The sequence below is a fragment of the Salvelinus namaycush genome, chromosome 24, assembly GCF_016432855.1.
Source record: "Salvelinus namaycush isolate Seneca chromosome 24, SaNama_1.0, whole genome shotgun sequence".
Lineage (NCBI taxonomy): Eukaryota > Metazoa > Chordata > Actinopteri > Salmoniformes > Salmonidae > Salvelinus > Salvelinus namaycush.
The window spans coordinates 16,637,952-16,758,184 of NC_052330.1; the positions used below are offsets into that span (position 1 = coordinate 16,637,952).

Genomic DNA, 120,233 nt, shown 5'->3' on the forward strand with positions numbered 1-120,233 from the left:
CTGAGCCATCCGTCTGCCACGAGCCATTAGAGCCGCCCGTCTGTCCCGAGCCATTAGAGCCGTCCGTCAGTCAGGAGCCGCTAGAGCCGTCCGTCAGTCAGGAGCTGCCAGAGCCGCCAGCCAGTCAGGAGCTGCCAGATCCGCCAGCCAGTCAGGAGCTGCCAGATCCGCCAGCCAGTCAGGAGCTGCCAGAGCCGCCAGCCAGTCAGGAGCTGCCAGAGCTGCCCTCCAGTCATGAGCTGCCCTCCAGTCATGAGCTGCCCTCCAGTCATGAGCTGCCCTCCAGTCATGAGCTGCCCTACAGTCATGAGCTGCCCTACAGTCATGAGCTGCCCTCCAGTCATGAGCTGCCCTTCAGTCATGAGCTGCCCTCCAGTCATGAGCTGCCCTCCAGTCATGAGCTACCCTCCAGTCATGAGCTGCCCTACAGTCATGAGCTGCCCTACAGTCATGAGCTGCCCTACAGTCATGAGCTGCCCTACAGTCATGAGCTGCCCTACAGTCATGAGCTGCCACTCAGTCATGAGCTGCCACTCAGTCATGAGCTGCCACTCAGTCCGGAGCTGCCACTCAGTCCGGAGCTGCCACCCAGTCCGGAGCTGCCACCCAGTCCGGAGCTGCCACTCAGTCCGGAGCTGCCATTAGTACAGAGTTGTCCCTCTGTCCTAAGCTACCTCTCTGTCCGGAGCTACCTCTCTGTCCTGAGCTACCTCTCTGTCCTGAGCTACCTCTCTGTCCTGAGCTACCTCTCTGTCCTGAGCTACCTCTCTGTCCTGAGCTGTCTCCTCTATGTAGGAGGGGCCTTAGTGAAGGTTCCTGGACCATGGTCGGGGGCGAGGGTCGCCACTCAAAGGACGCTAAGGAGGGGGACAAAGACAGTGGTGGAGTGGTGTCCTCGTCCACCGCCGGAGCCGCCACCGCGGACAGATGCCCACCCAGACCCTCCCCTTGAGTTGTAGGGGTGCGCCCGGAGTTCGCACCTTGAGGGGGGGGTTCTGTCACGTTCCTGACCTGTTTTCTGTTGTTTGGTATGTGTTTATTGGTCAGGGCGTGAGTTTTGGGTGGGCAGTCTATGTTTTCTGTTTCTATGTTGGTTTTGGGTTGCCTGGTATGGCTCTCAATTAGAGGCAGGTGTTTGACGTTTCCTCTGATTGAGAGTCATATTAAGGTAGGTTGTTCTCACTGTTTGTTTGTGGGTGATTTTCTTCCGTGTCAGTGTATGTTCGCACCACACGGGACTGTTTCGTTGTCGTTAGTATATGTAGTCTGTTCCTGTTCGTGCGTTCTTCATGTTTTATGTAAGTTCTCTCGTTCAGGTCTGTCTACTTCGTTTTGTTGTTTTGTAAAATTATCAAGTGTTCTTCGTGTGTTTAGTTTCGTCTTGTTAATAAAGTTCATTATGTATTCACAACCCGCTGCACGTTGGTCCAATCCTTGCTCCTCCTCATCCGAGGAGGAGGAATATGACGACGATCGTTACAGGATCCAACCTTAGAGGGAATAACAATAAGACAGGACCCAACCTTAGAGGGAATAACAATAAGAGGCAGTGAAAATAAGATATGCATGTATGCTGATGACGTTCTGTTATTCCTTTAAGACCCAGGCTCAAGTGTACCTAGATTGATGAATGTTTTACAAACATTTGGAACATATTCAGGGTATGTGCTTAACATACACAAGACCCAAGCCCTAGTATATAATTATACCCCACAGGACGAGCTGAAGAGGAGGTATAACTTCCAGTGGACCTCTTCATCCATGAAATATCTTGGAGTAAATTTATCAAAAGATACACCCAAACTTTATGACGTGAATTACGATCACATCAACAAGAAAATATATGATTACCTGGACAGGTGGAATTCACTTCCTTTGGATCTTAGTAGTAGATTTGAAACAATCAAAATGAACATCCTGCCGAGGTTACTGTATTTGTTCCAATCACTGCCCATAGAAATCCCACCTAAACAGTTTAGGGACAAACGGATACCAAGGTTTATCTGGAACAGTAAGAGACCAAGAACTAGATATACAACATTACAATTACCAAAAAACAGTGGGGGTATGGGCTTACCAAACCTAAAATATAATTTTGTGTCAGTCCAATTGAGACCTCTGGTGTGTTGGTGCAATTCACAATACGAATCCAAATTGAAAGACATGGAGACTACTTTGACAGAGATACCCATACAGTCAGTTTTGTGAAATAAGGACATGGTCATAGAAATATACAATAGACAAAATCAACAGATTAATTTCTCTCTAAAGACATGGTTTAGGGTAGTTAAGCAAAATCATTTAGACAGAGAGATCAACCTGCTGAGTTGACCCGCATACAACCCCAGCTTCATCCCTGCAATTCAGGACAACAGATTTAAACAATGGACGCAGAAAGGCATCACATCATTCAGTACAATTATAAGGAATGGGGACCTAGATAACTTCCAGGACCTAAGTAAAAAAAACACGGCTTGGATAAACAAGATTTTTACAGATACCTACAAGTTTGACACTATTTCTTAGGGGAGATAAAAATGATTCACCCTCGAGCACCTCTAAAATTAATCCAAGTATTCAGTAACGCATACAACTTGGGGAGTAACAGAAAAACTCTCTCAAATCTCTACTTGGGTATTCAATTCTCAAAGAAACATTCTACAAACTATATTAAAAAGAAATGGGAGGAGGAACTTGACATTGAAATAACTGATGAAACATGGTTGAGCATATTAGAGACTCAACAAAGCTCCACCAACTCAAGATCATGGAGAGAATCCTGTTGGAAGAATGTTATACGTTTCTTCATAACACCTAAACTGAAATCAAAACAGACTGGCTCCCTACATCCTTGTTGGAGAGAATGCGGTCTATCAAGGGTGGATCACTCTCATATCTTTTGGTCCTGCTCCGCAATCAAAACTTACTGGGGAGAAATAAGATCGAACATTGGAAAAATAATGGGATTTGACATAGAACAAACATTAATTTCTTTGTACTTGGGTGAAATACCTGATAACTTACACAACAGAGAAAAGTACCTCTTGAAGGTCCTACTGGCAGCCAGTAAAAAGGCGATCACTAGGAAATGGCTACAAAAAGACCCTCCCACCGTGACACAATGGATAGATATTGTAGAAGAAATACACCATATGAGAGTATGACCTTTAGCTTTAAGAACTCAAGAGGAGAGAGGTCAGGAATACTGAGGAAAAATGGGTTTCGTACTTGAAAAAGGTCTAATTCAAAGATGATGTCAATGTAACTAATATGATGAATGTATGATGTGCGCTGTAACTGCCAGATCTTTTTTGTTCTTTTACTTTACTTTATTTGTACTTTCTTTGTGTTCCTCAATAAAAACTAAGTATTATTATTTATTTTATTTTTTTTATAAATATGACTACAAAAAAAGATATATCCATTAGCGTGAAACCTCAGGAAATAAACTTCCTCTGACAATAGAGGCAAAACACAATCACTTCTAAACTTACGTTTTATTTTTAAGTTTGTAAAAAGAGGTAAAACCCATGCATCCTGAAGTCACTTGGAAATCAGATGCAAGGTGCTGAAAGTGCCTCTTTAGTGAGTTACATATTCCATATGCACGCCATTACTCAGCATGGCTTCCACTGATTCCTATGGGGACCTGACCTTTTACCATTCCTCACTAATGGGCTCTCACACCACCTTTTCTCAGTTTGCTGGTGTGTGTGTGTGTGTGTGTGTGTGTGTGTGTGTGTGTGTGTGTGTGTGTGTGTGTGTGTGTGTGTGTGTGTGTGTGTGTGGGTGGGTGGGTGGGTGGGTGGGTGGGTGGGTGGGTGGGTGGGGTGTGTGTGTGTGTGTGTGTGTGTGTGTGTGTGTGTGTGTGTGTGTTTGACCACAGGTCATTGAGGTCAATGATCCTGTTAAGATGTTACAAGTACAGTATGACAAATCAGTTTAGAGCTCTTTCCATACTGGAACAATAACCTACTGCATATCCGATATGTTTGCAAAAACTTTGAAAGAATGTAAATAGCAGAATATCTGCTACCGGAGTTTTAGGTAGAATATTTAATGCAGGGAATCAATATAAAACGTATTGAAAGCGTAAAACAAAAAATGGTTCAAAGAGAGTCGCATCTTTCTGATCTCTCTTTGAGGTCAGTCCACCTGAACTGCATTATTTATTTCCCCCGCTTTTTTTCCTGGAGAAAAGGGGAGAGTGATGGTTTGTAGCAATGGTCAATGTAAAAGTCAGATTGCCATATATTACAATAATGTGCTCTGACAACTCTATTGACTCCAGTCCACATTTTTGGGGAAATAAAATAATGGAACTAATACTCAACACCTGTTCCTTTTCAGCATCCCCAGTATATCAAATATGCAAACAGTGACAGCTGCGCCGCAGACTGAGATAGCAGAACCGGGCAATGCGAAAGACAGCGCCATGCGTTGTTCTCTGTGCTTTATCTTGTGGGCCCAGGTCAAATAGCTGAGAACAGAGTGTAATGGTTAAGTCAGTAATATTTAACATGTGGCTTTTGAGGAACAGCACGCACTATCGATTTCTCCCATCTAAGCGGAGATGCAGAGAAGCAGCCCTATCAGCAGCCTGGCTTCAATTATGCGCTCCATAAAGCCCAGTGATAGAGCTGGTGTGATGTACAGCCTGGTAGATGCCAGGATCCATCCCATCCACCGGCATGCCTGCTGACGACACACATGCCATCGTACCAGATGAATGCTAAGGCAAGTTTAATACAGAGATCATCAAGCTAGGACAAGTTTATGGGTTAGTGAGGTGACGGTGACAAGATGGTGCTCTTTCTCTCAGTAATAAGGACAGCGTCTAGAAATGAATATCGTAAACTTCAGACTAGATTTGATGGAGGGATTCATTAAACTGTAACCAAAGGTTAAAGACAAGTAGATGTGAAAGCAGTTAAAGGGACTTTGGAATTCTTCCACATTTAGGACAGGAGAGGAAAACAGCTATAAAGAGTGGCAGTTGAATATAATACTATCAGTTATAAAATGTATCAATCCAGTTCCACTACCTTCAAACCCGTATTTAATCACAGTCCAAGAGCCTCTACAAAGAATGGTGAAATGACTCAGACTTAAGACTTCCGTTCAACTTATTTTGTATGTATTTGTCATGTAGTCAATAGCTACTTTGCTGAGGTCAAAGTATCACTAAGAGTAGGCTTTGCCTCCAGAGCCACTGGCTTGAAGTTGAAGGGTCATGAACTGACAGGGGAACTTCAGGACGACTTGACTAAGGCCTATATACAATTGAACTACTCCAATCTCAGTCCCATCTGACAGATGAAGTCATGCAATCTTACTCATTCTTGGTATTTCCAATAACCAAGGGATATTTCAGTAGTTATTACAATCAGTTCTACTACACAAAAGACTGAACTCTATTACTCTATGATTTTTACTTCAACAGCATTGGGCTGGCAATGACTAAGTGGTTAATCCAAGCCCTGTTTCAGTTTGACGTCTCTACAGGGAGATTAGACAAGGCAATGTGTATGACTCAAGTGGGAGCAGGGATTGGATTCGCCCGTCTCTCTCTCATCTAAATGAAAGAGCCAATGATGCGTTATAAATGGTAAGAGTGTAAGTCAAGCCTTTAGTGGAACCAACCAGTCTGTTTTACCCATGTCACCACTAGATGGAAGATGTCAAAACTAGACAAATTAAGTTAAACCTAACTTCAATGGGGGGCTACTGAAAATGACAGAGGCACCCACAAGAGCCTTTTCTTATATTTCAAATTACAGTAAGAGCACATTCAGCAGACAGGTTCTTGAGAATGCTGATAGCTCCAGATCGCCACTGGGGCATATTCACGCAGTAAAAAATGAGGCCATCAGCAGGTGTCCAGCCCAGTTGTCCGAGGATGGCAGGGGTGGAACAGGGTTTGGAAAGTGACCCTTCCGAGATGCTCCTCCTAGAGGACAGGACATCACTCAGATATTCCAGACAGAGGAACAGTAACAGTCTATATGTGTTCTGAGCTGGAGCTGGCCAAGCATGCTAAACTCAAGAGGAATTTACAGTCAAGGCCACAGTCCACACAGCAGTCAACAAAGCTGCAGTTGTCTTTTTATGAGGATGAGCCATTCCAAAGCCCTGAACAGCTCAATTTAACCATAAGAGTTTCACCGGGATATATTAGTTATTCATAAAACATCTATTGACAGATTAAATAGATGAGCAGATTCAAAACAAATCTTCAAAATAAGTGGCTCTGGTGGTGATGTACTCTCCCTCTGATAATTGAAACATGCATTCATTGATTACGCTACAGGCATTTTAATGTTTGACATTCCACAATAAGACACAATCCATTTTCCAACATATAAAAAAAAAAAAGAACTATCCTTTGACATACTTCATCATTTGGGTCACATTTTCTTCAGAGCACCTGGACACTCAGGCCTCAGTGGATGCAGCATTTTAAGGCCTGGGGCAGTAAACAGGTCACAGTTCCCTTAGGACCACCTCCAGTATCTGAGTCTGGAAAACTTTAACCCCCCCTATCCTATCCACCAGCCAGGATGGGCTCCCCTCCTCTCACTTAAGTCCCTCACAGTCCCTACAGCCAGTCATGAATATATCTCTGAGTTTATGCCTTTTGCAGATACATTTTTTGTTGTTGTCCCTTTCTCCATAAAATACTCAGGGCTGAACACATCTGTTTTTTATCCGCATTTTTATTTTGTTGGTTCAGTTAACTTGATGTTCATAAAGAACAAGTAAGAAAAATACAAATGCATTGGTTGAGGATGCAATTGCCAATATTTAAAATATTGGCAAAATGATTTATTCTCCCCCTAACAGGAAATATGAAATCATAGCAGTGTTTTCCCTTCTACCATAGCTTCTCACACTCTCTCTTTTGTTTAGTTAGCATTTGAGCACCCCCTTGTGGGAATTGTTGAAAACTGCTCAATTCTGTGTTGATTCTATCATATGAGACCATTCCAGAAGTCTATCGTTTTGAATGAAAAACATTTTCAGGAGTAAAATACAAACATACTCCATTAGGCTAAACAATAAAACAATGTTGTGAAGTCTAAGCCTACCTTAGGACCTCTATTAGGTCATGACTGGCTTGTGTGCATTAATGTGAAACATGCAAGGGGGAGTGTCTAATTTATTAAAAGGTACTTACTGGGAATTCTCAGACCATGTGTCAGAATGTAGCCTAATCTCCGGGCTCTGGCCTCCAGTTCTGACAGCATATGATCTCAGTCCACTGGCTTCCTGAATCCCTGATAAAAACATGACATTGACAAAGTAGAGTTCTAATCAGTGGAGTATTCTGGGATTCTCTGTGGAGAACCGCATTCTCCAACCTTGGTTGGAAGGCTAGGCTATATAACAAAAATACTGTACAATACATATTTCAGTGACATGAGCAAATAAGGGAACATCTCTAGAAGAAAAGAAGGGATCAGCATTCCTCTTAAGTCACATATTTAAGCCGATATAGCCTAAGTTCAACTGCAAAAACAACACTTTATGTAAAGCATTGCAACCATTATCACTACCGTTTCACAATAGATGTATATAAGAATTCAATGTTGACCATTTAAGAAACTAAACCACTTCATCCATTGAGTTGCATGCAGAATCCACTCGTTTTGTTTCTCAGCTGATGCTGGTTGTTTCCTTTCCAGCTCTTTCAGTGGCTGAAGTGGAGACAGAAGTAAGCCTACTTATCCCCAAAGATCTAGTTTTCAGAACTATGTTCAGAGAGCAGGATCTAAAATTACACCTAGCCCATTCTGTTTTCTCAACTATCGGTCTGTGATGAAATAGGCTGGCCATTCTCATCCTAACATCTTTATCTAGAGGGGGTGAAAAATGGGGTCATCCAGCAACAGTGTCGGGAACTGGATAGTGTGCAACCCCAGGAGAGACTGTATAATTTACTCCCATAGTAAATCCTGAGGCGTCTGTGTATGGGCAAACAGACTGACTGGGGCTTCCTGGGCCTCAGACTCAGGGATTCTCTTTTAATGATGTGGGGAGCGAGGAGAAGCCACATGGCTGTACTAGAACCATTCCTCTACCCTAGGCCCTAAGGGGAAAGAGGCCATAGAGCAAGGCTCATGTCTCAATGTCTGCATCAACAAAAACATGTGTTCCTTCTCACTGGTTCTTTACAAAGTTAGATTCGTATTCATACACATGAGTTTAGCTTAACAAAGATTTTACCCAAAATAGAAACCCAGTTTCAATGTTATTGAAGAGCAGCTTGTACCTGGAGATGATTTTGTGATGGGGATAACATTGATACAGTTACATATCCAAATATTATTTTTGCACTAGTGGGCTGTACCTGCACCAAGTATTTTTCCTTCATAGCTTGTTCTCCAGTTAGTTCTTCCAGTTAGCCAACTAGTTTTCAGCACTTTACATCTATGACTGATTAAAACTAATTTCTCTCATGGCTCTTTCTTGTCTCTCTGCAGCTGATATATGGCGAGCAATGTTTGGAACATCAAATCGCAATAGATATCGTATAAACACCATAGTATCGTGGTAATATCGTATCATGAGGTCTCTGGCAATTCCCAGCCCTAGTCATATTTGTGAAAGAGCTCAGAAAAAGATGTGTTGTGTGATAATTATGCTTTATTCTCTTTATTCTCTGACCCAATCTCTCAACCATTAGGCCTTATTTCCCACACAGAACAGCAAACACTCTTAGCTAGGGAGCTGTTGGTCACATTCATATGATGTAAAGTAGGCATGAGAACTGGATTAATAATAGAAACACTTCCACCAACTAACAGTGCCCCACAATTAGAATGGCCAAGCTGTGTTTTCTACTAGCACAGCCACATATAACTAATAGACATACCAGAGCTGACCCTCACAGCCAGAGCCATTCTTGTGTGATTTATGTTGTTTGTCAGAAAGCAGGATGAGGCAGCATTACATTAAATCAAGTTCCACCCTTCCTTCTCTCCCTCTCATTAGGGCCAAAAAAGGTCATTTTGGAGGCATTGGGTGGTGCGTCAGAGGTGTCGTGAAAATTAGCGCTCTCTTCAAACATTTGTAATGCCAAAGAATTGAAAGCAAAGGACAATGTATGAGGAATGTAGGACACCAACAGGGAACAAGATAATGAATTCAAGCCAAGTTAGCGGGCGAATGGATATTAAAACTTCTTCCCCTTTCAGACCCTACATGTAGCTGTTAAAAACAAATGCCTGTAGAGAGAAAGGGATGTCACTGCTTTATGATAATGTGAAAAGAGCAGGTTCAAAGGGATACAGTGCATTTGGACATTATTCAGACCCCTTGACTTTCCACATTGTTACATTACAGACTTATTCTAAAATGTATTAAATTACACCCCCCCCCCCAACACACACCAAAAACATAGAATTATTTTAATAAATATTCAGACCCTTTGCTCAGTACTTTGTTGAAGCCCCTTTGCCAGCATTTACAGCCTTGAGTCTTCTTGGGTATGACACTACAAGCTTAGAACAACTGTATTTGGGAAGTTTCTCACATTCTTCTCTGCAGATCCTCTCAAGCTCTGTAAGGTTGGATGGGGTGCGTCACTGTACAGCTATTTTCAGGTCTCTCCAGGGATGTTCGATCAGGTTCAAGCCCGGCTCTGGCTGGGCCATTCAGAAACTTGTACCGAAGCCAGTCCTCTGTTGTCTTTGTTGGAAGGTGAAACGTCACCCCAGTCTGAGGTCCTGAGCACTCTGGAGCAGGTTTTCTTCAAGGATCTCTGTACTTTGCTCCATTCATCTTTCTCTTGATCCTGACTAGTCTCCCAGTCCCTGCCGCTGAAAAAACATACCCACAGCATGATGCTGCCACCGCCATGCTTCACTGTAGGAATGGTGCCAAGTTTCTTCCAGACGTGACACTTGACATTCATGCCAAAGAGTTCCCACTTGGTTTCATCAGACCAGAGAACCTTGTTTCTTATGAGCTGAGTGTTTAAGTGCCTTACGGCAAACTCCAAGCAGGCCGTTTTGCCTTTTACTGAGGAGTGGCTTCAGTCTGGCCACTCTACCATAAATGGCCTGAATGGTGGAGTGTTGCAGAGATGGATGTCCTTCTGGAAGGTTCTCCCATCTCCACAGAGGAACTCTGTCATAGACCATTGGATTCTTGGTCACCTCCCTGACCAAGGCCCTTCTCCTCCAATTGCTCAGTTTGGCCAGCTCTAGGAAGAGTGTTGTTGGTTCCAAACTTCTTCCATTTAAGAATGATGGAGGCCACTGTGTTCTTGGTATCAAACCATTTCTGCAGAATTGAAGGTCCCCCTTCCCCAGACCTGTGCCTTGGCACAATCCTATCTCAGCCCTCAACGGCCAATTCCTTCGACCTCATGTTTGGTTTTGCTCTGACATGTACTGTCAACTGTGGGAGCTTATATAGACAGGTGTGTGCCTTTACAAATCATTTCCAATCAATCGAATTTACCACAGGTGGACTCCAATCAAGTTGTAGAAACATCTCAAGGATGATAAATAGAAATAGGACACACCTGAGCTCAATTATGTGTCTCATCGCAAAGAGTCTGAATACTTACAGAAGGTTTTTTTCTTTTTTTGCAATAATTGAGAAAAATAGAAACCTGTTTTTGCTTTGTCATTATGGAGTATTGTGTATAGATTGATGAGGAAAACATAAATTTTAGAATACGGCTGTAACGTAAGATAATGTGGAAAAAGTGAAGGGGTATGAGTACTTTCCGAATGCACTGTAAATGAGAAACCCCATTGAAGACAAGAGAAACACACATACAACTGAAACAGTTTGACATTGGCATAGGCTATAAATTGGGTAAGTGATTATATGGTATTTCCATAGCATGTTTCCTGCCAAAAACCACCATATAATTTTACAAAATAGGCATTGGCACATCAGTCTCATCCACAAATGATTTACTGGCATGTCTGACATTTCTAGCTTAGCCAAGTCTACATTTGGAGACTGTGGCAAATGCAATACGCTACAGCCATTTTACCCATGACAAAGTGGATAGCTAGTAAGCAAACTAAGATAGCTATGCAAGCCACACAATACAGGCAAAGTTGCATTTGGATGGTGGCCTCTACTTAAAATAACAAGCTAAATTCATTAAAGTAAAGATTCCCTCTACCACAGATGAAAAAGGTTAACTAGCTAACATTAGTTATCTTTGCCTCTACAATTTTACCCTGGCTTAGATAACTGGGTCATTCCTACTAGGCAGTGCCTTTTCTGTCCCAAGGAAATATCAGTTCTTATTTGGTGTAAAATATGGATTACAAAATGCTTTAAATAAGGGCAGGTGTCCTTTACCTTAACACCAAATATGGACCCTGAAAAGGGAATTTTAAACCCATTTGTGTCAGTGGATGTAGGGGATTTTCCCCAGGTGCTTTTTATCAAGTGCCACAAGAAGTAGAAGCCAATAAATGTTTAACATCTCTATTTTATAGTTAGTATTATCAATAAAAAGTGTATTATAAGATTTTCTGTATGTCCCTGATATCACTTTGGACCCTGTTAGTTTGTAGTAATTATCCATTTAAGAAAACCCCTTCCTACAATGACACCACATTGAGGAAGTGTCAATTTCTTTGGTGGGAAAACTATGGCGCAAAGCTAAATAATTATATAACATAGTTGTATCTAAGTCCCACTCAAATGTCCACCCCGTTAGGCTACTTCTTTTTTTTCACGTTCATGTTTGATAGATAAGTTTAAATCCTGTTCAAGTGTTCACCATTATGCTAGCTAAATCTTGCGCACTCAGAGCTATAACGTTAGCAAATTTAGGCTCAAAATGTCCGTTAGGTTCCACCCGGTTTAATAAATGCCTGAGCTTTATGAATACGTTTTTTTGAAAGACTATTGTCCTTTGACAGAATCCATTTTTTTATGTTGTCGGAATGGCACCACATAGGATGAAACCAAGATAGCAGAAGTGCATTCTCGCCTACCTCCCTAACATAACACAGCCCTGGTAGGTAGTTAACCAGCAGCTGTTAGGTTTCGTCACGGCAACTCCACCAGCGGCAAGAATACAGGGCAGGGGTGGTACGCTCTGCCGAATGCACCATAATTGTGTCCTCACTGCCATCAATCCAGGACACCTACATTACAACAAGTGTCGCAGGAAGGCCAAGAAGATCTCAGCCACCCGAGCGACTGTCTGTTCTCCCCGCGTCCATCACTCAGACAGTGTCATGGCAACTATCACTGGCCAATAGCTTCTACCCCCAGAACATCAGCCTGCTGAATAGTCACTAGGCAGTTAACTGCCCCCCGATCCCCATACGGCTATAATTCTACCCAAGAACATTTACCCTGTCCCAACGGAATGGTATAATTGTTCCAGCTGTAAATATGTATATTATTTCATTCACTTCTCCCCTGATGCTCTCCCCTATGGACATTGTACACGCCCAATGGACATTTATCATCGCTAGTTGAAAATGTGCATATTAGCACTAACTTTTGTTACCTGCACTGTTGGGAGCACAAAATTTCACTGTACACTGCGATTATTTGTGCGACCCTGTGCACGTGACTAATAAAAAAAGAAGAAGCTTGCAGCCTATGTGCAACAGATTCAGATCCTTTTTTACATTAACTACACATAGCTAGAAATGCCCAATGGCAAGCTAGGCTAGCAAGGTAATCTAGTTCAAGCCAGTAAATTGCTAGTTATGTAGTCATTCAACACAGGTATTTAAGATACAAAAGAACGCATGTAGCTATGGTTTCTTACTTCAGTCTATCCCGACAAAAAAAAACGGGTTCTTGGGTTAGTGTAGTCAATCTGCGAGCAGTGTGTGCAGACTTGCGTCTAACTTCCGGTAGGCAGCTTTCGTTCAACGAATTTCAAAATAAAAGTTGTTCAAAAACTTGGACTAAGAAATCGCTTCTTTTTTCCCCCCTTTACAAGAAAAACGGACCTGAATTACCATGGGATAAATTGAAAAGTTTAATATACAAGAACGAAAAAAAAAAAAAATTGTCAAGCAAAATAACACTGACACTTCAATCACTTTTAAAATGTGCAGTCTTCTAGATGAATAAAATATGACTGTGAAAACAACTTCTGCAAGTAGTATTGTTCAAAATTACTTAAAGTTAGTTGAAAGCTACATTTTTATTTATACTTACATTAAAATCAAAGACACACACACACACACACAATATCTACTCCAATAAGAGCTGCTCTGCTTCCTCAAGAGCCTTATCCATTTCTTCAACTTCCAAGGAGAAATTCCCCCTCTCCTGCACCAGATGCTCCCGAGAATCGGTGAGAGCCTTCATGGTCTTTTGAACTTCCTGGAAATTAATTGCAAACAAGCTCTAGACAGACTGGCATAAAGGATTACTGGCAATTCTGCTTTCATGTCAATCAAACATATGGAACTTACTGTTAGTTGTGCACCTTGTTCTGTTGCCATGTCACCAAATGTCCGCAGTTCACGTAACAGATCTTGGGATACGTTCTGCATTGTTGGGAGAGATCCATTTGAAAGAAATCACTAAACACAATTACAAAGCCAGATTCCTGCAAACAAAGACCTGAGTAACATTTGAGTCCAAGTAATCACAGACTGGAGTTCAACAATATGGCAGACAAAACAAGACCTTACCACCACCTCTCTTTGTTGATCCTCATTTTGCTGTGCAGTTTTTCCAATTTGCTCTCCCAAAACTGAGAAATAAAGTCAGAAGAAAGGTTAACGCAATCTTTAGAAAGCTCACCAAACGGTCCAAATAAACACTCTGAACCTGTAACGGTGAACCAATTCCTGTCATCTAAAGATTACCTGGATCAATATTTCCAGCAACTAGTAGCACATGGCAGTCCTTCAGTTGTTTCTGGACATCTGCATTGGTTCCTTGGAGGTCACTGTATTGTTGCTCCAGCTGGGCAACTTTTTGCTGCAAAATTAAAAAGGCTTGTGTTGTTTACAAACTACAGTGAAAGAGTGCACAATATAGCCCTGAACCAAACCGAGAGAACAGTGACGATTCTCCTTCCTAAGACGTCCCATTCAATCGCCCATTGAAAAACCCTAGTGCGTTTTGTTCACATAATAGCCTACATTTGGAACATAGTGAATCATCCCTTTAACGAACTTGCCTGTGTTTCTGTAAGGTTTTTCTGCAGTTCTTCATTGGCTTCCAGTAAAAGTTGATTATGGCTCTTGAGTTCTGACTGATGCCCATTTCTGGTGGAAGGTCTATTAAAACAAAGACAGAATGCTATGAGAATGTAATTGTCAAATATATTTCTCCCAACTTCTAAAAAAGGGGTATCTTACCCTTTATGCACTTTGGCTACAACATTTCTGGAAAGAAAAGAGAAGGTAGATAGTCTTAACATCTTGCCTATACATAGCCTTTGTTATCTTCCCATTGTAAATTGAAAGTTAGTCACCTTGGTACATTCTCATTGAGAGGCTTGAAAATAGCAGTTTTGGGAAAGAAATTGAAGTCTGACGGTACAGCAGTCTCTTTGAAAACGTATTTATTGGCCGCCCTCTTCATTTCTGCAGTACTGCCAGCAGGTCGCACACCTGATATAGGTAAAGAACAAAATGCGAAATGAAGAATAGCCAAGTAGCCTGGAGACAGATGTTGAATTTCATTGTATTCAACGTGAGCCATAAATTAGCATTTTGATCAGAAAAGTTTCTCTCAAGACATGTACAAGCCAGAATATTGCCGAAAATTATATTTTAATTTACCAGTACTTGCAATTGGTACTTTTGAAAGTAGGAATGGGAGACATATCCACAGGAAAGTATAATTAAATTCAACTTAACCATGTAAACATTGCACAACATGAACGTTTATGCGCCGACTGCAGGTTATAGAAATCTGAATGCACTACCAGAGCATTGAAAGAAAAAAATATTACACTTTCATATGGATATGCCTCACATTCCTATCTGCAAAAGGACAAACTGCACGGACAACAGGTACATTTAAAATCTAATTTAAGTCAACATTCTGGCTTGTGGAGGTTGGTGAGGGGAATAGTCCTGAGCCAAAGGCTTATTTCTGCCCGACCTAGAAATTAATATCGGGGTTCCAGGTTATGAGCCAAGATGCTTACTAGTTGCATTTTTTGTTGAATGACAAGGCAACCACCGAAAACACTGCTATCCCGGAGGCTTGCGGTGGAGGCGAGTTGTGTGAACGTAGAAACTGAAGGGAAAATAACTTACTCTTACTCTGTCCGCATCTAGGAATTTTCGATGCCATCAAACTGTGTTGCAACGAAAATGGTAACTTTTAGCAATAAATATATCCAAATTACACAAGTGACTGGCTATGAACTCCAAAATATGAATTCACGCCACTTCAATACAGTTACGACCGGAAGTGACTTTCGTAACAGGTTAGGATAATTAACGTAGAAAGTTAGGAGAAATAGGTTAAGGTTTGGAAAAGGGTTAGCGAAAAAGCTCTCCTAACCTGCTATGAAAATCCTTTCCGGTCGTAGCTGTATCGAAGTGGCGTGAAAAGAGTATCCCAGCTAGAGAACTATCAGCAGGGAAAGACGTAGCTATTTAAGTCAAATTTACACCTCCACACCCACAGAATAAAACACTGAATGGGTAAAATTCTGACATAGCTGATTAATGTAGCAATAAATATATTGTACTCAATGATAAAAACAGAGAAACTTACTTCAGAAAGCGCCCGTTCTGTTACAGCTAGCTTAATGAAAGCGCCAGACGATTTGAAAATGTTGGGAACGTCACTTCCGTACCACCTTATATTAACACAGGAAATTACGTAGAGGCCTTTCTTTTTTTTTACATCAGTGATTCCGACAGGGGACACACTGCTTTAATGCGAAGTGATTTGTGATTTACTTTTCCAAAGCAGCTGGTCCATGTCTTAACATTAATAAATGTGAGCTCATGGCTGTCAAAAATTGTGTGAAACTGAAGATCTCGTACCACGCTGTGTACTACTCCCTTCACAGAACAGCGAAAACTGGCTCTAACCAGAATAGAAAGAGTGGGAGGCCCCCGGTGCACAACTGAGCAAGAGTGTCTAGTTTGAGAAACAAACACCTCAACTGGCAGCTTCAGTAAATAGTACCCACAAACACCAGTCTCAAAGTCAACAGAGAAGAGGCGACTCCGGGATGCTGGCCTTCTAGGCAGAGTTGCAAAGAAAAATACAAATGTCAGACTGGCCAATAAAAATTAAAGAATAAGATGGCAAAAGAACACAGACACTGGACAGAGGAACTCTACCTTGAAGGTGAGCATTCCGGAGTCGGTTCTTCACGTTCAGACTGGTGTTTTGCGATTACTATTTAATGAATCTGCCAGTTGAGGACTTGTGAGGCGTCTGTTTCTCAAACTAGACACTCTAATGTACTTGTCCTCTTGCTCAGTTGTGCACCGGGGCCTCCCACTCAATCAATCAATCAATCAAGTTTATTTTATATAGCCCTTCGTACATCAGCTAATATCTCGAAGTGCTGTACAGAAACCCAGCCTAAAACCCCAAACAGCAAGCAATGCAGGTGTAGAAGCACGGTGGCTAGGAAAAACTCCCTAGAAAGGCCAAAACCTAGGAAGAAACCTAGAGAGGAACCAGGCTATGAGGGGTGGCCAGTCCTCTTCTGGCTGTGCCGGGTGGAGATTATAACAGAACATGGCCAAGATGTTCAAAATGTTCAAAAACTATGCCAAGATGTTCACTCCTCTTTCTATTCTGATTAGAGACAGTTTGTGCTGTTCTGTGAAGGGAGTAGTACACAGCGTTGTACGAGATCTTCAGTTTCTTGGCAATTTCTCACATGGAATAGCCTTAATTTCCCAGAACAAGAATAGACTGACGAGTTTCAGAAGAAAGCTGTTTGTTTCTGGCCATTTTGAGCCTGTAATCGAACCCACAAATGCTGATGCTCCAGATACTCATCTAGTCTATAGAAGGCAAGATATATTGCTTCTTTAAATCAGGACAACAGTTTTCAGCTGTGCTAACATAATTGCAAAATGGTTTTCTAATGATCAATTGGCCTTTTAGAATGATAAACTTGGATTAGCTAACACAACGTGCCATTGGAACACAGGAGTGATGGTTGCTGATAATGGGCCTCTGTACGCCTATGTAGATATTTAAAAAAAAAAAAAAAAAAATCAGCTGTTTCCAGCTACAATAGTCATTTACAACATTAACAATGTCTACACTGTATTTCTGATCAATTTGATGTTATTTTAATGAACAAAAAATGTGGACAAGGATATCTCTAAAAACTTTTGAACGGTAGTGTACCTACTTATTAACAAAATTACTTACGTTTGTTTGAAATTATTCATAAATATTATCCTGCCAACCACTATATGAAGAAGTAAAAAAAATACATCAATTAAAATTTCCCTCAAGAATTTCCCTGTATTTAACACCATCCATCATTCCTTCTATTCTGACCAGTTTCCCTGTGCCTGCCGATGAAAAACATCCCCACAGCATGATGCTGCCACCACCATGCTTCACTGTGGGGATGGTGTTCTCGGGGTGATGAGATTTGGGTTTGCGCCAGACATAGCATTTTCTTTGATGGCCAAAAACTACATTTTAGTCTAATCTAACCAGAGTACCTTCTTGTTTGGGGAGTCTCCCACATGCCTTTTGGTGAACACCAAATGTGTTTGCTTATTTCTTTCTTTAATAAATCTTCTTAGGGCTAGGCCCCTTTTTTCTCCACTTCCTGCCTGAATGACGTGCCCAAAGTAAACTGCCTGTATCTCAGGCCTGAAGCCAGGATATGCATATAATTGGTACCATTGGGAAGAAATCACTTTGAAGTTTGTATAAATGTTAAAGTAATGTAGGAGAATATAACACAATAGATATGGTAGGAGAAAATCCAAAGAAAAACCAACCGGGAATGTTTTGTTTTGAGAGACCATCCTCTTAGAAATGCAAGAGAAAAGTAATATTGAAAATTAGCTCCCTGGATGCAATTCCTATGGCTTCCACATGGTGTCAGCAGTCTATGTTCAATGTTTCAGGCTTGTAACTTCAAAAAGGAATAAGAAATAACAGTTTTAGTAAAAGGACACTGTCTTGAAAATTCATGTTTGCGCGCGCCATGAAGACATTACGCACCTGCTAAAATCAGTTTCCTATTGAACGTACTTCTTTCCGAAATAAATATTATAGTTTGATTAGATTTTGGGGTATCTGAGGAGTAAACAGAAACATATTTTGACTTGTTGAAACAAAGTTTAGGGGTAGATTTTCAGATTCCTTTCTCTGCAAGTTGAACGAGTGGATTACTCAAATCGATGGCGCCAACTAAACTGACTTTTTGGGTTATACAGAAGGATTTTATCTAACAAAACGACAGTACGTGTTATAGTTGGGGCCCTTTGGATGACAAATCAGAGGAAGATTTTCAAAAAGTAAGTGAATATTTAATCGTTATATGTGAATGTATGAAACCTGTGCCGTTGGAAAACTATTTTGATGTTGGGCGCCGTCCTCAAACAATCACATAGCATGTTTTTGCTGTAATAGCTACTGTAAATTGGACAGTGCAGTTAGATTAATAAGAATTTAAGCTTTCAGCCAATATAAGACACTTATATGTACCTAAATGTTTAAAATCCATAATATTTATGATTATTTATTTGAATTGCGCGCCCTCCAGTTTCACCCGGAAGATCCTTAAGTTAAGCAATGGCTTTTTCTGGCCACTCTTCCATAAAGCCCTGCTCTGTGTTGTGTACGGCTTAAAGTGGTCATATGGACAGATACTCCAATCTCCGCTGTGGAGCGGAGGGTTATCAGGGTTATCCTTCAGGGTTATCTTTGGTATCTTTGTTGCCTCTCTGATTAATGACCTCCTTGCCTGGTCCGTGAGTTTTGGTGGAAGAAATTTGTCTTGGCCCCAAAAACCCTCACAAACTTTTAGAGATGCACAGTTGAGAGCATCCCGTCGGGCTGCATCACCGCCTGGTACGGCAACTGCACTGCCCGCAACCACAGAGCTCTCCAGAGGGTGGTGCGGTCTGCCCAAGGCATCACCGGGGGCAAACTACCTGCTCTCCAGGACACCTACAGCACCCGATGTCACAGGAAGGCCAAAAAGATCAAAGACAACAACCACCCGAAAAACTGCTTGACAAAAAAATTTCACTCGACCAACAGCCTATCAACCAAACAATCTACCAGTTGACTAAATGGGGTCAGCCCTAATATTTGGTGTGTAGTTGATTGGCTTTGCTAGTTAGCAAGCTGAGATCTCTGCTCAAGTTGACTAACGTTAGCTCAAAACAAAATAAAATGATATTTGTCACATGTGCCGAATACAATAGGTGTAGACCTTACTGTGAAATGTTTACTTACAAGCCCTTAACCATTCAAGAAATAGAGTTAAGAAAATATTTACCAAATAAACGAATGTAAAAAGGAACACAATAAAATAACAATAACGAGGCTATATACAGGGGGTACCGGTATCGAGTCAATGTACTGGGGTACAGGTTAGTCAAGGTAATTTATTAATGTAGATAGGGGTAAAATGACTAGCTTGCTAGTGATGTTTTGAGGAGAATAGGCTAGCTCCCTGTAGAATCAAGAGGGTGTAACGGCTGTCTAATGCCTCCTCCTCGGATGAGGAGGAGGAGTAAGGGTCGGACCAAAATGCAGCGTTGAATGTAGACATAATGAATTTATTAAAGAAAGACGAAACACGAAAACTCTTACACAAACTACAAAATAACAAACGACGTAGACAGACCTGAACTTGAGAACTTACATATAGACACGAAGAACGCACGAACAGGAAAGACTAGCCAAACGAACGAACAAACGAAACAGTCCCGTGTGGTGCAACAGACACAGACACAGGAACAATCACCCACAAACAAACAGTGAGAACAGCCTACCTCAATATGGTTCTCAATCAGAGGAAACGTCAAACACCTGCCTCTAATTGAGAACCATATCAGGCAACACATTTAACCCAACATAGAAACACATAACATAGAATGCCCACCCCAACTCACGCCCTGACCAACTAAACACATACAAAAACAAGGAAAACATGTCAAGAACGTGACAGAGGGGATGAAGAGAAGATTAGATGTGCAGGTGCTTCAGTTGAGTTGTTGCAGTACCCAGATGAGATGACAGCAAACTGTTACAGAGATGAAATCTGAGATTTCACCTTTTATCTTAGTTAGATAACTAGATATCAATGTTGAACCAATGCAATAATGTACATTTTATTGGCTTGCTATGAGCTGCTTTTCATGCAAATGTATATCTGATATAGCTAGCTAGTTGTTCTGGTGTAATGTCTATTATATGTTACAGCCACAACATCATGATCATGCATCTGCAGACCAGCGAGGAGGAGAAATACCTGCTTTGGTGAGCTAGAACAACATCAACTATAATATCAGATGGACATTTTCTAGGAAAAGCATGGACAGAGCTAGCCATCTGCAGTAACATTATTACTTGACAACACCTATCTGTATTACTTTCCATATGATTATTGTTTCATCTATTTGTACTGTAATGCTATATGTCTTAAGTTGTACAAATCATCAGCATGAAGAATCCAGAGTTCTGCTGAATTGTCAAGTGGACTGAATTCTCATTCAAATAAAGTTGTGCCTCTTTCAGATCTGCCAAACACAACTCTGCCTCTGTTGGGTAGGCTCCTTCCATGATGGCCCTGTCTAGGATCAGTTTAGCCTTTTAGATCATAATGAATCAAATGATATGGACTGATGGGACCTGACCCTAGATCAGCAGTCCTACTCTTGGATGCTTTGTGAATATGGGCCCTGTGTGATTGTAGGCATGCCTTCACTAATCTCCCTTCTCTCTGTGTATGCCCTCCTGGAGTTCCGACTGCAGCTGTGGACCCCTGGCCTGATTTCACTGTGCATGCTACTTTGTCCTGGACCCATGCTAATCAAGCTCGCCCAGGTAGTCACTGTGCTTCTGCATTGCTTGCTCTTTGGGGTTTTAGGCTGAGTACCTGTAAAGCACGTTGTGACTGTTGATCAGGGCTGTCCTGATTAATGTGAGACAATAGTCATTAACAAGAGCAGTGAGTGTTGTTGGAGTTGTTCAGCCGTATTTTGTAAATGGGGATGTTTAACTGAGCTGGAGTGGACTACATTTCAATTTCAATTATTCTCTAGGATGACTAACATCTATCATTATCCATGACTATCATCCACATGAAATCCACCACCACTTGTCTAATGAACACTCCTCAATCTATTGTACATGGAACAACGTTCTCTATATTCATGATTAATATTCCCTTTTGTCAATAATCACTTCAAAACACTGTTGCAACATGTTTGACTGACTTTATGGAGGTTAAGGGGCCCATCAGATTTCATATTATGTCAACGTTATCAATTCGGAAGATGGTGCTGTTCAGAATGACATGTTCATGACTGTTGATGTTCACAGAACTCTCCAGAGAAATTAGCACATGTCAACCTCGGATATGCATTAAGTAAAGTGGACTTGTAAAGTGAGCAAACATGGATAAACAAACGTCACTGTCTGTCACCTGAAACGTGTCTCTCAACCTGTGTGCACCTACGTTGTAAACTTTCATTCATAGGCTAGGTTGTAGTAACCTCATTATGGGTATAGGGAAAATGTTAGTATCATGTTGTAGCCTAAACCTATCGCTATTACATTGAACTGGGTGAATGGAATATGAATGACAGTCATCCAATGTGACAGTGACACTTAAATGGCATTGACTGCCACTGGTGCAAATCATACTTTACATGCTTATACACTTTTTACATTATTTTACCTTCATATACGTAGGGCTAAAATAACAAGTGGAGTCAAACTTGCTTATACAGCTTTTGTTGTAAAAGTGGATGAAGATTTATTGACGTCCAGGAGGTCGCAGTATAACGTTTGTATCCACACAAACCAGACAATTTGAAGAAGTTGATCCGACTGCGCATGCTCAAGGGAGGGCGGTTAAATTCAAAACCAACAACAACTTTGATGGCTACTAGCTAACATATTACAATTGTTCGAGAACAAGTTGCTAAGGTATGTATGTGGCAAATTATACATTTACGTTATTATGTGAGCAACTTAACTAGCTAACGTTAAGTTAGTTCTTTACTTAAAAGTCGTAAGTTCCGACACATCCAGCACTTCTTGCTCACGTTAAATACTTTCATTTTATCCAACCTTTCAAAAATGTCAGTGTTTTTTCATGTGTTTACTACTGACATACAATTTTATTTAACAGTGGCAGAAAACATAAGCTTTCATATGGGTTCCACTGATGATGGGGCTCAACCAATCACAGGTAGGCCTAGATTCTCTGATATCTTAGGTATACACTGTATAATGCACTCTGTGACCAAGACGCCTAAAACTGTTTTGCCTTCCATTTGTGAATGTAGACATAGAAACCTTGTTGAATGCTCCACTCCATGTTTCACACCAAAGAAATAAGGTAAGCTATGACTGAAAAATGGGATGGTTCTTTAAATTGGACATTCAGATGGCACAGCTACATGTATCCAATGTTTATATACAGTACTAGTCAAAAGTTTGGATACACCTACTCATTCAAGGGGTTTTCTTTATTTTTATTATTTTCTACATGTAGAATAATAGTGAATACATAAAGTATGAAACAACATATGGAATCACATAGTAACTAAAAAAGTGTTAAACAAATCCAAATACATTTTATATTTGAGATTCTTCAAAGTAGCCACCCTTTGCCTTGATGACAACTTTGCACACTCTTGGCATTCTCTCAACCAGCTTCACGAGGAATGCTTTTCCAACAGTCTTGAAGGAGTTCCCACATGCTGAGCACTTGTTGGCTGTAGCCATCCCACTCTGACCATTGTACTCGCCCCAGCAGAGCTGGTTAGGTTGTTTTCATGTTATCCTGAGTGTTAGTGACTGTGCTGCTGGCAAAATTTTATTAGCTTTTCTGCCAACGTTTACTGACACCGGCCATATTCAACGGGTGTTGAGTGTTTGTAAATTCATCAGTTATTCTGCGCTCTGGCACACTCAGACGAGAGTGCTCTGAAATCGGAGTAGATGGCCCGACTGAATTTACGAACGCACCCGAAATGTTTACTTTGTTCAGACATGTAGCAAACTAGCTAAACAATGAACATCATAACTCATGACGTTACTACCCTGCATGAATCTGTAGGTAGCTAACAAATGTCTATCAACAATTGTTGCAGTGACATTCTATTAAAATGGATACTTGCATGTCTTTTGTTAAGACATGTAGCTAGCTAGCTAGCAAGTTAGCTAAATAATGAACCATAATCACAACTCATGACGTTACAACGCTTACATCATAGATGGATGCGTCTCCTGTCACGGATGCCATGGTTGACCTTAGTTTGAAGATGTAATCGGAGACAGGTGTTTTCTCCATCTCCTTAGCTATCATACTCAAATTCCACTTAACTTGGTCCTCCAGAAAGTGGAGAGTAACATTTATGCATTTTTACTATGCGATACATTTTTTTTTTAAATAAAGAATAAGCTGCGTTAGATAGGATTACCAAAACATACTAACCAGCTCAAATAGTTATATGTTATATGGCAAACCAATCCAAACTCATCTCTCGGCATGTCCAGCCCACTCATTATCTCGGCCAATCATGCCTAGCGGGAAGGTTACTGTTTTTTTCTGTGGCTAAACCAACTAGGCTTGTAATTTTGCAATTGTATTCGTTCACATGTTTGAGAAGGCATTTCTGCCAAAAAACTATTTGCGTTCAAACGGCTCTCCTGTGAATTAGTGAATCGTGACATACGCATAGTTTCCTGAAACGGGTCACATATGGAGTTGGTCTTTTACCAAATAGGGCTACCTTCTGTATACCACCCCTACCTTGTCACAACACAACTGATTGGCTCCAATGCATTAAGAAGGTAAGAAATTCCACAAATTAACTTTTAACAAGGCACACCTGTTAATTGAAATGCATTCCAAGTGACTACCTCATGAAGCTGGTTGAGAGAATGCCAAGCGTGTGCAAAGCTTTCATCAAGGCAAAGGATGGCTACATTGAAGAATATCAAATATATTTTGATTTGTTTAACACTTTTTTGTTTACTACATGATTCCATGTGTTATTTCATAGTTTTGATGTCTTCACTATTATTCTACAATGTAGAAAATAGTAAAAATAAGAGAAACCCTTGAATGAGTAGCTGTGTCCAAACTTTTGACTGGTACTGTAGGTACTTACAAATTCATTAATAATATGAATAGTATTAACTATTGCCCCCTAAAAAATCTACCATGCCAGTGCGCAACATACTGTGTTAATCTTTGTAGTAGTGGACTTAGTTATTAATGAGACACTAAAGTAATTTATGTTTCTCCTAATAGGAAAATGTAATGTTCAACCAGGATGATGATGGGGAGAAAACGATTATGTTCACAGGAGAGGAGACGGCATTTATGGATATGACTCACAGTCACACAATACTCATCGCCAATAATTCAGAATCATCTATGTTCTGCCACATGAAAGCAATGTAAATATATCTAACTATGGCAACGTGGATTTTACTTTTTCAATTAAGAAAAGTGAGACTGTGTGTTCCCAGGACTCAACAGAGAATTGTGCCCTCTTTAAAAACTCTTCCACCTCAGTCAGAGATATAGATCCAGAACAAAGTCATGTGGCCCCAGGGGCAATCCAACTCCCAAATCCTCAACTACAATGGCATTCCACAGAGAGCTGTATCCCCTCCAGAAAAAACGGACAACAAATGTTTCCATGCTACGCTCAATGCGCGCAGGTCTAGAGTTGATAAAGAGAATCAGGTTCCAGCTTTGTCGACAACGCGGAGAGACTGTACAGTGGCCTCAGTTAGCCCTAAAAGGCAAGGTCCACAGTTCATGAATACATATACAATGCAAACTGAACAGGATCAGTTGGATCTGACAAAAAGCCATACAACTTTGATAGATGGCAAAGGAGTATTTCAGTGTCTACAAACTGTAAGGTCTGAAGAGCAACGGCTTAGGGGAAGCACTTTCAGCCAGGTATCTGTCTCTACTGATCCAGATGAAATGGAGTTGACCAGAAGCCAAACTGTTGCCATTGACTTCAAAGCCATTGGGATGATAGGCCCAAATCCCCTTCGGAACATTGAAAGCATTAGTGTGGTCTTCACATCAGATCCCAATTAAACCCAGATCTTCTCAGATGATGACCATGGTATGGAGATGACTGCAGCTCTCAATGTACCTCTCCAGGAGAATGTGTGTGCTCTGACCAAGAAAGGTGAATCATCACCCTGGATGTTTCCCAAGAAAAACAATCTCCTTTGAGCCAAATCAACAGACCTTTCATATCACCTCATGCCCAAACTGGGATGACATAGAGATGACAAGATGTCAAACAGTTGCCTTTGATTTCAAAAGTGTAGGCCTAATCGAAATCCCCTTACTAGGGAATACAAACCACAGTTTATCCTGCATGAAATCCTCTCAGAGAGGTGTTTGTTACAGAAGACTGTAATGGTATGGATATGACCGAGGCCCTCACTGGAAATATTGTGGCCAACAGCCATACAGCGACCAATGAGCCACTCCAGTGCTTGTTCCCCACAACAGAGATGTCCCTTCATTCTGATCGAAGTGCCAACATGGAGATGACTTTAGGACAGAGAAGTTGTAATGTATGGGAACCTGCATCCTCTGATCCAGATAACATGGAAATCACAAAAAGCCTAACTGTTGTAATTGATTCCAATTCTTGTGTGATGGAGAGGCCTTCAAAACCGAGTTTGACCTGGATCTATCCTTAGTGCCATCCTCTATGGAAACTGGCATGTTCTCAGACGATGCTCACAGTGTGGAGAGGGCTCTGCACCAGGGAAAAGTCAGAGGGTTCAGTGTTTCTGTAGCCATATTGGATCCTGATGACATGGAAATAACTAGAAGTCAAACTGTTGCCATCGACACCTAAAGCCTCAATGTGGTCAATCGCATGCAAAACCCTACTAGGAAAAGTATCTCCTTCATGTCAGCTTCCAACAGAGCCAGTCATCTATCAGAGGATGACTGGTATCGACATGACCAAATCTCTCACTGTGTCTATAGATCACAGAAATTGTCTGAACATGACAGATGAGACCACGGGCAGATTGTTCCCCATAACAAAACACCAAAAGGAGAGGTTTGAGGAGAGCCAGGATAGAGCAGAACTTAGTACCGATGACATGGAAATCACAAGGAGCCAAACTGGGGTCATTGACGCCAGATGTTTTGGTGTCACAGCGCCTTCACTCCGAGATGGTAAAGGAAGATCTGTCAACACGTTGGATTCAACTAAAACACTTCTCGGGGAAGATGGCAATGGTATGGAGATTACTCAAGCTCTCACTGCACAGATATGGGAAAATGTTTGTCATTCTGCCAATGGGAATGAAACTTTGGCTAGGATGTCCACCATCTCAAAGACGAATTTCAATGGAGAAAAGGGCAATTATTTTGTTGGAGTGGGTCACAAAACCGATCAACATCAGTCTTTTGGATTCAGATTATATGGATATGACAAGAAGTCAGACCGGTGTTATTGAGTCTGACAATATCAAGATGGGGCTTCATGACCCTTTCAGTGCGAGGAAACATTTTATCCAGTGTGAGTGGGACCCTGCAGATGGTTCCTCCCTCAGAGCAGAGTGCACGTGGTGGGATTACATTTCAGTTAGGTGCTGAAAGCGTCTGCAGTAGTAAGGCACCTACATCTTCTGGCTCTGATTAAATGGAACTGACAACGAGCCAGACTGTTGCAATTGAATCCAAATGGATTAACACAAATTGAACAACATGATGCACCCACCAATGATGATGTGAAGAGCCCTTCATCCACCACAAAGGCAATTTATTTGTTTCTACCTGAGGGTCAACTTGGAGAAATCCCCACTAACCTTAGAGAACACTTTAATGGATTGGCAATGATCCTGATCTGAAAGACGAAGACCGCTCCTGTATTCCTAACAAACCAGAAAGATCTCTCATTGCCTCTTCAGTCTCAAAATATGATAATGTACCTTCAAAGAAGGCAAAGACCAGGCGAATGAAGTTTGGCCGATCTCCAGTTGAAACTTAATCATATGAGCCGCATGATAAATGAATCCACTGAAGTGATGGGTAGCTGCACTGCACCTTCATCTCAGCTGGCGAGGACCTCCAACAAAAAGAAAAAGACAGAATCCTGAACAGCTATGGATTACGGGTCTAAAACCATGGGATTAATGACTGAGAATCCAGTGTTGAATTGGCAGACCATATTATTCACAATGTCTAACCTAACATGACTACTATTTTGAACTGGAAGAGTAAAAGCCTTACATCACGACTGTCATTTGGTGGTTTCCTGCCCAAACTCCCACAAAGGGCCAAACCGTCAGAACTAAACCAGACTGAGTGCAATAGTGTGGCTGATTTTGGGAAATCCTAGCCAAAGGCAGATTACCCACTTGCCGTCGGATCCTTACAAGGCACCCAGACCTATGTCACCGATATCTCTGTCTCTTTCTTCTGCGAATGACGGGGATGAGAGCCTTGTCAGGTGTCTGGAGTAAATCCTTCGCGTCCGACTCGTTAAAGGGGAAAAAAATATTCTTCCAGTACGGGGTGAGTAATTGCTGTCCTGATATCTAGAAGCTCTTTTCAGTCATAAGAGACGTGGCAGAAACACTTATTATGTACAAAATAAGTTAGAAATAATGCGAAAAAACTTGGAGAAATAAGCTTTTTGAGCATATGGAACATTTCTGGGAGTTTTTTATTTCAGCTCATGAAACACCCCATTATGTATTCTATGTGATAGTTTAAAATGTTGTCTACTGTACATTTTGATAATTATTGTATCATTTTTAAGGGAGGAATAGTTATCTTGTATTGTAAAAGTTGTCATTTGCATATCACCTTTGATGGATTGCCTCGAGAAAAACAATGAAGTGAATGACATTGACAACTGAAAAAATCTGGAATAAAACAAATTGTTTTAATTGTCAATCATTATTAAAATGTTAATACAACTTTTACACATGTTTTCTCCTCTTTAGGATAACAGTTATGTCTGTAAACTTGGCTCTTCATTACCCTTTCTGTGAGCAAATGGGGGAAACAGATCATGTTATATTGTTTTGACAATCATACCGACATAATTTCATAGTATGGAAAGTCAACAGGATCATTACATTGACATACTGGTATGCTCATATGGCTTCATCTCAATAGTCTAAAGTGGTCTCCTCTTCATCGTCTCTGATTTGTAATGAGTAGGACTAGCAACAGCATAGGCTATAATAGTGCTCCCTGCCCACTGAATTTTGCTTGTTTCCATATACGCGGTGTTTTTCTAGATCAGTGCAGAGAAAGATTCTAAATGGTGCAGATCAAGGGAATGAAACACGGTGAGGAATTTGATTTAGAGATGCAACCCAGCCATTGAGGTACAAAAGAACCCAACACTTTCAAATCCTAGCCCAAAGGAAATGGGAGGCGAACTCACCCCCATCCACATTGACGGGGCTGCAGTGGAGCAGGTGGAGAGCTTCAAGGTCCTCTGTGTCCAAATCACTAAAGACTTAAAATAGTCCAAACACACGCAGTCTTGAAGAAGGCGTGATAGCGACTCTTCCTCATCAGAAGTTTGGCATGGGCCTTCAAATCCTCAAAAGGTTCTACAGCTCTACAATTGAAAGCATCTTGACTGGCTGCATCACTGCCTGGTATGGCAATAGCAGCTCCCTCGATCGCATGGCGCTACAGAGGGTGGTGCGGACAGCCCAGTACATTACTGGGGCCAAGCTCCCTGCCATCCAGGATATCTACACTGCATGACCAGAAGTATGTGGACACCTGCTCATCGAACATCTCATTCCAAAATCATGAGCATTAATATGGAGTTGGTCCCCCCTTTGCTGCTATAACAGCCTCCACTCTTTTGGAAAGGCTTTCCACTAGATGTTGGAACATTTCTGCAGGGACTTGCTTCCATTCAGCCACAAGACCATTAGTAGGTCGGGCACTGATGTTGGGCGATTAGGCCTGGCTCGCAGTCGGCGTTCCAATTCATCGCAAAGGTGTTTTGATGGAGTTGAGGTCAGGACTCTGCAGGCCAGTCAAGTTCTTCCACACCAATCTTGACAAACCATTTCTGTATGGATCTCGCTTTGTGCACAGGGGCATTGTGATGCTGAAACAGGAAAGGGCGTTCCCCAAACTGTTGCCACAAAGTTGGAAGCACAAAATCGTCTAGAATGTCATTGTATGCTGTAGCATTAAGATTTCCCTTCACTGGAACTAAGGGGCCTAGCCCGAACCATTATTCCTCCTCCACCAAACTTTACAGTTGGCACTATGCATTGGGGCAGGTAGCGTTCTCCTGGCATCCGCCAAACCCAGATTTGTCCGTCGGACTGCCAGATGGTGAAGCTTGATTCATCACTCCAGAGAAGGCGTTTCCACTGCTCCAGAGTCCAATGGCGACAAGTTTTACACCACTCTAGCCGACTCCTGGCATTGCGCATGGTGATCTTATGCTTGTGTGCAGCTGCTCGGCCATGGAAACCCATGTCATGAAGCTCCCGACAAACAGTTATTGTGCTTACATTGCTTCCAGAGGCAGTTTGGAACTCGGTAGTGAGTGTTGCAACCGAGGACAGAAGATTTTTACACACTTCAGCACTCGGCGGTCCCCTTCCGTGAGCTTGTGTGGCCTACCACTTCGTGGCTGAGCCGTTGTTGCTTCTACTAGATGTTTCCACTTCACACTAACAGCACTTACAGTTGACCGGGGCAGCTCTAGCAGGGCAGAAATGTGACCTACTGACTTGTTGGAAAGGTGGCATCCTATGACGGTGCCAAGTTGAAAGTCACTGAGCTCTTCAGTAAGGCCATTCTGCCAATGTTTGTCTATGGAGATTGCATGGCGGTGTGCTCGATTTTATATACCTGTCAGCAACGGGTGTGGCTGAAATAGCAGAATCCACTCATTTGAAGGGGTGTCCACATACCTTTGTGTATGGTGTATATCAGGCAGGGTGGAAGGAAGTCCCGGAAACTCGTTAAAGCCATAGACTATTCTCTCTGCTTCCGCACGGCTAGCGGTACCGGAGCATCAAGTCTGACACCAACAGGCTTTTGAATAGCTTCTAACCCCAAACAATACCACTGCTTAATAGCTAACAAAATAGCTACACGGACTATTTGAGTTAACCTTGTATCTTTATTTTTGCACTGTCTCTATGCACACTCACAGGGTCCTACACACTCACACACACTCCATCATCTTCTCATTCACACATAATATGCACATACATTTATACTGACTCTACACACACGCACACTCACTCACATACAAGCTGCTGCTACTCTGTTTATCTTATATCTTGTTGCTAAAATATATAGCCAAAAGGGCTTTAACACAAGTTAAAATTGATATTCGTGCTCCACTAGGTAGAGGTGATGCCAAATGTAAGATCAGAGCCATTTTGTGTGGCAGAAGAGTTGGGACTCCGAGCCAAATGCCGGCATTTATATGCCCTCCAAAGAAAGGTTGGTGGACCAAGATTCAAAGGTCAGTTTAGGAAGGAAGAGGTGGTGTTTGCTCGGTTGCGCCTAGGACATTGTACATTTAACGTGTTTTTACATTTGGTTGGCAAGCATGTGAATGGTTTCTGTACGGCCGGTGTATATGGTTGATGAAACTATGGAGCATGTGCTATTGTATTGTTGTATGTGGAAGAGAGGGAAAGATTAATGTGTAGGGTTATCGAGGTTGGATGGGGTGGGGTTGGAAGGGTTTGTTAGAAGTTAGTAGGGCTCTTTTTTATTTTCTTAGTAGTGCAGGATCAGGTAGGAGTAGGAGGGTTAGGTTTTCTTAAAGGCCCATTGCAGTCAACAACGTGATTTTCCTGTGTTTTATATATATTTCTACAGAATGAGGTTGGAATAATACTGACAAATTGTGAAAATGACGATAATGCCCCTTTAGTGTAAGAGCTGTTTGAAAGGACCACCTGAAATTTCAGCCTGTTTTGGTGGGATGGAGTTTTGGCCTGCCTGGTGACATTGCCAGGCAGTAAATTAGTTAATAGGTCTATAAGAAAGAGAGTTCCAAACCTCTCTGCCAATATCAGCTAGTTTTCAGTTTTCCCCTCCCCACTCAGACCACTCCAAGACAGTCCTAGCAAAATTATTTGTTGAGAAATTCGTCTTTGCGCAGAAGCTATTTTTGTTTCTATTTCAGTATTTGAATTGAAAAACAATCACACTTAATTGTTACCCAGAAATTATTTGATATTGTCATAAAAAGGCTGCATTGGACATTTAATGTTCGGTTACTTCAATTCTTATATCTGTGATCTGTGGTTGACTTTACACCCGGGTACAGTAGGTGGCGGCATGCATCTCTAACGTTTGTTTGCGTACCACTATTATATTAGAGATGAAGAAGAATCCCAGTGCTCTGTCGTCACTAGTTACCACAGACACAAAGTCATAAACCCCGCATATTTCTACAGTTTCTCTTCTTAAAATTTGATTTGAACCCTAACCATACTCACATACTTCTAGCCGTATGTCTAACCTTGAATTAAGACCAAAGAGCGAATTTTGTTTTGACCAACTTTGTGGCTGTGGTTACTAGTGAAAACCCAGCCCTCGAATGAAAGGACAGCGTATTTACGTAGCACGCTCAATAGCTAAGTTGATTTGCGAGCGGGAGATTTTTGTTCAAGGAAAGCAAGAGAAACTGGTGGTAAGTGGACGCCGTTGTTGTAACATTGGACATCCTATTCATCACTTTAAATTAACCTAAGCTAGCGACTATTTTGAGCGAAATGTGGATAACTCAGTTAGCGTTAGTGAAGTACATGTAAGCCAAGTCACAGACCATTTCATTGTTGGCTCAGCTGAACAAATAGCGTAAGCTAGCTACGTTTCATAACACAATATCGGTCGTATTCAAAGACTGTTCAAGTCCAGTATTTAACGTTAGTAAAAGAAAATCACTACAACACCTATCTAGTTAAGTCTTATATGTTCAAGTACATTTTTATATGTGATAACAAGATGCGAAAAAGTCATCAACAACTTGACTAAGTTAGCAAGTCAGTTGCAATTTCCAGTTGTGTAAACTAACGTTAGCTAACTAGAATAATTTTGGATTCCATTCCAACAAGAAAACAACCCTGTCTTGATCAAGTTTAATAGCATATGAGTGTGTCTCAGTAACTAACACAGAAGGAAACGACTATATGCCTTTCAGTTTCATCCTCTGTGAAAACAACTTATTTTATGAACTTAGCAGACATACCTCGCCTGTCCATAAAAAGAGATGGCTATGAGAAGCGAGGCCAGGGTAGAGGCAGAGGCAGAGGTAGAGGAGGAGAGCTTTGGACCACAGCCACTGAGCAGACTTGAGGTAGGTGTTGGAGCATTTATGCCCATACTAATTTATCTGGGTACAGTATTAGATGTGTGTTTGGCTGATATTAACTGAGGATATTCCATGTACTAGGCTGAACTGATGATCAATATTAAAATGTCTAAACGTCAAATGCATGATGGTAGTGTAATTTGCATTTTTCCACACAGCAATGTGGCATCAGTGCCAGTGACCTAAAGAAACTGGAGGATGCAGGGTTCCACACCATTGAGGCAGTGGCCTATGCCCCCAAGAAGGAGCTGCTCAACATCAAGGGGATCAGTGAGGCCAAAGCAGACAAAGTCCTGGTTAGGTCACCTTCATTTACCAATCTCTTGAGTTTTTATTTTCTGTTCATTTTGTGTTGCCCACAGCTGATGTTAGGCCTGCTATTATGACTGAATGGTGTTCCTATACCTCTATGGTAACTCCTTCAGGCTGAAGCTGCCAAACTAGTGCCCATGGGCTTCACCACAGCAACAGAGTTCCACCAACGCAGAGCTGAAATCATCCAGATCTCCACTGGGTCCAAAGAGCTGGACAAGCTGTTACAGGGTGAGGCTGGGGTCTCTACCAGTTAATTAGAACCTTAGTCATGACTCTGTTTTTCCACTTGCCCATTTTTATTTGTCACTATCATGGGTATGAAAGGCTTTCTCACTCTCTTTCAGGTGGGATAGAGACGGGCTCCATCACAGAGATGTTTGGAGAGTTCCGGACAGGAAAGACGCAACTGTGCCACACCCTTGCAGTCACCTGTCAGGTACTTGCCATGATGACATTATTTAGCACTAACAAAGGTAGACTTGGCTGTATACTCCTATCTCATCCCAATCACATCTGCTGACATCTTATGACAATAGCACTCTCAGGACATTGTTTGTGTTCTTGTTCTGTAATGTTTTCCCCCAACTCAGTTGCCCATTGACCAGGGTGGTGGAGAGGGCAAAGCCATGTACATTGACACTGAGGGGACCTTCAGACCAGAGAGGTTACTGGCTGTAGCAGAGAGGTGAGTTCTCTCATGGACCAACACAATAACAATGGAGTAACTACTGGGTTATATGACATTGACAGAGTGAAATTTGGAGCAACACTATTCCACTACAGGAATAACGCACATTAATTTGTCTGTTCAGAGAGTTACCATAGTACATGCTGTACTTCCTTCAGAAAACTGTACCACACTAGAATGTACTGTTGTTTTTTATTAGGTATGGACTTGTTGGGAGTGACGTTTTGGACAACGTAGCCTACGCTAGAGCCTTTAACACAGACCACCAGACCCAGCTGCTTTACCAAGCCTCAGCCATGATGGCAGAGTCTAGGTCAGACCCCCCCCCTCTATCCACCCACCCGTATATCCACCTTCCCCCTATCCCCCCATCCATCCATCCTCCCCCCTATCCCCCACCCATCCTATCCCCCATGCATCCTCCCCCCTATCCCTCATCCATCCTCCCCCCTATCCCTCATCCATCCTCCCCCCTCTCTATCCATCCTCCCCTCTATCCATCCCTGCCTCCCCTCGATCTATCTATCCCTCCCTTAACCCTGTTCCTGAGGGTTCTGATCCTTCAAATGTTTTTCTATTTCTCACATTCCTTGTTTTCCTTCCATGTTGATAGTATTGCTTATGACATGAATTGAAGTGATCTGGAATAAGGCCACTACCCTCTGGTCACCCAGTCTGCAACGCTATAGGTCTCTCTCTCAGGTATGCCATGCTGATAGTGGACAGTGCCATGGCCCTCTACAGGACAGACTACTCAGGGAGGGGAGAGCTTGCTGCACGGCAAGGCCACCTGGGACGCTTCCTGAGAATGCTGCTGAGGCTAGCAGATGAGGTAAGGCCAGGGTTAGAATTACAGGGGCTTTGTCTGTTTGCTGAATTCCTTATCCATGACTCTGGTGTTGATCTAATAAAATACATTTGTCAGTAATGTTCTGAACGCTACTTTATTGGCACATTGTGTGTGCACAACTCTCTTCACAGTACGGTCATAATGCTAAACTTTGTCTCTCTCGTCTTGTCAGTTTGGCGTTGCCGTAGTGATAACCAATCAGGTGGTGGCCCAGGTAGACGGTGCTGCTATGTTCTCGGCAGACCCTAAAAAACCCATCGGAGGCAACATCATGGCACATGCGTCCACTACACGGTGAGTAGCTCCATTGACCCCATTTGGCTTTGCAGAATAAAGAATGGGGGTCAGTTTTTTACATTCTGTTCCCTATCTGTTACGTTCTAATGGTTTCTAACATAGCATGCCACTTAAGCCCCTGGTGTTCTAGAGCAATTTAGCTAAACCTCTCCTTGTTTTTAGACTGTACTTGAGGAAAGGCCGTGGGGAGACGAGGATCTGCAAAATCTATGACTCGCCCTGCCTCCCTGAGTCTGAAGCCATGTTTGCCATCAACGCAGACGGGGTGGGTGATGCCAAGGACTGAGCTCAGCTGAACCATGCCAAGGGGTGAGAGCATGGCTGTATTTCATGAGGCCATGCCCCTCACCCGCCACTGTAGACTTGCACAATGGCAGCTCTTTTATGCTGTGTACACTTCCCTGAGGTAAGGGCTAATATGGGAGATGCTGGCCATAATGGGTACTTTGCATGGAGTGTTGTCTATTGCCCTGAGGAACATGCTTAGGCCAACACTGTATACAGATCTGTATGGCCCTATGAAGCTTTGAGAACCAGAGTGAGCTCAGCTTCACAAATGTGTGGAATTTTTTTCACCAACCCAATAGACTTAAGATAATACAAGAAGAATTAACTCCACTGGAGGATATGGACTTATTATTTAAGAAATGTGTTGTACTGTGACTTCGGTGTTTCAAGGATGTCTAGTTTTCTACAAGTGTTCTTCATTACAACCATTGTTTGGATTTGACATTCCCACTGTATATCAGATCTATTCTATTATTAAGAGAAGATGTTTGAGTAAACATACCAGTACAGACTCCTTGACACTCCATTTTCCCTATCCATTACAGAACTATACTTTCTGTATAAGATGCATTGTATTAAAACATTTGATCATTAGGATACCCTGTCTCTGGTCTACATCTGAAGTTATTTGAATTCTGAATTGGGAAATGAATTATGTCAAATAATGACCAATACCAAGGAATTGTTGATCCTTTTTGGCAACAGATTACCATACGACAGTGGATAAACAAAGATTAATTTTATGAATGCATTTAGCTAAAGTCCTCATGAATATACTGCAAGTAAATCCTTCCTATAGTATCGGGATCAGTACAGTAAAAAGCTTCTCAAACCATGACATTCATTAAAGGACTTTATTTTACCAGGTAAGTTGACTGCGAACACATTCTCACTTACAGGAATTGTATTTGAATGTTAAGCGATAACTTGCCCTATTGAAACCAACAAATGGAGGAATATAAATTCAATGAGTGCTAAGTAAACATTATCTTAAACAAAAATAAATAATCAAAGGTAAACATTTTCTCAAACAAATCAAAGGCAGCATAACACTCTGGAATTAAATAAAGTAGATAACCTAAGGGTCCATGCTTCTTCTAAAATGCTATTACATGGACTTAAGACTGGGCTTAGTTCATTGAAACATTACACACTAAACCTTAATAATCATGCTAAATGATTTTCAGGACATGTTTTAATCCAATTTGATTTTACATTTAGAATAAGTTGTCAACATTGTTTCACAACACCATCTAAACAACGGTAGGGCTGATGTTTGTACAGGGGGATTAGTCCGATCTAAGTTACTCTCCACACAATGCACACATTTGGTCAACAACACCAGCAAGAAACAAACATGCTAAATTACAGTAGTACCGGTTAGATGAAAGTGCTTTGAAAACAAAGTAAATTGTGAAAAGTGAAAAAGGCAAAGATCATTCTGGAAAAAAGGTACTGACTGCAATATAAATAGCTCACTCCATATTGATTCAGTGACATAGGAAGTTGAATATCTACTTGGCGTACTGAGAGGGAAAGTTGTCGGTAGATGTTTCTAGTACACAGCTGATTGGGTGGCCTGTGATGAGCAGACTAGTTTGCCAATGGCCATCCAGTGGCAACTGCTGTGTCCTGCCCTATTTGTCCCCACCGTCGAGAGAAAGCTCAGTCGCTTTGTCAATCAAGGCTCCCAGCTCTGCCTCCAACTTAGCACTATCCTCCTAAAGAATGAAAACAAAGGTAAGTGCTGCCTAGCAAAGTCAACCCTGTGTGCACAGTGAATGCTCATCTCCATCCCAAAGAAATGTCTGCTTACCTCACTGGAGCCACTAGGCATCTTCAACGCCAACAGGGCCCAGTTTTTGGCCTCCGACACATTCCCCAGCTCCTTGTGACACTAGAAATCAAAACAACCAAGAGGACAATCAGGATCAGAAAAGTTAACTAGTGTAAAAGTTACAAACTGGAGAAATCCACTGTGTAATTGATCTTGTCTACAGAATTGTATTTCCAATACCTTGGCGATGTAAAGTCTTACTGTCTTGGAGAATCCTGGGTTCAGCTCCTCTGCCTGAAATCAAACAAGGTGGAATAAAAAAATAAAACTGACAAAACATTTAAATAATGTTTTTCTTCTGTATAGAGGCTAGCAGTCGATTTGGCTTCAACTGATTAAGTACCTTGAGGAAGTTTCCAAGGGCGTCGTCGAGAGTAGATGTTGGTGGATTGTCATACAAGGCAGCTGCTGCCTTCCTCTCCAGCCAGCCAAGAGTGGAAACCTACAGAGGAAAAAGGATAGGGAACACGGTGGCACGTTTTAGTTAGCATAGGACTGGTTGTATGGTTGTTTTTAAGTCAAGTCCCAAGATAAGGATTTGGGATAAAAAGCTTGTTCTGCTTACCTCATAACACCAGCGCCCCAATAGGTAGAAACACAGTGGGTCATTGTCCCTAAGGGCAATCGCTCGGTCTAAATGCTCCTAGCGGAAAGGGTGAATAGTGCATACAAAAGTCACTTTTATTGTTTACCGTTGACATTCACAATTGTTTTCTGATATAGATTAGACTTTATGAATGGAGGACTTGGATGACATTATTCCAATAGGATTCTGAATAGAGTAACAAAAACACACCTTTAGAATGTGACTGCTTTTCAGTTTGCTATGCATAGTCTCGTATTGGGAGGTAAGGCCTGTGAGAACAGCAAACCTGTGGAGTATTGAAAGAGATTAAAAATATATATCTTACCATTTTGCAAAGGGTCAGCACAACATCTCTGACGGTTTTCAGTGACTCACCACTTGTGACATTCCGCATTCAGGCCATTCTTCTTTAGAGCGAACTCTGCTTCTTCACGACCTGTGGAGAAAAGATCAAAGGTCAAAAGCAAACCATCTGACAGTGCATGTTAAAGTGAGAGTTCACGACAAAATCAAACGTTTTCTTTACCTTGTTCTGCATAAGACTTCTTCTCCTGCTTGTCCTCAGTAGAATCATACATGTCACTGTAGGCACGGGCCAGTCGCCATAGAAACTCCCTGCTGTCGCCATACTGGTATCACAAAAACAAAACAAAAAGACAGATGTAGCTAGACTGAAAAAAATATATTTTAACAACTTCAGCAACATGAAAACAAAATTTGCCACAAAAGTTCCACATTCTCAGACTCCTTTAATTTGGGCTGACCTGTAGCTTGTTGGCAAGGAGCAGATGGAAGCCCTCTGCCTTCAGCCTAGCATCACCCGTATGAAGGATATCACTCTGGGCCAGGAGTAATGCCAACTCCCCACTTGGCACTTCAGCCATCACCTCCAACATCTCCTCCTCTTTGTCTTCCTCCTGTGGTTCCTCTCCCTCCTCCTGGGAGTCCTCCTGGCGTAGAGTGATGGTCGTGGCACAGCTCTTGTCCTCATCGGATTCCTCCTCCGGCTCTCTTTCCGCCTCCTTGTCGGTCTCCCGATCCGTGTCCCGATCCGTGTAGTCTGACTCTGCGTTGGCGGTGGAGTACCTGAGACAGTATAGGCAGACAGTTAAGGTCACTACAAAAGTATAGTGCAAGGGCCACCCACCAAAATGGTGTTGTTCTGTGACCCAGGAAACAAAACTGCAAAATGTCAAAAATATCACATAGGTAATGTTTCAAACTTGTAAAAGTTGCACATTAGTTATGTTTAATAAAAGTGAAGATTTTTTGTCGCAAAATCATTGCGCATCTTGTGTAATTTCCCTAGTAATGTTCTGACATTGCCATGTTTCACCTTGGTTAATTTTGTTGCACACTGCCTCACAGAACTATGTGAGATCAGTGCTCATCCTTGCATAAGCTCAAGCAACACGTTACCGATCCTTCAATGATCCAGTTGAACCCCAAAACAAAGAAATGTTTTAACCATATACAGTGGTTCTCAGTTAATCTAAGACATTTTGGCAGGTGTATTTAGCCTACAAGGGACATCATTGTTTTGCCTGCTAGCCAAACTAAAGACAGCACAACGTTTTCTAGATAATACAGCTCACAAAACATTTAAGGTCCCGACAGCTACATAAAGCGCTGTTCTGGCATCTGAGAAAAATCAATTTTGCAGCATTCAACAGCTTTTTATCTCGTATTATTTCGGATTCCTCAGGTCTAGTACATACCTTGCTTTCTGCAAGCATGGACAACAAAATGTGAGTAACATTTTACAAGTTTGAACCACACAGTGTTCATATTCATAAAATTATGTATGTAATGATGTTGAAACTTTGAGGTTGTTTTCTGGGTCACAGAATGCCTTTTCTGAAGCCTTTTTTGGTGGGTGGCTCTTGGACAATTAGCCCTATGCTCATGTTCTTACAATGCTATCTATCCCATGCAGTGATTGCAGTCCATGCTGATCTTACCCTCCCTCGCTGGTCTCCCCTCCATACACGCCTTGACTGGCAGAGAAATAGATGGAGCTGGAGCTCATGGAGTCAGTGCGTTCCCGATGGCTGATGATGTGGCGGCGTCTGCGTGCCCTCTGGCTATCCTCAACACCCTTCCTGCACAGAGCAGCAAAGAGACATTCAACATACATGTCTTGAACAAAAGACACTGAACAAAAAACCTGAAACATGATATATCCTAGATTCAGTGTCCACTTGGTGAACCCATGTGGCCACCACCAAACACCACCACTCACTTGACATCCTGGATAATCTGCTGGGCGATGTCCTGCAGGCCGGTCCTGAGCTCAGCCACCTCGAAGCGGAGGGAAGACACACAGGTCAGCACCTCATCCAGTTGGTTCCTCAGCTCCACCTGCTGCTCAGGGGACAGCCCCTGCACCACCGCCTCCAGGGCCTGCTGCTGGGCCACCACCTCTGAGGGACAAACGGAGACAGAAGAGATATAGCTAGGTTGTCTGGGGGGGGTGTATAGACACACACCATTGCAAAGATACTCATTACACAGGTGCAGACAGCTGGACACACACAAACGGACATAGTCTCAGATTATGCTGCTATGCCATGCAGTGCTTACCACCTACCTTGTTCAAGTGACTCCATCTGAAGGGGTGCTCCATCTGGGCTGTCTATCAAGTACTCAGGGGGGTTAGTCTGGAGTAATAATGTTTGAGATCTTCTTCTACTAATTTCTTTGTAGATTATTAATGTAATCAAGCCTACACCCGCGGTGGCTCCTACACCCAGTCCTATCATCCAATGTCTCCCTAACGGCTTCATGTTGTGCCAAATTGGGACCATAGCAACTTCTTTAGATAACTTAGCTAAATAAGATTTTGTTTGATAATTGCCTTGGTCTATTGATAAATGTCTTGCTAACTAGATAGATAAATGACTTATAGGGTAACTGGCAATAACTTTCTGTCCGTCTCGAAAACCCTCATGGTAGCGATATTGATAACATTAGCCACTTTTGCTTTCGTAATTATCTGACAGCTAGCTTACTTACTAGCATAGATACAGTGAAATAAACCCTGAATTGTAAGGTTAGCTAGCTATCTTGCAATCAATAACGCCAAGCTAGCTGACATCTTTAGCTTTGTTAATCAATATTTAGCATTTGCTGTAAAAAATAAAGATCTGCTAGCAAGCAATGTTAGCTAGTTAGGAACGATTAATATCGTCACCCTCGGCTCTAGTTGTCAAAACAAGACGCTCGCATCGTGGTACTACTGACAGTGTGACAACTAGCAATCCTTTCCGGAGAATGTCCTTAAATTATTTTAGCTAGCTACCTACTCTATTCCCGTCTGCTGATAAGATACGTTTAAACGGTATAATGTAAGAACAGTAACCTTAAAAACGCCACTTTCGCTTGCATTTCGATCTGTGCCGAGGGGGACGATAAAAATGCTGGACTCCATGAAACGTGTCACATATGAATAATTCCGTCGAGAAACGATGTTTCCATAAACGTTTCTAAAGGTCTTTGGGAGATTTATTATGCTACCAAAAATTATGTTAACCAGCTATTTAAATTACCACCACCAAACATCAGTTTTATGATAGGTAAGGTTCTTGCAAGTCAATTATATTCTTTGTGTTTATCATTTAGGCTACTTTTCCAGTGTAGCATTTGTTTGTAGCACATTTGATTGAACTAGACCAGGGCAATCCAAACCTATTGCTGGAGAGCTACCGTCCTGTGGTTTTTGCTCCAACCCTAGTTTACCACACCTGATTCTAATAATTAGCTAGTTGATAAGAATTAGTTTACTTAAAACTGGAGATGGAGTGAAAATCTACATGAGGTTAGCTGTCCAGCAAAAGGGTTGGAGAAACCTCAAAACTAATTTGGTGAGTGAAAATGGATATAGGAAAACATGTTTTTCAATATCTTTTGGGTTTTCCAGTAATATTTCCTCAGCACCGAATGACAAGTTCACAGACAGAGTGTAAAACAATCTGTCATTTTACTGTAGCATAGAGCTAAAGGATATTAAAGATAGTGTCTGTTGACTTGTCATTGATTTTAATCAGTGCACAAACAACTCACCCAGTTAGCTCCCTCATCTGAAGCAACCAGAGTGTTATTTATCCCAGATGTTGGACTTTTTGATGTCTCTCTGTGTGGAAGTTTTTGTAAGGATGCATAGATACTCATCAGCGCACTATTCTGCCTGGTCAGTAGCCTATTTCTATTTTCATCATTGATTTATGCATATTTGAGAGCGACATGTAGTGGTGGAAAAAGTACCCAATTGTCATACTTGAGTAAAATGTATAGTTACCTTAATCAAAATTTACTCAAGTAAAAGTAAGTCACCTTGTAAAATACCACTTGAGTAGAAGTATTTGGTTCTAAATATACTTAAGTATCAAAAGTATAAATCATCTCAAATTCCTTTTATTAAACAAAGGTGGCACCATTTTTGTAGTGTCTTAGCTCTTATTACTTATTTATATAATAAGAAAGACTCTGAATACAAGAAATGGAACTGGAGCTTCACATTTACTGAAATGAGTTAGTACCAGAATAACATAGAACAACCTGCGCATGACCAAGGGTGCTCCATTCTTAAAGGGGACATCAGTAATTAACAGAACATAACAATTTTAATGTTTTTAAAATGTATGGATAGCCAGGGGTGCACTCAGACATCATTTACAAAATAAACATTTGTGTTTAGTGAGTTCACCAGATCAGAGGCAGAAGGGAGGACCATGTGTTGTCTTGATAAGTGTGTGAATTGGACCATTTTCCTGTCCTGCTAAGCTTTCAACATGTAACAATAACTTTTGGGTGTCAGGTAAAATGTATGTAGTAAAAAGTACATTATTTTCTTTAGGAATGTAGTGAAGTAAAAGTTGTCATATATATTTATAGTAAAGTACAGATGCCCCAAAAAACTACTCAAGGAGTACTTTAAACTATTTTTACTTAAGTACTTTACACCACTGGTGACATGTATGTCTGATACAATGTGTTTTATTTCACTACAGCCACACAATTATCTCAATGTAATGTAAACATGTGTTGTGGCATTTGTGCAAGAACTAATTGGTCATAGCCATAGCAAATGAGAAAAATGCCAGTCCAAAGGCCGAATTGCATTTGAGAGGTCATTTGAAATGTAATTTTACCTTGCATTATCACTGTGCTTTAGGAGACTGGTCCAACAAGGGTTGGTGGTGAGTTTTCAGACCCATCCATAATAAATTACTTATGAGCCAGAAAGAAATTTGGAAATAACTTGTGATGAATTTGAATAATTTACTGCTTTTTAAAAGAAATTCTGAATCTACAGAATGTGTAGTCTAACAAGTGTTTTATTAACATGCCTTCATAGGGCAAACAAATGCCCTAGTGTTTGAGTTTCTTTATGAATTTACAACAAATACCCAAACACCATAGTGTTTGTTTATAAAGCCTTTGTCTGCCATGGGTTTGCAAGGTATGAACTTTTTATTATGATGCATAAGGCAAATAATAACTAGATACTTACATTTACAGTTGGGAGTACCATGTGGATGAGCCTCCCTGGGTGATTCTGGAGAAGCTGGGCTTCTCTGCAGCGACGATGACAGGTGTGGGGCAAACACAGTTGTGGCATCTACTGTACACAAGCACACCATGTGACAGTCATTACACACACCACTGGGTGTCGCTACTGCAACAAGGCATGAGTGTTTTCACCACAGTCAGTCAGAATTGTACTACTGCATCACCGTGTTTGATTGGAGGGGTGTCCATTGTCAGTTTTAACTTTGGTGAGGATGTTTTTTTTCTCTAATGTATGTCAGTGTCATTTTATTGTTGATGATAGAATATGACGTGGCTACAGTACTGATGTCATAGTGTAACTACAGTGCCTTCAGAAAGTATTCACCCTGCTGGACTTTTTCCAGATTTTGTTACAGCCTGAATTTAAAATGGATTTTGTCACTGGCCTTCACACACTACCCCATAATGTCAAAGTGGAATTATGTTTTTAGGCAGTTTTATAAAAAAGCTTAACATTAAAAGCTGAGATGTCTTGAGTCAAGTATTCATTCCCTTTGTTATGGCAAGCCTAAATACGTTTAGGAGTCAAGGTTTGCTTAACTTGCATAATTTGCATGGCCTCACCCTGTTTAACTACCTCATCTCTGTACCCCACACAATTTTCTGTAAGGTCCCTCAGTCGAGCTGTGAATTTCAAACAGATTCAACCATATAGACTAGGGAGGTTTTCCAATGCTTCACAAAGAAGGGCACCTATTGGTAGATGGGTACATTTTATAAAAAATTAATTTTAAAAAGAGACATTGAATATCCCTTTATGCATGATGAAGTTATTAATTACCCCAAGTCACTACAAACATACATCCGTCCTTCCTAATTCAGTTGCCGGAGAAGGAAACCGCTCGGGGATTTCACCATGAGGGCAATGGTGACTTTCAAACAGAGTTTAATGGCTGTGATGATAAAAGAACTGAGGTTGGATCAACAACATTTTAGTTACTCCACAATTATAACCTATTTGACAGAATGAAAAGGTAGCCTGTACAGATTTTGTTTTTTCAAATGTGCATGCTGTTTGTCAAGGCACTAAAGTAAAACTCCAAAAAATGTGGCAAAGAAATTAACTTTGTCCTGAATACAAAGTCTTATGTTTGCGGCAAATTCAACACAACACGTCACTGAGAATCACTCTTCATATTTTCAAGCATACTGTTGGCTGTATCATGTTATGGGTATGCTTGTCATTGAAAAGGACTAGTGAGTTTTAGGCAAAAAAAAAACAGAATAGAGCTAAGCACAGGCAAAATCCTAGAAAAGTTGGTCTGCTTTGCAACTGACACTGGGAAACAAATTCACCTTTCAGCAGGACAATAACTTAAAACACAAGGCCAAATATACACAAGGTGTTTACCAAGAAGACATTGAATGTTCCTGAGTGGCCTAGTTAGTTTTGACTTGAATCTGCTTGAAAATCTATGGCAAGACATGAAAACGGCTGTCTAGCAATGATGAACAACCAACTTGACAGAGCTTGAAGAATACATTTTTTTTTAAAGAATGTGGAAATGTTGCACAATCCAGGTGGGCAAAGCTCTTAGTCTTACCCAGAAAGACTCACAGCTGTAATCGCTGCCGATGGTGACTCTATGTATTGACGCAGGGGTGTGAATACTCAGTATGTAAATGAGATTTCTGTATTTCAATAAATTTGCAAAAATGTTTTTACTTTGTCACTATGGGGTAGTGTGTGTGTAGATAGTTGAGAAAAATATAATTTGAATTCAGGCTGTATAACAAAATGTGTAATAAGTCAAGTATGATCATACCCCTTTCGAGACATTCAAACAAATTGAGCATTGATGTAGCTACATTCACTATTGCACATACAGTCCTCTGTCACTAAATTGTTGCTTGTGACAAATCTTATGTTGCACATTTGGTATCATGTATTTTAAGACATCAGTAAATCACAATAAGGTTACCCCAGTTGTGTTAATATTTTCTCATCATATGCTGTTTATTTATGACTGCAATGTTCCAATCTATTGTATTCCTCTTGCATACGAGTGGGAATTGTGGAAAGTGTTTTGTACCAGTGGCCTGAGGCTCTATACACAGATTTTGCATAAGTAGATTTTTATGAGTTTCGTGTGAACCTGCCACAGAGTTGAAGGGGGATGTTCATGCTGTTTCTGTCAAAGTCATCAGGGATGGAATTAAGGTTCACTGGCAAAGTAAGTTTTATTATTGGCTGTTTTCTTGCGCTCTCTTCACAACTCACAATACCAGTCACTGACAGACGTAACCTAGAGATCTTATCCGATGAGTGACATCCCTTATTTGGCTACAACAGGTCTAAGGTGTGCAAAGTGAGTGTCTGCCGCCCATATTGCTCTGTGCATTTTTCACAAGCTTCAGATTAATTTACCATTTGTCATCTTCCTTCTGCTGCGGAGGGGAAAAGCTTATGGAATCTGAAATAGCCTGGTAGGCTATTTCTCACAGGGGAACATCACCTGAGCATGTTAAGAGATCTGTGCAACAGTCTCAGATCAACAGCACTGACACACGCTTACCTCACCAGACATGCCACCAGGGGTGTTTTTACAGTCCCCAGGTCCAGAACAAATTCAAGGAAACGTACAGTATTATACAGAGCCATGAGTGCATGGAACTCGCTTCCATCTTATATAGCGCAAGTGAACAGGAAACCTGGTTTCAAAAACAATTAAAGCAACACCTCACGGAACAATGCCTCTCCCCCATGTGACATACGTGTGTGTGTGTGTGTGTGTGTGTGTGTGTGTACTAACATGTACAGTGCATTCGGAAATTATTCAGACCCTTTGCCTTTATTCATATTTTGTTACGTCACAGCCGTATAATAAAATGGGTTATATAGTTTTTTCCTGCTTATCTACACACAATACCCCATAATGACAAAACAATAACTGTTTTTTAGACTTATGCAAATGTATTAAAAACAAAATGGAAATATCACATTTACATAAGTATTCAGACCCTCCACTCAGTACTTTTGTTGAAGCACCCTTTGGCAGCAATTACAGCCTCGAGTCTGCTTGGGTATGACGCTACAAGCTTGGCACACCTGTATTTGGGGTTTCTCCCATTCTTCTCTGCAGATTCTCTCAACCTCTGTCAGGTTGGATGGGAGCGTCGCTGCACAGCAATTGTCAGGTCTCTCCAGAGATGTTCGATCAGGTTCAAGTCCAGGCTCTGGTTGGGCCACTCAAGGACATTCATTGACTTGTCCCGAAGCCACTCCTGCATTGTCTTGGCTGTGTGCTTAGGGTCGTTGTCTTGTTGGATGGTGAACATCATAACTGAGGAACCTATATAAACAGAGTTAGGGTAATGTGGCTGTATTGTCTTTCATGAGGTTACAACCATGAAACAAAATGGACCGGGTTGTAGCTGGCTTCTCCACCGACCATTTCCACATTCTCCAGAATAAGAATATTGTTCAATTCTGAGATGTAGTAGAATTTGGCGGGAGAGTTCCCTTGTTCTACTGTGACCCTCTCTGTCCTATATTGCATGGTCAGGGAGACCGTCTCTGCAAGGAATTTACGATGTGGTTGTAAAGTCAAACTGTCAAGTGAAAAAGTCATGACACTACCCACAGGGCGAAGACATCAGGGCCCATATTCACAAAGTCTCTCAGAGTAGGAGTGATAAACCAGGATCAATTAACTTTTTTTAGATCCTAATTAATATGATTATATGGACAGTGTTGACATGATCTTAAATCAGCACTCCTACTCTGACACACTTTGTGAATATGAGCCAATTGATTGATATTCTTTGGAGAGACTGCATGTTCTTCAGGTGTGAGGAAAATCGGTTTGTTTGCATATTAGATCAACATGATGATGCAAGAAATCCTTATCTAATGATTGTGAGAAGCAAACCGGGTCTGGAATGCAGGTCCCCGCACCATGTGTACATAATAGGCCGACTTTCTCTTAGAAATCAAGGTGTTCAGCTAGTGACTTACTAATGCAATTATTTCTGAGTATTTGAAGGGTACATTTTTCCACCTGGTCATGGACTGGAAAACCCTAGGACCAGACTCATAATTTGCTGCGCAAACCAAAATGTTGTGTGCCTTCAAATGCACGATTCAGAAAGAAGCATAACAGTCTATAATAATGCTCAAATCCACAAGTTGGCAAAGAAAAGGAGAAAAAGACATGAGACAATTGATTCACAATACCATGATGTACTGTAAGATAATCTAAGTCAGTGTTTGTAGCGTACTTAGCATTCTAGTGAGAGATTTATTAGATAATTCACCCTCAGGACTATCATGGCAAGCTGAACATTGTGTCTCTGAGTGGCGTTTTCCATTTCAATACTGAAGGGATTGTGCAAGCTGAGGTGGCTTCTTATAGACGACAGGCGCCATGGCTCTACATGGCCAGGTGAGTTTCAGTTGGACCTGTGCCATAGGGACTGTGTGTCAGCATAAATTAGTCCACGTCCACATTAGTCCACGTCATTTCAACGTGGATAATTGTGTAATATTTGGTTGAGAAATTGATCAATGAGATTACAACCTGTATTCATCCACTCAAAAGACAGCCAAAAGTTAGTTGAATTTCCAATGGATTATCACTATGCTTTCAACCATCTAAAAGCACAGCCAAATTCCAATGGAAAAACAATGTCAGATTTTTGGTTTAGTTGTCACCCAAATATCTGTCACTGTGTTTTCAACCATTTTTAAGAGCACAGCAAAGTTCAAATGAGAATACAATGTCAGATATTTTGTTTATTTATACAACAGATTCATATGTTATCACTGTGCTTGATCTAATAGCAGAACTAAATGGCCTGAATTGCAGTTGAGATTACATTAAAAGTACATGGTGAAAGTGATCAATGCCGTTCGAGACTGCACAAATTATTACAGCAATTGTTGAGACCTCCACAGACCTGCGATGACCTATGCATGCTATCTTGAACATGCATGCTTTATACGATTACATAAGGAGAAAGTTACACTGAGTGTACAAAACATTATGAACTCTTTCCATGAAATAGACTGACCAGGTGAAAGCTATGATTCCTTATTGATGTCACTTGTTAAATCCACTTCAATCAGTGTAGATGAAGTGGAGGAGACAGGTTAAAGAAGGATTTTTAAGCCTTGAAACAATTAAGACAAGGATTGTGAGGGTGACCTTCAGAGGGTGAATGGGCAAGACAAAATATTTAAGTGCCTTTGAACAGGGTATGGTAGTAGGTGCCAGGCGCACTGGTTTGTGTCAAGAACTGCAACGCTGCTGGATTTTTCACGCTCAACAGTTTCCCGTGTATATCAAGAATGGTCCACCACTCAAAGGACATCCAACCAACTTGGGAAGAATTGGAGTATTGCATTGGCCAGCATCCCTGTGGAACGCTCCCTGTGGATTCACTTCTCCATCTCAACCAAAAAACAAAGTTAAAGAATAGGTTTTATTTGATTTAGTCCTATTCTTTAACTTTGTTTTTTGGTTAAGATGGAGACGTGAATCCAACATATAAATTATTCATTTGTAGACAAACTGGAATGAATGCCGGACTAAGTCAGAGCTTAAAACCCTAGGCCTACTGTATTGTCTATTTTTAGTTGAATTGAAAAAATAGCTGTTGATTACATTGCAAATGCTATATAGCCCTAAATGGTGTCATTCATGATACTTGAGGGATAAAGTATGGTCACATTTCATATGCTCTGTTAAGCCTACCGTTAGGAATGACTTTGATAGCAACAGTGAATCTATTTTGTTTTTAAGTAAAGATTGCTCAACAATCATTCTCACAATAGCAAATTGGTAATAGTCAACGACAAATATCATAGCTAAGCAGGGCTGGGGTTGGTAAAAAATCTGACCAAAAGATAGTTGTAGATACATTTTCCAGTAAGAGGTGCTGCCCAGCCTATTGTTTGTTTATTTCTGATAGTGTATATAATGTAAAAAAACTGACGTTGTTTTAAAGGTACAAATTAAAGGTACAACATATTATATTCAAAGTTTGCTGATGCTGAAATTTGGTTACCATCATGACATCATCCTGTAGTTGAAATTTCACCATTTTTTCAAATCCAATGTATTTTCCATGTAACAATACATTGACAAATTACATTGAAACAACAGATTCAACCAGTTTGTGTCCAGTGTGTGGCTACTGGGACCACTTAACAGCACTCAAAACCGAAAATTCCTTTCACAATATCCAATCATTACAGACCAAGACAAGCTGAATTTGTTTACTGTATTTATGAATCATCAAACTGGGGTGGCACACACATAATTACAAGGTGTCTGTATGCATAAAACAACAGGATATTCCATCTCATTTTCATATTCTAGACTTAAGACCCTTTGATTGTTGTTTATACGCTACAGGCAGGATGTCCTCTCTAGCAAACCTCACCAAACATCTCACTCATTCTATTTCTGTAGTGTTATATCAAACTAGAGTATTCTGACTTGCTCCAAGCATCCAATACTTAGGTTAATGACACACTGGGTGCCGATAGCAGCCACGATGCTATATAATTTATAATAGATTCTCCACAGTTTTTGTTGTATTCCACATTTGACAGATAGGAGCAGTTATGTGGTTGATATGTTTATTTTTAGAGAACATCTGAGGGAAAATGTTTACATAAACAGTGAAGTAAATAGTGAATTGACTTAAATAGATATCTGTTTTTGAGTATTTTGTGGCGAATGCCCGGTGATCCGAAGGTAGTGAGTGATTTTTTTGTTATTTGTTTCCCCCCCACAATCCCACCCCTTCCTATACATGTACAGTAGACCTAAGTAAGTTCCATTGGAAAACCCACACCCTATAGGAAGAGATGCTTTGGCTTCTTCCCCAGGAATTCACCAACCCATAGGGCAAGTGATACAGTAACATCTATCACTGCCCCCTTTCCCTACCTTCCTTGAAGAAACCCAAGCAGTGTAGAGTTCACATGAGCGTCACGCTTCCACAATAAAAGGTGATCCTCTATTCTACAGCTTATTAAGACTAGAGAACTACCTGAGAGAAGATAGTCACAGGAGAAGACACTCACAGACACACAGACAGAGATTAATCAAGGGGGAGGGACCGGAGGTTTATCACTCCATACAAACGCCCCACAGACACAGGTGAGCTGATAAGGCTGTCCAGGGCGCTCATTCAAACACAGAACGTCTGGAGAGCTGTGTGTTCTAACCCAACAGAGAAGAGCGAGAAGAGCGAAAGATATTGAGTGAGCATAAAAAGACTGTTTCCTGATTACCTCAGGATACAAAGACAAACACAGGTAAACTTTCAAGACTTTCAAGCAATAAGTGAAGAATGCCACACTCTTAGAAAAAAAAAAGGTGCTATCTAGAACCTAAAAGGGTTCTTCTGTTGTCCCCATAGGAGAACCCTTTCATGAACCCTTTATGGTTTCAGGTAGAACTCTTTTTGGTTCCAGGTATAACCCTTTCCACAGAGGGTTCTACATGGAACCTAATAGGGTTCTACCTAGAGCCAAAAAGGGGACAGCCGAAGAATCCTTTTGGAACCGTTTTTTTCTAAGAGTGTACGGTAAAGGTTTTTCCTCACTACAGCTTGAGCAAATGGTGTGGCCTATATAATGGCTTTAGTTAGTGGTTACTGTGTTGACTTTGTCAGTGGAACAACTAACTTTCCAAAGAAATTGTTTATTTTAATCTGGAAACAGCATAACAAGTTGGCAGTTTTACTGTATTTGAATCATACCAGCTACCTCAGCTTACCTGAGGCAGTATCTGACACATTGTCCTCATAGCTGCAGTAAGTAACTAACCACTATCAAATATCCCAATCTCTGAAAAACCTTTAAAAGCTACATACAAATCTTAGATAAATAATTGGGTCTCCATTGGAGCTAATTTGTTGAGGATTCATAATTGGAACTATCAGGAAGTTTGTTGAATCTTGTACTAACTGTACAACTTGGATTTCTGCATTGTCTGAAAGATAGGGCAAATTCCTTAACAGCATATTTTGGGGGGGTTTTGACTAACAATTCAAGCAAGACAACATAACCTTCACGTTTTCGACAAATTAAGGAAGTTCCTAACCAGTTTGTCTTCCAGTCAGGAGTAAAAGTTTTCCTTAATTCCCAACTGTTGTTTCATTACAGGTATATGAATATGAAACACTATCCTTGGGGGGAAAATCTGATCTTTCCCATCTTTAATCTGAGTGAAATGTGGAACTACCAGTTAGAACAAGCCATGATTGCAACACTATCTCAAAAGTTCAAGAAGCTTTAGACACATATAGTGTGAACCAGTGGAGGCTGCTGAGGGGAGTACGGCTCATAATAATGGCTGGAACTGAGCAAATGGAATGGCTTCAAACACATGGAAACTCCAGCCATTACCTCAAGCCTGTCCTCCCCAATTAAGGTGCCACCAACCTCCTGTGGTGTGAATGATGACATTGCATTAGATTTGATTTCACTCAATCACAGCAACAGTCAAAGGGAAAAAAAACGTTATTTATGCTTAAAGGTAATAGCCCTGAAATAAAAGCAAGTCTCCAAGATTACGTATTAACAAACTAAGGTGCCTCAGTGTTCATGTTCCAGTACAAGAGGTCAGAGGAGGCTGGTGGGAGGAGCTTTAGGATCAAATGTAATGGCTGGAATGGAATCAATGGAACGGAATCAAACACGTAATTTCCATGTGTTTGGAGTTTTTGGTACCATTCCATTGTTTCCATTGCAGCCATTAACAATGAGCCCCATCCTCCTATACCTTATCCCACCAGCCTCCTCTGTACGAGGTTGTTTAGACTTTCCCCTCTGAGACAATTAATTCAGCATTTTTTAAGCATCAACTCATACTAGATTAACCTTTGTGTAGCAAGCTATGTGTGTGAAGTTAGAAGAGTATTACAGTGTGTTTGCTTTGACGTGTACAAGAAAAACTGGTTCCTATATAATACAGTCACTGCTGCAGGTACCAGTCCATAAATGGACCCATCTCAACCTGGAATCTAAGGTCATGGCATTTGTGGCAAATTTTGGCAAAGGTTGTAATTTGGGGTGTATCTATGAAATGCCCAAATGAAAAATAAAACTATGGAATGATTATCAAACAATTACAAGTGAGTTTTTTCAATCTATTTTGTTTGTCCTCACAATTTCAGAGTTGCCTAAAGGCCAACTAGACCCTTCAACTGAGTGACCTTGAACTCACTAACTGACGTTACACACAATCAAGTCTATGCCTCTGAAGACTTCCCTGTACTTAAAATCGGCCACCATGCGCTGGCCCCGCAAGCAGAAGCGCCGTGAGCTGCTGTCAGTCAACATGATCAGCCTACCACTGGGCGACTTCCGTCACCTCTCCCACATCGGATTGGATGCCCACGGTGATACCTTCGGCGACCTCACAGCCTTCCACCGGACTGGTAGTCTCATCCTCCACAGCTCTCAAAGCCACCAGGACCTCTACTCCAAAGGGATCGCCCCACCCCCACCCAAGCCCCCACGACTCCTCAGCCCAGAAGAGATGGATGCGCAGTCCGCCGAAACCAGAACCCTTCCCCAGGCTTTCAGGCACAATAAGTGCCACTCCCTGCCTTTACTGGATGATGTGGAGCATGATGGGTTGTACCAACAAGAGGAAGTAAAGCAGGAAGAGGAGGGAGGGTTAACGATGGGTCCGGATGGATTTGAATTGAACGCGGCCCCCCAACAGGTTCCTTGTCCACCAGTGGAGGCCTCTCCAGTGATCGAGGAAGACTCGTCTTTTGCCCTGAACCTTGATCTGGGGCCATCCATACTAGAAGATGTCCTGCAGGTGATGGACCAGCTTTACCAGTGAGACTTTGAGAAGGGTGGCCCTCAGAACAAAATCTATTACAATCATATGTATGAGGGCCTTTCAAGAAACCCAAGACACTGTACCAGACACTGTACACAGGGAGAACTCCAAACTCCTTCCTTTCTAATGGGAATTGAAAGAGGTTGTGCCATGGATGGACAAATGGGCTGAATCATTGTCAACTGTCAGGATGCTAATCGGCACAATTGTTTTCAATCACTGCATACATAGAGGACAGTTTGTATAATATTTCCTTCTTTTGCATGCAATATTATATAATTAGAGGGATATGTCATATCTGGGTCAACGCTTTGGACATTTATCCTTCTCAGGTGAAAGCTCTGTGAGCCAATGACACTCCACTCCACCTGGGTCATGTGACCTAAGGACAGACGATGCCACATATTTGTATCTAGAGGAGACATGTTGTGAAAGGTAAAAAAGACAGACTGTAAACTATGAGACAGACCTGTGAGACAGACATTTGTGACTGAAGCTTGTCTGACAACTTCTGTGGTGAAACACTGAAAGAACACTGGTTGCTTTTTCTTTTCGATGTTTAGGCCTACTATACAGGGATAATGAGAACTAGCACTCCCATAGTATCTAAGTCAGCTACAGTACGACTCACTCGAATGTATACGTATAGAACTATTTCTTGTTTTTCTTACCAAGTACTCAAGGGGAAAGTTCACCAACAGACCTTTATGAATATACTACTGTAGAAGTCTTTATGACATGGTTTATGGCGTGACTGTGAATAGTATCAGCCTATAAAAGTTTCTTCGGAAAAGCAAAGATCACCAACAATCCTTTTCCCATATCATAATATGTTAGATTAAAGTGGAGCATGAACTCTGCCCAGCACAATGAAATCACATTGTGTTTATACTCTATAGAATAAGCTTTCATTTGTGAAATAAAAACCAGAAAGCTAAGATAGTGCTTACTTTTTGCATCTGAGACACTTTATTCTTTAACATCACTGCTACCTCCTGGTGGCCCATTTTGTAACAACTATCACATCCATTTGTCTTTCTACACCACCTGAAGAAGATATTTCACAGCCTTATATTGGCCGGTATGTGCATCTTCATTACTTCATGGTCCAGTGGGTCAATGTCCATTATTTAAATATATTAGTTTTATAAATCTCCCTCAAGCTTTTTGACAGAAACTATCAAGAATAATCCAGAGCAATTTACAGTTGAGTGCCTAATTGTTGTTACTTTTTCGTGCTGATCCCCCATAGGAATCAAACCCAGAACCCTGGCATTGCAAGCACCATGCTCTACCAACTGAGCCACTCGGGACCACACAGCTACTTTGCCCCATTACAAATATACATTTAATAAGATCTATACTCAGTATGGCCATCCATGTTATTAGTATGCTTTCTTTATTTATCACACTCATTTCACTCCCTGTATCCTATGTAGTATCCTCCATTTTGTTCCCTTGACTTTTGTGATTCATGCAATCTCAACAATGGGACTGAGGCACAACCACACCAATTATTGTGTTCTGCATCTGTGTGAGATAACATGAATCAGCTTGTCTGTGGAAGATACACTGTGTTTACCTACTGCTAACCCATTCAAATACACGGCTGTTCTCGACAAGTCTGCCTTTTTTAGCAGACTCTCCTTCACAGGCTTGGTAGAAGCCTGGCTACGGCATAGGTTGTCAGAACCCACGCGGTTTCAAAATCATCCGTTGTGAATGTTGACATGGCCATTGTATTGGAATAATTCATCCAGGCTACTGTCTTATCATCTGGGTTGGCTTAAATAAAGGTAACTGATTGAGGTACCTGATGAAGGGTTATAGTACAGTTTTAACAAATCAAATTGTATTGGTCACATACACATGTTAATGCAGATGTTAATGCGAGTGTAGTGAAATGCTTGTGGTTCTTGTTCCGACAGTGCAGTAATATCTTACAAGTAATCTAACAATTCCACAACAACTACCTAATACACACAAATCTAAAGGGATGGAAAAAGAATATGTACATATGGATGAGCGATGGCCGAGCGGCATAGGTTAGAGGGTATAAGATACAGTATATACAGTTGAAGTCGGAAGTTTACATACACCTTAGCCAAATACATTTAACTCAGTTTTTCACAATTCCTGACATTTAATCCTAGTAAAGATTCCCTGTTTTAGGTCAGTTAGGATCACCACTTTATTTTAAGAATGTGAAATGTCAGAATAATAGTAGTGATTTATTTCCGCTTTTATTTATTTCATCACATTCCCAGTGGGTCAGAAGTTTACATACTCAATTAGTATTTGGTAGCATTGTCTTTAATTTTTTTTTAACTTAGATCAAGTGTTTTGGGTAGCCTTCCACAAGCTTCCCACAATAAGTTTGGTGAAATTTGGCCCATTCCTCCTGACAGAGCTGGTGTAACTGAGTCAGGTTTGTAGGCCTCCTTGCTTGCACACGCTTTTTCAGTTCTTCCCACAAATGTTCTATAGGATTGAGGTCAGGGCTTTGCGATGGCCACTCCAATACCTTGACTTTGTTGTCCTTAAACCATTTGCCACAACTTTGGAAGTATGCTTGCAAGCCTCCCCCTTTTTCCTCCAAACATAACAATGGTCATTATGGCCAAACAGTTCTATTTTTGTTTCATCAGACCAGAGGACATTTCTCCAAAAAGTACAATCTTTGTCCCCATGTGCAGTTGCAAACCGTAATCAGGCTTTTTTATGGCGGTTTTGGAGCAGTGGCTTCTTCCTTGCTGAGCGGCCTTTCAGGTTATGTCGATTATAGGACTCGTTTTACTGTGTATATAGATACTTTTGTACCTGTTTCCTCCAGCATCTTCACAAGGTCCTTTGCTGTTCTGGGATTGATTTGCACTTCTCACACCAAAGTACGTTCATCTCTAGGAGACAGAACACGTCTCCTTCCTGAGCGGTATGAAGGCTGCATGGTCCCATGGTGTTTATACTTGCATACTTTTGTTTGTACAGATGAACGTGGTACCTTCAGGTGTTTGGAAATTGCTCCCAAGGATGAACCAGACTTGTGGAGGTCTACAATTTTTTTTCTGAGGTCTTGGCTGATTCCTTTTGATTTTCCCATGATGTCAAGCAAAGAGGCACTGAGGCACTGAGTTTGAAGGTAGGCCTTGAAATACATCCACAGGTACACTTCCAATTGACTCAAATGATGTCAATCAGCCTATCAGAAGCTTCTAAAGCCATGACATCATTTTCTGGAATTTTCCAAGTTGTTTAAAGGCACAGTCAACTTAGTGTATGTAAACTTCTGACCCACTGGAATTGTGATACAGTGAATTACTAGTGAAATAATCTGTCTGTAAACAATTGTTGGAAAAATTACTTGTGCCATGCACAAAGTAGATGTCCTAACCGACATGCCAAAACTATAGTTTGTTAACAAGAAATTTGCAGAGTGGTTGAAAAACAAGTTTTAATGACTCCAACTTAAGTGATGTAAACTTCCGACTTCAACTGTACATATGAGATGAGTAATGTAAGATATGTAAACATTGTTAAAGTGGCATAATCTAAAGTGACTAGTGATCCATTTATTATAGTGGCCAATGATTTGAGTCTGTATGTAGGCAGCAGCCTCTGAGTTAGTGATTGCTGTTTAACAGACTGATGGCCTTGAGATAGAAGCTGTTTTTCAGTCTCTTTCAGCTTTGATGCAACTGTACTGACCTCGCCTTCTGGATGGTAGTGGGGTGAACAGGCAGCGGCTCGGGTGGTTGTTGTCCTTGATGATCTTTTTGGCCTTCCTGTGTCATCGGGTGCTGTAGCTGTCCTGGAGGGCAGGTAGTTTGCCCCCGGTGATGCACTGTGCAGAGCTCACCATCCTCTGGAGAGCCTTGAGGTTGAGGGCAGTGCAGTTGCCTTACCAGGCGGTGATACATTCCCAACAGGATCCTCTCAATTGTGCATCTGTAAAAGTTTGTCAGGTTTTTAGGTGACAAGCCAAATTTCTTCAGCCTCCTGAAGAACGGGTACATCCTGTTGGAGTTTCTGCCTATAGGATGGCAGGAGCAAAATGGAGTCGTGGTCGGATTTGAGGCTGTTCTGAAGCCAAAAGGGGGAGGGGGTGTTCCTAATGTTTGGTATACTCAGTGTGTGATCGAAGAATGTTGCTCTTATACAGTCTGTAATGGGATCTGTATTTGGAACTTTTGTGCCGAAATCATGAGAAATAATGATTGCAGTAAGCACGACTCAATGTTCACACACCCACGGCTGAAAAATCTATTCAGCTTTTATCAAATTTGGAAGTTAAAGTAGTGTGCCTTTTACAGGCGCATTGACACAAAAGTTCCAAATACAGATCCCATTACAGGCTGTTTAAGAGCAACATTTTCCGATCACACACTGAGTATACCAAACATTAGTAACCCCCCTTTTGGCTTCAGAACAGCCTCAATTCGTTGGGGCATGGACTCTAAAATGTGCCGAAAGCATTTCACAGGGATGCTGGCCCATGTTGACTCCAATGTTTCCCATAGCTGTGTAAAGTTGGCTAGATGTCTTTTGGGTAGTGGACCATTCGTGATACACATGGGACACTGTTGAGCGTGGAAAAACCCAGCTGCGTTGCAGTTCTTGACACAAACCGATGTGTCTGGCACCTACTCCCAACGTTCAAAGGCACTTAAATCTTTTGTTTCGCTCTTTTGTCTTAGCTTTCATCTGGATTCAGCTGGTCAGTCTGTCATGGAAAGAGCAAGTCTTTTTATTGTTTTGTACATTCAGTGTATATGATGGGTAGGACAACCCGATAAAGTTGATATTTGGAGAGTTGTGGTTTTCTGCTGTTACACAGTCTGACTGTGTGATTGACTAACTTTGAACCTGAATCGTCTGTGTCCCAAGACTGTGTTAGCCCGCGGAGCTAAAGCCTAGTGGCCAACTCATTATAATTGATCAGTTTGCTGTTTTAAAGAGAAAGGCAAGGTGCCTAAGTAATCCTATGGTGCTTTGAGGGACATCTTTCTGTAATGCGCATTGAATGGACCCACTCACAACAAACAGATGATCCATTATCCAAACTGGCATTGGCACATTGGTGCATGAGTGAGGTTTACACGGGCAGATACCCTGTAGCAACATGACAGAGTGTAGCCATTGTATGACCCAGCAGAAGATAGCTTCTTCCTGACAAGCTATTATATCATTACAGGTGGGTATCTATCTATGCATGGTTGGCATTCCAATGAGAGGTGGTAATACCAAAAATGCATGTCAGGTATGGAGAGCATGGCCTGCATGATCAGCCATGTGATAAAGACTTGTTTTGAAATGTCTGTTCTCACTTTCCAGTCCTGGGTCCTAGCCTGTGTGTGTATATCTGGAGGGAGGAGGCTTAACATTTTACATAGACCTAAACCCTTCTTTCAATTATTTAACCTATACAACCCATATTTCTCCAGGACAAAAACAATTGCTAGAATATTTTTTCTTGTAGACATTTAAAACTTTTCAAGTGTACATGTAACTGAATATGTAAACACAAGTCTGTACATATAACCTAAAGTAGAACATTTGATTCTGCAAGAAAATAGGTGAATCATACCACAGTATTGAGACATTGAACATCTAACAGGGAGACTGGTCCATTTTACTTCCTTAACATCCAGATGTGTGGGTGAGGAGGCGGAGCTATGTTACTCACTACCATCACAACTTTCGTCACGCCCAGTCACCTAGTCCTGGGTGGTGAAGAGATTTAAGTACCTGGGACCCATCATGGACATCACACTCTCTTTTAATGGAAATTCTAACCAGAAAGGAAGAGAGGCTATAGATTCTTCAAACAACAACCTTTTATTATAAGAATTGCAATTCTGGAGCGGTTAAAAATCCCTCAGTGTACAGAGTTAAGAGCCCAACGAACAAGAGTTGGGTCTCAGCTTTTATAATCTTTGTCTACATGGTAGTTTAGCAGGTGTGTGAGATCATGATGGGAACATAGGGTACAGACAAGTGATGACGCCAGTTTTGTTACTCCTTTCTGCTGATAGAATTGTCACTGCTGCTCAAGCTAGCCTCTGTTCTCTTCATATCTCCACACAACTGTGCCCTTGAAAGATACAAAAATAACAGGATTGACCAGACTGGTCAATGTCAGACGGCCCTTTGTCTTTGGTTGCTTGACTAAGTTACTCGGAAACAAGAGAAGAAAAAACACTAGCTTCTTTTTCCATGAGAGAAACAGACAGTGGAAATGTACAGCTTTAAGGCTCATACAGCGCATGTGCTTAACAAAGTTTGTAATTTTTTCCACCATAGTTTCCTGGCCTGGTACGGTGGTCTGTCAGTGGCTATTAAGGGTATCCTTAGGCGGACTGTGAACCTGGGGTCCAAGCTCTGCGGGCTGCAGTGCAGGGGGCTTCATGGCCTCTGATAAACGGGCAAGGGACAAGGCCAAGTGCATCATAGAGGACCCCACTCACAATCTTGCCCAATGTTTTGAGCTGCTGCCCTTCAGAAGGACATTAAAGGTTCAAATGTTCAGCAAGAATAGGAGCAAGGAGAGTTTAATTCCATCAGCCGTCAAGCTGCTGAACAGTGGGACATAGGACAGATGCAGGGCCAATATGTGGTCGTACAGTAGCCTGCAGGGGCTTTGAATATGTCAAAATGTGTGTTACTTGTGTACTAACTTTCCAGTTTCCCGTACTGCATGTTATATATATTTTGTATTTGTATGCTGTCGTCACAAAAATAATGTCCATGTAAATGGACCATAAGCTGTATCACGGTGTCTCGGGGGGGAGCAAATGTGGCGAACAGTGCACCAGTGTTGTATGGAGGTGCTTGTCGACCTGAGATGCTTCCCGCTGGACAGCTGTATCACGGTGTCGCCATTCTTTCCCGTCCCGTTATTTTATTTCAAGTAGGATAGTAGCCTACACAAGAAATAACGAATATTGATAACCATCTAGATGTCACCTTGATACAGTCTACTCAATGGGGAGTGCATAAATGACAACAATACCGGGACACAGTGTCCTTTTGGTTCCGCTTGCCAAGCACTGTTGTCCCACCACGTGGGAAGTAGCTACCTCGTGTCAGGGTTGCCAGGTCTAGCAACAATTTCTAGCCCAATGGGGGAGGGCGAGAGGGGTGTGTGTGCGTTGAGAGCACTGGTTGAGAGAGTGCTGTAGCAGAGGCATCTGAGTCACGAGACCGCATCATGCAGGGTTGTCTCGTCCCATTACCTCTGAAAACCCACCTACAAGGCCTGCAGGTGGTAAGGGTAGGTAACAACACATCTGCCACGCTGATCCTCAACACTGGGGCACCTCAGGAGTGCGTGCTCAGTCCCCTCCTCTACTCCCTGTTCACTCATGGCTGACTCCAACACCATCATTAAGTTTGCCGACGACACAACAGTGGTAGGCCTGATCACCGACAACGATGAGACAGCCTATAGGGAGGAGGTCAGACACTGCCAGGATAACAACCTCTCCCTCAATGTGATCAAGACAAAGAAGATGATTGTGGACTACAGGAAAAGGAAGACCGAGCACGCCCCCATTCTCATCGACGGGCTGTAGTGGAGCAGGTTCAAGTTCCTTGGTGTCCACATCACCAACAAACTATCATGGTCCAAACACACCAAGACAGTCGTGAAGAGGACATGACAACGCCTATTCCCCCTCCAGGAGAATGAAAGATTTGGCATGGGTCCTCAGATCCTGAAAAATGTATACAGCTGCACCATCGAGAGCATCCTGACTGGTTGCATCACCGCCTGGTATGGCAACTGCTCGGCCTCCGACCGCGAGGCACTACAGAGGGTAATGCGTACGGCCCAGTACATCACTGGGGCCAAGCTTCCTGCCATCCAGGACCTCTTATACCAGGTGGTGTCAGAGGAAGGCCCTAAAAATTGCCAAAGACTCAAGCCACTCTAGTCATAGACTGTTCTCTCTGCTACCTATTTGCTATTTGCATTGTGTCGTGTTGTATGCAAACAAAGTCAAATCCACTGTGCTGATGGGCAGAGGGGTATCCTAAGAAGAAAGCTAGATCTACTCAGGGTTTTCTAAAGCTAACCAGCTTCAGTTAGCTTCACATTCCAGCTCAGGCTTCATCCGTACTACGACCGTGGATATTGCTCGTCCGCCTGCCGCAAACTAGCAGGATTGTAACTAGGCTTGCATGTCGCACATGGCTAGTCGAACTCTGAACCATTAATCCAGGGGCGAGTCAGTGACACATTTTCATTGGTGCCGAATAAAAAATGAAAGAAAAGTTATCTTGCAAATTCAGCAGGTTATGGCGTGAAAGAAGCTTTTAGAAGTGCCCTCTTTATTTTATTACGTATTGTTAATGCCGTCTTTGGAGTGCTTATCAATGCACAAGCACCTTTTTCATCCACTCCTATCTATATATTTTTGTATTAAGTCATACAAAGTTGATACACTGGCTGAAGTTTAAAATGCTTTCTGTCATTACTAAATGTGTAATGTGATATTTTGACAACCGTTTTTTGCCCCCCCCAAAAAACATTTGATTACTAAAATATTTTATCAGTTGTCTTCCTCGAATGAAGGGGATGATGACGCTATCTTTGCAAGAGGGAGGGAATCTGATTTCTTTGGTCCTCAACTCACAGCTCAGCCGTGAGTTAGCCTGCCCTGGAGCAAGTTAGAATAGTTGCCATAGCAATGTACATGGCTAAAAGGTGAGCCCCTTTCGTATGACCGGTTTTCCTGAGTTTAACTCAGAGTTGACCAAAGTTACCTCGCTAAATCGTCAAACCTGCTTTGTATGATACCCCTCTTGTCTGTGTCACTGTCTGTGTTTTTTGCAGTAGGATTGGATAGAGCACAATCACTGCAGGTGATTCAAATCAAAACCCAACCTTAAAGTAAGTCATGATGAACTCACTTACAAAACTCAGTTTTGTACAAGACTGACTTTATTATCAACAAAATTATCCTATTTACAACTTGTACATTTTGACACTGTAATACGTTTCTGACTAATATTGATGCCACATAGCCCGTTTTCTATTTGATAAGTTGTTTTGCCTTCAGTTGTGCTTTAAGCCGCGGCAAAACTCATCATCATGAGGACGTGGCAAGTGACACTTTGCTTCTTGAAAATCCTATATCTTGAAAACTTGACTGCTGATATGCAAAACATTTTGGGACTGTATCAACAGTGGACTAACAAAAAAAGAAATCCACTCAGTTTTCTTTTTCTTTTAACGCAGGACATCAATGACAAACGATGTAAGGAATAATAGCGCCATTTCGTGGCAGCAGGGCTATTACCTAGAGTAGCCAATATTAGGGTGAAAGTCAGTAAGCACACGGACACAACGCATACAAACAACAGTACAACCATCATGACTACTTTTAATTAAAAAAAATAATAATCTGTTTTATTAACTGAAAATGCACAATTATTTGTAACAGTGAAATATGACTCATCCCCTGGCTTTAAAACAGAAGTCCAAACTCTCGTGGCAAGGTAGTTGCATGGTTAGTAACCTCATCCAAAGAGGAAAAGATGAAGTGAGAGATTTTGCTCACACCAAAATCTGTCCAAAATTAGCCCAATTAATTTCTATGGGGTTAATATACCAACCTAGGCGTGTCGCCTGCCTTCCCGCCTTTGGGACAAAAACTCCCATTGTTAGTGCAGAGACATGAGCATCTCGTCATTATACACAGACCTCTGCTTCATCCCCAGGCTATTGCGCACAGCACATATAAGCCTGGGATATTATCAACCACTCAGTGGTAAGAGGTGAGAGGTATTGTTGATTCTTTCTGCTCAGAGGCCAAATGCAAGCACTCCAGCAATCACTGACTGGAAACGAGGATGCTGCTCTCAGATGCAGGCTAGGCCATGTATATGGTCATATGCAGCAGTGTGTAAGGAGGGAGATTCCGAGATGCGAGAAGTGTGCAGAAGGGCATGGGACAAAGGAATGTCTAGTATCGGTGGAAAAAACTGTGTGTCAGTTGGGTACCAATGTTGCTGGGGATCAGAAGTGCCCGGTGTGAGAGAGAGAGGTTGAGGTTGCCAGGGTCAGAGTAGAACAGAAGGTGTCATATGCTGAGGCAGTGATGAGAGTAGAGGATGATGGGTGAATAGTTGGTCTAGGCCAATACAGAGTGATACAAATTTTTACTTCAGTGAGGTTGGCTTCTTAGCATTCATTGCCATGGTTATCACATGTACCGCAGAAATGGAATGTATATCACAGAATTATAGATGTTGTGGTGGAAGCTGCAGAGAAGTATGTCGATGCCTGATGAAGACCTAAGGGTCGAAACGTTAAATAAATATCACCTAGGAGCATGGGCAGCAGTGTGCAGCATTTTCCTTTCTGTTTTCCAAGTATGTGGGTGTACAATGTTTTACTGCAGAAGAGTATAAGGTACCTTTCAATCTACTTCGCTCCATCTATTACCACGTGCCTGTCCTCCCCAATTAAGGCGCCACCAACCTGTGGTGTAGGGTTTTTGTATCACAAAACGTAACGTGATCGACCACACACTCCCGCACAGTAGGCGGCGGCATGCACAAACAAAATGTGCAAGCGCCATGATATCAAAGAAGAACCACTTAAAGTTGTCCTGGTTGATGCATGCAATGTCTGAGCAGGGGAACGCGACCAAAGTCTGATTTGGAGAACAGCGCTGCAAGGTTTGGCTAGTGTATTTCTACCAAAACGCGCGCACACAGGAATTGTAGGAAATTGGCTACTACAAAAAGTTACCTTCGATTCGCTGTGGAATTCGAGCAGTTGAAGGGATAAGTACGGTAAGAGTAACACACGTTTTGTGAGTAGGGCGAAATTGGTCTGTAATTTGTTAAACTCATGCACTTGAACGAAGAAAAGGACTACATCACTCGCAAATAACTTTTTGTCCAACATACAGTAACATTGTATGCTGTATCATGATACACATTGTATTGTCTTGTAAGTTATTGTCTTGTAAGTTACCAGCAACAGTACTACACTACATGACCAGAAGTATGTGGACACCTGCTGAACATCTCCATTCCAAAATCATGAGCATTAATATAGAGTTAGTCCCCCCTTTGCTGCTATAACAGCCTCCACTCTTCTGGGAAGGCTTTTCCCTAGATGTTGGAAAATTGCTGCAGGGAGCTCGTGCACTGATGTTGAGTGATTAGGCCTGGCTCGCAGTCAGCATTCCAAAGGTGTTCGATGGGGTTGAGGTCAGGCCAGTTAAGTTCTTTCACACCAATCTAGACAAACCGTTTGTTTGGACCTCGCTTTGTGTACAGGGCCATTGTCATGCTGAAACAAAGGGCCTTCCACAAAGTTGGAAGTACAGAATCATCTAGAATGTCATTGTATGCTGTAGTGTTAAGATTTCCTTTCACTGGAACTAAGGGGCCTTGCCCGAACCATGAAAACAGTCCCACACCATTATTACTCCGCATTATGCATTGGGGAAGGGAGTGTTCTCCTGGCATCTGCCAAACCCAGATTTGTTCGTTGGCCTGCCAGATGGTGAAGTGTGATTCATCACCCCAGAGAACGCGTTTCCACTGCTCCAGTCCAATTGCGGCGAGCTTTATACCACTCCAGCCTACGCTTGGCATTGCACATGGTGATCTTAGGCTTGTGTGCGGCTACTTGGCAATGGAAACCCACTTCATTAAGCTCCCAACATACAGTTCTTGTGCTGAAGTTGCTTCGAGGCAGTTTGAAACTCGGTAGTGAGTGTTGCAACCGGCTAGAAATTTGACGAACTGACTTGTTGGAAAGGTGGCATCCTATGACGGTGCCGTATTGAAAGTCACTGAGTTCTTCAGTAAGGCCATTCTACTGCCAATGTTTGTCTATGGAGATTGCATGTCTGTGTGGGTGAAATAGTTAACTCCTAATTTGAAGGGGTGTCCACATACTTTTGGAAATATAGTGTGTCTAATAGACACCTGGATTCAGGCTATGGTGCATATACATTAGAAATATAAGTGGGTTATGTCCACTGAAATCTAGTGCAGGGATGGGCTACTTTGATGTGGGTGCGTGTCACAAATTCTGAACTCATTAGGGGCTGCAGTGGCTCGCGGGTCTGCTTACCCATATCCACAAATGCAGTCAACTGATTTGTGAAATCAATCCATTTGTGCAGTTAAACTGCTTCGCTCTCCTTTTGGGTGCCCAAAGCGAGATTTGGTTGTTTGTTTTTTAAAGTAAATATTCTGTAATGCTACACTTTTTGCCATGGGGCATAGAGACAATGTTGCAATTTTTACAACATTTCCTACAGTTCAACACATTTTGCCATGACTGTTGCTGTGTTACTATGAGGGTGACTAACAAATTCAATGGGGGCCCCCTGGAGGTCACGGCCCCTGGGCACGTGTTTAGATAGTATAGCCAGCTAACTTACAATCTCAAAATTGTTATTGACTGACAACTAGAAACTGCTGGTGCACAACCAATTTAGAAATTGCACTTTGTGTATTCTATTATTGTAGCTCTCAAAAGTAAGTTGAGCCCTCGACTGAGTACCTAACGGTACTCGGTAGTGAGTGTTGCAACCGGGCAGACCCTGCTCTAGGAGGACTAATTTGTGCCCATGGCCATGTATTGTTTACAACTGTTGGTGATGGTCAGTGCTACCATGGCATTACCCACCTCATTCACAACTTATGACAGGCTGGTGTTTTCTACAGCACACGGGAACACATTGCATTAGACGAGAAGAGGTGTGTGTGTGTGTGGCCGTGTGTTTACGCTGTACTGTATGCAGTTGCTCACACCCATGCATTCTGTGAACAAAAATAAAACACTGTTGGCCCTCGGCTTTGCATTTTTTCTGACACACAAATACAGCCAATTTAGATAAATTGTGTAGAACCAAAGACAAAGGGAGGAAAGAATGAGAAAAGGCCCATTAGTTTAGAATGAATTTGGTTGGTTGAAGCTGGCTATATTCCTCATTTACATAGCGATTGTATTTTAGTGAGTTCCCAAGACTAAATTGATGTTAGCACATTTTGAGAGGATGATTTTTGTTGTGTTGGCATTGTGAAGCTGACTAACTGCTGACTGGGTCCCAGAGGGTGATGGCCTGGATTTAAAGGGAAGAGGAACTGCTAGTGGAGATTCTCTGCTGACAGAGGTGAATGCAGCTAACTAGGGAGGTCAACAACTGTTTACGTATGTTACTGCACCAGATATGAGACTGCTATAAACCATTCCTATGCTGACATCCCTAGTTATTCAGGAAAGCTCAATGTGCGCGCTGCCTCCTCTCCCCTCCTAGTGGCTATTTCATGCGTACCTAGAATGCTTCAGTAGAACACGTTTTTGATTGGGGGAGGGAAGAATTCGCTCAGTGATTCCAACGATGGCTATCCTTCACAATATTTGTAGTATGGATGCTGCTGTTTACTTGAATTAGAATAACTTTTTTTATAGTCATTGTCTCTGGTGTGGACGGCCCTGTTAGAAGTCACATCACATAGCTAAGAGCCTTGTTCCTTATTTCACATGACCCAAGGAAGATTCTCTCTGCCAGGGTCATGCTGGTCTAGCATTTCTCAAAAGTGCTGGCTAATGATAATCTTGACAGGAATTTGTGAGACCATATGTTGACACATGCACATTTGTGGCCTGCTGGAGGTCATTTTGCAGGGCTCTGGCAGTGCTCCTCCTTGCACAAAGGTGGAGGTAGTGGTCCTGCTGCTGGGTTGTTGCCCTCCTACGGCCTCCTCCACGTCTCCTGATGTACTGGCCTGTCTCCTGGTAGCGCCTCCATGCTCTGGACACTACGCTGACAGACACAGCAAACCTTCTTGCCACAGCTCGCATTGATGTGCCATCCTGGATGAGCTGCACTACCTGAGCCACTTGTGTGGGTTGTAGACTCCGTCTCATGCTACCACTAGAGTGAAAGCACCGCCAGCATTCAAAAGTGACCAAAACATCAGCCAGGAAGCATAGGAACTGAGAAGTGGTCTGTGGTCACCACCTGCAGAACCACTCCTTTATTGGGGGTGTCTTGCTAATTGCCTATAATTTCCACCTTTTGTCTATTCCATTTGCACAACAGCATGTGAAATTTATTGTCAATCAGTGTTGCTTCCTAAGTGGACAGTTTGATTTCACAGAAGTGTGATTGACTTGGAGTTACATTGTGTTTAAGTGTTCCCTTTATTTTTTTGAGCAGTATATATATAAATAAACCCAGCAAAAAAAACATCCTCTCCCTGTCAACTGTTTTATTTTCAGCAAACTTAACAAGTGTAAATATTTGTATGCACATAAGAGTCAACAATTGAGACATTAACTGAACAAGTTACACAAACATGTGACTAACAGAAATGGAATAACGTGTCCCTGAACAAAGGGGGGGTCTAAATCAAAAGTGACAGTCAGTTTCTGGTGTGGCCACCAGCTGCATTAAGTACTGCAGTGCATCTCTTCCTCATGGACTGCATCAGAATTGCCAGTTCTTGTTGTGAGATGTTACCCCACACTTCCACCAAGGCACCTGCAAGTTCATGGATGTTTCTGGGGGGAATGGCCCTAGCTCTCACCCTCCAATCCAACAGGTCCCAGATGTGCTAAATGGGATTGAGATCCGGGCTCTTCGCTGGCCATGGCAGAACCCTGACATTCCTGTCTTGCAGGAAGTCATGCACAGAACGAGCAGTATGGCTGGTGGCATTGTCATGCTGGAGGGTCATGTCAGGATGAGCCTGCAAGAAGGGTACCACATGAGGGAGGAGGATGTCTTCCCTGTAACGCACAGCGTGGAGCTTTCCTGCAATGACGACAAGCTCAGCCCGATGATGCTGTGACACACTGCCCCAGACCATGACGGACCCTCCACCTCCAAATCGTATCCGCTCCAGAGTACAGGCCTCGGTGTAACGCTCATTTCTTCGACGATAAATGCGAATCCTACCATCACCCCATGTGAGACAAAACCGTGACTTGTCAGTGAATAGCACTTTTTGCCAGTCCTGTCTGGTCCAGCGACGGTGGGTTTGTGCCCATAGGTGACGTTGTTGCTAGTGATGTCTGATGAGGACCTGCCTTACAACAGGTCTACAAGCCCTGTGTCCAGCCTATTGTGTAAAGTCTGGGCACTGATGGAGGGATTGTGTGTTCCTGGTGTAACTATGGCAGATGTTGTTGCCATCCTGTACACTGCGAGGATGATCAGCTGTCCGTCCTGTCTCCCTGTAGTGCTGTCTTAGGCGTCTCACAGTACGGACGTTGAAATTTATTGCCCTGGCCACATCTGCAGTCCTCATGCCTCCTTGCAGCATGCCTAAGGCACGTTCACGCAGAAGAGCAGGGACCCTGGGCATCTTTCATTTGGTGTTTTTCAGTCAGTAGAAAGGCCTCTTTAGTGTCCTAAGTTTTCATAACTGTGACCTTAATTGCCTACCGTCTGTAAGCTGTTAGTGTCTTAACGACTGTTCCACAGGTGCATCTTCATTAATTGTTTGGGTCATTGAACAAGCATGGGAAACAGTGTTTTTAAACCCTTTACAATGAAGATATGTGAAGTTATTTGGATTATCTTTGAAAGACAGGGACCTGAAAAAGGGATGTCTTTTTTGCTGAGTTTATATTCATATGGGCTATTTTCAGCCCTTTCCTGGGTAGCTTATCAGAGAGACAAAATATGGAAAAGAGGAAACGAAGCTAGAGAATTTACATTCAGCGGTCCATTACTCAGTTGGTGTGTTTAAGTGTGTGTGTGTGCTGCGGTTGCGAAGCTACGAACCTCTATGATTTCATTTAGTCAGTTCTACCACCTCAACATTGCCAAATTTAAATGGGGTTAATGTAAAGTTCAGCTTCAGTCCACAGGGGGGCACTCTGTCACTGTCAAAATACTTGCTTCAGTCAGAAGAGATTGTCTCAGCTAGCTAGCCAGCAAAGCTAGCTACAGAAACAAAACCCATCAAATACACTTGCTGGAAATGAACACTTTTCCTAATACCATGACTTATGTCAATGTCCTTAGCTTACCAATTCACTAAATGTACTGTTAAATAACTGACACCCAATAGCTTAAAGAGCGACTGCCTTTTAAATAAACAACAAATCCCTTAAATGGCCTGTGGCATTGATATGAGTCAGTTTTATTCTAGTGTAAATAGGATAATTGTGGTCATAAAGTCGGTCTTGTTTGGAACATCCATGCGTCACAACGGGTACATTCTAAGGTTGGGTTTTGATTTGACGATGTCCATTTTCCCACTAACATGGGCTGAACAGCTGCAGTGATTGCTCTCTATCCAATAGCATAGACATGGTCAGCAGCTCTGACTGTTTACATAAGACAACACCTCACACCACAGTGTCTCATGGGGGATAAACATCATTAATCAGTCAGGAATCACACCTCCAAGACTGAAGTCTTGTTTTTTCCCTAATGAGCAACAGGAAAAACACACTTGCTTATCGGCCTGTTCAGTGGCTCTCTTAGGATGCTGAGCGCTAATGCTAGCTTATTAACATTAGCCAACCAGTATGCTGATGGAGACTAGTGTTAGCTACCACTGACTTTGCAGTAACTGCTGCTGCTCCTGCTGCACATTGATTTTCTGGTTCTACCCCTTCCACCACATTCACAGCTGCCTGCTCGTGCTCAACCTGCTTTTTTTGCTTCCCTTTCGGAAGAAGTTCTGATAATCCATATTTGCTCTGTGCTATACTGACTGTGACAGGCATTTTGCTGAATGATGACATTGACATCTAACCGGTGCTTTGGGAGAGGTGTCAAGGGACCATGAGCGGTCCACTGCCTTGTGACATCTTGACCAATCACAACAGGTACCGCATCACTCCACGAGCTTCTTGCAGGTTTCCACTTGATAACACAGCCACAAAGTCAACATGGGGGGGATTGCTTTTTGGTCTTTAATTCAAGGTTAGCGGTTTGGTTTAAAATCAGATTTTAAGAAGATGAGTTGTAGAAATGGGCAGGGTTTAGCCATAATCAGGACTTTGGCTGTAACTAGTGACAACCCTACTACTGCCTAGAGCAGATTATTGTTGTCAATGTGTTTGTAAAACGTTTTAATATACTGCATAATGCAAGTGATGTGTGGTAATGGAAACTCCTATCCTATGGCTGGTGGACCATTTTTAATACACAAACTGAGTGTGGAAAAACCCAGCAGCGTTGCAGTTCTCGACAAAACGGTGCGCCTGGTGACTACCATACCCTGTTCACAGGCATGTAAATCTTTTGTCTTGCCAATTCACCCTCTGAATGGCACACATACACAATCTGTCTCAAGGTTTAAATGCTACTTTAACTTGTCTCATCCCCTTCATCTACCCTGATGGAAGTGGATTTAACAAGTGACATCAATAAGGGATCAAAGCTTTCACCTGGTCAGTCCATGTCATGGAAAGAGCAGGTCTTAATGTGCTGTATTTACACTACCGTTCAAAAGTTTGGGGTCACTTAGAAATGTCCTTGTTTTTGAAAGAAAAGTACTTTGTCATTTTTTTCTTTTTTAATGACATCAAATTGATCAGAAATACAGTGTAGACATTATTAATGACTTGTAGCTAGAAAATGCATTTTTTTTTCATGGAATATCTACCAAGGCCCATTATCAGCAACCATCACTCCTGTGTTGTAACCAGAATGGATAGAGGAGTGGGAGGCCCCGGTGCACAACTGAGCAAGAGGACAATTACATTAGTGTCTAGTTTGAGAAACAGACACCTCACAAGTCCTCAACTGGCAGATTCATTAAACAGTACCAGCAAAACACCAGTCTCAACGTCAACAGTGAAGAGGCGACTCCAGGATGCTGGCCTTCTAGGCAGAGTTGCAAAGAAAAAGCCATATCTCAGACTGGCCAACAAAAATAAAATATTAAGATCGCCAAAAGAACACAGAGGAACTCTGCCTAGAAGGCCAGCATCCCGGAGTCGCCTTGTCACTGACATTGAGACTGGTGTTTTTATCAGGCAGGTGTTTTTTGGAAATGGATACCCTGCTTTTACTACCTCCCAACTTTCATGTGTGTCTTCCAATCATATTTTGTAGTTCCTCTGAATCCAACCAATACATAATTTAGACTTATTTTTAAATGTTCTTTCTATTGTCGGTCTGTTTTCCACTCGTGTCACAACCCAAACATTGTACCCTTTTTCTCTAGCTCCCTTATTTTCGGTTGCTATGTCAGCCAAGGCATCCAAAGGGAAGTGGGGGGCCCTGAAGGAGCACCTGACCAGCAGCCCCCCCGACCGAGATGCTCACCTGGAGGCCAACTTGGAGAACTCAGTTCCAGAGCTATGCATACGACTGCTACAGGTACCCACAGTGGTCAACTACTCAGGGGTGCGGAGGCGTCTGGAGGGGAGTGACCAGGAATGGATGGTGCAGTTCCTGGAGCTCAATGGACTGGATCTGCTGATGGAGGCCCTGCAGAGGCTTTCTGGCCGGGGGTGTGCCCGCATCGCTGACGCCCTCCTCCAGCTCACTTGTGTGGCCTGTGTGAAGGCAGTGATGAACTCCTCAGCTGGGCTGCACTTTATACTGGACAATGAGGGATACGTCAGGACCCTGTCACAAGGTGAGAAAGAAGGCTAGTAAGCGGGGTGGCAAAGGAGCATGGGAGGAGGTGAACTTGTCTTGTCTGTCTGTCCGTTGGGACATGATCTCTGTTTTGATTGGCAGCCCTGGACACGTCCAACACCATGGTAAAGATGCAGGTGTTTGAGCTGCTGGCGGCCCTCGCCCTGTTTAACCCACAGGGACACCACCTGGCCATGGATGCCCTGGAGCACTATAAAGTAAGGCAACCTTTTTAGCCTTTTTTCATACAGCATAACATCATAAATGTACATAGAAAAATTATAATTATAGTCATTGTTCACTTTCAAAGCAATTGTCAGCTTGAAGCAGCATTGATGCCCCATGTGTTCATGCAAAGTATTAAAGGGAGGTTTATGGAAATATATTTTCCCTCATCTAAGGGACAGAACCTATTTTAGATAAGACATCTTCTGCTCCCTTGTCATGAATTTTGGATGATAACCATAAGTAATCTTTATAACTGTCTCTGACAGAGTGTGAATATGCAGCAGTACCGCTTCAGCGTCGTCATGAATGAGCTGCATGCGACTGACAACGTTCCGTACATGGTCGTCCTCATGAGTGTGGTCAACGTGATCATTTTCGGAGCAGAGGACCTGAGGAAGAGGGACAAACTACGCAAAGAGTTCATCGGTATCACTCCCTCTTAACCATGCTTTTTCAAAACTCATGTAATAGAGAAACACAGGTTTTGGTGTGAATAGGAGATGAAGCCCCTCATTGTCTCTTGAGAGAGGTTTCAATTGCCATGTGTACAGTACCAGTCAAAGGTTTGGACTCAACTACTCATTCCAGGGTTTTTCTTTATTTTTACTGTTTTCTACTTTGTAGAATAGTGAAGACATCAACTATGAAATAACACCTATGGAATCATGTAGTAACCAAAAAAGTGTTAAACAAATCAAAATATATTTGATTCTTCAAAGTAGCCACCCTTTGACTTGACAGCTTTGCACACTTGGCATTCTCTCATTCGGCTTCATGAGGTAGTCACCTGAAATGCATATCAATTAACAGGTGTGCCTTGTTAAAAATATATTTGTAATTTCTTTCCTTAATGCGTTGGAGCCAATCAGTTGTTGTGACAAGGTAGGGTTGGTATACAGAAGATAGCCCTATTTGGTGAAAGACCAAGTCCATATTTTGGCAAGAACAGCTCAAATAAGCAAAGACAAACGACAGTTAATCATTACTTTAACACATGAAGGTCAGTCAATCCAGAAGAATTTCTCAAGAACTTTGAAAGTTTCTTCAAGTGCAGTCGCAAAAACCATCCAGCGCTATGATGAAACTGGCTCTCATGAGGACCGCCACAGGAAAAGTAGACCAAGAGTTTCCTCTGCTGCAGAGGATACGTTCATTAGAGTTAGCAGCCTCAAATTGCAGCCCAAATAAATGCTTTGAAGAGTTAAAGTAGCAGACACATCTCAACATTAACTGTTCAGAGGAGAACGCGTGAATCAGACCTTCGTGGTTGAATTGCTGCAAAGAAACCACTACTAAAGGACACCAATAATAACAAATGACATGCTTGGATCAAGAAACATGAGCAATGGACCTTAGACCGGTGGAAATCTGTCCTTTAGTCTGAGTCCAAATTCAAGATTTTTGGTTCCAACCGCTGTGTCTTTGTGAGACTCCAAGTAGGTGAACGGATCATCTCTGCATGTGTATTTCCCACCGTAAAGCATGGAGGTGTTATGGTGTGGGGGTGCTTTGCTGGTGACACTGTCTGTGATTTTATTTAGAATTCAAGGCACACTTAACCAGCATGGCTACCACAGCATTCTGCAGTAATATGCCATCCCATCTGGTTTGGGCTTAATTGTTTTTCATCAGGACAATGACCCAACACACCTCCAGGCTGTGTAAGGGCTATTTTTGTACATTTAAAAAAAAATATATATTTAAATTTTACTCCCTTTTCTCCCCAAGTTCGTCGTATCCAATTGTTAGTAATTACTATCTTGTCTCATCGCTACAACTCCCGTACGGGCTCGGGAGAGACGAAGGTCGAAAGCCATGCGTCCTCTCGAAACACAACCCAACCAAGCCGCACTGCTTCTTAACACAGCGCGCCTCCAACCCGGAAGCCAGCCGCACCAATGTGTCGGAGGAAACACCGTGCACCTGGCCACCTCAGTTAGCGCGCACTGCGCCCGGCCCGCCACAGGAGTCGCTGGTGCGCGATGAGACAGGGACGCTAGGCCAATTGTGCGTTGCCCCACGGACCTCCCGGTCGCGGCCGGCTGCGACAGAGCCTGGGCGCGAACCCAGAGTCTCTGGTGGCACAGCTAACACTGCGATGCAGTGCCTTAGACCACTGCGCCACCCGGGAGGCCCGTGTAAGGGCTATTTAACCAAGAATGAGCGTGATGGAGTGCTCCATCAGATGACCTGACCTCCACCATCACCCGTCCTCAACCCAATTGAGATGGTTTGGGATGAGTTGGACCGCAGAGTGAAGGAAAAGCAACCAACAAATGCTCAGCATATGTCGGAACTCCTTCAAGACTGTTGGAAAAGCATTCCAGGTGAAGCTGGTTGAGAGAATGCCAAGTGTGCAAAGCTGTCATCAAGTCAAAGGGTGGCTATTTTGAAGAATCTCAAATATATTTTGATTTAACACAAAAAAAAAAGTTACTACATGATTCTATATGTTTCATTTCAGAGTTTTGATGTCTTCACTTATTCTACAATGTAGAAAATATAATTGGAAAAACCCTTGAATGAGTAGGTGTCCATACTTTTGACTGGTACTGTATGTCTAATTGACGTGGAAACAGTCAAGGAGAGGCTTAAGGAGTGTCTCTTACAAGCTAGGATCCGTAGTTGCTACATACATTTTTGGACTTAATAATGATTTATATATATATATATATATATATATATACCCATTTGATTCTTGAAGAATATAGCTTAGTTTAACTGTCGTACCCCATCAGAACCCAAAATATAAGCTTGTTTTACACCAATGTTTGTCAAACACTGTATAGCCTCAACATGGTTAAAATCATAATTTTGTTATCATGGATGGTCAGTTTCTGCATCCATAGCTCTATGAATTTTTGTGGTTACAGTTCTCCAGGCCCATCCTCAGCTTTTTACCAAAAGCTTTATTTTTGTTTGAATTAAGGACTCTAGCTTTAAAGATCAACCTTGCACAAATTGATTACTACTATCAATAAGTACCACACCAGTGCTTACTTGGTGTGGTGTTACATATGTTGCAAAAATAAATCATGACGATTTAGATATTGCAATCGTTATAAGCAATGACTTGAATACAGGAAGTGGAGATGGACATGTCAAACTGGTTACTGGTTGAACTTAGCTGTGCCATTCTTTGTCTCCCAGGGCTTCAATTACTACAATTACTTCCAAAACTTAGGTAAGTTGAGTCTCTCTTCTTTTTTTCCATGATTTTGGATTCATTTCAAATATTTCACGCATCTGAACTTTTTGTAAATTAGCAAATGCTTTGTTCTGCACTGCACATTTTCTTTCACACTGCGACTTGTTTTATCCTGTGGAAATACATATTTGTATGTGTTACAGAGAGACTGAGGATGTGGACCTGAACATCCAGTGTGATGCCTTTGAGGATACCATGGCAGAGGATGAGGAGGAGATGGAGAGGGTGTACGGAGGCATCGATATGAGCAGTCACCAGGAAGTCTTCACCACACTCTTCACCAAAGTAAGCACCAATAAAGAGTCTATTTGTAAATGGAAATCCACAGCAGATAATACAAATAATATAACTTTCTCTCCCCCTCACTACAGTTGAGTAGCACCCCTGCATCGGTGCAGCTGCTGTCTATCCTGCAGGCTCTGTTGTTGGTAGGGCCGGAGCAGAGTGAGGTGTGGCTGGCCTTGGAGGCCCTGGCTGACCGCGCTACTTTGCTGGCACAGGACCGTGAGTCCCACATCAATCACCTTCTCATGGTCCATTGTGTGGCCGTGTACGCTGACATGTTATGGCTGGTTTAGGTCACGCTTACTTTGTCTGTGCGTGTGTGTTCTTTAGCTGAAGTCGATTCCACCAAGCGCCTGATGGAACGTCTGGTGTTCTCCAAGGGTCAGCAAGGGTCACCTAAGGTCAAGACCACAGACCGGGGCGTTCAGATTGATCGGTCAATCTGTCTATCAGGTCTATCAGATGTCCTCATTAAAGAATCTACTGCCCCTGTTGCCACTGCACCTCCTCCTCATCTACCACCACCCCTACCAAGCATGAGAACTTTTGTCCCACCACTTCCTGGCTTCTCTGGGATGCCTCCCCCTGGCCTCCCTCCTCCGCCACCACCTCTACTAGGGATGGGGCATGGAGGTCCACCGCTTCCCCCACCCCTGCCTGGCATGATGGGTCCACCGCTTCCCCCACCCCTGCCTGGCATGATGGGTCCACCGCCTCCCCCACCCCTGCCTGGCATGATGGGTCCACCGCCTCCCCCACCCCTGCCTGGCATGATGGGTCCACCGCCTCCCCCACCCCTGCCTGGCATGATGGGTCCACCGCTTCCCCCACCCCTGCCTGGCATGATGGGTCCACCGCCTCCCCCACCCCTGCCTGGCATGATTGGTCCACCGCCTCCCCCACCCCTGCCTGGCATGATGGGTCCACCGCCTCCCCCACCCCTGCCTGGCATGATGGGTCCACCGCTTCCCCCACCCCTGATGATGGGTCCTCCGCCTCCCCTTGGTGGCAATGACATTATAGTGGCCCAGAGTGTGCAGATGCAGGGTCGATCCTGCTACGCCTCTTCACCCAAAGCGGGCCGCTGCCCCACACTGCGCATGAAGAAGCTCAACTGGCAGAAGCTGCCATCCAGAGTGGTGACTGGTAAGGGACCTGTCAGATTGTCACCTTTGAATTAAACTGACACATACAGCTGACCCTGATAAGTGCCCATTGGATAAATTCAGACTGTAATTTATAAGTCGCAATTAAAACACTGTCCATTATTTTCTCTTGCTAAAGATAGTCACTCCATGTGGACCTCAGTACAGGTAGATTCTCTGGAGCCTGACTACTCCAGTATTGAGGCGCTCTTCTGTCTGCCAGTGATTGACTCAAAAGCCAAAGGCGGCACCCCTGCAGTCAAACAGGAGCCCAAAGAGGTAGATGTGGTCTTACCCTATCTCATCGTAGTCTTTGAAATGGTCTTCTAATCTTACGCTCTCCGCTGCTATCGTTGTCATTTTCCTTAACCCATCCCCTGTTTTATTTTCAAGCTTCATGCTTTTTCTCCATCTACAGATTTCTTTCATCGATGCCAAAAAAAATCTTAACCTGAACATATTCTTGAAACAATTCAGATGGTGAGTATTTTCAGAGAAGGAAATATGAAGGAGAACCTTAGTAGAGGAAGCACCTTAAGACTATTTACAGTAGGAGAGTTAAAAATACATGTGTCCCCTACCAGCTCACATAAGGACTTTGTGGCCATGATTCAAAAAGGTGACCGGTCCAAGTTTGATGTGGAGGTGCTGAAACAGCTGCAAAAGCTACAGCCAGAGAAGCATGAGGTGTGTGCCGGCCACAGGAACCCCTGCCAAGTTAATGGTTAAGCCGAAGTGGCTATACTGTGTTTTTAGATCTAAATACATTTTCATTTTTGATAGATGTACAGTAGTGTTGGAAACCAAATGTTTGTCAGTTTATGGTCATAGAAAAGTGATATTATTTCCGCCACTCAGATTGAGAACCTGAAGTCCTACCAGGGAGAGCGGGAGAAGTTAGCTGGTGTGGACCAGTTTTATCTCCAGCTCCTAGCTGTTCCATGGTAAAGTTCTTCACAGCTTGACAGCATTCAATGAGCTAGGACTGATTCACCCTGGATGTTGACCTTGGTCGCGTGTATGTGTTTTACCCCCAGCTACGCCCTGAGGATCGAGTGCATGTTGCTGTGTGAGGAGATCAGCTCAGTGTTACAGATGATGCAGCCTAAAGTTAAGCTGCTGGACGAGGCCTGTGAGAGTAAGTCGAGGCACCAGGCTAGCGGCTCTACCACCTTCACCTCCCCGACCGCTAATTAAACATCCTTTTTATTTTATTCTCTTTAATGGGTTATTATTTCTATCCTGCAAGGTCTGAGAGTGAGCACTCGACTGCCAAGCTTCTGCATGCTCATTCTGGACGTTGGAAACTTCCTCAACTACGTAAGAATCCGTAATGCCATACAATACATATAACCAAACACACAAAATATGGTCTCGCAACAACGTTTTTAGTGAGAGAACGATGACTCCTGACGCGGGTCTGTCTAACTTTGTTCTACAGGGAAGCCACACGGGGAACGCTGAGGGCTTCAAGATCAGCACACTGTTGAAACTCACTGAAACTAAGGCCAATAAAAGTCGCATCACGCTGCTCCACCACATCCTAGAGGAGGCTGAGCAGAACCATAATGACCTGTTGAACCTTCCAGATGATCTAGAGATCTGTGAGAAGGCTGCTCGGTAATGGAAAAAAAGCTGTATACAACTGTTGCAATTTTTCAGTGATGCCAAAACATTGTAGAGTAATCAAAGCTTTACACAGGAGGCTATGCTAATCTTACCAAGTTTATAATTTCCTTCCACAGTGTGAATTTGGAGTCTATCCAGTCAGAGGCGAGCTTGCTCATCAAGCGGTTGAAAGATTCAGAGAAGAAGGTGGCTTCCTCCTCTGTGGAGGCCATCAAGGAGCAATATCTCACTGCCATACAGGTGGGTTGCTATACCTCTCCTCACGACCAGAGAGCAGGTGACTTTGTGGTTTCACACAAGCTCCCCTTTAATGGTGTCAGAGATTAGCATGTCATCAGGTCGGTTGCCAGATCATAACTAAATACATCCCCATGAATTGGCTGTCTACTCTAGGGAAGCCAGGAGGCCTGCAGGGAGCTGGAGGCGAGGTTTGCCTCCATCGACAGGAAGAAGGAGAATCTGGCACAGTATCTGTGTGAGGACTCATCCCGTCTGTCCCTGGAGGACTTGTTCAGCACTTTACATTCCTTCAGGGGACTCTTCATCAAAGCTCTCAAGGTGAGAGAAACAAATAACTAATGAACACTTTGCATCTATTGACTTTCCTATATAAAACCATTCAATTCATGCATTTATTCCAAAAACTTGGCCATAACTTTGGACTGTGTAGGTCCCCAAGTTTTGTTTAGAGACTAAATACCACATTGCTATGGTTTCACATTTGCATTGTGGACACCTGTGCTACTGTGTTTTCTCTTGCTTTTTTTCATTTTTATTTTCATCGTAGGACAATCAGACCCGCCGAGAGCAAGCGATTAAGGCTGAGAAGAGGAAGAAACAGCAGGAAGAGGAGGATTCCAAGAGACCAAGGGGGGAGAACAGGAAGATAAGTAAGTATAACTGACAGCCAACACTCCAAATAACAGTGTTACCTCATGGCCATCCCTGGTAGAGCCCTGCACAGGCATTATTTTAAAGCCTACCCATGCCCACGATGCTCAGGCTCCACCCTACCCAGGTCCAATTGCTTCTGCCAAATTTAAGGCCCAGTCCTGCCCGAATCAGAAAGAACTGCCTCGTTAGTATCCATTAGCTGCTACTCTCTGTCCCTTGCTCTCTGTGCTGCTCGCACTGCATGCACTCTACGCTGTGCATGCCTCTGCTAGTGTGAGTATCCATAGCAAAGCCTCTGTTCAATGATGAGACAGAGAGCAGTTGATTGTAAACTAGCTACTTTTCATCACTCTAAACTAAGTCAACTCAAGGACCATTATTTTCAGTAAAATAATCTTTCATGTGGACTCGTACAATGATCAGGTCTTATATTTGACAACATTGAAGCACTTCTGACACCATGATATGTATTGTGCAGCAGAGCATGAGCAAATGGCTCAGCTTCAAAATGTTAATGATCAATTTAGTGATACCTGAGCCCTACCCGTACCCTAGTTATAAAATAAAAAAACAGGCCCTACCTGGCCCTAACCCTATAATGTCAGGGCCCGTCTGGTAGCAGAGCTCTACTCCCTGGTAACTAGTCACGACTCTAGTGTCCCATTACCAACATCAGATGGCTTTTGAAAGGGTTTCTGCCTGACTGTCTTGATACTCTTCAGAAGATCCCTTTCCTTGTCCTCTCCTTCATCTGCACTGATCTAGAAGAACTGGGGAAGTGAAATCATTGCTCACACAAGACTTTCTTTGCTTTTAACTATCCAGCCTTTTGTCGCTCAGTGCAGATGAAGGAAAGGAGACTAGTAAATAATGGCGCTTTCGAGGACGGTCGACACCTGATGGTTGACCAGTGCAAATTCAAACACACTACCAGAACATTGCATGTATCACTGGTGGACTGTTTGGAGATTCACCCTCTTTCTCACCCCCAGTTCGTAAAGCCCCCCCGGTCCAGGAGGAGGGCTGCATCATTGACCACCTGCTGTCTGACATCAGGAAGGGCTATGCGCTGAGGAAGACCAAGCACCAGGCCGACAGGACCAGCCTGCCTTCTGCGGACAAGAAAGGGGACAGCAGTCAGCCTGGTGGTGAGTATGAAGATGGCACCGGTCATTGATTCTGCTGCTGCCCATGGCTGTTCTGAAATGCAGTATATTATTAAGGCCCTGTCCAGTAACTTGGGCTGGGACGATACCAGTATCGCGATACTAATGTTGGAAACAAACATCATGTTATCCAGTCACATGTATTTATTTTCCAACTTTTAGCACCCAATATTTTACAAACAGGAGGATTTTAAAGGACCAAAGAGTTTGTTCTAATTCGTGTTTTCATTTTTGCCATGGGAAAAAATATTTTGATACTGGTATCATCACAGCCCTACCAGTATCACTCCCTTACCTCTAACCCCTAGGCACTTGTAGATCTAAAAGGGTTGAATGTAGAGGAGGTTTGTAAAGGAGGTAACTGTAGTTAAGCATGCTTTATGTCAGTCTTTAATTAATCTTTTTCCTTTCTCTTCTCCCCTAGAACAGGGCACCATGCTTAAGGGAACATCTGCTATAGATGCCAAAGAGAAAGTTGAAAAGGTGACTTCACCCATTGACCTAGGACAACAAGGCGGAGATCCGGTCGTAGGGGAGTCCTCCTCCGGCCTCCCCACAGACCCCTCACTTCAGTCGAGTTCACCCAAAACATCAGGCCCCTCAGACCTTCATACCACCACCAAGGATCACATCCAGAGTGAAGACCTCAACCCTGGGATGGATTCCTCTACTGACCGCCAGCTCAAGGAGTCCCCAGAGGGAGAGGGGTTTAAGGCCGCTGAATCCAAGGTTGAGAATGTGAACAGGAATGCATTCTCAGCTGCTGGGGATGGTCCAAAGAGCAGAGATGCAGAGACCGATGGGAACAGGGAGAGTGGAGCTGATGGAAATGGGTTAGAGGAGACTCAATCATCAGAGTCCCCCTCAACCACAGCTGATGTCAACGCGGAGTCCAAACAGGCACAGAAACGGGGGAGTACTAAGAGACATGGCAAAGGTAATGTATTCAAAACTAACCTCATCTCGTTAGAAAATTAACCATGCTTGGGAACATATCTTGATTTCATGTTTTTTTAGGCCTGTAAGAAAAACATTGTTTCTTGTCTTTAATTCTCTAAAAACAGCCAAGCGCAAAGGAAAAGACCACACTAAACTTAAAAAGGTGTGTGTGTTACAATGAGGGAGTTCTCCTTCTTTCAGGCTATCAGAAACACCATCCACTAAGCTTGCATGGATCTCACTAGATCCTTGGTGATTTAAGGGTCCTGTTTCACTGGTTTGCTGTCTATTCTGCGTCTTGGCCATCCTGCACATCCCTCCCCTTTCCTCCCTTGACCTTTCTGAAGCTATTTGCAGTTACTGTTCCTGCTTGAGCTCTCTTCCATGTCTGAGGTATGGTTAGCCTGGCTGGCTTCCTGTTGGTGCTTTATGGTTGACTTCCAGGGGCTTTTTGGTGGTTGTATATTGTCTGTCAGCTAGTACTGGGTGGTTGGAGATTCATAGGCTTGCCATCATTGGATCCCCCTAGTACATGAGGTGCCCTTATGATGGGAGATGTGATACCCCTCGCTCCTGACGAAACGCATACCGACTCACTGAACATTGCGGGACCTCAGCCAAACTCTGGACCTCAGCAGAACTCTGCATGTTCTCCCTACCAACACACATAGAGATCAGATCTGGGCCAGTGGTTTTTGTGGGTCATGTCAGTGTTGATTCACTTGGTTTGAGTAACTTTTTGTGGATTTTACATTTTGTCAAAGAACATTGCCTCTATAAATGTTGCATTTGATGTTAACACCAACTTACTAGTACTGTAAACTACTGATTTTCTCCATTTCTTTTTTTATGATGAACATGTCAAGAAAGTAGTTTGATGGTGTGCTGTAAATCTTTGTCACTGCAAGGGATGTTACAATCAGATGTCCCCTAAAGATGACATCACTTCATGTTAGGTGTGGGGTCTATGGATCTCTTCTAACAGCCAGTGTGCAGAGTGCACCGAGCAAGCGGCTATGGCTCTCAAGTTTAAATGTTTTTGCCTCATACACAGGATGCAATGGGTGTAAAACATTACTCTCAATGCGCTTTTTAAATGCACTTTCCTTGATTGATTTAGATTTTATTAGGATCTCTTTTGGTCCTCATTTGGACTAATCTTCCAAGAGTCCTTAACAAACTTTAAAATACAATCCAATTTTCACAAATAACACGCTGTTACAAACATACCATAATATATGAAAAACAATATACCTCTGAAAAGAGGTTGGTTCAGTCATCTACCATAGTCGTGCACAACATCGCAATCTATTTTCAAGTGGTTCTAAAGTATTCCTTGAAATTATTTATTGAAAGATTTCTGGTTTCTCAATTTTTTTCCGCTTTGAATCTAAATGTTTTGCTTATTTCTCTGCTGGTGTAAGACATGGATGGTCGATATCCTATTCTTTGTATTGACTGAATGTCTCTCTTACCAACTGAATCCTGCAGTGAATGGATTTTGGCCATAATAAAAAAAGGGTGCTCACTTTATTATCTTGTCGATTGCTGACCACTTAAGAACATTGCATAACTACAACAGAATAATCATATCACCGCCTTAGAAAAATCCTTTCTGCTTTTTTTCTGTGCAATCTGAAGCCTTATCTCACTTGTTGACGCATTTCCCCACACCACAGAACGGTAGTTCACCTGACTTCCAATTAATGTTTGGGTTGTTTGCCTAAGAATATTTACCAGTTTGATACATAGCTATCCTTCTGGCCCTTCCACCCAATTTTCATTATTTTATCACAGAGGAGTTATATGAGCTGACAAATTGAATGGTGCTGGGATGTATAGTGGCCGTTTTACAGGCTCTTGACCAATTATGCAATTTAGTGTGTTTGTTTTGCGCTGACATTTTTTTTTTTACGTGATGTTTCCTTTGACTGAAAATCGCTTCTGGACATCAGAACAGCATTCATTAACCTCGAACTGGATGAAGAATTCTACTTCAATGACTCATCCGTGCAGGACATACTGGTCACCCGGGACCAGGCCCTAATCCCCGACACTCAGAAGTGGAAAAGACGCCAACGTGGGGGCACCTTGATGAAACTACGGCGGGAGTAAATAAACCGTCTCTACCCTCTGTTCTATTGGTGAATGTACAATCACTGGAGAATAAACTAAGCTCAGTTCGAGACTATCCTGTCAACGGGACCTGAAGAAGTGTAATATCATATGCCTCACAGTATATTAACCAACGAGGACATGGTTAGTATTCAGACGCCTTGACTTTCTCCACATTTTTGTTACGTTACAGCCTTATTCTAAAATTATTATTTTAAATATATATTTAGTATTAAATATATATATTTTTATCAATCTACACACTACCCCATAATGACAAAGTATTCAAAATAAAAACCGATACCTTATTTACTTAAGTATTCAGACCATTTGCTATGAGACTTGAAATTGAGCTCAAATGGTTCTACAACTTGATTGGAGTCCACCTGGGGTAAATTCAATTGATTGGACATTTGAAAAGGCACACACCTGTCTATATAGTGCATGTCAGAGCAAAAACCAAGCCATGAGGTAGAAGGATTTGTCCGTAGAGCTCTGAGAAAGGATTGTGTTGAGGCACAGATCTGGGGAAGGGTACCTCAACATTTATGCAGCTTGGAATTCCCCCAAGAACACCGTGGCCTCATCATTCTTAAATGGAAGAAGTTTGGAACCACCAAGACTCTTCCTAGAGCTAAGCAAACTGAGCAATCGGGGGAGAAGGGCCTTGGTCGGAGAGGTGACCAAGAACCCGATGGTCACTCTGATGACAGTTCCTCTGGAGATGGGTGAACCTTCCAGATGGAAAACCATCTCTGCAGCACTCCACCAATCAGGCCTTTATGGTAGAGTGGCTAGACGGTAGCCACTCCCCAGTGAAAGGCACATAACAGCCCGCTTTGCTTGCTTAAAGGAAACAATATTCTCTGGTCTGATGAAACCATGATTGAACTCTTTTTGGCCTGAATGCCAAGCTTCCTGGCACTATCCCTACTGTCAAGCATGGTGGTGGGTGCATGCTGTGTGGATGTTTCTCCGCAGCAGGGACTGGGAGACTAGTCAGGATAGGGAAAGATGAACGGACCCTAAGCACACAGCCAATACAATGCAAGAGTGGCTTCGGGACAAGTCTCTGAATATCCTTGAGTGGCCCAGCCAGAGCCTGGGCTTGAACCCGATCTATCATCTCTGGAGAGACCTGAAAATAGCTGTGCAGCGACACTCCCCATGCAACCTGACAGAGCTTGAGAGGATATGCAGGGAAGAATGGTAGAAATGCCCCAAATACAGGTGTGCCAAGCTTGTAGTGTCATACCCAAGAAGACTTGAGGCTGTAATCGCTGCCAGTTTAATCTATTTTAGAATAATGCTGTAATGTAACAAAATGTGGAGAAAGTGAAGGGGTATGAATACTTTCCGAATGCACTGTAAATGTAGCTGTTTTTTTCTATGCAAGGACTGAGCTGAACTGCAGGGTCTCGTAAACTCAAGGGCGGAGGTGTCTCTTTTTGTTAACAGCTGGTGCTCGATCTCTGTTAATGAAGACTTGAGGTTCTGCTCCGAGTTAGAATACCTCATGATAAGCTGTAGACAACTCTTGGTAAATAATATTTTCATCTATTTTTCGTAGCTGTGTATTTGCCACCACAAACCGATGCTGGCACTAAGACCGCACTCAACGAGCTATATAGGGCCATGAGCCAACAACAAAATGCTCTAGAGGTAGCGCTCCTACTATTTTTAACGCAGGAAAACTGAAATCCGTTATACCTAATTTCTACTAGCATGTTACCTGTGCAACTATAGGGGAGAAAAAAACTCTAGATCACTTTTACTCCACACAGACTCATACAAAGCTCTCCCTCACCCTCCATTTGGCAATTCTGACCATAACTCTATCCTCCTGATTCCTGCTTACAAGCAAAAAGACTGGAGTATGTTCCAGGATTCATCTGATGGCATTGGAGTTTACCACACCAGTCACCGGCTTCATTAAGTAGGTCATACCAAGGATCATTTTTGCCATTTGATTTTGGAATTTTAAGACCCCTTAAAGTATAAAAAAAAAAAATTACAAAAATGATTTGAATTTGTATTTTGTCATACTGCTATTAGCCCATACAAATAGTCCATGGATAAAAGAAAGAGCAGGGATTTTATTTTTTGTACATGTATTTAACCCCTTATTTGTGGCCGCTATACCAGATTTTTTTTAGTGTCTTTAGCATGAGGGTTGTCAGAATGTTTTTGCCCAAATGTATCTTAAATTCTAGACGTCGGTTTAAATTTAGGAAACAGTGTCCAGAAGGTAACCAACCATTAGACTTAGATCCATTTGAACTGAATAAGTTTGAAGTTTTTATTACGTTCACAATTTACCACTATCACGTGCACATTTCTGCCCAATATAAACCAATGATGTGCTTGCTTTTGTAGTATTTCTGACAATGCTAACATCTTTTCAGCTAAATCTCAGTTCTAAAACAGGATATACTCGGTTGCTTTGCAACAGCAGCAGCTAGCTACACCAGTTGCATGAGAAGCAAAAGGAAGGTATCTAGCTTGGTATATTTTGTAATGGAAGGTTTTTTTATATGGCTGAAGTCATCTGTGTAAACTGCTGACCTGGACACTTGCGTGTAATCAGAGCACAAATAAGCTAGTGAACGTCCTTGGTTGCTATTATAGCCAGTTACATACACCAGACTGGGAAAACTGCCACGCTGCTAATACAATCATGCACCAGAGCAGACTTGTCGCTGTTGGAAGATGCAGAGCAAATTATATCCCTTACCTTAAGTATTAAGTACGCTCTCTCTGTCACTGCAATTATCTTCGTGTAATTATAATTCAATACAGTGCCAAGTTACTTTTTGTGTTCCCGCAAGTAAAAAGTAGCAGGGGTGCAATTGCACACGAAGCATAAGGGTAAAACAACATCATAATAATCATTGTTTGCTTGCGTGACCTGTGCGCAGTCAAAAGAAAACGCCATACTTGGTTAACTGTGATAAAATGAAACCGTTTTCAACACAACTGTTTTGGATTATTTCAAGTTTTATTTACCAAACAAGAGAAATAAACGTTCAGTCAGTGTTGAGTGAATGAATAAACAAAATAATGGAACGAACACATGCTGTCATCACCAAAACATTTAAAATAGTGTCAACTTGACGTATTTATAACAGGGTTCGTAGCATAACGTGATTTTGAAGGTCCTGGGTTAGCCTACCGGAGGGGATATTTTGACCATTCTCTGTAGTCTATAGGTTTTGTCACCCCCTTCCTTTCCAGACACACTAGCATGCACGCACGGTGTGCTTATTTTAATTTATTAGGTGTCTCTTAACCCTTGTGTAGTCTTAACATTCTGTATACTCCCATTATCCTAAGGGTAAAAAATGACCCGTCTTCACTAAACCGCTAAAATAAAACGGCTTAATTTTAAACCCCAAATCTATTTTGCATGAAGAAACAACCTGTCATTCATCAAAAACTTTGAATATCTGGGTTTTCCCTCTTCACAATGCAGAAAGACTGCATTTTAATCAGTGGACATGTCACGAGAATGTTCTCTCAATGGTTGAATTCAACTACTACTCAAAGCTTTGTCTACTTCCCGACGGTTGTAAGGCTTCAGTTAATAAAGAAGTAGACAAAGTCTCAGGTTCTGCAACAGATCAGTCCTTTATTCAACGCGCTCTGCCCTTCAAGTGCAGAGCGAATCTTTTTATACGCACAAAAAAGTTCACATCTTAAGTTACGCCTTGCTCAGACAGTTACTTTTCCACTACACACATACATTGTTTATCATATTCTGCAACATGTTTCATAATTTTCTGCAAGCCTAAAAATTTCTCCCACGGGTGGGGACAGAATGTCCTCGTTTTGGTTTCACAGTAGCACAACTTGTCTGTCGATAGCTCCTCTTATCCTTTGTTTCACACTTGCACCCTACTTACGTAGCTAAACAGGAACAAAATGTCCTGGTTCTAATTCTGACTAAAACTACACACATCAGATTATAGTTTTATGATTCTAATACAATTATATGGTTTCAGATTGGAATAATTTAGTCATTATCTTAAACATAGAATAATTTGTATCAGGACACCACTTGTTTTTATTACAACACACCTGTCATAATTTGTTTTCTTCACTAAAGTAGAGGTTTATTATTATTGCTAGAGGTACTGCATAAGTGTAAACATATATATTTTTAGCAAGAGATAGCACTTGTATAACCTAAGAAAGTAGCAGAAATGTGCAGAAAGTAGTTTCTAATGCATTTTATGGAAGGGAAACATTGACAGTCTTGAACTTTTTTGTCAACATAGTGATATATTCTTATGTTCTGTACAATGAGGAATTCAAATACTAGTCTTCTCCCATTTTTTTTTTAAACCATTGCCCCCACCCACAAGGTGTATAAATAAGAATAAGATACAAACACATTAACTCTAATTAGCACATGTAGGACAGTGTGTGTGTGCATGGACTTGGCAGATGTATTTCTCACATGTGCAGCACATATATTTGTTTCACAGTCCTTCTTTGGGGGACATAATTGGCATCTCCTTTTTGCTTGCCCCAGCTGCAGCCTCAAGTGGATCAGGACAAGATTCAGCCCCCTGAAAAGCTTTCACAAGCGCTGCTGTGCGGGGGAGGCGCTCCCTTTGAATTAATGGGGTTACCAGTGCCTTTCCCAGTTGCTCCAGGAACACCCTCTTGTTCTGCTTATCAGGCATCCAGGTAGGGTTGATCTTGTTCCATATCACAAAGGCATTGTATGAGGACATTTCAATTATGTTATGGAAGATAAACAGGGGCCAGCGGGCAGTCATCCTCCTGCAGCTGTAAGTTCCAATCACCTTGTCCAGGTTGTCCAAGCCTCCTTTGTTGTGGTTGTAGTCCAGGATGATGGCTGGCTTCCTGTCCTCATGATCACTGATCTCAGCTATTTTGTGCAGTGTGCTCAGGAGCACCACAGTCTTGTTCCTCTTTGGGGGGTAAGAAACTAGAGTGGTGGTGGGGGTGAAGGCCAACTTTGAGAAGGCCTCTCTTGTTCTTGTTCAGGCTTGTTCTTTCTAACTGCCAACCATGGTGATCTTCCTCTTCAGGAGCTGCTGGCTGAGTTCAATCAGTAGCAGACATAATCTTACATTTGTTGTGTTTGTGGTTTTTGTGGTGTGTAAATGATTTTATAACTGCCGGGTCAAAAATGACCCGAAGACAATCTTTGTACCCTGGTGTACAGCTTTCATGGAAATATGAACAAAGGCGACGTTTCACTTTTTCTAATATTGGGGTCACTCTAGGAAAAGTTATCACATTTCAAGTTGAAAAAATATCATTAAGGGGGTTTTCTCTGCTGTTAAACATAGTGGCGGGCATTTTTGACCCTTAAGACAACACACGGGTTAAAATGAGCCTTTTGTGTTCGTTGGACATCGTTGAGTGGCAAGAGACAGGGAGTGTGACGTGTAATCGTGCGCACGTCTTGCTGCTACGCAGGAGAGAATGGTGGAGAGACCAGCTCTCAAACTCTCAAAGAAGACTGCCCTCATCTGTCAGATGCACGCCATCCCTACGGCACAAATGCATGCGATAAGGCTTGAACAAGAAGCCTGCAATAACCCTGTAGCTCTTCAAGAGCAACTGTGGCCATCCCTGAATTGTACGTACGTTTACTGTATCTGATGAATGTAGGTTTTGATTGTGATGTTATATTTCATATTACAAACTGGTAGGTTTGAGCTCTGAATGCTGATTGGCTGACAGCCGAGGTATATCAGACCATATACCACGGGTATGACAAAACAATTATTTTTACTGCTCTAATTATGTTGGTAACCAGTTTTAAAATGGCAATAAGGCACCTCATTGTTTGATATGGCCAATATACCACGGCTAAGGGCTGTGTACAAGCACTCCGCGTCGTGCAAAAGAACAGCCCTTAGCTGTGGTATATTGGCCATATACTACACCACCTCTGGCATTATTGCTTAAATAACTCTGTATTGTTTACAGGTAATGTAGTACTAATGTTTTTTTTGTATTTTCCAGGAGCTTTTCCAGGAGATTTCTCAATTGTCTAATTAAAAGAGATCAGGGAACATTTTTCTAGTTTACTCCATATTGGCTTAAGGTTTTTTTTTTTTTTCACTTCCCGCTTACTATTAAATAATGACTAGTAACTACATTAATTTTCTTGCCATTTGTCATTGTGTACTTTTACTTTACTGTTATTGCTTTGTTTTGCTGTATTATGTTGTGTAATCACATTCCGGTGTAAAAACCATGGAGAAAAAAAAGTGAAGTGTGCATTGGTCTGAAGCTGAAAAATAAAGGAAACTCACATGAGCACCATAATGTGTACGTTCCCTCTACCAAGTTTTTCCAGTTCACAGCTTTTACCTACTAAAGTAGCTATGCTGGCCTATTGTACTTCCAACAATGTGTAGGCAGGTTGCTTAGGATTTAAACCTTCTCAAACAGCCTAATTCACATTCTTCGGAGGGATAATGAAATTTACAGTGTCCTGCTTGTAATGTATATAAAGTGCATTCGGAATGTATTCAGAACCCTTGACTTTTCCCACATGTTACGTTACAGCCTTATTCTAAAATTGATTAAATAGTTTTTTCCCTCAATCTACCCACACTATCCAATAATGACAAAGCAATTTTTTATTTTTTTTTACATTTCTGCACATGTATTAAAAATAAACTGAAATATCACATTTGCATAAGTATTCAGGCCCTTGACTCAGTACTTTGTTGAAGCACCTTTGGCAGCGATTACAGCTTTGAGTGTTCTTGGGTATGACACTACAAGCTTGGCTCACTTGTATTTGGGTATTAATGATACAAATCATTAAAATCCAGACGGAAAATATTTACACAAGAAGCCACCTAATATCACACAGTCAAACTCTTCAGTCATTTAGTAAAATCACCATTCTGCGATTTCTCATCGTTCTCCCATTTTATTTTCTGCAGATCCTCACAAGCTCTGTCAAGTTGAATGGGGAGCATCGCTGCACAGATATTTTAAGGTCTCTCCAGAGATGTTCGATCTGGTTCAAGGCCAGCTTCGGCTGGGCCACTCAAGGACATTCAGAGACTTTTCCCGACGCCACTCTTGCATTGTCCTGGTTGTGTGTTTGGGGTCGTTGTCCTGTTAGAGGGTTAACCGTTGCCCCAGTCTGAGGTCCTGAGCGGTCTGGAGCAGGTTTTCATCAAGGATCTTTCTGTACTTTGCTACGTTCATCTTTTCCTCGATCCTGACTAGTCTCCCAGTCCCTGCCGCTGAAAAACATCCCCACAGCATGATGCTGCCACCACCGTGCTTCATCGTAGGGAGGGTGCCAAGTTTCCTCCAGACGTGACACTTGGCATTCAGGCCAAAGAGTTCAACCTTGGTTTCATCAGACCATCATGGTCTAAGAGACTTTAGATGCCTTTTGGCAAACTCCAAATGGGCTGTCGAGCCTTTTACTGAGTGGCTTCTGTCTGGCCACTACCATAAAGGCCTGATTGGTGGAGTGCTGCAGAGATGGTTGCCCTTCAGAAAGGGTTTCCCATCTCCACATAGGAACTCTGGAGCTCTGTCAGAATGACCATCAGATTCTTGGTCACCTCCCTGACCAAGGCTCTTCTCCCCCAATTGCTCAGTTTGGCCAGGCGGCCAGCTCTAGAAAGAGTCCTGGTGGTTCCAAACTTCTTGCATTTAAGAATGATGGAGGTCACTATGTTCTTGGAGACATTCGATGCTGCAGAAATGTTTTGGTACCTTTCCCCAGATCTGTGCCTTGACACAATCCTATCTCTGAGCTCTACGGACAATTCCTTTGACCTTATGGCTTGATTATTGCTCTGACATGCACTGTCAACTGTGGGACCTTTTTATATAGACAGGTGTGTGCCTTTCCAAATCATGTCCAATCAATTGAATTCAACACAGGTGGACTCCCAAGTTGTAGAAACATCTTTGACCTTGATGTTTCTACAACTTGGAGTCCACAGGATGCACCTGAGCTCAATTTCGAGTCTCATAGAGGGTCTGAATACTTATGTAAATAAGGTATTTCTGATTTTTAATACATTTGCAAACATTTCTACAAACCTGTTTTTGCTTTGTCATTAGGGTTCATTGTGTGTAGATTGAGTAAATGTTTTATTTAATCCATGTTTGAATAAGGCTGTAACGTAACAAAATGTGGAACAAGACAAGGGGTCGGAATACTTTCTGAAGGCACTGTATCATTAGGCTGTATATATTTTTACATATAGGCCTGTTGTAAATGTGTATTATTGTAGCATCTTAATTGCAAAAAGAAATATGAAAACACAACTTTTAGCTACGGTCATTTGACAGAGATAATGAACTGTCCATTGTTCAGCACAGCAATTGATAAAACAGGACCATGGTTTAAAAAACAAGTGTTTCTGAGCTCATGTCAATATTACACAGGTAAGCTAACTGTTACAGAAATCGGGAATGCAGACAGGCAGTCCAACACACCACCACTTGTTATATTGGGTACCTACTGACATGTTAACATTTTTTTATTTAAAAAAAGGTTAATGTAAGGCATAACTTTAGCTTAGGTGACAGAAGACTGGACAGTCATCACACGGAGCAAAGGTTATCAACTTTCTCCTCTTGTAGGGCAAATTAAATGCTATAGCTGTGTTGTGTATGCGACTGCACTGATGTCTCTTATCTCTATTTCTAGGTGAACGCAAGAAGAAGGATGAGCCCAAAGGCAAAAAGAAACAATGAACTTTGACTCCATCTTCCAGTGCTCTGTTTTAGCTCTGCCAAACAAATTCTATGGCATAACATAACTTTTTATACTGTACTTACAAATATCTGTCAGCCATGTTTTTTCTCACTGTTTTCAAAAGGAGTAGGCCTACCTAGCGAACCTAGGTTTGTTTTTCAAATGGAGACCTACCTTATTACACCCATACAGAGGGGTCTTTGTATTATTTACTACATCAGTAAAAGGTAATGTGGCAATGATATCACAGAAACCGCTTGGCAACCAACCACTGCATCATGATGATGGGACCATTTGCACTTTATACTTTCATCATGGACCTTCAATGTATTGGACACAATTTCATTGAAATATGATACATTATTTTAAGAAAGTCAACATTTCTGTGTATAATGTTTAGATGCCAGAATGTTTAAATTTGATACTGGGACAAATGTTTACAGTATGCCTACATGCTATGTGGACTTGTTGATACAGCCGCTGTCCTTTCATTTGAAAAATACAGGGCCTATTTAGCCTACAGTCATAGTAGGAGTAGGAATATTGGTTCATGATCAATCAGTCAGTATTACATATTGACTATAATAATCTCACCTGTTTTCAGACACGGTACCAGTTATTGTTTCTTTTTTACACTCTTTGCATTCACACAAGCACAATTATCTGCATTGCAAATAGATTGGATAATCAGAAATGTAATGTAGGCTATTATGTAAATACAATAAAATGATACATTTTGCTTTTAACCACCCCAAATTAGGTTCTATATTTATGTGTAATATATTCACACTTAAGTATTGCATTTTGGGTACATTGGTCCAACACAGTGCGCATCCAAACGAGACAAGCACTTGGAGAATGATTAATTGAAAATGCACACAAAAACACGGCTACACTATATGAATTCTCATTGGCTCTCGCTTGCGTGGTAGCCTAACTCTTGAAACGGAGTGATAAGGGGTCTAAAAATAGACACGAGATCATGTGTAGTCTATCGCGCACGTGTCTCTACATCAACAGGCGGATAACCCGTATTTGGTTACACCGGACTCAGACTTGAGGGGGTATTTTTCCCATCACATAGGCCTACGGGTTGTCGTTTCTACTGCGCTCGGTGCACTAGTGTAGGCAAAACATGTCTCACAAAGCTTGTTACACAAACCCAGGAGCAGGGGTTAAGCGACCCCGTAACGACACAGGGAACAAGTTGACAGTTGTACTTGGTGCACAATGGGGCGATGAAGGGAAGGGAAAAGTGGTCGACTTGTTGGCGACAGAGTCGGACATCATTTGCAGATGCCAGGTGGGAAAATAAGATTAAAATGTACTATTTTTTTCTTATTTGTTCTTTGTAATATATGCATTTGTTTCTTTTGGAGAAGTTGCACTTGCAAGATAATGGTGGGCAAAGGCGCTCTCTCTCCAAACCTTTGCTTTTTATTTTGGCCCAAATTGCTGTATGCACCGGTTATCTTGCAAGTGCCTTAGTATATTTATTTCTGTGAGAAATGTCACACAGTGTACAGTATGTGCCATTGTGAAAAAATGTATATATTGATTAATTGTGCAGAGTCAGGAGTCATAGCGCGATAGTTAACTTCGTTTCCAGGCGCATGGAAGAAAACATACTGGGCATTCATTATTTCAGCACGGCACCATAGAATGTTGGGTTGAAAGACACTGCGTTTATAAATACAAGCAAATTCCGGTATGTTGTAATAAGAACCCGGCTCAACAGAAGTTTGGAGCTGTGTTGACGTGCATAGCGTATCTATGCAAGCTCTATTACAGTATGGGCTCGGGGAGGCCAGTGCCACAGTGTGCTATACTTTGTTCCAGACAGCCCAAGTGGTAAAGGTCTCAGCGACGTCTGTGGCATGCCGCATTCCCTTCAGTCATGTGGCCTGATAAATGTCAATGCGCATTGAGGCGCGCAACAGCGTTGGTCATCAGAGTAGTGGTAGACTAACCAATTGTGATTTACTGAAGGGGACATATTACAGATTTATTGGAAAAGCTGCTGAAAATATATTGCAACCAATAAAAGTAACAGTGCGAGTTGAGCCTAGCCATCTAACTATTTGAAGAATTTGAACCATTTTTATACCCCTGTTAGCCTATTCTTAAGTGAATGGATCTCAAGCCTCTCACAGTTTGCACCCATTTATTTCAGTGTTTCCCCAGTGGATCCTGATCCCCTATTTGTGAAACAGCTTACAATAGGTCTACATTCCTTTATGCAACTCTAGCCCCACCATGGTGGACTGAATAGACACTGTATCTCTCCTAATTATAACACTGATGTCACCAAAGGGAAACTTCATCGATGTCATAGTTAAGTGACGGAGACATAGGTTGTCATGTCGACTAGCATGGTATTCACTAATCATGGCATGTTTGATATAAAATATGTTAAAATCAAGAATCTATTTAAGAAGCTTTAGCATTTTTTTACATTTGGTCACTAAAGAGTTACTGCAACAAAAAAATACTGTCTTTTCCCCTGGAATTCTATTTTCATCCAAATGTATCTTGATTTTCCTGAGATGCTTGGGACATCAAGTGAGCACTTTTTCAAGTGATAACACAATACAGGAAGTTAGAGATACACAAAATAAATGGTTATGTTCTTGTCGGCACTGTCGATACAGACCTCCAAAAGATGGAGGCCGAAATATTCTTAATCCAATAAAGAAAACCATGGCATTTTTTAAGAGTGGTGTTCAATTATCCAAATTGAGAGTGTTGGGCAGTGACAATGGGCAGCAGTGTCCTAAGGTCCCAAGGTCACTCACTCTATCATTCTGAGGACTGTGTCTGTGAAGATAAGCCTGTTTTAGTGCATAATGTAATCAAAGAGGAATTTGGGCAAAGTAAAGATACGTCACTGAACTATGACAAACGTGCTAAACCCTCAAGGTTCCAAATTTTACATTCTTCTGAAATAAAATCTTCCTTATTGAATATGTCAAAATTGTGTTTTATCTCCAGACTTTTGTTTGCATGTCTTACTGATATTGTATACTGTAACTATTTTTCTAGATTCATTATTTGATTCTTGCTTCATATTGTTCACTCTGTATTCATTTTCGGTGCTAGAGTAAAATTATTTGGATCAGGACATTCTGGTCTTTTGACTGACAAATCAACACTGGTCTTTGTTAGAAAGTAACCTTAGAAATATGGCAGGGTGAATCTATATGAAGCTTCTGCTGATGACAGAGATGTCTTAATGTTTATTTACGTGATTGGCAATAAAAAGTGTTAGCATTTGCACATTTAGTTTCCTCTTTGGCATTGAGGAAGGAAGGGATTGAGACTGGTATTGGTAAACCCAACCGAGAGCTGCCCAGTGACGCAAGCTTACCAGACTAGCTAAATGCTTTTTATGCTCGCTTCGAGGTAAGCAACACTGAAGCATGCATGAGAGCACCAACTGTTCCGGACGACTGTGTGATCATGCTCTCCGTAGCCGATGTGAGCAAGACCTTTAAACAGGTCAACATTCACAAGGCTGCGGGGTGTCAGGGAAAAAATACATACTTACTTGATTTGTTTGATATTAATGGTAAACAATTATATATTTAACTAAGAGTAAGGCTGAGTTTTTATGGTGTCCACTCTAGCTTCCTGCAGATAGTCTGTGCGTTGAGGAAATAGATTTTACTAGAGGGCTATAAAACTTTACAGCCACATTCATTTCTGTGACCAGTGGTGCACTGGGGAGATGTATTCCATGGAAAGGATGTGGGGTGGAGATGGACTGGAACAAAGGGTCCTAGACATCCTGGCATCAGGGAAATTAATCCAGGGTTGGGGGTTAGAACAATACCATGTGCTGTTAATGACAGGATGAACCCAAAGTGGCTTATGATGCTTTTTGATCTGCCTGAGAAGGATGGAACTAAGCATTCTTAGTGTCCTATATAAGATGTCTGTTTTTCATTGTTAGGGAAGCTCTCGGCAACACAACTTAGAGTGTGCGGTCGACGGTTTTCTTATTGCAATAACTAATCGATGTTGAATAAAGATGATTGTTTGAATAATTGTCCAAGTCAATCAAATGTATTTATAAAGCCCTTCTTACATTAGCTGATGTCACAAAGTGCTGTACAGAAACCCAGCCTAAAACCCCAAACAGTAAGCAATGCAGGTGTAGAAGCACGGTGGCTAGGAAAAACTCCCTAGAAAGGCCAGAACCTAGGAAGAAACCTAGAGAGGAACCAGGCTATGAGGGGTGGCCAGTCCTCTTCTAACTGTGCCGGGAATTATAACAGAACATGGCCAAGATGTCCAAATGTTCATAAATGCTCAATAGATGAGGGTCAAATAATAATAATCACAGTGGTTGTAGAGGGTGCAACAGGTCAGCACCTCAGGAGTAAATGTCAGTTGGCTTTTCATAGCCTATCATTCAGAGTATTTCTACCGCTCCTGCTGTCTCTAGAGAGTTGAAAACAGCAGGTCTGGGACAGGTAGCATGTCCGGTGAACAGGTCAGGGTTCCATAGCCGCAGGCAGAACAGTTGAAACTGGAGCAGCAGCACGACCAAGTGGACTGGGGACAGCAAGGAGTCATTAGGCCAGGTAGTCCTGAGGCATGATCTTAGGGCTCAGGTCCTCTGAGAGAGAGAGAGAGAGAAAGAGAGAAAGAAAGACAGAGAGAAAAAGAGAGAGCGTACTTAAATTCACACAGGACACCGGATAGACAGGATAAATACTCCAGATATAACAGACTGACCCTAGCCCCATGACAGGTAAACTATTGCAGCATACAGTGGGGAGAACAAGTATTTGAAACACTGCCGATTTTGCAGGTTTTCCTACTTACAAAGTATGTAGAGGTCTGTAATTTTTATCATAGGTACACTTCAACTGTGAGAGACGGAATCTAAAACAAAAATCCAGAAAATCACATTGTATGATTTTTAAGTAATGAATTTGCATTTTATTGCATGACATAAGTATTTGATACATCAGAAAATCAGAACTTAATATTTGGTACAGAAACCTTTGTTTGCAATTACAGAGATCATACGTTTCCTGTAGTTCTTGACCAGGTTTGCACACACTGCAGCAGGGATTTTGGCCCACTCCTCCATACAGACCTTCTCCAGATCCTTCAGGTTTCGGGGCTGTCGCTGGGCAATACGGACTTTAAGCTCCCTCCAACGATTTTCTATTGGGTTCAGGTCTGGAGACTGGCTAGGCCACTCCAGGACCTTGATATGCTTCTTACGGAGCCACTCCTTAGTTGCCCTGGCTGTATGTTTCGGGTCGTTGTCATGCTGGAAGACCCAGCCACGACCCATCTTCAATGCTCTTACTGAGGGAAGGAGGTTGTTGGCCAAGATCTCGCGATACATGGCCCCATCCATCCTCCCCTCAATACAGTGCAGTCGTCCTGTCCCCTTTGCAGAAAAGCATCCCCAAAGAATGATGTTTCCACCTAAATGCTTCACGGTTGGGATGGTGTTCTTGGGGTTGTACTCATCCTTCTTCTTCCTCCAAACACGGCGAGTGGAGTTTAGACCAAAAAGCTCTATTTTTGTCTCATCAGACCACATTACCTTCTCCCATTCCTCCTCTGGATCATCCAGATGGTCATTGGCAAACTTCAGATGGGCCTGGACATGCGCTTGCTTGAGCAGGGGGACCTTGCGTGCGCTGCAGGATTTTAATCCATGACGGCGTAGTGTGTTACTAATGGTTTTCTTTGAGACTGTGGTCCCAGCTCTCTTCAGGTCATTGACCAGGTCCTGCCGTGTAGTTCTGGGCTGATCCCTCACCTTCCTCATGATCATTGATGCCCCACGAGGTGAGATCTTGCATGGAGCCCCAGACCGAGGGTGATTGACCGTCATCTTGAACTTCTTCCATTTTCAAATAATTGCGCCAACAGTTGTTGCCTTCTCACCAAGCTGCTTGCCTATTGTCCTGTAGCCCATCCCAGCCTTGTGCAGGTCTACAATTTTATCCCTGATGTCCTTACACAGCTCTCTGGTCTTGGCCATTGTGGAGAGGTTGGGGTCTGTTTGATTGAGTGTGTGGACAGGTGTCTTTTATACAGGTAACGAGTTCAAACAGGTGCAGTTAATACAGGTAATGAGTGGAGAACAGGAGGTCTTCTTAAAGAAAAACTAACAGGTCTGTGAGAGCCGGAATTCTTACTGGTTGGTAGGTGATCAAATACTTATGTCATGCAATAAAATGCAAATTAATTACTTAAAAATCATACAATGTGATTTTCTGGATTTTTGTTTTAGATTCCGTCTCTCACAGTTGAAGTGTACCTATGATAAAAAATTGCAGACCTCTACATGCTTTGTAATTAGGAAAACCTGCAAAATCGGCAGTGTATCAAATACTTGTTCTCCCCACTGTAAATACTGGAGGTTGAGACAGGAGGGGTCTGGAGACACTGTGGCCTCGTCCGACGATTACCCCCGGACAGGGCCAAACAGGCAGAATATAACCCCACCTACTTTGCCAAAGCACAGCCCCCACACCACTAGAGGGATATCTTCAACCACCAACTTAACATCCTGAGACAAGGCTGAGTATAGCCCACTAAGATCTCCCCCACGGCACAACCCAAGGGGGGGCGCCAACCTGGACAGGCAGACCACGTCAGTGACTCAACCCACTCAAGTGACGTACCCCTCCTTGGGATGGCATGGAAGAGCACCAGTAAGCCAGTCATTCAGCGCCTGTAATAGGGTTTGAAGCAGAGAATCCCAGTGGAGAGAGGGGAACCGGCCAGGCAGAGACAGCAAGGGCGGTTCGTTGCTCCAGTGCCTTTCCGTTCACCTTCACACTCCAGACTACACTCAATCAAAGGACCTACTGAAGAGATGAGTCTTCAATAAAGTCTTAAAGGTGGAGACCGAGTCTGCGTTTCTCACATGGATAGGCAGACCATTCCATAAAAATTGAGCTCTATAGGAGAAAGCCCTGCCTCCAGCTGTTTGCTTAGAAATTCTAGGGACAGTAAGGAGGCATGTGTCTTGTGACCGTAGCGTATGTGTAGGTATGTACGGCAGGACCAAATCAGAAAGATAGGTAGGAGCAAGCCCATGTAATGCTTTGTAGGTTAGCAGAAAAACCTTGAAATCAGCCCTTGCCTTAACAGGAAGCCAGTGTAGAGAGGCTAGCACTGGAGTAATATGATAGAATGTTGTGGTTATAGTCAAGATTCTAGCAGCCGTGTTTAGCACTAACTGAAGTTTATTTTGTGCTTTATCCGGGTAGTCGGAAAGTAGAGCATTGCAGTAGTCTAACCTAGAAGTGACAAAAGCATGGATGAATTTTTCTGCATCATTTCTGGACAGAAAGTTTCTGATTTTTGCAATGTTACGTAGATGTAAAAAAGCTGTCCTTGAAACAGTCTTGATGTGTTCGTAAAAAGAGAGATCAGGGTCCAGAGTAACACCGAGAACACCGAGGTCCTTCACAGTTTTATTTGAGACGACTGTACAACCATCAAGATAAATTTTCTGATTCAACAGAAGATCTCTCTGTTTCTTGGGACCTAGAAATAGCATCTCTGTTTTGTCCAAGTTTAAAAGTAGAACATTTGCCACCATCCACTTCCTTATGTCTGAAACACAGGCTTCCAGGGAGGGCAATTTTGGGGCTTCACCATGTTTCATCGAAATGTACAGCTGTGTGTCGTCCGCATAGCAGTGAAAGTTAACATTATGTTTCCGAATGACATCCCCAAGAGGTAAAATATATAGTGAAAGCAATAGTGTTCCTAAAACAGAGCCTTGAGGAACACCAACATTTACAGTTGATTTGTCAGAGGACAGACCATCCACAGAGACAAACTGATATCTTTCCGACAGATAAGATCTAAACCAGGCCAGAACTTGTCCGTGTAGACCAATTTGGGTTTCCAATCTCTCCAAAAGAATGTGGTGATCGATGGTATCAAAAGCAGCACTAAGGTCTAGGAGCACGAGGACAGATGCAGAGCCTCGGTCTGACGCCATTAAAAGGTAATTTACCACCTTCACAAGTGCAGTCTCAGTGCTATAATGGGGTCTAAAACCAGACTGAAGCATTTCGTATACATTGTTTGTCTTCTGGAAGGCAGTGAGTTGCCGCGCAACAACTTTTTCAATTTTTTTTGAGAGGAATGGGAGATTCGATATGGGCCGATAGTTTTTTATATTTTCTGGGTCAAGGTTTGACTTTTTCAAGAGAGGCTATATGTCACGCCCTGACCTTAGAGAGCTTTTTATGTCTCTATTTTGGTTTGGTCAGGGTGTGATTTGGGTGGGCATTCTATGTTCCTTTTTCTATGTTTTGTATTTCTTTGTTTTGGCCGGGTATGGTTCTCAATCAGGGACAGCTGTCTATCGTTGTCTCTGATTTGGAACCATACTTAGGTAGCTTTTCCCCACCGATACTTTGTGGGTAGTTATTTTCTGTTTTGTGTTTCTGCACCTGACAGAACTGAAGCTTGCTTCAGAGCTCTGGTATTTTCTGTATACCAGGGAGATAGTTTCTTATGATAAATGTTTTTTGTTTTTAGGGGTGCGACTGCATCTAGGGTATTGCGCAAGGTTAAATTGAGTTCCTCAGTTAGGTGGTTAACTGATTTTTGTTCCTCTGACATCCTTGGGTAGGTGGAGAGAGTCTGGAAGGGCATCTAGGAATCTTTGGGTTGTCCTAGAATTTATAGCACGGCTTTTGATGATCCTTGGTTGGGGTCTGAGCAGATTATCTGTTGCGATTGCAAACATAATAAAATGGTGGTCCGATAGTCCAGGATTATGAGGAAAAACATTAAGATCCACAACATTTATTCCACGGGACAAAACTAGTTCCAGAATATGACTGTGGCAGTGAGTAGGTCCGGAGACATGTTGGACAAAACCCACTGAGTCGATGATGGCTCTGAAAGCCTTTTGGAGTGGGTCTGTGTTCACTTTTCCATGTGAATATTAAAGTCACCAAAAATGTGAATATTATCTGCCATGACTACAAGGTCCGATAGGAATTCAGGGAATTCAGTGAGGAACGCTGTATATGGCCCAGGAGGCCTGTAAACAGTAGCTATAAAAAAAAAAGTGATTGAGTAGGCTGCATAGATTTCATGAATAGAAGCTCAAAAGATGTTAGCAATGTAAATGTTAGCAACACCTCCGCGCGGGGTATATGGTCACTAGTGTAACCAGGAGGTGAGGCCTCATTTAACACAGTAAATTCATCAGGCTTAAGCCATGTTTCAGTCAGGCCACTCACATCAAGATTATGATCAGTGACCCCGTTCATTGACATCAAGATTATGACCCCGTTCATTGACTATAACTGCTTTGGAAGTGAGGGATCTAACATTAAGTAGCATTAAGTAGTAGTATTTTGAGATGTGAGATATCACAATCTCTTTCAATAATGGCAGGAATGGAGGAGGTCTTTATTCCAGTGAGATTGCTAAGGCGAACACCGCCATGTTTAGTTTTGCCCAACCTAGATCGAGGCACAGACACGGTCTCAATTGGGGATAGCTCAGCTGACTACACTGACTGTGCTAGTGGCAGGCTCCACTAAGCTGGCAGGCTGGCTAACAGCCTGCTGCCTGGCCTGCACCCTATCTCATTGTGGAGCTAGGGGAGTTAGAGCACTGTCTATGTTCGTAAATAAGATGAGAGCACCCCTCCAGCTAGGATGGAGTCCGTCACTCCTCAACAGGCCAGGCTTGGTCCTGTTTGTGGGTGAGTCCCAGAAAGAGGGCCAATTATCTACAAATTCTTTCTTTTGGGAGGGGCAGAAAACAGTTTTCAACCAGCGATTGCGTTGTGAGACTCTGCTGTAGAGCTCATCACTCCCCCTAACTGGGAGGGGGCCATAGACAATTACTCGACGCCGACACATCTTTCTAGCTGATTTACACGCTGAAGCTATGTTGCGCTTGGTGACCTCTGACTGTTTCATCCTAACATCGTTGGTGCAGACGTGGATAACAATATCCCTATACTCTCTACACTCGCCAGTTTTAGCTATAGCCAGCACCATCTTCAGATTAGCCTTAACGTCGGTAGCCCTGCCCCCTGGTAAACAGTGTATGATCGCTGGATGATTCGTTTTAAGTCTAATACTGCGGGTAATGGAGTCGCCAATGACTAGGGTTTTCAATTTGTCAGAGCTAATGGTGGGAGGCTTCGGCGTCTCAGACCCCGTAATGGGAGGAGTAGAGACCAGAGAAGGCTCTGCCTCTGACTCCAACCCATTGCTTAATGGGGAGAACCGGTTGAAAGTTTCTGGCAGCTGAATGAGCGACACCGGTTGAGCATTCCTACAGCATTTCCTTCCAGAAGCCATGAGAAAATTGTTCAGCTGCGGGGACTATGCGAGGGGATTTATACTACTATCTGTACTTACTGGTGGCACAGACGCTGTTTCATCCTTTCCTACACTTAAATTACCTTTGCCTAACGTTTACGTCTGAAGCTGGGCTTGCAGCACAACTATCCTCGCCATAAGGCGATCGTTCTCCTGTATATTATACAGCGACTGCAATTAGAAGGCATCATGTTAATGTTACTACTTAGCTTTGGCTGATGGAGGTCCTGACGAACCACGTCCAGATAAAGCGTCCTGGGTGAAAAAGTTGAATGAAAAAAGTTGAGTGAGGGAAAAACTAAAAATATAAACGGTAATTAAAAAGCAAAAACCATAAAGTTGGCAGGAAGCAAAGTAAGGTTAGCAACAAACCGCACAGCAGCACGTAAACAAGTCTACAAGTTGTGACCGGAGTCTCTCTTAGTACTGAAATTTCCACTACAGGGGCCAGACATATTACCAGGACGTGTACTCAGAGCATGCGCGGACCAACTGGCAAGTGTCTTCACTGACATTTTCAACCTCTCTGTGACGGAGTCTGTAATACCAACATGTTTCTAACAGACCATCATAGTGCCTGTGCCAAAGAAAGCAAAGGTAACCTGCCTAAATGACTACCGCCCCGTAGCACTCACGTCGGTAGCCATGAAGTGCTTTGAAAGGCTGGTCATGACTCACATCAATACCATCATCCCCCTATATCCACTTCAATTCGTATACCACCCCAACAGATCCACAGATGACGCAATCTCAATCGCACGCCACACTGCCCTTTCCCACCTGGACAAAAGGAACACATATGAGAATGCTGTTCATTGACTACAGCTCAGCGTTCAACACCCTAGTGCCCACAAAGCTCATCACTAAGCTAAGGACCCTGGGACTAAACACCTCCCTCTGCAACTGGATCCTGGACTTCCTGACGGGCCGCCCCCAGGTGGTAAGGGTAGGCAACAACACATCTGCCACGCTGATCCTCAACAATGGGGCCCCTCAGGGGTGCGTGCTTAGTCCCTTCCTGTACTCCCTGTTCACCCACGACTGCATGGCCAAGCATGACTCCAATACCATCATTAAATTTGCTGATGACACAACAGTGGAGATCTCCAGTGGAGATCACTGACAACGATGAGACAGCCTATAGGGAGGAGGTCAGAGACCTGGCAGTGTGATGCCAGGACAACAACCTCTCCCTCAATGTGAGCAAGACAAACTGATTGTGGATTACAGGAAAAGGAGGGCCGAACAGACCCCCATTAACATTGACGGGGCTGTAGTGGAGTGGGTTGAGCGTTTAAAGTTCCTTGGTGTCCACCAACAAACTATCATGGTCCAAACACACCAAGACAGTCGTGAAGAGGGCACGACAACACCTTTTCCACCTCAGGAGATTGAAAAGATTTGGCATTGGTCCCCAGATCCTCAAAAAGTTATACAGATGCACCATCGAGAGCATCCTGACCAGTTACATCACCGCCTGGTATGGCAACTGCTCCTCATCCGACTGTAAGGTGCTACAGAGGGTAGTGCGTACGGCCCAGTACACCACTGGGGCCAAGCTTCCTGCAATCCAGGACCTATATAATAGGTGGTGCCAAGTCATAGACTATTCTCTCCGCTACCGCATGGCAAGCGCTACCGGAGCGCCAAGTCTAGGTCCAAAAGGCTTCTTAACAGCTTCTACCCCCAATCCATAAGACTGCTGAACAATTAATCAAATGACCACCTGGACTATTTGCATTGACCCCCCCCCCCCTTTGTTTTTATACTGCTGTTACTTGCTGTTTATTATCTATGCATAGTCACTTTACCCCTACCTGTATGTACAAATTACCTCAACTAACCTTTATCCCCGCACATTGACTCGGGTACCGGCACCCACTGTATATAGCCTTGTTATTGTTTTTTTATTGTGTTACTTTAAAAAATATATATTATTATTTCTTTCTAAAATATTTTCTTAACTCTATTTCTTGATCTGCATTGTTGGTTAAGGGCTTGTAAGTAAGCATTTCACGGTAAGGTCTACATCTGTTGTATTCGGCGCATGTGACAAATACAATTTGATTTGATTTGATAAGTCTGTGGTCCCACTGGTGGAGACGTAAGAAAGGTTCCTGCAGAAGGACAGGAGTGAAATGCAGCTGCAGAGGAGATACTGGAAGTAACAACATACACATAACTTTTAGGACAATGATAAAAGGTCCTTATAGGTAACATTTCAAGTCCTCAAAGATTCTTCAAATGGGCTCATTTCTGTCTCCACCTATGCATTATTCAACAAGCAAAAGAAAATAGTGAACTATCCGTTGTGCTAAGAAAGAGTTTGGGCTTGTCACTAGTTTACTGCTAAGGATCTATTTGTCCCTGGTTGCACAGATAAGAGGGTGTCCGTTTGGGGTGCCCCTCTTCCTCTAGCGTGCCTGCCAGGCCCAGGGGATAAGGAGGAGTTACATGCCTGGGGAAGCATGGATACATGAGAAGGGCATACTGCCCCGATCACTGCTGCTGCTAAAATAGCTCCTACTCTAGTACTGCAGATTGTGGGTTAGTTTGATGTGGGAAGACCTACTGTATTTCCCCAGGCATGTTATAGTGTGACCAACCAGTCTTGTGTATCTACAGACAGTGGATAATTGTTGGATGAGATAAACTAACCCATACAGTTATCACATTCCTGAGTGCCCTCTCTGTTCTTCTTGTTCTCTGGCCACAGGGCGGTAACAACGCAGGTCACACGGTGGTGGTGGATGGGAAGGAATATGACTTCCACCTCCTACCCAGCGGGATCATCAACTCCAAAGCTCTTTCCGTGATCGGTGTGTACATCCCTAATCCCTGTCTTCAGCAGCTTGCACTAACCAGTCACTCGGCTCTTTGGTTTGCCAGTTGTAGGCCTACCATCCAATCATAGCCCACTGTGTATTCTTACACAGAACATCCCTTCTGTCTCTGCAGGCAATGGTGTGGTCATTCATCTGCCAGGCTTGTTTGAAGAAGCTGAAAAAAATGAAAAGAAAGGTGGGAAGATTTTGATATCAACATTAAGTAGCGTGATTGGCCTATAGTTTGTCTTAGAATGTGCATGTTGATAATCCATTTAGAAAGGAACAGCAGATGAGAGAACAGAGTGATTTTGCCTAACTATTTTATGTTTCCATCCCACAGGCCTTAAAGACTGGGAGAAGAGACTGATCATCTCAGACAGGGCCCACATTGGTAACTAACACTCTTATTGGAAAACAGCTGCATTTAGAGGAGAGGGCAAAGGACATGTAGTTCAGATAGTGCTAAAAACAGATAAAACAAACACATCACCAATCACAGATGTGGTGTGATAGGATATAATTGATTATTGCTGATTGCCCACCAATCAATTGCTGATTGATTTATGTTAGTACTTTTTACAGTTACTGTAGGTTATGTAACAATATGGCAATGCAATATTTAATATAGTTTGTGTTGTGACAACAGTTTGACATTGATCAGCTGACCAGCTGTGAGATGTAGTGAGATGATTTTAAGAATACTTTTTTACAGTGCTGGTTAACAGTTGTTGCAGATAATTTTAGGACATGGAGAGACATTTATCCCATACTCTCACATGTTCCGATGGCATGTTCTGCTGTTGACAGGCATATGTTTGTGTCCGTGGTGTGAAATAACCTGTTTACCCTTTGGACAGTGTTTGACTTTCACCAGGCAGTTGACGGGCTCCAGGAGGTACAGAGAGAAGCACAGGAAGGGAAAAAGTAAGAACTGGAAATTACACCTTCTTCTGCAGGACTCAAACAACACTTTACTAAAGCCTGCAGGTGTAATGTATTATGATGCATTTAGAATGCATTGTAAAACTTGTCATAAATCATGATACATTATAAAAGCATGCGATGCTTGTAACATGTTATTAAGCATTACCTGCATGCTTTAAGTAAAGTGTTACCAGATTAATTGTTTTATAAGAATCATAATTCCTGTAGTGTTGAAATGCTTATATTCCTCAAATATAGTGTTGTAATTCATAATTTACTTCATACAGTATTGGAACCACAAAGAAAGGCATCGGACCAACCTACTCAAGCAAAGCATCACGTACGGGGCTGCGTATCTGTGACCTTCTAGCTGATTTCAAAGACTTTTCTATGAGGTAAGTCTCACCATCATCACCTTCACCTTCACTCACAGAGGCTGAGGGTTATGGGGAGTGCCAGTTTGGCATTTGGCTCTCTGGACAATGGGAACATTTATTATGGACATATTGCTACAGTATATTCATGTTCTTCTGATGGTGGCTTGGTTCTAGGTTCAAGAACCTTGCTCAGCAGTACCAGGCCATGTTCCCCACAATGGAGGTAGATGTTGACGGTCAACTGAAGAAATTAAAGGTGGATTTCATGAAGTGTGCATTTTTTATGTGTTTGTTTGTGTTGACATGGCGATGGGGTAAATACCCCTCAGCTATTAGAAAAAGTATGTCAGAATTGTAACAGAGTGGACACACTCATAACTCATCATCATCAACCCATAATAACCATGAAATCCTCTCAGTCATGGGGTGAGGTCTAAATTTAGCATCGGAGAAGCAGATGAGAATTACAGTAGCTCTGCTCTCATGATCCATCTATCCATACATTAGGAACAAATCGAATCTTGCATCCTGTCTAATCATATAGGAGTATGCTGAGCGGATAAGACCCATGGTGCGAGACGGTGTCTATTTCATGTACGATGCTATTAATGGACCCCCTAAGAAGATTCTGGTGGAGGGAGCGAACGCTGCCCTGCTTGACATTGACTTTGGTAAGGGAATTCTATACTCCCCTATGGCTGACTGTATGAGACGGTTATAGACGCATGAATATGAGTAAGCACTGTTAGCCCAAGAGAAATGGTACTCACTACAGTAAGTTGCTCTGGATAAGAGTGTCTGCTAATTTACTAAAATATAATAGTATGTTCATAGGCATGGTATGTTTCCTTAGAATGGGTTTGTGTTTGGTTTCTTAAGATAGGCTCAACAACTATTTGGGTCGACACAGTCCTTGTTTACACCTGTTGACACAACCACATATACAGTATTCATTATAATGAAATAGGACATTTTAAAGGAAGACATTCCCCCACACAGTTTGCTAGCAAATGGTCTGGTGCACATCCATGAGGCTATCAGAAATGCATCCCTTTAGAATGTTGCTCTCGTCTCCCAGGAACATACCCATTTGTGACATCATCAAACTGTACCGTGGGTGGTGTATGTACCGGACTGGGCATCCCCCCTCTGAACATTGGTGATGTGTATGGGGTAGTGAAGGCCTACACGACTAGAGTGGGCATCGGTGCGTTCCCCACAGAACAACTCAATGTGAGTCAAACCCCAAACATGATACACTAAATGCAAGTAAGAGGAGCTATAGAGTGAAGAACATAATGTCAGAATTCAAATGCAAAGTAGTCAAGTCTACACAGAATAGAGTAGTTGAAGGTCTGATTGCTCAGACCAGCTTCTCTGCTGTCATCTGTCCTTACAGGAGGTTGGAGAGCTGCTGCAGACGCGGGGCCATGAGGTGGGCGTGACCACAGGGAGGAAGAGACGCTGTGGTTGGCTGGATCTGGTCATCCTGCGTTACGCCAACATGATCAACGGCTTCACTGCGTGAGTGTCACAGCAGGGTTTGCCCTGCCCCGAATGTTGTGCAGTCCTGTTACCTTTATAGAAAATGTGGGCCACATTGCCGCCTACTGGATCTTATGTGGGGGGGGGGGGGGGGGGGGGACAAGAGAGGAGAGATACATGTTACATTTTTTCCTTGTTTTTCAATCACAGGTTTGCATTAACCAAACTTGATATCCTTGATGTGATGGATGAAATCAAAGTGGGAGTGTCTTATAAGCTCAATGGCAAAAAGATTCCCTATTTCCCAGGTAAGACTGACTGAATTTAGTAGTGTATATATTCCTCTATACATGTATGTGATGAAAGAAACAAAGAATTGGCTTGGCTTTATAAGATTAATTTGTACATTTTTTCCACTAAACCTTTCTCCATGGACTGTATGACCCATGTCTCCTCCCTGTCTTCTCAGCTAACATGGACGTCTTGCAGAAAGTGGAAGTGGAGTACGAGAAACTGCCTGGCTGGAAGAGTGACACCTCAGCCTGTAGGAAGTGGGATGATCTGCCAGTCAAAGCCCAGAACTACATCCGCTTTGTGGAGATCCACGTTGGCGTACCCAGTAAGTATTATATTCCAAATTCAGGACCTACATGCTGTTTTAAAAATAACGAGATCAATACATAAAAACTTTTCAATGGCTCTTAATCAATGTTTTCTCTTTCCAGTCAAATGGGTTGGAGTGGGCAAGGCCAGGGAGTCTATGATCCAGATGTTCTAGGACACAACACCTTCCTCCATCCTTCCTCTCTCCATGAAGGTGAATTGAGGTGCTATGGTTTTATCTGCCCTGGTCAGATTTCCTCTGTTTTGAAAATGTTTTTCCTACTTTACGGGGCTGTCACAGCCACACAAAGTGAGCAAATATGAGACTTTGAGACATGTTCAGAAAATACTTATATTGATTGTGTCACAGTGGCTCTTCTCTGTTGCAATTTACAAACCGTGAAATGATTTTAGTTGAGTTCAGATAGACTTGTTTATGTCCCAATTCCTTTCTTTGCACTGATATAGCATTTGAGTATTTTGCAAAATATTGTTTTGATTTGACATTACTGTCATGTCAGGTAGCCTATGTTGTTTAGACTTGAATGAATCTTGGCCAGTATCTGATGCCTAATACTTGCATGCTGATGTAGAACGACAGCTGAAAAAACTATTTTGAACAATGTGCAATGGCCAGAATTATGTAGTCATGAGTATAACATTTTATCTTTTATTTAACCTTTATTTAACTAGGCACTTCAGTTAAGAACAAATTCTTATTTATAATGACGGCCTACCAAGAGGCAGGGACGTGGGCTGGGATTTTTAAAAAGTTGGGCGAAACACACATCACGACAAGAGAGACACCACAACACTACATAAAGAGAGACCTAAGACAACAACACAGCATGGCATCAACACAACACAGCATGGTAGCAACACAACATGACAACAACACGGTAGTGACACAACATGGCAGCAGCACAGCATGGTAGCAGCACAAACATGGTGCAAACATTGTTTGGCACAGACAACAGCACAAAGGGCCAGAAGGTAGAGACAACAATATATCATGTGAAGCAGCCACAAGTGTCAGTAAGCTTGTCCATGATTGAGTCTTTGAATGTAGAGATGTTGTGGTCTAGGTGTAAATGATGTGTCCTGTATCATGGTGTCCACATTTTGTTGAAAGCGCACAGGGATCCATTTTTTTTGCTTCTGTGACACATTTGATGATATAAAACAAATGTATTTTTGAACCAATCAAATCTCAGTCCCGATGTATTTTTGCACCCATCAAATTTCTGTTTTTCATAATATTATGTCCCCCATTGATACTGTACTATAAAAGCTAAGATGGCACTGTGATACCCCAAAAGTTATCTAGTGCAATATTGTTACAAGTAGAAATCTTTAAGAAGTGGAAATCTGATATGCAAATAAATCTGTTATATTGCACAATTGATCTGTTGTGTTTTGTCTATTTTGTCTTTGGCACACCCTTCTGTCAAGAAAAGATACAAATAGTCACAACTCTGGTGAATACTGAGGAAATAGTGTCATCTGCTGGACTAGGTTATTTTAATTGGCAACAGTCTGAAGTGGTTTCCTCTCCCTATCTCCGGCTGCATTTACACAGGCAGACCAATTTGGATCTTATTGATCACTAATTGGTCTTTTGACCAATCAGACCAGCTCTGAGTAAGCTCTGATGTGAAAACAACTGATGTGATTGATCAAAAGACCAATTAGTGGAAAAAAGATCAGAATGCCTGTGTAAACAGGAAACCACTTCAGACTGTCGCAGCCTCCTTTCCTTTATCTGTTCTAATCTGAGAACACAATAGGTGAAATAGTACATTGTAAAATGTCATTCAAGGGACTTGCTTCCAACTATCAGAACTTAAAATCCCTCTATTTATTTGGCACTGGTGTGGATTGTAACCTGCTACGGATCAGTGGTGATGCGAACTTTGTCTTCATTTGGTCTCATCAGAAAGTCTAGTACCACTACATTGCTGAAATATTGGCAATGAGGCTCCTGTGCTCCAGTTTGGACGTTTAGGTTATCTGATTAAGACCCTTTCAAATTAAATCCCAGCCACTTTTACCACACCTGCTCCCCATGACCCTTCCTCTCCCCTCCGAGTGTCACCCCAGAAGGGTGTCACTTCCCTGAAAATAGCCAGTTACTGTGACCCAGGGATGGCCTGTTTAATGAGAAGGTTAGGGCAAATTAGATAAGAGCCTGCTGGAGTTTCTCATTCGGTAAGCAAGGGGCCATTTTGGCTCTTTTATTGACAATAAATCCATAGTTGCTGTGACAAACTGTTCCTGGAATTGTGTCCCTGCAGGGGAGGAACACTAGGTCTTTCCATCTGTCTCACCACTTAACGTTTCAGCCTCTCCTTGGACATTTATATATATGTGTTTGTGCCTTGTTTTCAGGATGTTTGTTTTCTGGATGCAAGTCCCTGTTGTGTTCCTCTGCTCCCGCAGGAGCCAATACTAATCTAATGTTGAAACAGTTCATATCTTTACTTCTGGCTTTATACTGGATGTTGGATGGGCATTTCATTGACGATGATGAGGAGGATATCCACATGTTCTTTCTTTCTTGTAATTTAATTTACAATATGCTAGAGTGCGTTGCAGAAGCATCTCAGAGAGAAAATGGCTCTGTTTTCAAACAAAGGCAAATAATAAACCACACATAGAAATTGAAGAACAAGCTCAATTACTTGAACAGTTACAATATTTAAATTTAGGGGAGTAACATTGTTATTGCATTGTATTATATATTTAGATTGCAGTTATGTTACTGTAGTAGATTAATACAGCAGTTGTGGCTCAATCAGTGGCGGTCGGTGACGTTTAAGATGAGGGAGGATGATCATTTTTATTTTTATGAGCATGGCCTTATTTCTATTACAGCATATTGGAAGACTGTCATTCATATTCCATTCACCCAGCTCAATGTAACATTGATAGGTTTAGGCTACTACTTGATACTCTAATATTCCCTATAACCATCATGAGGTCGCTTGCTACAACCTAGCCTATGAATGAAAGTTTACAACGTAGGTGCACAGGTCGAGAGAAAAATTAGAGTAATCAAGGTGACAGAGGGCCTCCCAAGTGGCGCAGTGGTCTAAGGCACTGCATCGCAGTGCAAGCTGTGCCACTAGAGATTCTGGGTTCGAGTCCAGGCTCTGTCGCAGAGCCTGTTAGGGGAGGACGCAACCAGGAGACCCATGGGGTAACGCACAATTGGCCCAGTGCCGTCTGGGTTAGGGGAGGGTTTGGCTGGCAGGGATGTCCTTGTCCAATTGCACACTAGCGACCCCCTCCAGGTGACGCTGATTTTCCCCAGTGTATTTTTTCCTGTTTCTCTGTGCCAGTTTGTCTTGTATGTTTCCAAGTCAACAAGCGTTTTTCCCGTTCCTGCTTTTTGCATTCTCCTTTTTCTAGTCCTAGCGGGTTTGACCCTTGCCTGTTTCTGGACTTTGTACCCGCCTGCCTGACCATTCTGCCTGCCTTGACCACAAGCCTGTCTGCCACTCTGTACCTCCTGGACTCTGATCTGGTTTTGACCTTTTGCCTGTGCACAACCATTCTCTTGCCTACCCCTTTGAATTAATAAACATTGTAAGACTCCAACCATCTGCCTCCTGTGTCTGCATCTGGGTCTCGCCTTGTGCCTTGATAGTTTGCTTCTGTTTAAGAAACATTTTTAAACAGAATCGGCGGAATGAACACACCCCTGATCATGCGCAAACACAGGCCACTTTCGTAGCAGCCACATACAAACAGCACGAACATTTTGCTTGTTATATAATTCCTTCTAGCATCTATGCACTCTCCTCCTCTCACATTTTCCCTTCGCTTGTGGACTTCAGAGCACAACACATGTGCCTGGGGCCAGGCAAAAAAAACTTTCCAAGCCAAACCTTCATATCATAACCGCTAACCACTACACACAGCCTATGTCGTTGGCACCATATTAGCTAACAACGCTAGTAACGTCATAATCAACATAGCTACTATAACTAATGCATTACTAAACCCGGTACAATGATTCAGTACAGTGTAGAGTCAGCAAGCAGTTCAGCAGTTACACCAGTGGGTGGCAATACATTTATAAAACCAAAAGCTTACCTTGACTTGGAAGAGTTCCAGTGTTTGGATAGCCATAGCCAGCTAGCTAACATAGCACCCCCCTCTGTTTCAGCCAGGTGTTTGAGTAGGCTAAACTAGCTATCTGTATTCGCTAGCTAAGTGAAAGTGAAAAAAATACAACTAAATATCTCTCTCTCGCTCTCTTGCTTCTCCTTCATTGTAAAACAAATTAATTTGTTCAAACCTGTTCAACTATTGTCTTTCTCTCTTTAAGTCAACCACTCACCACATTTTATACACTGCAGTGCTAGCTAGATGTAGCTTATGCTTTTAGAACCAGATTCATTCTCTGATCCTTTTATTGGGTGGACAACATGTCAGTTCAATCTGCAAGAGCTCTGATAGGTTGGAGGACGTCCTCTGGAAGTTGTCTTAATTACTGTGTAAGTCTATGAAAGCAGGTGAGAACCATGAGCCTCCTAGGTTTTGTGTTGACGTCAATGCACGCAGAGGAGGATGGTAACTAGCTGTCCTCCGGCTACACCATGGTGCTACCCTACAGAGTGCTGTTGAGGCTACTGTAGACCTTCATTGCAAAATAGTGTTTTTACTCAATTATTTGATGACATGAATATATTTAGTATAGTTTTATCTAAAAAGGATACATTACACATGGTCCTCCCCTTAGTCCTCTGAGGAGCCTCCACTGGGCTCAATTACAATAACCTTCCCAGTAGGGCCCTCACTATATATCCTAAGTGGGCATCACACGAAAGACAGAAAAGTCTTGAAAAGAAAAGGTGCTGTGTGTGGCTTACTTTCAGACTAGCACTCAGAATTCTGCACAGTAGGGGTGTCAATGACTTCTGTCACACCATCTGCCTCCCTCTCTTTCTCACTCACTCGTTCTTGCTTTCTCTCTCTTACTTTCTCTCCCCCTCTCTGGGAAAACTTTCAGTCATAACAACGCTCAGACCATATTTCCACCCATGGAAATTCCTTTTTGAAGAGATAACGATGTGCGCATTGAAGTGCTAAATGTCACATTAAACAGTTCTCGGCAGGTGTCTGTTGTCTTGGGCAATACAGTGCTGTATTTCTCTTTTAAAATGTCTTGGGCAACACAGTACTGTAACTCTCTTTTAAAACGTCTTGGGCAATACAGTATTGTATTTTTTTTAAAGAAAACAACAGCTTGCATCACTAAATGTATCATCACAAAGAGTGAAAACGGTTGTAAACGCTTATCTTCTCATTAATTGGATTTAAGAGCTCTATTTTTTTACTGGGTGTGTGCAATTGTAAGAAAAACACGTTAGGGGAGAAGAAGGTGCATGCCAGATGCTTTGTCAATCTGACCTTTGCTTGTGGGGTTGAGATCTTACCGGATAAGAGAGAAGGAGCGAGAAAGAGAAAGGGGGGGGGGGCATCAATATACAATATAATATACAGTTACATGCTTGCTCATTAATCCATTCCTGTTGATGACTTTAGTTTAGACTACATTAGTACAGTAAAAGCCAAACTCTTTGTGTCACAAAGTAAAGAGGTATTGATATGAACAAGCTACAGATAAGCTTCCTGATAACCCTCAACATTCGTACACCATTCAGCAACAAAAATAGATGAAAAAGTATTAACAATTTAAAAAGTAAATTCACTGGTTTAGATTTGCTGGTTTAGATGTTTAGATGTTTACCCAATGTGTTGGTATTGCAAAGCCAACTATGGTCATATGAGGCACGGCGCTTACAATGCACATGGGTTTGATTCCCACTGGGGCCACATATTCAAAAATGTATCGTGGCAGACGGCAGGGAGAGGTGAGGGGAGTGGTTATTGAGGGGAGATATCTTAGCTGGCTCCACCCCCAAGCCTTATATGGTCTTCCTGCCCCAACGAGGCAAGGCGGTGGTTTGTTAAGCCAGGGAGTGCTTGAGGATAAAGGAGGAAGCAGCCTGCACAAAGGGGCAGAGTAGGAGAGAACCAATAGCGTTATGAAGAGTGGGAGAAGCGAGAAAAATATCTGTGTGATTACCTGTTGTGACCTGGACTGTCGGACTACTCCCCCTTGTGTACCGGACCGGATTGGCTGAGGACCCGAGTGTGAGGATTACCCCTGGAAAACGTAATGGACAACGAGAACGGCTTGTGGGCTGTTCCGAAATCCTTAATAAACCCCATTTGCGTTCTATTTATGTTACTGGTGCATGTTTTGGTATTGAACTTGGTGACGTGGATTCCCCACACCCTTGAGCCTGCTAAATATGGTGGAGAATACGGGCAACCCAAATCAAGCTCAATAACTAAACAGACACAGAGCACAATGGAAGCATTGGTGAGACAGCTGGTGGAGGCGAACATAGAACAGCAGGCTATGCATCGAGAGCTGCTGGAAGAACAGCATCAGCAGACCACTCTCCTGCGAGCTGAACTCAGCCAGCTGAAAGATGCCCAGGCCCGCATAGCGGCAGGCACAGCAGTCTCTCATCCCAAACCTAGTAGGTTTATATTGAAGCTGACCGAGGCTGACGACATCGAGGCATCCCTACAAGCCTTCGAAAGGACGGCGGCTAGGGAGAAATGGCCCCATGAGCAATGGGCCAGCCTGCTAGCACCCTTCCTATCAGGCGCGGCACAGAAGACCTATCAGGATCTGACGATTGGCCAGGCGACGCATTACGAGGTGCTGATTAACAGGGCACAAAGATTCCATGATTGGGCGTATGATCTTACAGCATCCCCCCGATCACAAATGCATGATCTAATTAGGCTGGCCAAGAGCTGGCTAACTGCTGAACCTATGACGCTCACGACCATCGAGAAAGTGGTCATAGATAAATGTATATGGTCTCTCCCGTTCGAAACTAAAAGGTTAGCCAGCCAAGCTAACTTGCAGAGTGCAGATCAGCTGGTGGAACTGGTGGAAGGACAACAGGTGGCTTTGGAGGTCCTGTACAGCCATGGAAGGCGGAACCCTCCACTCACCCGAAGGAGCAAAAAAGGAAGGAGGACCACGTCCAGGACCCCAGCCAAGGATGGGGGGACACCAACAGTCAGCTCCCCGAGACAACGCCCCTTCCTGAACTTGGACAGCAGGAAGTGCTACAAGTGTGGGGAGCCGGGACACAATGCCTGGAACTGTCCAGACCGCAATGTCCCGATGCCTTCGGCCTCAGCCAGTGAGGTAGCCACCGAGCTTCCCTGTGGCTTACTGATGGCATGCTGGGCTGAGGAGAGTGGTACTTCCCCTGTCACCCCGGTAAGAGCCAACGGAAAGGGCACCACGGCACTTTTGGACTCCGGGAGTATGGTGTACCCTGACTGACTTCGGCCAGTCCCAGAACTTGACTGACACCGTGGCCATCACGTGCATACACGGTGAGGCCAAGGACTACCCTACTACACTCCTCCACCTACAGACCACAAAGGGACAACAGACAGGAACAGTGGGAGTCGTCCCAAACTTGCCTGTGCCGGTCCTTATCGGAAGGGATTTCCCGACGTTCCGCTAACTGTGGACCAGTATGTCTGGAGATGTGGGGAACCGAGGGAACCAGAAGGGAGGAAGTCGGAGAGCAGAAGGGAGGAGGAAGTTGGAGAGGTGGGAGGGGCACCAGAAGGAGGGATGACCGGATGTGTGGATTCCAGGTAGTGGACCCCCAGGCATCAACCAATCCCCTCTCGGAGGGGAACTCTGAAGCCAGACTGGAGGGAGAGGTGGCGAGTCTGAAAGACATGTTACCAATGGACCATGAGGTGGCACCAGAGCCCGCCTCTCTAGCGGTCCGGTTCGGCACGGCCCAACTGGAGGATCCCAACTTGGCCAGTGCTCTCCAGCAGGTGACCATAGTGGACAGAAAGCCCGTGGAGGGGGTAAGTCAAATAACCTACCCCCTTTTCTCTATAAAGAACAAGTTGCTATATCAGGTCGTGAAGAAGAATGACGAATGTCTGGAGTTGTTGTTGGTGCCCCGTCCCTTTGTACCATCTGTCCTGCAGTTGGCGCACTCCCACCTTCTTGGGCTCACCTAGGGGTGGAGAAGACCCTTGACAGGTACAAGGTACACTTTCACTGGCCATGACTGAAGAAAGCAGTGGAGGAACACTGCCGCAGTTGCCCGGAGTGCCAGCAGGTGGCTCATAAAAACCAATTTTCACAGTCCCTTAATTCCCCTACCCATTATTTCAGTTCCTTTCAGCAGGATTGCAATGGACCTGGTGGGACCTCTACCCAAGAGTAACAGAGGGCACCAATACATTCTGGTGATTTTGGATTATGCCACCAGGTACCCGGAAGCCATTCCCCTACGCACCATGATGGCCACCAAGGGAATCGCATGTGAGTTGGTTATGCTGTTCTCCCGAAGTAGGCATTCCCGATGAGATATTGACCAACCAGGGCACCCCTTTCATGTCAGGAATCATGAAGGATCTATGCAAGCTAATGAGAATGACCCAGTTGTGCACCTCAGTGTATCACCCTCAGACCGATGGATTGGTGGAAAGATTCAATCCAAACCTGAAGCAGATGATAAAGAAGGTGATGGAGGCTGACGGAAAGAATTGGGCCCAGCTGCTACCCTACCTGATGTTCTCGATCCGAGAAGTGCCCCAAGCTTCAACAGGATTCTCTCCCTTCAAACTCCTGTATGGGAGACGATCCCGGGTACTGCTGGACGTGGCTAAAGAAGCCTAGGAACAGCAACCGTCGCCCCACCAGACCTTGGTGGAACACGTGGGAGATATGAGAGATAGGATGGCAACCCTGTGGCCACTGATACGGGAACACATGCTGGAGGCCCAGGAGGCCCAAGAGCAGGTGTACAACAGAGGGGCACAACGAAGGGACTTTCAGCCAGGAAAAAGGTGTTGGTCCCCATCTCAGAATGTCAGTTTTTGGCCTGGTGGAACGGACCATACGAAGTCATTGAGAAGGTGGGTGAAGTTAACTATAGGGTTAGACAGCCGGGACGTAGGCATCTGACCCAGATTTACCATGTGAACCTGCTAAAGAAACGGAATACACGTGATATACTCTACTCTATTTCCCCGAAGAAGGAAACCCCACACCTTTGAGCCTGCTACAGTATGCACACATGGCTGTAAGTTGCATTGGATAAAAGTGTCTGCTAATTATTATTAACTGTATGGCCAGACTGATGCAGTGTGTGTGTGTGTGTGTGTGTGTGTGTGTGTGTGTGTGTGTGTGTGTGTGTGTGTGTGTGTGTGTGTGTGTGTGTGTGTGTGTGTGTGTGTGTGTGTGTGTGTGTGTGTGTGTGTGTGTATACCAAATATGTGTAAAAAGAAACTCTTGGTCCAACTTTCTCTGCCTTTCTACTCTTTTCCAAAGTCAACATTTTTATCCTCAATTTCTTTTCATCTGTCAATCATGACTTTCCTCAATTTGCATGTGTGATTTGAAAGTACAAAATGTTGTGTTTTGCCCATGTCCTGTTGCTAAAAAAATCACAAAACATGTTAAACATTACAATTGTTTGATGCAGGGGTCATCTTTGATAACAATTTAGAAGAATTTGACAAAGCAAAATAGTTCTTTCCCTGGCCACAGTTCCATGCCTGAGAAAACATAATTAGCTAAACTGAAAACACATTTTGATCAGTTTGAAATGTCCCTTTGACAGCAGTAGCCTAGTTATAGGCTTTGACAGCAAGATAATTAAGCTACTCCAAATAAGGTCAATGAACCAAAGCAGTTTCACAGAACACTAAAAAGTGTCTTAGTAGTTTTTCAATAACAAATAGCTCATGAAGCACGGCTGTGTGTGTTTCTCATAGTTGAGCCAGCTGAATGGACGCCTTTTGTCCTGCTGGCAGACCCACTCTGCACTGACTTCTTGTTTACCGGCTGGGGCTCTGAGGGGATTTCCTCTGTGTGGGGAAAAATTAACCACCAAACCTCCACCATCATAGAGGCATTTTATCGAAACTGTGTTGAAGTGTTGTCAATGTGGCAAATACCTTATTAGTAGGCACACACACACACCATGACATGATTTTTTGGGATGAGTCTGGGGTACCGTGAGTGTGCAGATGCCTGATGAGGCCTATCTGAGCCCGGGACACTCTTTGGCACACTGACATATCTTGGTAACAGTGTCCTGAGGAACCACTCTGTTGATATGGGTCTTGTGCTCAGAGGTGTCAATTGGGTATGGCACAGTATGGCATACCCTAGCTCAACACGAACAATTAAAAATAGACTACTAAAATAATTTATATCCCGATTATATCCCGACTAATGCAGCAACCATAGCCACGGGAAGATGTTTGGGGGTGGGGGTGCTGTGATTTTTTTATTAACCCTTACAAAAAAAGTTGGCAGTTCTGAAACTGCAGTAAAAGTGTCGTAACTGCAGTCGACTGTGGTATTTTGGACGCAATAATTGCAGTACTGTCACACGCTGATCTGTTTCACCTGTCTTTGTGATTGTTTCCACCCCCCTCCAGGTGTCGCCCATTTTCCCCATTATCCCCTGTGTATTTATACCTGTGTTCTCTGTTTGTCTGTTGCCAGTTCGTTTTGTTTCGTCAAGCCTACCACCGGTTTCCCTCTGTTCCTGTCTCTCGATTGTTCCTGGTTTCCCGGTTTTGACCTTTTCTGCCTGCCTTGACCCTGCCTGCCATCCTGTACCTTTACCCCACCTATTTGGATTACTGACCCCTGCCTGCCCTTGACCTGTCTTTTGCCCGCCCCTTTTGGACTAATAAACTGTTGTTACTTTGACGTTGTCTGCATTTGGGTCTTACCTTAATGTGATATATACTGCACTCTAACTGCATTCTTTTTTCATCAGGGTATTTTCAGATTTTTCAGGGGGTGCTGCAGCACCCCTACTTCCCGTGGCTATGGAAGCAACCCAGCTGGCTGGCTTTAGGACTATGGACTGGGCATCCACACAGCTCTGCAGAGAACAGCACAACTTTTCTTTCAAAACTGTGGAGGAGATAGATGGCTAGATAACTGCTGTTTGACATCAAACTAAACTAGAGTTTTTGATCCCGGTACTGAGCTAGTGAGTAGCAGCGAATTGCTGTCTGACGTGTTTGTAGAATGTAAAGTCCGCTATCGACTGGGGTGAAGGAAGTTACAGCAGTCAAGGTGATAATGGCTGAAGTCAATTTTTGATGTTTTTTTGCTATTCTTTAAATGGCATTTTAGAGTTTTTAAATGAAGTAAAAATGCAATAAATGAGCTTCTACTTGATAAAAATTCAGAGTCACTTTGCAATACCCTAGGTTTGTTTAGCTGAAATGACGCCCCTGCTTGCGTTGTTGTCTCTTTACAATCAAGAAAGAAGAGCTAATGGTTTGCTATAATGCATATTGTAAGTAATTACCTGACATAACTCAAGACTATAGCTGTGTTTGAATACCCATACTAACATACTGTATACTACATACTTAATGTGTAAATACTATATTCTATTAGTTAATTTTAGTATATTGTAAACAAACGGTATCCTTTCAGGGGAAATAGAGGAATCTGGGAGAAAGAGAGCGCTTGTTTGAAATGGAAAAGCGTTGTGGTAGCTTCTGATAAAGAAGAACATCAAGACAAACCAGTTGCTTTACAAGTGGGATGCACTGTTGAGCGCTACATCCAGAGGGGTTCGTGCTGATTGTACGGAGATTGTGACAGTCAGTTAAATGGGATCCCTTGACAAGGCAAGAACAAGATGTATGTCAGGAGAAGTACAGTATTATCATAAGGAGAGTTATACTTGGAATATGGGAGGCGCAGCGGTCCCAGCCGAATCCTGAGGGGGGGCCCAGATAGCCGGATGGGAAAAAGAGAGACAGAGGTCTAAGAGAGAGAGGGAGGAAGAGGGTGAGCTTGAGTCGGTTAAAAATGGTGGGGAAAAAGGAGATGGTTTGTTAAAGAAGAATGGTAGAAAGTGTAAGCAGAGTA

At 42.6% G+C, this 120,233-nt stretch overlaps 7 protein-coding genes across 11 annotated transcripts; 5 read left to right on the forward strand and 2 right to left on the reverse strand.

Moving 5' to 3' along the window:
- Nucleotides 1-12,967: 12,967 nt before the first annotated feature.
- On the reverse strand, nucleotides 12,968-15,768 carry LOC120019458. 4 transcript variants are annotated; one of them, XM_038962756.1, is made up of 10 exons: nucleotides 15,697-15,749; nucleotides 15,481-15,549; nucleotides 15,231-15,271; nucleotides 14,438-14,576; nucleotides 14,322-14,348; nucleotides 14,141-14,240; nucleotides 13,824-13,938; nucleotides 13,647-13,708; nucleotides 13,425-13,499; nucleotides 12,968-13,332 (listed from the first exon to the last, which is right to left on the reverse strand). In XM_038962756.1, the coding sequence occupies exons 3-10, from the start codon at nucleotides 15,265-15,267 to the stop codon at nucleotides 13,201-13,203; spliced, it is 687 nt and encodes a 228-aa protein (XP_038818684.1). In that variant the 5' UTR covers nucleotides 15,268-15,271; nucleotides 15,481-15,549; nucleotides 15,697-15,749; the 3' UTR covers nucleotides 12,968-13,200. The 4 variants fall into 4 exon arrangements, with proteins under 4 accessions (XP_038818684.1, XP_038818683.1, XP_038818686.1 ...); XM_038962755.1 differs by lacking the exon at nucleotides 15,481-15,549 and having other exon boundaries at nucleotides 15,697-15,768; XM_038962758.1 differs by lacking the exon at nucleotides 15,231-15,271 and having other exon boundaries at nucleotides 12,970-13,332.
- A 15,782-nt stretch (nucleotides 15,769-31,550) lies between these two features.
- Nucleotides 31,551-35,529, forward strand: LOC120019446 (DNA repair protein RAD51 homolog 1). 2 transcript variants are annotated; one of them, XM_038962736.1, is made up of 10 exons: nucleotides 31,551-31,823; nucleotides 32,373-32,489; nucleotides 32,663-32,800; nucleotides 32,930-33,047; nucleotides 33,164-33,255; nucleotides 33,410-33,504; nucleotides 33,707-33,820; nucleotides 34,210-34,339; nucleotides 34,530-34,651; nucleotides 34,817-35,529. In XM_038962736.1, exons 2-10 carry the CDS (start codon nucleotides 32,403-32,405, stop codon nucleotides 34,938-34,940), a joined length of 1,020 nt encoding a protein of 339 aa, XP_038818664.1. In that variant the 5' UTR covers nucleotides 31,551-31,823; nucleotides 32,373-32,402; the 3' UTR covers nucleotides 34,941-35,529. The 2 variants fall into 2 exon arrangements, with proteins under 2 accessions (XP_038818664.1, XP_038818665.1); XM_038962737.1 differs by having other exon boundaries at nucleotides 32,376-32,489.
- A 253-nt stretch (nucleotides 35,530-35,782) lies between these two features.
- rmdn3 (regulator of microtubule dynamics 3) lies at nucleotides 35,783-40,807 on the reverse strand. The gene is made up of 12 exons (XM_038962205.1): nucleotides 39,956-40,807; nucleotides 39,608-39,788; nucleotides 39,327-39,467; nucleotides 38,130-38,451; nucleotides 37,892-37,994; nucleotides 37,741-37,801; nucleotides 37,576-37,651; nucleotides 37,345-37,422; nucleotides 37,123-37,221; nucleotides 36,960-37,013; nucleotides 36,759-36,839; nucleotides 35,783-36,663 (listed from the first exon to the last, which is right to left on the reverse strand). The coding sequence occupies exons 1-12, from the start codon at nucleotides 40,170-40,172 to the stop codon at nucleotides 36,580-36,582; spliced, it is 1,497 nt and encodes a 498-aa protein (XP_038818133.1). The 5' UTR covers nucleotides 40,173-40,807; the 3' UTR covers nucleotides 35,783-36,579.
- Nucleotides 40,808-52,148: 11,341 nt separating this feature from the next.
- Nucleotides 52,149-52,751, forward strand: LOC120019305 (cdc42 effector protein 3-like). Its single transcript, XM_038962606.1, has one exon. It carries the CDS (start codon nucleotides 52,149-52,151, stop codon nucleotides 52,749-52,751), a length of 603 nt encoding a protein of 200 aa, XP_038818534.1.
- An 18,181-nt stretch (nucleotides 52,752-70,932) lies between these two features.
- Nucleotides 70,933-74,754, forward strand: LOC120019019 (inverted formin-2-like). Its single transcript, XM_038962207.1, has 4 exons — nucleotides 70,933-71,336; nucleotides 71,441-71,556; nucleotides 71,833-71,992; nucleotides 74,717-74,754. The coding sequence occupies exons 1-4, from the start codon at nucleotides 70,940-70,942 to the stop codon at nucleotides 74,752-74,754; spliced, it is 711 nt and encodes a 236-aa protein (XP_038818135.1). The 5' UTR covers nucleotides 70,933-70,939.
- Nucleotides 74,755-74,906: 152 nt separating this feature from the next.
- Nucleotides 74,907-82,102, forward strand: LOC120019307 (inverted formin-2-like). Its single transcript, XM_038962607.1, has 15 exons — nucleotides 74,907-75,059; nucleotides 75,146-75,278; nucleotides 75,390-76,205; nucleotides 76,344-76,483; nucleotides 76,623-76,684; nucleotides 76,789-76,891; nucleotides 77,063-77,148; nucleotides 77,242-77,342; nucleotides 77,454-77,524; nucleotides 77,646-77,824; nucleotides 77,950-78,073; nucleotides 78,227-78,391; nucleotides 78,621-78,723; nucleotides 79,720-79,875; nucleotides 80,318-82,102. The coding sequence occupies exons 1-15, from the start codon at nucleotides 74,907-74,909 to the stop codon at nucleotides 80,869-80,871; spliced, it is 2,946 nt and encodes a 981-aa protein (XP_038818535.1). The 3' UTR covers nucleotides 80,872-82,102.
- Nucleotides 82,103-92,776: 10,674 nt separating this feature from the next.
- Nucleotides 92,777-109,646, forward strand: LOC120019018 (adenylosuccinate synthetase isozyme 1 B). Its single transcript, XM_038962206.1, has 13 exons — nucleotides 92,777-92,978; nucleotides 104,741-104,843; nucleotides 104,983-105,045; nucleotides 105,193-105,243; nucleotides 105,710-105,776; nucleotides 106,064-106,171; nucleotides 106,328-106,409; nucleotides 106,698-106,824; nucleotides 107,232-107,386; nucleotides 107,553-107,677; nucleotides 107,849-107,946; nucleotides 108,108-108,257; nucleotides 108,364-109,646. Exons 1-13 carry the CDS (start codon nucleotides 92,811-92,813, stop codon nucleotides 108,414-108,416), a joined length of 1,350 nt encoding a protein of 449 aa, XP_038818134.1. The 5' UTR covers nucleotides 92,777-92,810; the 3' UTR covers nucleotides 108,417-109,646.
- Nucleotides 109,647-120,233: the final 10,587 nt, after the last annotated feature.

Bases quoted from the DNA above. Each gene is read 5' to 3' on its own strand.
- LOC120019458 (XM_038962755.1), bottom strand. From the start codon at position 15,267: ATGGCATCGAAAATTCCTAGATGCGGACAGAGTAAGA. The intron at 13,939-14,140 runs GCAAGTTCGTTA...TTAATTTTGCAG, and splicing joins AAAACCTTACAGAAACACAG to CAAAAAGTTGCCCAGCTGGA. The intron at 13,333-13,424 runs GTAAGTTCCATA...ATTAATTTCCAG, and splicing joins AACAAGGTGCACAACTAACA to GAAGTTCAAAAGACCATGAA.
- LOC120019446 (XM_038962736.1), top strand. From the start codon at position 32,403: ATGGCTATGAGAAGCGAGGCCAGGGTAGAGGCAGAGGCAGAGGTAGAG. The intron at 33,256-33,409 runs GTACTTGCCATG...CCCCCAACTCAG, and splicing joins CCCTTGCAGTCACCTGTCAG to TTGCCCATTGACCAGGGTGG. The intron at 34,340-34,529 runs GTAAGGCCAGGG...TCGTCTTGTCAG, and splicing joins TGCTGAGGCTAGCAGATGAG to TTTGGCGTTGCCGTAGTGAT.
- rmdn3 (XM_038962205.1), bottom strand. From the start codon at position 40,172: ATGGTCCCAATTTGGCACAACATGAAGCCGTTAGGGAGACATTGGATG. The intron at 37,802-37,891 runs GTAAAGAAAACG...TTTTCTCCACAG, and splicing joins GAAGTCTTATGCAGAACAAG to GTCGTGAAGAAGCAGAGTTC. The intron at 36,840-36,959 runs GTATTGGAAATA...TTTGATTTCTAG, and splicing joins TAAGACTTTACATCGCCAAG to TGTCACAAGGAGCTGGGGAA.
- LOC120019305 (XM_038962606.1), top strand. From the start codon at position 52,149: ATGCCTCTGAAGACTTCCCTGTACTTAAAATCGGCCACCATGCGCTGG.
- LOC120019019 (XM_038962207.1), top strand. From the start codon at position 70,940: ATGTCAGCCAAGGCATCCAAAGGGAAGTGGGGGGCCCTGAAGGAGCAC. The intron at 71,337-71,440 runs GTGAGAAAGAAG...TTTGATTGGCAG, and splicing joins CGTCAGGACCCTGTCACAAG to CCCTGGACACGTCCAACACC. The intron at 71,557-71,832 runs GTAAGGCAACCT...TGTCTCTGACAG, and splicing joins ATGCCCTGGAGCACTATAAA to AGTGTGAATATGCAGCAGTA.
- LOC120019307 (XM_038962607.1), top strand. From the start codon at position 74,907: ATGTGTTACAGAGAGACTGAGGATGTGGACCTGAACATCCAGTGTGAT. The intron at 76,685-76,788 runs GTGAGTATTTTC...GTCCCCTACCAG, and splicing joins TTCTTGAAACAATTCAGATG to CTCACATAAGGACTTTGTGG. The intron at 78,392-78,620 runs GTGAGAGAAACA...TTTTCATCGTAG, and splicing joins TCTTCATCAAAGCTCTCAAG to GACAATCAGACCCGCCGAGA.
- LOC120019018 (XM_038962206.1), top strand. From the start codon at position 92,811: ATGTCTCACAAAGCTTGTTACACAAACCCAGGAGCAGGGGTTAAGCGA. The intron at 104,844-104,982 runs GTGTGTACATCC...CTGTCTCTGCAG, and splicing joins CAAAGCTCTTTCCGTGATCG to GCAATGGTGTGGTCATTCAT. The intron at 105,777-106,063 runs GTAAGAACTGGA...TACTTCATACAG, and splicing joins GAAGCACAGGAAGGGAAAAA to TATTGGAACCACAAAGAAAG.